Source organism: Mchenga conophoros, linkage group LG7 (genome assembly GCF_057382185.1).
Source record: "Mchenga conophoros isolate Kocher_MC1m ecotype Shallow Benthic linkage group LG7, M_conophoros_male_GT1.1, whole genome shotgun sequence".
Lineage (NCBI taxonomy): Eukaryota > Metazoa > Chordata > Actinopteri > Cichliformes > Cichlidae > Mchenga > Mchenga conophoros.
In genome coordinates, this window is record NC_140532.1 from 63187493 (window position 1) to 63322828 (window position 135336).

At 39.5% G+C, this 135336-nt stretch overlaps 3 protein-coding genes and 1 long non-coding RNA gene across 5 annotated transcripts; 3 read left to right on the top strand and 1 right to left on the bottom strand.

Annotated features, from left to right (window-relative positions):
* The first annotated feature begins 18007 nt into the window (after nucleotides 1-18007).
* On the top strand, nucleotides 18008-18743 carry LOC146571474 (uncharacterized). The gene is made up of 3 exons (XR_014893242.1): nucleotides 18008-18326; nucleotides 18404-18553; nucleotides 18635-18743. It is a non-coding gene; the product is annotated as an uncharacterized LOC146571474 (long non-coding RNA).
* A 12240-nt stretch (nucleotides 18744-30983) lies between these two features.
* On the top strand, nucleotides 30984-39328 carry olfml1 (olfactomedin-like 1). Its single transcript, XM_085280702.1, has 8 exons — nucleotides 30984-31527; nucleotides 33584-33687; nucleotides 33822-34012; nucleotides 34114-34217; nucleotides 35515-35703; nucleotides 36687-36867; nucleotides 38092-38251; nucleotides 38363-39328. The coding sequence occupies exons 1-8, from the start codon at nucleotides 31402-31404 to the stop codon at nucleotides 38517-38519; spliced, it is 1212 nt and encodes a 403-aa protein (XP_085136828.1). The 5' UTR covers nucleotides 30984-31401; the 3' UTR covers nucleotides 38520-39328.
* A 1280-nt stretch (nucleotides 39329-40608) lies between these two features.
* On the top strand, nucleotides 40609-103735 carry LOC146571476 (TBC1 domain family member 2B). Of its 2 annotated transcripts, XM_085280703.1 has the most exons (15): nucleotides 40612-41070; nucleotides 41735-41822; nucleotides 41931-42038; nucleotides 47729-47921; nucleotides 48027-48152; nucleotides 49358-49481; nucleotides 49751-49820; nucleotides 53438-53552; nucleotides 53708-53825; nucleotides 61457-61569; nucleotides 80099-80200; nucleotides 81929-82119; nucleotides 84331-84443; nucleotides 89328-89612; nucleotides 102118-103735. In XM_085280703.1, exons 1-15 carry the CDS (start codon nucleotides 40928-40930, stop codon nucleotides 102182-102184), a joined length of 1956 nt encoding a protein of 651 aa, XP_085136829.1. In that variant the 5' UTR covers nucleotides 40612-40927; the 3' UTR covers nucleotides 102185-103735. The 2 variants fall into 2 exon arrangements, with proteins under 2 accessions (XP_085136830.1, XP_085136829.1); XM_085280704.1 differs by lacking the exon at nucleotides 89328-89612 and having other exon boundaries at nucleotides 40609-41070.
* Nucleotides 103736-127061: 23326 nt separating this feature from the next.
* Nucleotides 127062-131896, bottom strand: rassf10a (Ras association domain family member 10a). Its single transcript, XM_085280705.1, has 2 exons — nucleotides 131773-131896; nucleotides 127062-131584 (listed from the first exon to the last, which is right to left on the bottom strand). Exon 2 carries the CDS (start codon nucleotides 131506-131508, stop codon nucleotides 130066-130068), a length of 1443 nt encoding a protein of 480 aa, XP_085136831.1. The 5' UTR covers nucleotides 131509-131584; nucleotides 131773-131896; the 3' UTR covers nucleotides 127062-130065.
* Nucleotides 131897-135336: the final 3440 nt, after the last annotated feature.

Genomic DNA, 135336 nt, shown 5'->3' on the forward strand with positions numbered 1-135336 from the left:
AAGCCCAAAGCCGACTGTACTTCCTCAGGAGGCTGAGGTCTTTTAACATCTGCAGGAAGCTCCTGAGGATGTTTTACCAGTCGGTGGTTGCTGGAGTACTTTTCTATGCTGTGGTGTGCTGGGGGAGCAGCACAGCAAAGAGGGACTCATCCAGGCTGGAGAAACTGATCAGGAAGGCTAGCTCTGTGGTCGGCATGAAGCTGGACACTCTGGTGACAGTGGCAGAGAAAAGGACATTAAAGAAACTGCTGGACATTATGGACAATGCCAGGCATCCTCTGCACACGGCCATTAACAACCAGAAGAGTCTGTTCAGTGACAGGTTGCTTCTCCCAAAGACAAGAACTAACAGACTTAAAAACTCCTTTGTCCCACACGCCATCAGACTGTTTAACTCCTCTCTGGAGGGGAGAGGGAGGGGAGACAGGAGGACAAAGGAGGGAACAACTAAGCTGTAGTGCCTCTTCACCTCACTGTACAATACCTTGTGCAATACTTTTGTAAATAGTCAACAGTGCAATAGACTCAATACTTGAAATGTGCAATTCACTTGTATTTTTATTTTTATTCCTATTTATTCTATTTATCCCCTTCGTATATTTTATTTATATTGTCTCTGTATTTATATATATGTGTGTGTGTATAACTCTGTAACTTCTGTCGGTGCTGTGCTTTTTTGGAAATCGAATTTCCCAGAGGAACCCACCCGAGGGATTAATAAAGTTCTATCTTATCTTATCTTATCTTATCTTAACTCTGACAAACGGGGTGTGTGGCTAACAAGGATTACTTGCACTTTGTACTGGCACACAATGGAACACACTGTAGTTCAGAGTAATGCTCTGACAGTCTCACCCTGGGGGACCAATTCATGGTACACAACCACCTGAGTGTAAGAAAAAATAATGATCATTCTCCTTGTCCCAGTCTTCACGTGCAGCGTGCAGCTTTGGAAACTGGACTCTTCGATTGAAACTGCTGAAAGCTGCCCAGCCATGGCTAGATCCTCCACATGAAATCTGGCTGACTTTGAAACAGGAGTTGAGGTTTACTCTTTGCAAAGGTTTAAAGTCAGTGGTGAAATAGGTGAAATAAATTTATATTTACATGAATTTCTTTTGTGAGCTTCCTCTTTATCACCTGCTTTGAGCCAGTTCGTGACAGACTTGGTTCTCAGGATCTGGAGGATGTGTTGTGTGGTTTTGCCTTCGCCTCTCTCTCATCAGGGCGGAGCTGGACCTAGCTCCCCGCCTCTGAACCCACCTTCAATGCACACTGTTGCTCATCTGGCTTCTCTTCGTGACTCTTCAGACTACTTAAGACGGCAGGAGGCTAAGCTTCTTCACTAGATCGTTGTGCTAACTAGTGTCAGTGTAGCCCCGGCCTCTTAACTATTTTCCCTTGTGGTTTCTCAGTGTTTCCCCAAACGACCTTCTCTTCTTTGTACAGACTTTCCAGACCAACCAGTCTGCCTGTCTCCCTGCTTTTTGGACCCCTGTGGATATGAGTGAGCGTATTGGATTGGACTGCTTGAGTTTTGAGTCAAAGACGGTGTGAAGAAGATGGTGAGCATGTGCCTGCCCTGGACCACCCGCCCCACCCTTGGATTCCCTGGACCCCCGTGTTCTCCCATTACACTATGTATATATCTTTACCTGGTGCTACACTGTAAATAAACCGTCCACTTTTTCACTAGTTCTGAGTCCTGCAATTGAGTCCTCCACCAAACATACTGTGACACAGAAGCATTCTGGACAGCAAAAATTAGATTAACTAAGGTATCTGATTATTTTGTGTTCATTCCCAGAAATATTTGGATATATTTCACAGATCAACCAATTGGCTGTGAAATGTAACTCTGTAACTGCTATTACCATTTTAATGGGATAGGTCCTCAGGGCACTTTGTGTAAGATAAGGGATAGATCGTGGTTTTAAAATTGATGGGGGAAAGAGGCATTTAGCTAAAACTGCTATTATTTGCTAACTTAACCCAAAGTGCTTTTATTGGCTATTTCTAACCACACATGGACTCAAGTTCCCAGCATAAAGCATAATGTAACCTTTGCAGCAATTATGTTTCCCTCATAATGTGACTGGCTAAACAAATGTAGATAAAAGTACTTTCCAGGAACAGGTTTTCTCTGGGTTCTTTTATTAAATAGCTACAGTAGAAAGGAGACAAGTAATAAGGGAGAGAGAATCAACAGAGGTCCCCATTTGAACTGGATATGTCATTGTTCATAGTCATCACCTTAACCTGTATGTCACAGAGGACAGGAGGGTGCTAGCAGGTTAATCAGTTCCCTGTTGTTTCTGTAATGCAAACAGACACTTTTAAGATGGATCACTTCAACCAGCTATAAAAATAAAATAACAATAATCATCAATTAATGTGAAATTGTATGTTTCTGTCAGGGGAAAAAATAAATCTTTTATTTTAGAAACTAATAATTTAACAGCAGTTTGAAGCTCTTCTTGGAAAACCAGAGATGGAGCACTTTGTTTTGTGTTAACCCTTTCAGGTCCTAGAAACAGGATATATATGTCACAAAAACCTAACCTGCCAATATTTTTGAAGGTCACAGACTTTCAGACTTTGTTATATTCAAAGTCTGTGATATTATTGTACTTTGTTCAGTAGCTGAAAGGTTTTATTATGTCTTCACATTTTCTTCATTCCGATTTAGTTATGAGGAGAAATATGTCGTTTTCCCATTTGTGTCCTGGTGTTGGAGATGAAGGTTGTTAATTCCAGGAATAATTTTTTTTCAGCTTGTCTTAACGGATGTATATTAACAGGAGCTGAGGACAGAGTTTGGAGATGAGTGCCTAAATGAATCATCCAGGTGTGATTTACTTTGTTCTGTGGTATTCACTTTACTGCAAAATGCACAAATATTCAACACTAAAACAGAACATTGGGTCATCCTCTCTGCATGTGTCACACTGTGCGTTTCACTTACCCGTCAGTTACACCGATCAGCATTTAGATACAGCAGACTTGTTTATAATAACCCAGCTGTTCTCTGGAATCATGCACTCCACCTCACCTATCAGATTTATCCAGAGAATGGCTTTCTCCAGTTTCTACGACCCAGCACCAAACCCCTACCTCTCATCAGAACATATCTTCAGCTCTCTCTTCTTGATCTAAAGAGAGAAACATATGCACAAAAACGACTCTGCTCATACAGCATTATTGTAGCTGGTAGATGACTCGCTCCACGTTTTTGACCCATTATTTTGCACTGCCCTCAGTAGATTGTGCAGGTCATTAATGGAATGAAATGGCTGCATCAGTGCTCATAATTGTGTGCATTGTTAATAGATGACTTTCAAAAACTTTCTTCTCCCATCCCAGTCTGCATTAAAACCCCCACTATAAGTTACAACAGTCTACACTTCTCTGAAGAAAAGAAAGACACTAGAATTTCTCACAGCGGCAACTGTGTTGATAAAAATTTGAAAGGCTGCATTAGAAGAACAGGGGTATGTCCAATGGGCGGAGTGTGTTTTTTTTTCCTGCTCAACATAAGCTGACAGGGCTGCCTTGTTACGGCTGTGGCCATAAGAACACTGTGTGGGCTGTTTGTTCTGTGTCTCTTTACTGTGTTTAAGACTCTTTACAGGTCCCTCCCCTAATGAAGAGTAGTGAGCAGCTGATTGGACCATGGAACAGGTGACCACATTCAAAAAGCCGCTCTGACAGCTCCAGGGAGAGAGAGAGAGAGAGAGTGTGGAACGAGCGAGTAGCCTGACAGCCGTCGCAGTCCTGACCCTGGTTTTCCCAGCCTGTGTTTATCTTGTGTATTTGTGGGAGTGTGAATTGTAAAAGCCGCTCCTAGTGCATTAGCTGAGAGCTTAGGCACTCGTGGGCTGAAGCGGAAGGGGTGAGCTGCCTTTTCTTTTGGAATCGTTTTCTCCTGTTTTCTTGGTCAGGGAGCGAGGGATAGCTCTGTCATTTGTTTGTTCTTTTTTCTTTCTTAGGGTTTAGTTAGTCTTTTCTGGTGGGACTTAGTTGGTTTTGTTTATTATTTTGGCCTGGGCTCACCCTGGAGCTATGCTTCTTGTCCTTAAATAAAATCACTTTTTTTACTCACAACTGGTTTGGATGTTTGGCTTGGGAACCAGGGCGGGGATTTGTCTCTCTCTCCTCCAACCTTATGTGCGTCCCTACCCGCCTAGACTAGGGGCGTAACATGCCTCTCAAAGGAATTCAGATGAAACGAGGAAAGACAAAGACAGTGCTCCCTGCTTCTTCTTTTTTTTTTCACTGTTTCTAAGTGGGAGTACCTGCATGTTGACATTAGCAACTGAAAGAGCTAAATAAGTAGCAGCACCATTTCTGTTTTAGTGCACTGTGACATAAGAATAGAAACAGCCATACAGAAATAAAGCAGAATCAAGCTTACTTTCTTTGTGTTTGATAGATAAAAATGTCTTAGCAGTTTGAGTTACACAGCTATGCACAGCAGCCAATGAAAAGCATAGACATGCATTGTTGAATTTCATGTGTTTGCAGTGCCATCCACTTTAGGGACAACATTACAGTAGTTACAATATTCCAGTACAATGCTAATGTATCCAACTGATGGCAGGACTATACACCAAGGAGCATTCACATGGGCTGCTGAGACACAAGCTATTTTGTCATTTAGTTATAAGGACTCCTGACCTGGATCACCATCCTCCAGCAGAAGGACAGATGCATTATTTGTGCACAGTCGACTGTCAAGTGAAAAGCATTTGAGTTCTGCTGATAGGAGACGTGATAAATATTAATCATTCTCCATTTTGCTGTCTTCACCAGCTCCCGAGTCTGAGTATCCCTGCAATTTAGGGGTTAGTGATTACAGGGTTCAAAAACTATAGACCTCTCTGGTAGATTCTATGTGAATAAAGCATTGTATATTTTCTGTCAGTGTCTTCTATATTCTGTAAATGCATTCTTTATTGTTCATTCAGTGTTTAAATCAGTGTTTGCTAGCTAGCTGTCTTTTTCTCTCTCACTTTAAATTGGTCATTTCTGTCAGTCAGAGGTCCAACAACCGCAATTTGTATCACATTACTTTTATGCCTTGGAAAAATTGCCTTAATGTGATACAAGTTGTTGAAAAATCCTCAGCTCACCTTAATACATTTCATTATGGCCAGTATTAAGTTGCTGACTTTGTCTAGGAGCTTTCCATCAAGATGCAATAGCAACACCGCCTACCACTCTAAAAACCTTTTTCTATTTCATATTTCTATTTGCCTTGCACCAAATAGAAATATGAAATATAAAATATCTTCTGAACCATGCAAAGCATGTGAACTGCACTATCCAGTGTGGAAAACTGTGACCCATGCCTTGCCAACAGAAACAAGAAATCCAGTCAGGAGCGAGCAAGAAAAGCAAATCAGAGGGAAAGGTTACAGTGTGCTTGTCTGAATTCTCCAAATTATAACACACAATTTAGCATTTGAGATCCTGGCAGGAAAGTCCTTCTAGATGTGTGTGTTAGATGTGACTGTCTCCCTAGATGGAGATAATATGTAAATATTAATTTTTTCCTACTTTAGTACAAACATTAGCCTAAACAAGTTCCAGGCCATGAAAAGATCAAGTTTATCTGAAAAAAGTGGAGGAGGTGTAGATGTACTTTTGACTTATATATATTATTCATGAGGAAATGTGATTTTGATCCCCAAAACTTCACTAAAAAACTACTAAAAACTTAAAAGCATTTTGTCAATTCGATTTTTGTCCTTTTGCTTTTCTGGAACCTTTTGGCATCTTGTTGCAGCAGTTCCAACCCTAACCTTAACATCTTGACTTCCACCAGGTCACCTCCCTCCAACTTTGGGAGGATCATATTCCTTAGCCTCTCCTGGGAGTTCTGTGTCGGGGTACTGGAGAGGAGAGCTGAACATCAGATTCAAAAGATTAAGTTCATCTATACAAGCAGAAGAAATGAGGATCTTCTGAGGGGAATCAAGAAATGTAATGTGATTACACTAACATGTTATTTTTAACACCTTACATTGTTCATGAAGTACTACAGACCCGCTACTCCTCCACATCAAAAGGATCCAGTTGATGAATCTAACTAGGATGCCTCCTGGACACTTTTTACGGGAGATTTTTCAGAAATGTCCCAATGAGAGAAGATGGATGGACAGATGGATGGATGTTACCCTAATCCAAATCTTCTAGCAGAAAGCTAAGTGCATGTAAACAACCTGATCTGAAAGGTAATACCTTCTAGTTTCTGAAACTATGCCTGTTCAGCAGGTGGCTAAAATGCATCCTAACCTGACCCTACTCTATTGTAATTTCTGGCCAAATTACTAGATGAACATAGTAAAAAAGAAAAGAAAAAATAGTCAAGGGATGATTTCATAAATTTGATGGTGATTGCACTCCAGTATAAATGATTGCAAAACTTCACAAATCAAAGAAGCTTCATGGCTTCAATTTAAAGGCTACTTGCATGGCTTTTTTCAGCTTTGTGAGTCCTTTTTTCTAGACAACAGTCGATGAGACTCAGTTACAGCAGAACATAAAATAATGGGTTGATCATCCAGCTCTCTCTCATAACAGCATCAGCTCCACGTCTTCCAATGCAGTGGCCAAACACACTTCCTAGTGCAGAAATTGTTGAGCATGTGTGGTCTGTCACTGAAGAGAATTCAATACATAGACCATATGCATAGATGCTGTTATGTGCATCCTCCGCAATTGTTCCTGGCTAAGTATTGCAGGAAAGTGCTGTGTGCCACATTATGTTCTTAGAGAGCAATGGAGCATTAAATTATTAAAGGGCAAATCAACAGCAAATGACGTATGAGAAAAAAACTGTTGCACGGTTACAGGATCTTTATCAATCTGTGTGCTTTCTCTTATTTCAGTACCTTCTTTGGACCTTAAGAGATAAAACACATGCTGTCACATGCCTGGTTGGGTTGTCTATGGAGAAATGGTTTCATCATATTTGAAGTAAAATAATGAGCTTGTGTCCAAGCCTTTAACACACATGCTACATCACATTTACGATGACATCACAGTCTGGTCTCCCTTATGGCCTGTTGGTGTGGCAGGTCTCGTTTGTGGGCACTGGGGAGCTGTTGTGGCTTCTTTCCATCAGTGGCACCGGCAGCACCTGGGTCCAGTCTGTCAGCATTCTATAAAAGCCCTCAGAGCTCAGTTGTGTGGTGATTTTGATTTAGGTTCTTGCACCAAACAACATTGCATGCACGAATTCTACACCTGCTGCACTGATTATACTGACTCAAAAATCACATTTTAGATCATCTCAACAGATATTTGAGATTCAGGTATTTGTTTTTGCTTGATCTTTAAATGTACAATTTTCTACTGCTCTGCTCTCAACGTGTGAGGACCTCAGAGTGTTAAAGGTGACAACAAGGTAACTGTAGGTTATAATAATAGAGCAATCTCTACAAAGCAGTTGCTATAGAATTGCAATCTCTTTAGCTGTATTTCTATAGAAAAAATGTTTTCAACTCTGCACCGACTGTCCTGGGGTCTGCACATAGACATCCAGAGCCACACACAATGACACAGGAATGTCATTTACACATAGATCTATGTATGTGGAGTAAAAACTCAAATGTCAAGGTACAAAGACATGTTATTTTAACTGACTGGACTAAACTTGGGCTATTTTCAGCACTCAGACTCCACATGTGCCTAACCTAGAATCTCTCCAGCTAAACATAACCCACAATATGATTGAATGTTTTTTTGTAAATCCCTGGATATGTTTAGATGTTTTGGGAAAACAAATAGAAAATGTAATATCACTTCACGTTACATTAATTAAACTGGTGTGATGTGAAAGTGATCTTTATTTCACCAAAGCGCTTGTTAGATCACACCTTGTATTTGGTCTATGATAGTTTGTTCAAATGTTTTAAGTTGTGAGTGAACAAGGTAAAACAGATTGGCCTAATTCCCTCGTTCAGCTATTTTTTGTGACTTGAATGTCTCAAAAGAAGCCAAAGAAATTGTGTTGCTCTTGTTTTGTCAGACAGAGAACTTGTGGCTTGACTGTTGTTCTTTGGAGAACGCTGTTCAGACAGAAACTGTTACCATTCATAAAAATCTTTCCTTCAAGTGGTGGTTAGCACTCCCGTTCACACAAAATGACCTTCAGTGCAATCAAAACCCTTCAATGCCTCCTTTTATCCCTTCAGCCTCCAGTCTGATTTGGACAATGGCCACGGTGGATTCATTCAATAGCCGCTGAACCATCTCTCTGATTATGTGTAGTGTTTTGTGTGAATGTCAGAGATATAAATTCCTCAGTCTCACCAACCTTTGTATTCTTGAATAAACCTGCAGATACATTTGCAGCTCTTTAATTGGAGAAAATGTCTAATTCAGCTCAATAAAACAATATCACAGCATTCATTGGAATAAACTGGAATACTTTCATAATTTTATCGTTTCCGGGAAAAGCTTCAGCCCATCCATTATCTCCAGTATCTGACACACCCCATGAATTGAAAGGTTCTTTTCTTATGGCCTGGAGTGAATTCATAATGTAATCTAGACAGGATTTGAATTAGATTTTCCTATTAGCCATTCCCTGACTGAACCAAGACCTCTGCTTTGAATCTGACCTAATACAATAGAATTATCACTGACTGTTCACTTGATGTCTTACCCTCCCATATTTCCTTCAAGCACAGCTCTCCTTTGTGATATTCTTTTCCTCCCTTTGAATGCACTACTGTTGATGCTGTACTCATTTTAACATGCACTTGTTTTGGATAATGAGCAGGTAAAAGTAACAGATTTTACTTCACTCGTGTCCTGATAAAATTATGGATTGTCTAAAACTTTCATCTGTGAATATATCCTGTTGATGCTCTACATCATGCCTATTCAACTACGAAGTTAGTTGGGCCAGATTTTCAAACCGAGGAATTTATCTGGGCCAGATTTTTTTTTTTTTTTGAAGCCAGTAAGCAGCAGATCATGATCAATTTCAAACCCACACAACTGTACTGAAAAACAAGTATTTTTTTTTATTCCTTTTCCCCTGTAAATCTGGTGGTGTTGTTTACGGAAGCGGTTGTGGGATTCATCGGGAAACTAGCGGATGATACCGTGGAGACAAAGACTATCACAACGTTTCCCAACCAGAAGCCGTGGGTGGATAAAACCATCCGCGACGCTCTGAGATCCCGCACCGCTGCCTACAACACGGGACTCATGACGGGGGACATGGACCCGTACAAAGCCGCGTCATATAACGTGCGGAGGGCGGTGAAAGAGGCGAAGCAGCGCTACGGGAGGAAACTAGAGTCACAACTCCAACAGAGTGACTCTAGGAGCCTGTGGCGGGGACTAAGGACAATAACGGACTATAAAGCACCAACAACCGGTATGACGAACGCGGCCGTGACTCTGGCAGACGAGCTGAACACTTTCTCCAACAATGCTAGTGTTAGCGGCGCTAACGGCTGCAGACAGGAAGATACTGCCAGCACCGGAAACGTGCTCGTCATCTCCGAGCATGAAGTAAGGAGAGCCTTCAAGAGAGTGAACACCAGGAAAGCAGCAGGACCAGACGGCATCCCAGGTCGTATCCTAAGAGACTGCGCATACCAGCTAGCTCCTGTGTTCACTGAGATATTCAACATCTCTTTATCTCAGTCGGTGATCCCCACATGCTTCAAAGAGTCCATCATTGTTCCTGTCCCGAAGAAACCCCACCCTGCTTCTCTCAATGACTATCGCCCTGTAGCCCTCACCTCAGTAGTGATGAAGTGCTTTGAACGCCTGGTCAGAGACTTCATCATTTCTTCACTACCAGACACACTGGACCCACTACAGTTCGCTTACCATCCAAATCGTTCCACAGACGATGCCATCTCTCATCTCCTCCACACATCACTCACTCACTTGGACACTAGAAGGGGGAATTATGTTAAAATGCTCTTCATAGACTACAGCTCTGCATTTAACACCATAATTCCCTCCACACTCACCACCAAGCTGGAGCATCTGGGACTCAGCTCATCTATGTGTCAGTGGATCTCCAACTTCCTAACTGGCAGACCACAGGCAGTAAGGATGGGCGGACATGTCTCAGCCTCCACCACTCTCAGCACTGGAGCCCCCCAGGGGTGTGTTCTGAGCCCCCTGCTGTACTCTTTGTACACATATGACTGTGTGGCCACTACCAGCTCCACCACCATCATCAAGTTTGCTGACGACACCGTCGTGGTGGGCCTGATCTCTGATAACAACGAGATGGCCTACGTGAAGGAGATTAGGAATCTGGAGAACTGGTGCCAGAGGAACAACCTCCTTCTAAACGTCAGTAAGACAAAGGAGCTGATAGTGGACTTCAGCACTAAGCAGGAGAGGAACTACCAGACCCCTGTCATCAACGAGTGCCCAGTGGAGAGAGTGGACAGCTTCAAATACCTCGGAGTTCACATCACGCAGGACCTGTCATGGTCCTGTCACATCAACACCGTGGTGAAAAAGGCCCGTCAGCGTCTCTACCACCTCAGACGCTTGAGAGACTTCCAACTGCCCTCCAAGGTGCTCAGGAACTTTTACTCGTGCACCATAGAGAGCATCCTGGCGGGAAACATCTTAACCTGGTTCGGGAACAGCACCATGCAGGACAGACGAGCTCTACAGAGGGTTGTGCGGTCAGCTGAGCGCACCATCCGCTCCGAGCTCCCTGACCTGCACTCAATCTACAGCAGGCGGTGCTGGACCAAGGCCAGGAAGATCGTGAAGGACCTCAGCCATCCCAACAACAGACTGTTCTCTCTGTTGAGGTCAGGAAAGCGATTCCGCTCCCTGAAGACCAACACAGAGAGACTGAGGAGGAGCTTCTTCCCGCAGGCGATACGGTCTCTCAATCACACCACCACACAGTACTGACCCACACATATGGTTCTTACACACACACTGGACTTTCTGGACATTGTTTTTGCACAACACTGGTCACTATATTCTTCATTTCCAGTTAATACTTGTACAGCTGCTGTTATTGTGTATATATTTATTTATATTTAGATTTCTTCATACATTCTTATATAGTTCTATATTGTGTATTGTGTATTTTGTTGTACAGTTATTTTATTTTCAACTTTAATTTATATATTTTATCTTATTCTTCCCAGTTAAATTTACCCTTCATTCTAATTTGTGTTGTACAGTTATTTCATTTTTAACCTTAATTTATATTTTATTCCTTCCTAGTTAAATTTACCCTTTTTAATTTTTCATATTTATTTCCTATCTTATTCATAGCCTTTTCCTTTTTTGTTCTCTTTAGGTCACGAGCAGTTGTCCAAGCATTTCACTACATATCGTACTGTGTATGACTGTGTACGTGACAAATAAAATTTGAATTTGAATTTGAATTTGAATTTGAATTTGAATTTGGTGACCTCTCACAAATGCACACCAAAAGGTCCATTTAAAAAAAAAAGGGAGCTATAACTAAACTATTTTTTGCACATTTGAAATAATAATAACAAAAAACATTTTGATAATTCCCTTTCAAATTAAAATAAATATTTCGCTGACCACTCACTTTTCCTGCCATGGATGGAGCCCCATCGGTCACAAGTATACAGACACGCTTCATATCCAGACCATTTTCCTCAAAAAGAGCTTAAATCTTCTCAAACATCATTTCGCCAGCTGTGTGTCCCTCTAACGGTAGTAAACCGAGCAATTTCCCATCCAAAAAACGGACATATACGCACAACTGTGCATTATCAGTTCTGTCTGTGATCTCCTGCTATAGACATTACATCAGTTTTCTTCAGGTCATCTAACAGCATTTCAAACTCGTCTGACGCCAGAACTTCAATTCTACTAATATTTGAACTGTCCTACAGGGGTACGTTTTTAATAGCAGATGTCACCCTCACTTTTCACCGCATCCACCACGGCCAGCATGCAGTATTTCATTGTTTCAGAATCTGTGAAAGGCCTTTTCTTCTTCGCCAAGAAGCAAACACGAAGGGAAGCTGCTGCAGCTCTCTCTTGGGCTGTACAGGACCCTCACCATGGTAGTACAACTCCGGTTGTAAGATTATTAAACTCGGTAAAATGAATAAGTATTTGTCAGTCCAGGCAGGGTTAAACCGACAGTTTTCATTGTCAATTTTGCGCTTTTGGAGTGAGAAAGACATGCTGTTGTCGCATCATATATTACGATGATTGTTTAATATGTTTACATCACGGTGCATTGCGGGTTAAATATTGCTAGGCTACTAGGAGTGTTGCATTCACAGTCTACACTACGCTGTAGGAATTTTTAATTTTTTAAAAATTAATTAATGAATTCATTTTTTGCGTTTTCTCTGTGTTTCTGCCAGGACCACAGGCCGCCATTTGAATAGGCTTGCTCTACATGAAAGGTGTTTGTTCTTTGCCCGTCTCTTACTCTCATTCTGAAGAAATGCAGCATTTGCTTCATGAATACATCAGTCTCTAAATTATCCAAGACTGTTTATTCTTTTCCTTGGCATGTATATAAATAAGATTAAGGATTCTCCATATTTCATACCACTAATGATGCCTCTCTCATGCAAACATGAGACCTAAAGTTAGCAGCTTTTAAACTACTTAAATGTTTAAACATCCTACAGAGATAACATGTACACAAGGGTTTTTAAAGCAGCAGTTAGTAATGACTTTCTGAATTGAAAAAGCATTAATAATTCAGTACGCTGTATTCAGGGATTTTGGAAACGTGCTTTCTGTAACACAGCCATTAATAATTATCATTTTGAATTCATACTATATAATATGATACACTATATAAATAAATTAGTTGAATTGCAGCTTCAACATTGCCAAACTGCACCTCGATGAAGAATAAATCAGCATATTCTGCAGATTCACCTGTTAACGCTTAGCCAGGGAGCATTGTGCCAACTTATGGAGCATTTATGCATTTCACCAAGAACACAGTGTCTACTCTGAGCAACGAATTCCATGATTAAAATATTTTTATGCTAATAGCATTTTTGCATTAAATAGTGCATTAAAAAGACTTTGGCTTTCTGCCTCATTAAAAGCAAATGTGGCTGCTCAGGCAGGTGCAGGAGTGTGCGTAATGTTTTGTTTTTAGTAGACAGATATCCTAAAGTTCGGAGCGAAACACAATTTTAAGTTCACCTTAATAATTTAACCTGACATTGTGTTGATACTGTAAACAACAAAACACTAAAAACTGCATCCTTCTAGTGGCTCCAAGGATATGGTCCCCCATTGTATGCTTCAATCTGGTAATGGGCATCGAGGTCATGGAGGAAGGAAGCAGGAAGGCTGTTTTTCCACATACTTGAATACAATCAAGTCTCTTTAAAAAAAAAAAAAAAGAAAAGACACACACACACACCAACAACTTCTCCGTTGCCTTCACTTTTCAACCTTTGTATTTCTGTGATATACACAGAGAAACCCATTAATTTGAGCTTTTCACTTTGAGAATAAGGCTGACATTCAGTTGCAAAAGAGCTATAGATAGATGTACTCATGATGTGCTCATCATGAGTACATCTAGCATACTTTTATTCCTCTCTGCTTCTTCGGCCAGACGCACAGGACTCTGCAGAAATAATGCTGCTTTAGTTCATAGAGCAGCATATAGACATTTTCTGGCAGAAGCTATTCTTACGATGCTTGTATGTAGTTCATGTCACATGAAAGAGTCTTCGCTGTTATTAAGATGTCAGCTCTGTTTGTTGCACTAAGACTTTGGAGTTCTCGATCCCACACAAGTGGCAGGAAGAGACTGTACAGAACAATAATTGGGTGCTAAATAAAAATACATACTGGGCTTCCTGCTGTGTGCTCATATAGGATGTGTCGTATATGTGGTCAGTACCAAAACTGGACAGAACAGAGACAACAGGTGGTTTTACAAAATATTTATTGGTTAGACAGGAAAGTAGCTTTTTTTACTAAATACTTTTTTATTCTTACTTGAGTAATTTCTTGGACAGATACTTTTTACTTTTACTTGAGTAAAACTATGTTGAAGTAGTGCTACTCTTTCTTGAGTACAATTTTCGGCTACCCTACCTACCTCTGGTTGTGGGAAAGTTGGCAACCTACACACCCCAAGCTGTGTGAAATTTTAAAAAAGCATGTACACAGCCAAGAAAAAGTGTTAAGTTAAGTGAAAAATTGTGTGTATCAGGCCCCCAACGATCAGCACAGAGGTGAGGAGTCAATGGAGGGGGACTAGGCTTACAAAATGCCCAGTTTTTTTGTTTGTTAGCTTTGGGGATTTTTTTACACTGACATAAACTATTCAGTAGTCCAAAAGAGTCTTTGATTGAAGTTCCTCTCTTATTTTATTATGTGTAAAATTATGAAAGGCAATACCTGGAGTTTAAATATTTAACTTCAGTCAAACACTATAGAGGACCTTTTTATCTGCCAAAGCTTTGGCTTCCTGGTCCCTATAGGTATGCTACCATCTGATTTATGCAGGAGGTGTAATTAAATGGAAGATAAAAGCCTGTCATTTCACTATTATAAATATATTGTGAGATCCAATACTAATACTGAAGAGGTTAAAGGGGCCGTGTTGCATAAATGTAAACTAAAAGACATAATGAGACTTAATCAGAATGTAAAGGAAATGAATGACCATGTTTTAGCTTTCTGTTTCAGACTTTACTGAAGAATAAGGAGGAACTAAACCTTTAAAGAATTCATTGTTTGCATGCTTTGTTTCCAAAGAGGATGTGCCACTATAGTCATTTATAATAACTTACTGCAGGTGCATGAGCACATCACTGAAAAATATATAAAAACATATTTAAGTCTTATTTTTTATTTCTTGGTTCCGAATACAATAAACAGAACATCTGTCGTGTGATTACCTCCCACTCAAACTCACAACAGGGATCAGTGGCTACACCTGAATGCACACCACACTTCGGTGAGCTGCATTCCCGGCTGATTGTGAGTTTGTTTGTCCCTGAACGAGTAAGAGCATTTGCTTATTAGCAGGGTGTGGTTTCCTGCGCAGCCACGGTGGAAATGAACTCCTAGCACTTTGCTGGGAGTGCTGTGATGGATTAGATGCAGAACCAAAGCCTTTGTGGAGCTCTGTTGAAAAAAATCTCAGTGTAAGGGGATGACTCCGTTTGCTTGGTGTTTCTGTTTATACGACGTCCAGCCAAGTAAGCTTAAAAAAAATCACCCAAGGATTTCTCCTCAGTATAAGGCACTGGAAAGTACAACCAGTAAAGTAAGTGTATAAGCTGATTATGTGTTCTTAAGCATCATGCACTGGCAGCAAGTACAGGAGCAGGTTCAGTGAATCTCTGCAGAAGCATTTAATGCAATTATGACAATGTAGATTATGAAATTATCTTGTTATCCTTATTGACTTTTGCTTTAATTAGTTTAGCATTTGGCTACAACGAAGATAAAGCACAATATATACACACACTCGGACATTCTGTAACCAGAATTATACTACATAAAGTGGGCTTGTTGTTTGCCAGTAATCAAGGTTCATCATCGTGGGGAGTGATCACTCTGTTTTGTAACCTTTCAGAATGTTTTTAACTAGTACAATCAGCAAAACTAGAAACTTAGTTTGTGCCAGTTGCTAATGGAAGATCTGTTAACTGAGCCCTCTGTGGCTACACTGCAGTTTCTCCAGAAGCAAATCAATCCCCACAGACTCCATTTTTTGAGCATTACAAAAACACTACAAAAATAGTTTTTATCTGAGTGGAGTGATTTTTTTTATATAACTCATCTCCCTGGATACTGGAGTTAGGGGCTGCTTTGTTTGGAAGGTATCCCCATATAGGCCATTAGAGCCAATCCACATCTGCAAGGCCCTACCTCTGCTAACTGGAGTCACTAAACTGAAATTATGTAACAATAATATGGCTTGGTGTTTGGTACAGACTATCCAATATGTTTGTGCTTATGAAATTCTAGTTTTTTATTAATCTGTTACTTGGCACAAAGTCTTCAACCAACTTAAAGAAGTTGAGATGCTTTTCTTTCCAAGCTCTTTAGACTTGGAACAAAGTAGCAGGTATCTGCATTTTCCCCATATCATTTATATATGCAGCTAGTTAATGATAGCTATCTCTATCAAGTCATCCAAATATTGTAACTTCTGGGTCAAAAAAGGGGAAAAAAAAAACACTGATATGGACACTGAAGCATCAAAATGGGTGAGATCACAATTGTTATGTCCGTTTTTTCTGTTGTTCATTTACATGACCACAATCAAGCACTGAAGCAATTGATGTGAATCCTCCCTACTCAGGATTTGTAGACACTAATCATATCTTAATTATCTTAATAAGATCCCAGTTACACAGGCAGCCACTGGTCATAAGGAAAAATATAGCTGGTTTGCACTAATCTTCTTTGGTTGCTACAACAGCTGCCCAAAGTTTACATGGTACACAACTACCAGCTGCTCTAACAGAAGAAGTAAAACAATGGAAACTGAATGTTGCATGATGAATGCAGTGCTAAGGTACAACATTTACTTTAAAGGTGATCATTGTGCAGTTACTGTTACGATATTACTTCAGGGAGCAGACATGACACCGTCTTAGGTTTTAGCCATCACTTTTTTGTTATCTCCCTCAAGGCAACCTATCCCCTCAAACACATCAGCAAATTCTTTGAAGATGTCTTTGAAGAGTAATATCATCTTCTCTTAACAGCCTTTCTCTCATTGCATCCGATGTAATTCCACACACTACGCGATCTCTGATGAGGGATTCTTGCAGTTGTCCAAATTCACGTGACTTGGCCCTTAGTTTTAGCTCTGTGATGTATTGGCTAATTGGCATATCCCCTTGCACACACGTGAAAAACTTGTACCTTTCATAGGTTATGTTCTTCTTTGGGTTACAGTATTCCTCAAATTTCTCCATTATTTTCTATTTTCGTCAGCTTATGCTCATCACCATTTTCCGCAAACGTGAAGGTATTGTACACTTCAACCGCTTCCTCTCCAGCAACGTGAAGAAATAGTGAAGACTGTACCTTGGGTGGCTTGCTAGCCCCTCCTGTAGCCGCGAGATACAGCTCGAACCGTTGCCGAAACCGTCTCCAATTTTCCGAGAGGTTCCCTTGCAGCAAATCAAGTCCAGCTGGCGGCTTAAGCCCTTCCATGTGTGCGACACTCTTCTATAGCCTTATCAGTTCACTTCTGATACCATGTTACGATATTACTTCAGGGAGCAGACATGACAGTTACAGTTTGCACAACACCTTTCTCAAGTTTTTTCAAGTGAGTCTTGGCAGACAACTTGGTGTCATTCATGCAAATGACAGGCAATCGTGATCTACTAGTGACCAAAGAAATCACAAAAAGTTTGTTCTGTTTATCTGGATGTATCGTTTTCAGTAAGAGAAACATTTCCTCACTTATCCCAGTGACTTCTTCAGTCTCAGCTGACTGCTAGTTTCCCCAAATCTTTAAACAGTGCATTTGCATAATGACTGAAACTAGCACCACTGACTAACAGTGGGCTGTGGGGTCAGTTTCTTGATTACTAATATGCAATCACAATATTCTAAGATTCTTTAACTGGATGATTAAGAATGCACAGGACAATGTGATTTTCTGTTTTGTTTTTTTGTGCATTGGTTTTCTTATGATCAGTTTACGAGTGACGGAAACCGCTCACCAAACAGTGGGGGAATGCACAGTTTCCCCTCATGTCCACTGATTGTATCACACTTAATGTGCAGAAACCTCTATACTGTATATCCTTTTACAGACATGTCCATTCAAAATGTGTTGGGACATGTTTTTTGGTGTTATGTCCTAAAATTTTCCATGTAATCTTTCTAAACTTAAAATGTAGTTTTCAGTGCCTAATAAAACTTACTGGTTCTTAATGATATGATATGTGTTTGTTTCCTGGAAGCATTAATCAATCTGGATGAAACTGAATTTAATAAACTGCCTAGGTCATCAGGATTATCAATACCTAAACAGCTTTTGGGAATTACACCCAAATCCTTACAAAGTATATTATATGTAGTACTGCTGTCAAAACGAATGGCATGATTACATATACCCTGCATGTAGGATTCTTGGAATTATGTGTCGGTGTTGGTGTCTGTAATTGATTACTTTGTGTTATACAATAAACCTGTTGTCATGGTCCGCGGCCCGGCGTCTGAGGTGCTGATGGGATGCCCACTCCCGTGGGCGTGGCCGCTGACTCCACACCTGCATCCCATCCCAGGCGATCACCAGGTGGACCATTTAATCCTGCCCAGCCTGCTGCTCCACGCCAGTCCGTAATCGTCCTTCAGCGGTAACGCACACCTACGGGAAAGTCCTTAGGCAATCCTATCCGTGTGAACTAGTACTAACTCTGCCTTGTATACCCAGATCACTGCTCGGCGTGTTTTGAGTCACCAGCCTGTCCACCTGCCTGTCCAGAATTTGGATCACGATCAACCCCAGCCGCCTCGCCCTTTCTGGAGCTTCTCCCCACGGACCCTCACCCCTCCCTCCGGTTCCCTTGGCCCCGCTATCATCGTAAGACGCGTACACTACCTCCCCTCGTATGCTGCCGGTTTACCCGCACCCCAATAATCCTTTTTTCTTTTTCTGTTTCAGCCTCCCACGGTCCCGCTCTCGGCGTTTCCTGCGCGATTCTTCTCCCGGTCCCTCGGTTTCTCTGGTTCCGTGTGTTTTCTCCCTTCTACTCTCCCGGGACACTCTCAGTTATAATAAAGTTTATTTTTTCTCTCGTACCGCTGTGTGTGTGTTCTGCTCCTGGGTCCAGCTTGTGTGTTGAACTTCGGTTCTTGACACCTGTAGCTTGTAATAAAGAACAGCAATGAATATATGCATTTATTATTGATTTGTTTGGTTATGAACAGGAGTTTTTGTTACAGTAATATAAAGAATATATATAAGAATATAAAAAAAAACATGATAAATTAATATACATGTCTGTGTGTTCATACAAGTTTTTTTTCCAACTCTTGTGTGAAAACACAGTTTGTTTTTATAGTTTAGTTTTTAGTTGAATTTTTTAAAGTAGATTTTTTCCTTTTCGTCTTTGTGGGTTCTCTGGTTTCCTTACACTTTGTTATTTGAGTCTCATGTTCATGTATTTGTTAGGTTTTTCTTCATTTGCTAGAATTACTGGCTTTCTCCATTAATCAGCTGATGTTTTCTTTCTGTAAAGTTCACCCACTCTTTTAGTTTTGATTATAATAATATTGTTTATACCTTTGTCTAGGTTCTATCCCATTTCCACTTTCCTCCATACCTTCCCCTTTTGAAGTCCCCCCACCCAGATTGCTGTTGTGCTCAGTTGTCATCTCTCACTTGTTGCAGGCAATTTTATCATTCTGTAGTTTTAAAAAAATATATTTTACACCTTCCTTAACAAGCCATCATTCTAGTTACACAACAAAATAATTCCAATTAATGCAAATCAGTACTATGAAAGAATGTGTGTGTCTTGGGAGGGGGACCCTTTGTGTTCCCAATTAGATGCCACACCATGAAAGCAACATTTTTTCCTTTGCAAAATAAGGTAGTTTGTCTTTCCCAATGTGATTTGTGGTTTGCGAAAATCTTGAAAAGGTCGCTCAATAAATCTTCAGATTATGTGTTGCTGTTCATACCGATGGCTGTTTGTGTGTGTTTGGAGAGGTGTGTTGCAACCTTACCATTACATTCCTTCAGCCATACACCTATACACCTTACTAGTCTCTATGGTAACTAATGTCCTGAATGGAGACAGTGCACTCCATTTTTTTCTGAAGTCTACCTCTCTTTCACATTCCACTTGGTGATTAGGCATCACTTTCTTCAGTACTGCTAGTTCTTTGTGTGCTGCACTGTGTTGAAGGTTTCTAATATTAATAGCCTAATGACATGATCCTGTCCACCCCTAATGCATGTCTGATGTCTCCTGTGCTTTTAGAGCCTGTTATCCACAGAGCCACAAATTGAGGTGAGAGAGAATAAGGCGTTGTAACATCTCTTACAACGGGGCACTGTAAAAAGAAACTACTCACAGATGGAGACATGGTGGGAATCCCCTTGTTTGCAAAACTAATCCAAAGCATAACTTTCCATTTACACAAGCTAGGCTGCAGAAAAAAGGAGTATTAAAAAGGCATGACTAAGCACTGAAATGGGCATGAAAAGTGTCTTAAGCATCACTGTATTTGTAATGCCCCTGAATTTCCTGTGATTTTAGCACCGCAGTGTGAAGATTGTGCCGTAAGCTAAATTCAATTCAATTCAATTTTATTTATATAGCCAAATCACAACAACAGTCGCCTCAGGGTGCTTTATATTGTAAGTTAGACCCTACAATAATACATACAGAGAAAAACCCAACAATCAAATGACCCCCTATGCGCAAGCCCTTTGGTGACAGCGGGAAGGAAAAACTCCCTTTTAACAGGAAGAAACCTCCGGCAGAACCAGGCTCAGGGAGGGGCGGGGCCATCTGCTGTGAGTGGTTGGGGTGAGAGAAGGAAAACAGGATTAAGACATGCTGTGGAAGAGAGACAGAGATTAATAACAAGTATGATTTAATGCAGAGAGGTCTATTAACACATAGTGAGTGAGAAAGGTGACTGAAAAGGAAAAACTCAATGCATCATGGGAATCCCCCGGCAGCCTACGTCTATTGCAGCATAACTAAGGGAGGATTCAGGGTCACCTGATCCAGCCCTAACTATATGCTTTAGCAAAAAGGAAAGTTTTAAGCCTAATCTTAAAAGTAGAGATAGTGTCTGTCTCCCGAATCCAAACTGGGAGCTGGTTCCACAGAAGAGGGGCCTGAAAACTGAAGGCTCTCCCTCCCATTCTACTTTTAAATACTCTAGGAGTTAGTGGCAGTTGTGAGTATGTGCACATGCTTTACTAAAGTGGAAAAAGGCACAGTTCTTGCAAAGTGGGATTCATGTGAAAATATCAGGATGGTACTGTTGAGTTTATTGACTTGTAAACAATGTAAAAATTTTAGTTTCAGCACTACGGACAGCTCTGGGGGTTACAGTATACTTAATGTGACCACATAGTCAGCTAACATACAGGTACAACACTCCAACACACATATATGCTAATAAGTGCAAAGTAGCACCTAAGTGCCAAAAAACTGGAACAAACTTCTGGAGCAGTCCCCCACACAACTGATTATATCATTTGTCAGCAAATGCCATTAAAATGTTCCAAAAGACACAAATGTAAATGAGAGGTTCAGTTCAGTGACGCCAGCAAGCAGACACAGAAGAGCTCTGTGCCTCTAATTCCAGCATCCATGTTATAAAAGAGCAAACTGTCGGTGATGGCCAAAACAGTTTGTATACCAGATGGTAAACATGCTTTTAAATGCAGTAAACTGTGTATTTTAAAATGGGAGTCTATGGAGATGCACTCACTTTTGGAGGAAGCCTTAAGTGGCCATTAAAGGAATGATGAGCATTTGTATGGAATGATTCATTCTTTCCACCTTATGAATGTAAGTCCCGCTGTTCTCTTTATTGGCACAGTTGCCCAACTTCGTCTGTCTTGTGGTATTGGACAAAAGGGGTAACAAGGTGTAACGCATTATAAATTAGAGGCTTATGGTAATCAGATTAATCAGTAGTCAGATTACTTTCTATTCATTGTAATGCTATACTTTTGCTTTAGTCAGTTTTTTATTTACACTTTCCAATAAACACTGATAAAAAACATTTTTATTTGCAATACAAAAGTGGAAAAAAAGTCTGACACATTTTATGCGTTTGCCTCCAACTATTTGGTTCACAGCTGAAATAGCTGTATCCAGGAGCATGCCAGGGTCAGCTAGTGTGAGCGCAGAGAGAGGACAGCGTTCAATTTTTGGAAGCTACTGAAAGCCATCAATCTGGTGGAAATTAACTTGTTGTTGGTTATGTGGTTGAGAAAACGGCACAACTCTCTATGCAGTGAGTGACATACAAAATCATACTGTTATGTGATCATACAACCAACACGTGTGTGCTATTTTTGTTAATAAACTCATATTAAACCAGTAGGTCACATTGTGACATAACAGAGTACTTTGTAATGGCAGAAACACTGTAATTTAAGATTTAAAGAGTAACATAACAGTATGCAAAGATTTCATCAAAGCTTTATTTACAGAAAACAGCTGACTGATGATGCTGGGAACAAGGCAAGAACTTTGAGACAGAGCATACACGGTTGAAAGCAAAACAGTGAATTCATTTCATACTTCAGTCTATCAGTATTATTGAAATATTATTGTATGTGCTTTTATATGTGCCAGTGTAAGCATTTAAAGTTAAATTATCTACACAGCAAATGGAATTTTATACTTTATATAAATCTTGCAAGATGTCAAACTTCAAACTATCTCTCAGTTTACCATCCAGGAAACAAAGAGCTATGAGGCTGATGAGAGCTGACTTAGTGCAGTGGAACAAAAAAGTGAAAGCATCTCCACATTATTCTGGGATTTATTTTGTGTTGGCAGATATACTCACTGCCCTTCCCTGAGCCTGGTTCTGCCTGAGGTTCCCTCCCGTTCAAAATGAGTTTTTCCTTCCCTCTGTCGCCAAAGTGCTTGCTCAAGGGGATTATATGATTGTTGGGGTTTCAACCTTACAATGTTAAGCACCTCGCAGTATCTGTTGTGATTGGGCATTATATGAATTGAACTGAACAAAGCACAAGGGACAACTGAGACATTATATACATACCAGGTAATTAGGGAGATGGGAAACACCAGGGAAGACAGCTGCAACAAATCAGGATAAACAAGACACAGGAAGTCAAACTCAGTGTAAAGCACACAAGACATGAGACTATCAAAATAAAAAAGGAACTAAAACACGCGCACACACACAGACCCAAGGACAAAAATGGAGATATCAAAGGCAAAAGCAGACAATCAGGGAGGCAGAACACAGTGAGACAAGGTAATGAAGTTGCCAGTGAGTGTGAGAAGACAAAATAGAAACATCCATCCGCTTATCCTTTTTTTCAGGGTCACAGGGGGCGCTGGAACCTATCCCAGCTGTGAGGGTGAGAGGCAGGGTACACCCTGGAAAGGTCGCCAGTCTGTCGCAGGGCTAACACAGAGAGACAGAAACCATTTGCGCTCACATTCATTCCTGCATTCACACCTATGGGCAATTTGGATTAATCAGTTAACCTATCCCCGCAAACTGCATGTCTTTGGACGATGGGAGGAAGCTGGAGTACCCAGAGGGAACCCACGCAAACACGGGGAGAACATGCAAACTCCACACAGAAAGACCCCGGCCTGATGGTGGAATTGAACGCGGGACCTTCTTGCTGTGCGGCAACAGTGCTAACCACCGTGCCAACCACCGTGCCACCATGCTGCCAAATAGACACATAAACCTCCTATTTCCATTGTTCTCACAATAACCTGTAATTAATATCTTAGCCTGAGGTTGACACAACATTCACTTTGACTCGTGGCAGCAGGTACCATCCTGGTAATGAAATTTTTAGAAGGGGAGCCATGGGAAGTCAGATGACCCACAGAGTGAGAGAGAAACAGATGAGGGGAAAGAGTGCGATAAAACAAAGGTCAGGGACCAATAGTGAAATAATGTTAGGAACAAAGGGAGCTTTGGCACGTAGCAGATTATTTCTTTTGCATTCTGAATGATGGCGAGTCATACTGTGAGGAAAAAATAAATGCAAAGGACACTAGGATCTACTGTATTGCTAGCTGTTCTGCAGTAAGGCTGCCTTGAACTGAGCATTTCCACAACTGCCTATGCTGATGTTATGCAGATGTATGCATATGGTACTCACCGTTATATTGATAGTAAACAAAACAAAAAGCCAGATTTTTTTTTTTTTAATCTGATACAAACTGTCTAGACACAGTACTAAAAACCAAAAATATCACTGTAATGGCAAAGCGGGTGAAAGGTTAAAGCATTTATTCAGTTACTCTTGAATATTTGTCACACAATCTCTCTCTCTCTCTCTCTCTCTCTCTCTTTCTCTGTATGTATTTAAGTGTTTTGTTACAGGGAGCAGTAATTTCCTGGAGTCTTGTCAACAGATTCACCAATTTGTTGTGACTGCTCTAACCTGTCTAAACAACTGCTAAACTAAAAGGGCATCAACCAGGAATGTGTGCTTTAAATGTACTCTAAAAAGTAGGAAATAGGAAAAACTGCAACTCTGTGTGCAACTGCAAGGAAGCCTAACGCCTTAGAAATACTGACTTGGGTACCTTCTGTGCTAGCTTAGCTGTTTCACCATGTTTCATATTTATTTCAGTCTGTGCACACAGTTCAAAAGCTATTCTTTACCATACAGTCATTAACGTGGCATTTGGCAAGAGTAAATAGTGCTATTCTGTGCATATGAATTACTACTAAATGACAAATTGTGACTATCCATAGATGACCAATTTCAAAACCAAATATTCAAGATAACATAACCATCTCAAAATAACATTTAAAAAACACGGCGTCTGTGATATATTAGAAGGAATATCCTTTCTATGTCGTCCATCTATAGTTCTACTCTTGTAGTTTAAACAGCAGGCTTATTAGTTTTCATCTTCCACTTTACAACCCAGTTATTGTCTGCCACCCCTTTAAATGGAAATGCAATCAATACACACTCTCCTCAATACTGTGTTGCTCTCATTCTGTTGCTCATTCTGTACAACTTTCTCATGCTTGATCTCGTCAGATCTTACAACTGAGTACAAACTGTGTCTGCTACCTTGACATTGTCTGCGTTTTTGACACTGATTCAGTCTGATGAAAGTCAGGTGAGTCTCATAGATCCTGAGAACACCAGATTATATTTTACATCATTAAATATATTTTCACCTACTGATCAGAAGGTTAGTGGTTCGATCCCTGGCTCCTCCAGTCTGCATGTCAAGGGTGAGAATGTGTGTGGCTGTAGTTAAGAAGCACTCAGTTTAGAGAAAGTGTGTGAATGTGGCATGTTGTATAGAGCACATTCAGTGTCTGAACAGAGTTTCGTCATGTTACTTTTGCACTATCATGTTACATGGCTTGATTAACCCTGGAGAAACCATGGGGTCAAATTTGACCCCATGGTTTCCCTAGTAAACCAATGGGGTCGGCTCTGACCCCATGGGTTCTCCAGGGTTATGGTACACATTAGGCTGACATCTGGGGCCAGAGCTGAACACACTGCTGGCACAGGGCCAAATTTATTAATTTGTTGTTTTAGTGAAAAATCCAATTTAAATAGAAATCTCTCATTTAAGAGAAAATTGGGAGGCCAGATTACAGCTCGTTCATCATTGGTGAAATAAATGGACTGGTATTTATTTTGCACTACTATAATTCTCGTTCACACTCATACTCACACTTCACATGATGCATCAAGGGCAACTAAGGGTGCACTACCTCGCCCAAGGATATTTCAGCATGCAGACCGGAGGAGTCAGGGTGCAATCCACTGACCTTTTGATAGGTAGACAACCTGCTCTGCCACCTGAACCACAGCGGCTTCTGATTTCCACTTAGAGCTGATTTCATACATATACTCTGTGTTGTGAAAAACAGGTCAGGTTAAAACCATTTTCTACATAACACACAACACATTAAAATATCAAAATATTATCAAAACACTGTTCTTAAATTAGACAGTGCCTCCATACAGTGTCGCAAGAGGTAGGAGGCAGGACACAGAAAAACCACTTGCAAGCTGTGAATCACATTGCTGCAAATCAGTGCATGCAGACATGAGATGGACTTTTTATAGTGGTAGCAGTATATCAATGAATAATGACAAAAAATATGAAAGAATTGGATAGGTACCTTTATACACAGTTTGTGTACATTTTTTCAAAAACGTTCAAATCACTGTTACTGTTACTTAAAGGTTTAAAGAAGAATTAAAAAGTTCAGCACTCATCTTGATTAGGTACGGCCCACGAGGGTATTTGTAGTGTTGTTTTCCAGGCAAACACACATATCTTGATTAAGAGGGAGTTTTTGTCACCACCCTTCTTAATTCCTATGATTCTGTTTTAAAAGTATGTAATGATGATCGTTGATCTGTTTTCCTCATCGAAGTAGCATTTTGTATTTTAGATACGCAAGCTCAGACTTGAACCATCATCTGTTTGCATTTGTTCAGTCTATTGTTTTATAATTGTCCATTCATTTACATGACTCAATTGAAATCTTGAAAAAAGACTATTGTACATTCACAATGAACTTTGCAGAAATTAAATTAGCTTCTTTTTTAACTAAAAGAAAAATCTACTGGATGTTTACTTTAGAAATGAGAATGTCGAAATGTCAATGAAAACTCAATTTTAAGACTACCAATGACATGATGGACATTTCTTTCCCGCTGTCTGCCTCCCGTACTGCTCAGTGTAAGCTGTATCCTGATGGAACCTGTTTGCACTGGCTGGCATTAAATCTCATCATCTGCTAAACACAAAGACTGGTAGGAAAGGTCAAGAGACAGAGGGTGGTGGGAAGCTGGCATCACTCAATCAATCACTCAGACACACATACACACACATTCAAGAACACACACTAGTGCACACTAGAAGTAACATACATGGCGGAATACACATAGATGTTGCATATGTGCATGCACACAAACCTACCCAGCTTTTGGTATGGTGCTTACATGTATTTAAAGACACTGTTAAAGTCAGACGATGTAAATGAATGCATAGCTCATATGCACACATGCATAGAAAAGTATAAACCCATACAGTATAAATGAGCAAACATACTGCAAACATGCTCCTTTCTTACATAAATACAGACTCATACAGAGAAACATGCACACACACACACACACACACACACACACACACACACACACACAAAGCTCTAGGGATTACTTCTGGCAGCCCTGAATGCAAACTCAGATGTCTTGCTGTGACTCTATGGATATTTTATAGGACTCCTGCGCAAATTGTAATGAATCTTTCATGAGGTTACATCGCATTGTGTGTTTATGTGTGGTTGGGCTGTGTGGGCCCACACGAATGTGTCGTGCACAACCAGAAGATTATAAAGTCGTGGTTAAGAGAAATGAGATCCACTTAAACAGGGCAAGAACCATTACCTTACTTCACCTCACATACCTAATTTTAAAAAAGATTAAATTCCAGCATTGAACTAAATATGCTATGCCTGTTGTTATTGTCTGTGTCATGTTGTCAGTTTTTTTATGCATTGTTATGTGACAATGAGAGCTAAGAAACATCTGGAGCCCAGTATCATATATGTGTACAAAAAAAAGTCAAAAAAGCTGATTATGATTTAAAAATGTAATAAAAGAATCTTCATATCTGCCTATAATGTGGGTTCAGCAGGGGTAATATTAGGTGAAAGAGATCCTGAATAATTATTTCACTTTCACTTTATTTCTAAAGCACTTTAGTGCTGTACAGAAATAAAAAATAGAAAAATGATAGAACAAGAATAAAAGAATATATCAGTAGAGGTACATACAAAGGGCAAGACGAAATCGAAAGCATTACATAATCCTTTCAAATAATTAAGCGCTTCACTGTGTTACACTCCAATAAAGTGAATGACAGTGTTTGTCTTTGCTGAAATAAATTACTAGTGATGAAACAGTGAACGATATATGATAGGTAATTTGTCAAATCGTTCATGCAGCGTTAACAGTAAAAAATAATAATAATAATTAGGAAGGAATAAATAGCAAAAAGCTCTTACAATATGAGATTGAGTTGATTATGTGTAATTTTTTTATATTTTGATCATAACTTCTCTCTTTGAGATAACGAAGAGTATACCTCTTAAGATATTCCAGATGGAACCATCCAAGAAAGAAAAAGCTGTTAAAGTGCTTGTGACCTATAGACATGCAACAATAAACCATGATTTGGAGTCACTAATGGGCAATGTTTTATTTTTTACAGCATGCAAGCCCCCAAAAACCGTGGTAACCACAGCAATGAGTAGGAGCCTCATTATGACCACTGCACCACACAGAGGATTTAGCAGCAGGCTGTTATTATAGACCACAGGTGAAGTGGTGGGGGGAGTGGGTGTTTGACATGGGGGTGTGGTGTTAAGGGCCAGTGCCTACTGTCGGGTTGTACTGTGCTGTAGTATTGTGTGTATTCTTTTTATGATGTGGCGCCATCTCATGGTTAAAACCTGTAATGATGACAGCATGATATAGTGTTGGTGTTTTTTCACAAATAGGTTGGGTAGAAAAAAAAATTTTCTGTCTTAACATGTTAGAAAGCTCTCCTCTATCATCTTTTATTGTTCGCATGTAGTTGATACTCTAACCAGACCTCTGCGTTCCATGCAGCCCAGATCGGGTGTTTGAGAAAGCTGATAGCCAGATGTTGTCTGTCACCACAAAAGCCAAGAAAACAGTTTCACGTGCCTCTGAAAGGCAGCCAATGGAGACTTGTGGAAAAACAGCAGCTAAGCAAGAATTATCTGGCAGCGATAACATTTGGACCTAAATCAGTCAGAATATTACATGGATCAACAGGGATGGGAGCAAGGGCAGAAACCTCGCAGCTGAAATAGTTTAAACTTGGAACCACACAGTAAGATATCTTAAAGGAAGATGTCTTAAAAGCTTATCATTAATATGTCTGCATGATAAGTGGCATTGATTTAAAGTTTTCCAGAGCAGCACTTACATCAGGAAATGTTAATGACATATAATTATAGCGTAATTTTAACAATTGAGGGTAAAGAAAATTGAAGCCAATACAGAAGTGAGGCTGGCTACAAAAGTGAGTTAATCCCCAAAACTCCCAATTTACAGCTAATTAGCTTATAGCTAATTTCCATCCTTCGTATTCATCTGGAGTGATTTTTTATTTTATTTTAAATAACTCACCTGTTTAGGTAGATCTCAACACAGACACCTGTAGCCACTAACTGTGTGCCTCACATTTGCTAATCTCAAACGTGTTTGTGGTGCAAATGAGTTTTACAGCATTTTTCATGGAGTTATCTGGCAACCAGTGAGCCCTCGATTTTGGTGATTTCAGTTACTCAAGTATTTTATTTTTTGTTACTAATTGGCAGCGATCTGTGTGTTCCATCTATAAAAGCATCTTGGTAACAAAGCTCATTGGCTGATAACTTAACACTCCGCCTTCTCGTCCTAATACGGTCATGAGGATAAGATGGCCATGATGCTAAAATGTGATGTAATGGTGGCTACTTCTATTTTCTGTACAGAATCTGATTTTTTTTTTTTAAGTTGTAATGCGTGAAAGAGTTCAAAGTTTTGTTTTTAACCTAACTTTCCTTCATTTCTTCAGAATGTGGGCAAGGAGCTTGTCTTTATATTTATCATCACCAAAAGACTGCTACAGCCTAGAAATGATCCAAAGCATGACCTACATGGTGCCTGATGATAGACTAACAGCCTGTGTGGGGTGCACCTTTCCTTTTTGCTCAGTGGCACCTGTGACACATTCCAGCTTCCCTGTGACTATAAAATGGACAAGCAGTTAAGAGGATAGATGGATGGGTGGATGGCCTATGTGACAGCTGTATCTTTTTCTCCTTCTTCATCTTTCAGCTGCATCTTTAAAGGGTCACAGTATCATCTGCCTACATCTGGTTGGATTTATTTATTTATGATTTGCATATTTGATTTGACAAAGATTGTACACCCGATCCCCTTCCTGCAGCAAACCTCCCCTTTTATTGGAGGCTGGGCAAAGTAGGAGTACACAGGAATGTGGCCCCTCAGTGGCTGCCTTTGCATGACAATGGATAAGCCTTGTAATTCTGGACCCCTGTAGCGACCAGATCTCCAATCGTTGGCAGATTGTAAAAGGTATGTCATGTGCAGTGTGCAACCAAGCATGGCACAGGGTCAGGGGTTCAAGCTATGCTAAAACAAAGCAGTTCTATGAGACTGGAGGTGATGGTGCTAGTTGGCTCGTGTTTTATCACCACAAGATATCCCTGTAACACAAAACACATTTGTTATTTTGACATATTTTCACATATGGTAAATGGTAAATGGCCTGTATTTATATAGCGCTTTACTAGTCCCTAAGGACCCCAAAGCGCTTTACATATCCAGTCATCCACCCATTCACACACACATTCACACACTGGTGATGGCAAGCTACATTGTAGCCACAGCCACCCTGGGGCGCACTGACAGAGGCGAGGCTGCCGGACACTGGCACCACCGGGCCCTCTGACCACCACCAGTAGGCAACGGGTGAAGTGTCTTGCCCAAGGACACAAAAAATATCTTTGTTTGAGAGCTAAAAATGTTACCAATGTTAAAACCCCGATTGTTTCCTAGCAGCAAGAAGATCCTGAGTTTGATTCCAGCAACTGGCCGGGTACTTTCTGTGTGGAGTTGTTGGGGGATGTTCTCCCCATGTTTGTGTTGGTCCTCTCCAGGTACTCCGACTTCCTCCCACAGTTCAAAGACATGCAGTTAATTGGTAAATCAAATTTTTCCATAGGTGTGAATGGTCGTTTGTCTCTATGTGTTAGACTGGCGAGCTGTCCGGGGTGTACCTGCCTCTCCTCTTATGGTAGCTGGCATTATCTCCAGCCCCCCTGACAACAATAAGTAGATGGAAATTAAAAGACAACTTTGTAATTATTGTTTTGTATCAGTATATTCAAATAAAGCCTGTAAATCCTGCCTGTAAAATACAATTTGTGTGTTTATGAATGAGTTTAGTATAAATGGCGGTTGTCCTCATACTTCAGAAATATTTACAGACAGGTTATAGAGCACTGATTTGGTTAATATATCCAACTGGTAACTTTATTGGGTCATGGTTTGCTCTGTGGGAGAACTGAGGACGTGTCAGTGGGCCATCTGGAGAGTATTACAATGGAAAAAATGTTGGATTGACCAATGGGGTATAAACTGTCGGGGTTATTTCTAGCGCTCACTGTCTCTCTTTCTCCCCCTCCTCTGTTGGATGGTTCTCTCATACCTTAAATGCACAAAAAACAGAGTGTAGAAGGGTGGGCGAGAGAGGTAGACGGAGCAACTAGAAGAGAGAGAGACTGGGAGGGACCGTGGGTGAGGTTCACTTGGATCCAAAACCCAGTGTAGCAACAACTTATTAGAGAAACAAGGCAGAACGTTCTGGAGCAACAACTTTTCCTGAATAAAGCAGAAGAAGAAGAATTCAGTCACTTACGGAATCTGGGATTGCTTTTAACACAGAAAAACTGTTGTATGCTCTCACTTTGGAGAACTTTTACTGAGCTCTGTGCTTCAGGAGTGCTCCGGAAATACAGGAAGTGGTCTCATTAATACTGACAAGTTTTTCAGAAACAAAAAGACTAAAGTTTCCCTGCAGCTGCAGAGGCAGTGAAACTTGGGCTGACTACTCTGGCCAGACTTATTGAGTTTTAGTCATGTCGGGCATGCTTCCCCTCTTTCTCGTATCTTTGTGTCTGATCGTGGGCTCAGTCCAGAGCCAAAGCTCGTCTCAGGATGCCTTTATAATCCAGTACCTGGAGAGGAGACTGGCTCAGATGGAGGTAAGCTGATGTTGGTTTTTCTGTTTCACGTCAACTACATGTATGTGCATCTGGCACGAGGTCAGAGACACAAAGAGCATAGACTCAGCCCCCACTTATTAACTGCTGTTTGTAGTGTTACTCACTTTGCTTTGACATTTTGCTGAATGGTGCAGTTCAGTTCAGAAAATTTCCTCTTTACTGCATAATCTGATCATCTAGAGTTGTGGAAATCTAAATGAGGCAACAAAAAATATCAGTCAGTATGTTTTTCCAATCTATAGAAATACAACATGTCTCATTATGGTGGGTTTACTACATTTTGAAGGACTTTCAGGTACTAGCTTAGTCTGTTATCAAAATCCAGAAGTTTTGCAGAACTGGAGCAAATAGAGAAAAGACTGATCAGTGAACTTGTGCAGTTAAAGAGTGTTTGGCTGGAGGCTGTCAAGATACAAATTATGCCAGTTCCATCATTCTTACTGTTTATGCAGCGTGGGATTACAGAACAGCTGGAGCCAGCCCCAGCTGTCATAGAGCGAGAGGGAGAGAATACCCTGTACAAGTAAAAGAAAGAGAAGAAGAAAGAAAGAAAAAAGTAGGGAGGGGAACAGAAACACAACTAAATCAACATATGATGTAAGCCCCAGACATGAACACTAACACTTAACAAAATGTCAGACAAGTGAGCACAGGAGAACCAAGACATAAACACAGAGGCTAGACACAGGCAACATTAAGGGCAACTGAAAACTACTAATAGAAATCAAGACATGAGCCAAAAGGCAGGGCTGCAAAACTGAAACTCATCTCTGGAATAACTATAAAGCAAAAACTGAACTCAAACACAAAATGATGTCACGATAAAGTTTCCAGTTTATTAGCAAAGAAAAACCAAACCAGGAATCCAGAAATCCAACAAACACAAAACTTGCTCTGACAAAAAACGGGGGTGAACTGTGCAATCTGTGGAGGAGAGAGAGTGTAAGCGAGTGGTAGTGAATGAATCCCAAAGCAGGCAGTCAAAGTCTTCAGCCTTACTTTTGCTGTGATATTTCCATAACCAGGAAGGAAGAGTCCATACTACAATCCAGGGCACTGGGGAGTTTGGCAGAGAGTGGGCAGGTGGTAGCGGTTAGGAGGGCGCGGTTTTCTGGTTCCGAAAAGCGTTTGGAAATCACCAGGAAAGAAGGCTGGAGATCAAGGACCGTTTGAGTTGAGTTCAGCTGACAGCTGGTGGGCACCGAAGAGGTGAAGACAATCTGGCGATGATCTGCTGCACACGGCGCTCTGAAATACTGCCCGCTACATGAAGAGCAGCAGATCAGGTGTGAAGGAAACCATCCAACTCCCAGACCCTTCCAAAAAAAAAAACTATTTCCACACAAAACAAAAATAAACAGGAATGCCCTGATCATGACTTAAAACAGTGAAACCAAGAATATGAAACTGGGATCAAGACAATAAAGTGTTTCTATAGATATTCCTCATTTGGTTTTTTGATGGCAGTGGTGGTGAATCCTGTCTAACACTATGTTTTCCAAACAAGGTTGAGATCTGGTGACTGTGTAGGCAATAGCAGAGAATTCACACCATTTTGATTTTCATTAAACCTTCAGTAAGCCTCCATGCCCTGAGGCTGAGGTCACTGTCATGCTTAAACAGACCACTATGATGTGGTCCACTGTGTTTCATCTTAATAGAGGTGAATGCTAAGAAAAACTTTGTGACACCTTCCATTAAGGGAACAAGTGATCATCAAACTAGATCCCATCACAGTGTGAGGCTACAGTTCAGTTTTTACCTCTGAGCCGTAAAAGGGCCGATGGAGTATTGTCACCCTGCCTGGCAGACGGCCGGGTGGGTGGGTGACATGAACAGTGAGAGGTCAACTTTTCTTGTGAATGCAATAACTTAAAAACAAAGCAATGCATCAAGTGCTATTAATGTACAGAATGAGTGGAGCAAGACTTTGTGGTATTGTTCCTGACCAAGTAAAATTTACGTGAACCTTTTTAGGTTCCATCAGTTCTCAAACTAAATATTCTCATTTTAACTCCTTTTCTCATGAAACCAGGAACGCCTGAATCAGTGTGAGCAGAGCACCACAAGCGTCACCCAAAGAACCTTTGACCTTTCCAGTGAAATCAGAGGTTATCTGTCTACACTCAGTGTTCTCAGGTAACATATGTGAAAGATCTCCTTTACAAAGTTTCTCTCAGTACACACTATTTAAATGAAAAATGAATGAAACAATGACAAATTTCCAAGAGACTGAATGAAATTCATGAAATAAGCGCTGTTTTGCTGTACAGATCAGAGGTGAAGAGCCAGATGGACGGCATGTCTGTACGTGTAGACCGGATGGAGAGAGAGCTGGAATATTTGGAAAACAAAATTCCCAGTCAGTCTGAAATTGAGATGGAGGAGGCACTGCTGGAACAGCAGATAAAAGCGGCAGAACTCGACCTGCTGAAAAGGAAAGCCAAGATCAAAGTGCAAAATGGTGCTTAAATAAGACGAGATATTTAAAGGTCCACATAACATAAGTTTGGAAAATAGAAAGAAACAACAAAATGTTCATTCCTGCTTCTGTGCTTTTTCCAGACTGCAGCACTGGTCTGAGTCAAATCAAGTCTCTCAAGATTGTGAAGAAGGCAGGAGACACCTATGGTTCCTGGTTCAAGGACCCCTCGGAAGGATCAGCCAAGGTCTCTTCTTTTTTTATAGATGATGAAATAACTGGTTGTTTGCAGCAGAGGTAAAGCTGTCTTTCCTTCTGAGCTGCACTCTTCTGTTTATCTTTCTCTCACTGTCGCTCTGTTAATGGACACTCACTGATCTGTTCTCTGAATAATCAAAATGAATCATGCTTTTTGGACTATTTTGTCCTATGTGATTGGATCAGCTGTTATCAGATGACCACCTGTGATGGAAATGGCTGGCTTAAGGTGATAAAACCACATACAATTATTACCAACTGAGCAGCTTCCCTCCATTCAGCAAAACATTTTAACATCTTTGAGCTCAGCTTCAGATCATTTGGTTTTATAATGCATAATTTTACTCCCTTGGCTCTCACTTTCCTTTCAAGTTTGACACTAGCTGTTGTAACATTTGTCACTTTGTATCTGAAGAGCCAGATATTTCCTGATAGGAGTTAGTGACAAAAAATATGGTTCAGCAGGGTAAGAAAATTGACCTCTGTTTTTCAGGGAGCCAGAAAAACAGCTCCCAAAGATGCTAATGTTTCGGTATTTCTGTTAAATATGTATGTTTTCTTTGCTTGCAGTGAGTGAGCAAGTGACTAAATAATAGTTCACAACTTTAATAATTACAAAGCTACATTTAGCCAGTGCTTTAGGAATTCCTCCTGGGACTGAACCAGGAATCTTTGGCTTGTTAGGCAAATGTGTAAACTATGGAGCTCCTAATAATTAATAATTCCACCCAGATGTAAATGGGTGGGTGTATTGTAGCTATATAAGATTGGCCAACAGAATAAAACCACCTGCCCAATATTCTGGAGCTGAACTTAAAAGCTGAGGCCAGACTGCAGTTTATTGTTTGGCCAATTGAGGCTTGTTCCAAAAGTGAGACAATTCCCATGGACTGCTGTGTTAAAGTGGCAAAATTTAGTGCTTTAAATGAACATGTTTACAGCTGCATGATCAGGTGTGTTAACAGACTGTCCAAGAAGTCTTTTCAAACTTTATAAGTGAGTAAAATTCTATGATTTTATTTAAATGTTAGTTAGAATAAAACAGTGTCTGCGGCTGTTCACACATGCACCCTGCAGATGTACATTACTAACCACACTTACTAGATTTAGGTAATAAACAAACTTTTCTGTGCAAAAGTAGTTTTTCTGGCTCTAAACACTTAAGATGATGCCAACCAAAATGCTAAAAGCTTTTTAAAACAGCCTTTTTATACAGTTTATTGTAAAGAATAGAATATAAAGCTGAGCTGCAAAATCTCAGCTTCTCCCAATGTGAAATCTTTCAGATTTATCTGCTCAGCGGAATTCGTAACGACACCATGCTTGAGTACGTTTCCCTGCAAAGCTTCACAGAGAGGACTTCATCTCCAGCAAAGGTGGTGCAGCTGCCTTTCCACTGGCAAGGATCGGGTCATGTGGTCTACAATGGATTCCTCTACTACCACAAAGCAGATACAACAAACCAAATAGTGAAGGTTTGTAAGTGATTTAGCAAACATGAATGTGACGTTGTTCATGTGTACTTCACATCAAGGCATTCTTGTGTTGATTTGCACTCTGTGTACAAAAGGGGTTGATTAAAGTTGTTCATGTCGCTTGGCAACAGTTCCTGGATACAATTGCAGTTTACCAGTTTGAGACTTCATAACAGGGAGCTTAGTCACTGAGGAGTCGGTCTTGTTTTCTTTCCTTCACTTCTGTGTCAACTGAGGTCAGTGAGCAGAGAAAACAGTTTTGTTCCAGTAGAGCTAAAGACTTTTGTCAGGATACTTTAGGGGGATTTGAAGAATTTCCAGTATTTTATTCCATTAATCACAAATATAATACATGTCTGTGAGGAATGTCATATTTGCCTCAGTTGTACTTAATATCACTTTCTTAATAGTAAATAGTAAGCAATGTGGTGTCCCTCTCATTGCCATGCAAGTGATTCTGACCTACTCTAGCTGACATGGAAGCATTGCTAACACAGCTAATTTGTGTAAGGTCGCTCATGTGTGCACTGGTTTTCTTTCTTTTTCTTCTTACAGAAGCCTTCTTTAAGTAGTACATAAAGTAACCACATTTTGATAGTACTTGGCTTGTCTGGGATTTTTAAAGCCTTTGGTTTGTACAAGCCAAGTACTAGTCACCAAAATTAAATAGTCTACATTAATATTCAATTCATTTTATTATTATTTATATACCACCAAATCACAACAACAATCGCCTCAAAAATGCTACTCTGAAATGAATCTTTTGTAAGCTTGTTAGCATGCTAACGTTAACTTTTATCTTAGTCCAGTTTCAACATGCAGTACCCTCCAACTCTGTGCTAATAAAGTGACTAAAATAGCACACCACTGTTCACATACTTTCAGTAGTTACTCAATCTAATTATGTGGTTAGATAAAGTGACTTAAACAAAAGGCCCTCTATGCTATAATGATGTCCATTCATATCAATTAAATTCCTAAAGGTAGACCTGCTGAATGGCACAGTGGTGGACAGCATGCTTCTTCCAGGAGCTGGTCATATGCCTGTTTACAGTCTGAACCCTAACACTTACCTGGACATGGCTGTTGATGAACTTGGCCTCTGGGTCATCCATGCAGATGCTGAGTATGGAGGAAACCTGGTCATCACCAAACTGGAAATAGGTAAAGTACTACTCCTGCTACACATACACAGTTCTGTGAAAAAGGTTTTGAGTCTCTCTCTCTCTCTCTCTCTCTCTCTCTCTCTCTCTCTCTCTATATATATATATATATATATATATATATATATATATATATATATATATATATATATATATATATATATATATATATATATATATAATAAAACAAGCATCAGAGTGGTTTCTGATCCGTAGACTGTATTAAAAAAAAAAACTTTTTTTATGGGCAACAGGAGGCGAAATGTACGGGAAAACAGGCATAACCTTATTTGCTCTTTAAAAACTTATGCGTTTATGCTCTCAGGTCATTCAACAAGTCAGAAAGGAGGACTATACAGATCTAAAGGTCTTTCAAAGTTTTTCTGTACATGGGCTGCTTGTTCACTCATTCTAGTTCTTGCTCCTAACAGTTTTCAAAGGAGTGCTTTATTTATTTATTTGGACAAGTGGAGGTCAAAAGAACACGAAAGGCTAAAAAAACAACAGCTATTGCAAGTGATTACTAAAAAAATTGGAAAAAATTCTGGTAAAGACCTGATACAGGACCTGAGAAATGCATTTGGCCCTGCAACTGACCCATTTACTGTGCAGTTTATCATTACCATAAATGGTCTCATCAAAGCATAAAAGTAGCACGATTTTGATTCCCCATGCAATAATATCTGTAAAGCATCTGAAAGGAACTGGCTTCATTTTTCAGCATGACAATGATCCCAAACATACTGCTAATGTAGTAAAAGCATACCTGGATAGAACAACACACAATGCAACACTATCAGTCATGGATTGGCCTTCCCAGAGCCCAGAAACATTATTTAAGCAGTATGGGATAATCTTGAGAGAGAACATAACAAAAGGCAGCCAACATCAAATGTCCTTCAAGATGCCTGGAGAACTATTCCCCTAGACTACTTAAAAAAATAGCAAGAAGGGTTCCCTAACATAGAGTTCAGGCTGTGTTGTGGTCACAGCAAATATTTGCTTTAAAACTATAAGAACTGCATAAACTCTATTTTTTCCTATATACTATGTAAATTTAATAAATGCACCTGTATTGCATATTTTTTGGGAAATGACTGGTGACTCAAAACTTTTGCCCAGAGCAGTAAATCCATCTTTTGTACCCTCTATGGTTTGATCTCGCCACTTACATAAAGCAAGAACATATATCCATTCAGTCCAGCTTTGTTTCTTTATATGTTAGGAACCTTGGCAGTAGAGTCTGTGTGGGACACACAGTGTAGAAGCCATGACGCTGAAGGAGCTTTCCTAATATGTGGCACCCTTTATGTGGTCTACAACACACGCTATGGAGGACGTTCCACCATACAGTGTCTCTATGACATCCATGACACCATTCACAGGTTGGCTTGTACACATGCACATGCATGCACAGTATACACCTGCATACATACATACAGTATCTACATGACAAACCACTTTCTTTTCCCTGTGCCATCCCGTTCCCTGTGCAGCAATGAGAGTCCTGTGATGTTCTTCCCGAAACGTTACACCAGCCATAGCAGCATCCACTATCACCCCGGAGACAAGCAGCTGTATGCCTGGGATGACGGCTACCAGACGATTTACAAAGTGGAGACACGCAAGAATGACCAAGTCATTGCAGACTAATATTACAACAGTGTTAATATACTGATGTTTGTTGAGGACATAGCTGCTTCGCATTGTAATGTACTGGGTACCCCTTAAGTGTAATTATTCAACATTCCCAAGAAAAATTGCTCTACTGGTGTTGTTGCTGTTGAAAGATGTGGTAACCAAAGAAATGTTTTAAAATGTTTAATTTTAATGTGTAGTTCAAGGAAAGATGTATTTTAACCTAAAACAGGGTTGTTTTCTGTCTTGGTTTACCAAAATATAAGATTTACACTTTATGATTTTTGTGATCAAAAAACCTCACCGTAACGATGTTATCACTATATTTAGAGAAATGTTTTATGAGGCAAAAAAGCAGAAATTCAAATAGAAAGTTTGCATTTAAACTCAAAACTGCCATTAACTGTGCCAACATATATAATGCATGCTATTTTTATGCGAATTTCTGACACTATAGTGATATGCTGATATCAACTAGGCACCCCAGTGTTAAAATATGACAAGAAGCAGTTCCAGAACAAGTTTTAGTGTGTGATGAGTGGGGTGTGAGAATGTGTTGGTTAATTCTGCATCCTGTATTAAAATCTCTATTATCACTTGAAAATCATGCAAAAAAAAAAAAAAAAAAAAAAAAAAGCACGTCTAGGAAAGCTAATCATAGGGTATTTTATAATCTGCTGTTGTTTAGTGCTCCTTTGCTGGCAATGGATGCTGCCTTTATCACTGTGAAGGGTTATAGAAATGAATTCCATGTCTAACTGAAGCCTTTTTAAGCATTGTACTTTATACTTTGTAGCAACACAATAAAGAGCATTTACATGTCAGGGTTTTCAGTATGTTTTTCAGAATGATGAATTCCATCTTAAAAACTGTTTGAAATATGTAACGTAGAATATGTCTCTGTCAGCTGAATAGCTGAGTTCTCCCAAAAATGTTGGCATTATTTCATTGCTGAAGTTGGTCAACAGTCTACCCAGTTGTTAAAATCTTCCAATCCCTCATGTATAAGTTGCTAATATAGTAGTATTGTAAAGCTTATTTATTGCACTTGAACACAGTAGAATTACACAAAAAAAAAAACCCTACTTAAATCAGTATTGAAGACAATGAGGAGTGAAGATTCGCGGAGGCAGAGCAAGGAAAGGACAACCAAATGTCAACATTGTATATTCTGCAAACAGTAACAAAATAGTGCTGGAAACTCTCATTTCATTTACACTACACATTCTCATCGACATCAAACATTATGCCAAAAAGCAGATTCAGTTCATGTAAGTGTTGAGATGAGTGATGAAATGTGTCTCCCACTGAAAACGCATCGTCCAGCTGAAGAGAATCAGCTTTCTGGGATTTCCTTGCATTTATGATTGAGCATGCATCAAGACATCAAAGAATAATGTTCTCAGTTTACGCAGAACCAGAGTGCATGCTGCATTCATTCTCTGCACATTTGCATCTTCTTGTAGAATGCTCTTAAAATCAGAATCTTAAGAGGATTTACTTTTACATTATCCAGTTCTCCTCAAAGTACAGCAGGCATTCAGTAAGACTAGACTAAAACTTCAATACGACACATAAATTGTGGAATCTGCTTTTTACAGATTGTGTTGCCATAATCTGCAACAAACGTTATTTATTAGTTTGATATAGATGAAGGTTCTATTTTGAACTGTTTGTGACTTTTAGTGTGAGTGCGCTGAGATGGTTGGAAATGCATGTGAATCAGATGTAAATAGTGCGACAGCGCCCTCTCTTGGTTATGACCGGTTATACGTTTACCTTCGTTGTGTCCCCTTTGCATTAAAGTCTCAGAGTGGATTACTTCATTTCCCTTGTTTTAAACGTGATAGAAAATGGTGATGTAAAAGATAGTAATAATTAACTGTGACAGAATAAATATATTTCATTTATTTGCAAAAAGTCAAAGTCAAAATACTGATAATAAACCACCATTTTCAAGAAGTTTCAAGAACTTTGCTCTTTCTTTTTTTGCTTTCCCCATTAATTATCACATGGCCTAACAGGTGTACTCGGGGACCCTTAAGGGCCTGACCCCAGGGTGGAGAACTGTGAAAATCAGCTCCATGCTGACCAGATACATTCGAATACTGCGTTTGCTTCAGTGCATTAATATTGTTAAGTCACATTTCACTATATATATCAGGTCTTAAGCTTCTTTATCTTAGAAGAATTATATTGTTGTTTGATGTTTAGTCATATAGATTTAGAGCATTTTCGCATCACTCATTTCAAAGGTTCTGATTTACCCGCCCATTTTCGGTTGGAGATGACGTAGGGAAAGGGGGCGGTTCCAGAGCGGCCGGTTACTTTGACTGCAGCGGCAAGAAATCATTTGGACGGTGAATTTCACTTTTCCTTTTTGGGAACGGATGAAGTAGTGTTCGAAGGATTTTCTCATCACCATGAAGCGGAGAAGCAATACCAACGTCACCAGGAGGAGTTCAACAATTAAAAGGCGCAGTGAGAATTTGCGTTTTGATGAATTCGGCTTTGCTCTCACTAAAAAAAAGGACCAGAAACTTCATCACCGGTGTCACGATTACAGGTGCGGAACAGGTTCACGATACATTAGCTCCCGTTTAAGCAACTAGCCTGGCTTATTATGCTCCTCACCCGAGTCATTTACTCCTAAACGCCAGTTATTTCAGTATTCACTGTCTCAACTGTGTTCTTTAACTGTATGATTTTAATCTTGTTGTTAAAGTAAACTAATCACTTCAGTAAGTTATAGTCGTGGTAACATTAGCTGTCGGCTTTAAGAGTTTCTAACTATCTTGTTCTTAAAAGTGTAAACCTCGTTGTATTAATAAGGTTAAAGTCTTTTAAATTATTTATCGCCAACTGTATTGATCCATTTATTAAATAGAATCTAAGTTCAACAAGTTGCTGAAACAAACAAGAAAAGCTGAGTTAAGCGGAATATTTATAATGTTAGACAAAGCTACTCTGCTAAAAACTATTTCAGGTGTACCTTGCAGGCTTACATGTCCACACGTCATACACGTGAAATGATAATGAAAACGCAAAAATCTCTACTTGAATACTTCCTTCAGTGAGTATTGTATTACACTCTGACTAGCTGCAGTCATGGTTTGTCAGACACTGAGCACTTAAAGCCCAGAGTTTAGAATTACTGAAAATGACAGTATCTGTCTGATTGAAAAAGCTGATGAATCAGCCCAAGCTCACCATGTTGTGTTGTCTATCAGCTACCCCCAGCTGAGCTCAGTGAGGGTGAAAGAGCTGTGTGAGCTGCTCAGCTACTGGAATGGAGCCAGCTTTATCTGCAAGAGCCAAGTAAGACTTGTATAAACTACAAAAAGCACTGATGAAAATCTTGTGTTTTGCACATTTGGCAACCATTCGAACATGCTTGTTTTCTTCGCACTCTTGCTGTGTTTTCAGATTGAGCGATTTATCAAAATGGGTATCCCTCCAAGCCTGCGCGGCAGAGTATGGAAGTGCCTGCTTACCACTGATATTTTGAGAGATGCCAGTGACTTCAACTACCAGGTAATATACCATGTGACATCCAAAAGAATGACATTGCAAAGCTGCACACTTTAACACTGAATTGTCATCATAAAGTTGCCCACAACGGTGTACAACCCAGAGGAGGAGCCAGACATTTGAAACACCCGGGGCTTAGCCCTAAAGGGTAGTATGCATGTGGGATTTTTTTTTTTTTTTGAGGGGGGGGGGGGGGGGGTGTAGAAATGACTGAAAGATTAATAGGCTCTGTTTTGAGTTTTGTTCAAAAAAGAATGACTTCATATAGGGAAATATATATATCACACATGCAGGACACCTTAAACTAGTTTTTTAATTGAGCAGCAAGACAGAACGAAGTCGGGGCTGTATCAAGACACAGGGACTAAACCCCAATTCAACCAGACCCAGAACTGATCCAGAATTAAAACAGGACTACAACAGTTCAAAAGCAGGATTACTGAGGACTTAACCAAGACATAACCACAATCAGAACTAGATGATAGTAGCACTAAAAATCATCATAGACCTGCACTACACTTATTTATTTAATTCTACCAAAGTACAATATTTAGATTGAGAAAAGTTTATATAATTATTTAGCCTTGTTGTGCAAACAAGCCTGCAGAACTTAATAAATATAGAATTTGAAAAATAGCAAACCTAAAAAGAAACACTAGGTACGAGATACATGAGTACCTATGATACAGTGATACTTTTAGTAAGCAACCATTTGACTAACATGTGTGTCTCACCTGCTCTTGTTCATCTCTGTTCTGTCCTCATTCTCCATCTCAATCTCTGCTCCTCTCTCTCCCTCTTTGTGCTGACAATCATCAAATATACAGTTGAAACCAGATATTTACAAACTCTTCAGATCAAAACACAAACACTTTTTTAATTGTAACATCAAATCAGACTAAATGTTTATTTTTTTAGATTGATAAATATAAAAACATATTTGTTAACTTTAAGAGTAAAGAGAGAAACTGTCTGTGTTTTTTAATTGCAAATGGCACCAAATTGTATTCAAATTGAGCCACACTTATGGAGCTCCACAGTTCTCTTCCTGGTGTTTTGGTTGACATCTCTGGATTTTCCCATGTCAAAGAAACAGGCTCTGTGTTTTGCCTTATATGCATCCACAGCTGTGCCACCAATTTACTCACATGGACTCTACTAACCTATCAGAAGCTTCTTCAGCTCAGAATGGAATCGTCTGGAGTTTTCTTATTAATTAACAATAAACTTAGTGTATATGTACTCCTAAATTTAATGAAAGTGATAAAAAATAGACAGCTCTGTCTCTCTTTATTCTGACATTTAACTAATTCAAAATATATTTCAATATTTATCTAAAACAAAAGTTTACTCTAAATTGATGTTGTACAGTAAAAATGTTTTATGTTTTCTCCCTAAAGTGTAAATATCTGGTTACAAATGTGAATATCCTGCTGTGTACTGAAATCCCTCTTGTTTTGCATAGAAATATACTGAACAACATACAAAGCATAATATATAAAATAACATTTACCTGAGTTTTTTCTTTGAAAGAACCCTCTAATGTCCATTCTTATATTTCAGTACATAACTGAAACCGAATTAGTCGGGGAGGGTAAGAACTGAAAATATGAAATAAACACACGTAAGCTAAGACTCTCTAAAAAATAGCATTTGTTCGGCTTTTCATTTCGCCATTTGTTGATTCACTTGAAGAGCAAGTAAAATAATATTGGTCAAGTGATCAGTTTCATATCAATCTTTCGTGATGCACCGTCATATTTACATTATTTGTACGGTACGAATGATTTGCTTTGGTACCTGCTCAAACTTAAGCTCTCCTTAGTATGGCTGGCTCCGTCTCTCCAGCAGCGCACTCACGGGCAGCAGCTCCCCCCGCCCCCTCGCTCAGTCGCTTAGTGCCTGAGCTTGGATCATACCAATATCAGGGGGGGATTCACGCACAGTCGTAAATTCCCACAGTGTGCACTATGTGCTTCGAATATTGTGTGTACTTTTTGTTTTATACAGTTGTCAGCCAGGCATCTAACTATGAAAAAATTACACTCCAAAATACCCCGGGCTTCTGACAAAACAACCCGGGCTTAAGCCCCGTAAGCCACCCCCACGCTCCGCCCCTGGTACAACCGCTGTAAAAAAGTATTTCCATGTTTGCTTTGTTTGCTTTTTATTTACTGGTGGAACATTCTGGCTTCATGGAACATGTCTTAAACAAATATAATTTATATGGCATATTTTTATAGATTGAGCAAAAAGATGGAATTGCGCAATATTGAGGGGGGAAATATTTGTCAGACTGATATCAGGACTGCTGGCCATGTCACTGAGTTAACACTTTGTGGAAAGGTGCATTGTCACCCTAAAAAAGTAACTTCATCTTCACCAAATATATTTTACAATAAGGAAAGGGAAAAGGTGTCCAAATTATGAGCTTTGAGTTTAGTGTTGATGTCATGCTTGCCATCTCCTCTGGCTCTTTATCTGGCATCAACCCCTTGTCACATGAGTGGAGGAAAGTCCCTTTTTTCCTTCTCACAATCGGTGCAAAAGTACCAGACAAAAGTATGAGCATCATCTCTTGGCCAATATAGATTGATGATTCATCAGTGAGCATCGCTTTCAACTGCAGCCCAGGATTGTTTCTCTTTAGCTCACTGTAAGCTTATTTTCTTCTGTGTGCATGTGAGTGCTGGTTTTCGTTTCAGTTTCAGTTTTATAGCTCTTTGCTTTTTCAGCTGAGAGCTCTCTTGATGAACTTCCTTTAAATCACATGCAAACTACAGACTAGTTTACATATTTAGGTTTCTGCAAGTATTATTTGCAATGTGATTCCATAATTTTCTTTTTCATCTACTTGATGTAGAGAAGGACAAAACATGCTATTAATTAAAATAAGTGAATTTAATATGGTTTAGGTTTGTTTCGTGAAGCCAGAATGTTCAGCTCTTAAACAGAAATAGATTTGAGACATATTTTTGATTTCTTTATTTGCTGCAAAGTAAAAAAGTTGAATAAACATCCTCCAAGAGTGGCGATTCCATATATTTTTTCAATCTATCCGTTTTGACCAGGAATTTTAAAAGAATTTGGCTACCATTTAACTTTAGTTGTGTCATTGAGCCATTGATTAGTCTTCCTTGGGAAAAAAATGCTGGCAATTTGCCAAAGAAAACAACAAAAACAACAACAAAAATCCCCTCATTTCAGATTTTAGATGTGTTGACTAAATATTAGGATGGTTTATACTTTTTATTTGAAAATAAATTACAAATACTCCCATGAGATCTGGGCACTTATTTCGTTTTTAGTCATTTTTGACATTTCTGCAACCTTGGAAAATGGATGAGAAATGTTTCTGCCCAACTGGACATGAATGAGAAATTCTTGTGTACCTTCACATTACGTGCAGTGTCACAGGTTTGAAACCCATGTGCTTTTCCAATGATATGTCAGATTCAGATTGTACTGATACTGCAGTGTGTCACTGCGGGAGCAGCTCCAAGTTTTCCACACAGTAGTTACTGTTTGAAAAACATTTTATGTGAAACAGTGGCAGCCTGGAAGCGCACAAAAAAGAATAATTTTGCAACTTCACTGTATGAATTCAAGTGAAACAAAAATGTGTGAACAGCTCGTGAGATGAAGTTGCAAAGAAGGGGATAAGTTCTACATCTGCTGAATCAAACCCAATTTGGCAATTAAGTAATGTTAACTAGCCAACATTAGTAGCTGTGTTATTTCCTGTAACACTAAGCAGTAGGACTGCATCATACAATAACTTGGCTAACGATAATGTTAGCTAAGCACAGGCCTAGAGACCTGCAGCCTGTAGTTGCTGAATCTCACTTAATTAACCAAAAATAACTGAGAAGGGGGGGGGGAGAGAGAAAATATCTCTCCCCTTCTCCCTTTTTTACTTGCAACATAATACCAAATAAGAAAAATGTATTTGTTAATTACCTCTCTGGTCGATTCACTAATGGTGTTTGAAAAAAGTCTGTAAAACATAGTTTTGCAATATTTTGCATGGTGATATTGTATCGATACAGATACACCAAATATCAGTGTTTTATTAAATAATTTAAAGTACTCTGAGAATAATACAAACAAGAGGGCTTATCTCTTGCACCACCATCCTGAAATAGTATTAGTTACACAAACTTGCATTAAATTGATTCAACGAGGGGGGGGGGGGGGAAAGCATCCAACACTGAACATACTTAGTTTGACATACCTACCTTCTATGTCAGAGAGTGCTAAAAGCTCAGTCAAACAAGTAAAATAGGTCAGCAAGGTCCTTGCATCTACACAAAAATAAATAAATCTGTGGCTGCCAAGTAGAGTTGGATGTCTCGAGACCATTTTACATGGTCTTGGTGTTGTCTTGGTCTCGGATCCCTCGGTCTTGTCTTGGTCTTGCTGTCTCAGTTCAACATAGTGGTCGGGAGATTTGCAGTCAACAGTATCCATGACACACAACGTAATGTTTTATAATGTGTCATGCGCAAAAGCACCAGCTCTAAGAGCCGTGCTTAGAGTGCTTTGTAGTGAATCAGAAGAGTCGACTCCCCTTGAGCGAGAGCCGGCTCCTCACTTAATTTCCTTTCGCTGCTCAGCTCTCACACAGTGGCTCCGCTATGCTCCAAGCCCTCCATAATGTGGCCAATCACATGCGAGGATATAGGATAATATCATCATGTGAAAAACAGAGAGGGTGAGAGACGCGACAGTCAAGTGGAGCATGTGTCTGTCCCCTCAGTGAGTGAGTGAGACATTAGACAGCAGTGAGGAGGGCTGTGCGAGTGTATCGCAAAAACACATAAATATGCCTGACACCCGTAAACGAAGCAGCATCTGGCTGCAGTTTAAAGACTTTTTTTGTCTCGGTCTCAGTCTTGGTCTCATCTCGACTTTGTCTTGGTCTTGGTCTTGATACTCTCTGGTCTTGGTGTTGTCTTGGTTTAGGCGGTCTTGACTACAAGTCTACTGCCTAGTCATTTTTGGGGGGAATTTTTTTGTAACTTTCATTGATCCATTTTCTTCGGCTTATCCAGTTCAGGGTTGCTGGAGCCTACCCCAGCTGTCGTATGCTGAGAGTCGGGGTGCACACTTGACAGGTAGCCAGTCTGTTGCATGGTTACCACACAGCAACAGACAACATTTGGCCAATTTAGAATTGCAAATTAGAATTAGAGAGATTGTCAAAGGTTTGCAAATAATTGCTCTTTAATTTATATATTCAGACAGATTGCCAGCATGTTGCCATCAGTCTGAATGACTCGAGTCAACTGGCTGCCAGCTGGTTTTATTCTGATTATATTCCTATATAACCGGAAGGTTGCTTAGTGCAAATTCAGTAGTTAGATGTGAATTTCATTTATTAAAGTCAATAAAGAAGAACATAAAGACCCTGCTGTATCCACTGAAATGCAATTTCATGGATTAACAATATACATAAGATAACAACTGAACTTTTTTAAAATGTTTGAGCCAATACGCTCTTTACCTAACACCCTGTTTTTTAATACCCTAACCCAGCTGCTCTGTAGAGCCTCAATGCGTTCAAATGCCACAGTTTCATTGAAGTTTTATTCATCCATGTTACTCTGCATGCATTTAGTGTCTTTCTCCTTCAACCATTAATGTTATTGATGGATTTCTAGCCAGAGTATATGTTGTATTCTTTTCAACAGACATGTTTGTCTGAGGTGCGAGGACCTTTGGTCGACCTGGGAGTCAGTGAATACGGCATCTTGTCTGCAATCACTACACTGAGCGACACTCAGAACAACCTGGGCTTAAACCGTCAACAGTCCACCAGCCCTTCAAAGCCCCGCTACTCAGTCGATGACATCACACTCTTCAGACAAATCGCCCTGGACCTTCGTGAGTTCAGACACTCACTTTACATAGTGTTTCTGTATGTTGCACCATGTGTAGCTGAAACAAATAAAAGTAATGCACTTCATTTGAAATGGTCCATGCCAACAGAGCGTTCCTTCCCTACTCATCGGTCCTTGATGGGAGAAAGTCCCGAGGCCATCGAGGGTCAAGCGAAACTCTTCAGGGTCCTAATCGCCTGCGCCAAATACAACCCAAAGGTTGGATACACCCAAGGTAATGGGACGAATGACTGAACTGTTTGTGCATGTTTTCACTTCCCTGCATTTTAACTGGATATACTATAGTGGTACCCTTTCCTTTTGTCTGCCTGTGCTACACAGCAAATAATATCAATAAATTAGAAACATTTTATTGGTCTTATGCTACATATTGTGGGAGATTTAAACCTAACACTGTGCTCCCTCATCAGTCAGCACACTTTTTTTGAAAGCTGCTTCAGTTATTCTATAGATACCTGCAGTACATCATGTGACCACTTGATGGAGGTAGATGACCTTTTAATACAGAGCAGAGTTGACGCTGGTCAAGTTGTTTTTAAAAATAGCTCGGTAATAATATCTTTTCCTGTATTAATTGCACATTTCTGTCATGATGCACTTTAGAATAATTTAGTCTTAAAACCTAAAGATCTGCAGAAATAACTACATAAGCTTTTATACCTGCTTTTTTGTTTTGGATTTCTGAAACATCACCATCACCTTTTCTCTGTCTTCCCAATTTTCTTCTTAAATATATAACATCATGGTTAGAATGGCATTTTAATTTTGTCTCTGTAAGAATACTGCTTAGTGTAAAACTGTAGAGAACATTTGTTATTTTGTAAATCTTATATAACCGAAAGCTGATCCCAGTTATCTGCACCAAATAGACAATACTCATAATTACATTTTGTATCTTGTTTGGGAAATGTTTATTAGAAAACAATGTTGTTTGATGGCCCTTTATGAACAATGGTTTCTAGTGATCTTCTGCATGACATTATATATTCTAGAAGTCCTATTTTGAATGTCTTTTAAAATTTATGGGTGGGAGAAAAATTTATTTATGGCCAGTTTCATTGTCGGTGTTGGTGCGCTTGACAATGTCATTGTGCAGCAAGAAAACAATTAACTGATGTCAGACTAATCATCCAGTCAAAGCAAGTCAAACCTGAGGATAGACACAGCATGTGTCTGAAATTTTTCAGTTATATGCTATGTATAACATTATTTACATGATGTCTGATGATTTAGCACAGTGTAGAGATCATAAGCAGCAACATTCTTTCTTTGCCTGTGCAGAATGTGGTGACACACACCCGTGATTAGCTGGATCTTGAGCACCCCTATAAACACGTGTATATTTTTCTTGACAAACCATATTAATGCTACCTTTTACCCTGTGCTTCATCCAGGAAAAAATGTGTGTGCATTTTACAGGGATGTCCTACATAGCAGCAGTGCTGCTGATGGAGTTGGGGGAGGAGGAGGCCTTTTGGGCTCTGGTGGCTTTGTTGGATAAACCCAAATATCTGGGTGAAATGTTTGACCTTAGTCTCACCAAGTAAGAAAACTTCAGTTCTTATTGTTGGCCTTTATACAAATACAAAGAAAATACAACCAGAGGGTGGTTTATGTGTAGATATAACTGATGTAAATTAAGGATAAGAAAAGAAAAATTCAGTTTTATCTGATAGTTGGGTTATCATGAAACGATCATTACAAACCTTTTGTTGTTGGGGTTTGTTTTTTTTGGTGCCCCTGTGTGTCCCTGTGTGTCTCTGTGTCTGTGATCTGCTAAACTGTCTGGCTTTTTCTCTTCTTGTTGATTAGGGTGCAGCACCAGGTAAAGGTGTTTGACCAGTTCTTAAAACACAGGAAGCCTGAGCTCTCCAAGCACATGGTGAGTCGTTTTACTTTCCGCGTTTCACTATTTGGGTTTCTGCAAACAATGAAAGTTGGATGATAAACTTTAATTTTTGTTAAATTGCTATCTGAGTTACAAAAATCCTGGAAGTAATTTGTTTCAGTTTAGGGATGCCCAAAAGTCACATTATTTTAAAGGGGGGGACAATTTAGTGTCCTGTTGTGCCCACAAGAGGGCACACCAATACAAAGAGACATGCAACTGTTATATAGGTAGATTTGTCTCTGCATGAACATCCTTACACATCTCAAGGTAAAGAAACAACATGAATAAAATTACAGAATGTAACATGAAACATTAAACACCCTGCTTAGAGCAGAGTTTTGTTGTGAACTTTTTGCTAACATTACTACAGGATTGTTTATGAATTATTCGAGCCCTAAATTGGCCCCATGCTGTGCCTGAAAATTAGAGAATTTTGTATTTTTAAAATGTGTATTAGACACAAGCTTTAACTGTCTGTATACAGTTATTGTTAATGGGTTTTTACACATGCAAAAACATGCTGAAAGAGTTGTTAGAACCAAATTCGGATTTTTACAAACAAAGCAGAACTAGTAAAATGTTAGAAGTCAGGACATTTGAATTTAGTTGCCCATGTAATGTCCATTCAATTATGCTCCCTAATTACAGTGGACCAAAACATTGTCATCTATAAGAATCAGGAAGAGATACACAGCTGTTCTGACTTTGTCACTAAGTAGAGTGATCATGTAAGTGAATTATATTAATGCAACACTTTGTATTCTGTGCAGCAGACACATGGTGCTTTTTGCCATCAGATGAATATTCCATTTCACAGTAAAATGTTTGTTTTTACAACTAGCAGCTAGAGTTGAGAATATAACAGGGTGCTTGAAATCCTTGAAAATGCTTAAATTTTAATATTGTCTTTTCAAGGTTTGAAAAGTGCTTGAATTTCAGATGTGGTGCTTAAACGTGCTTGAAACCATATTTCATTCACCACAAATAACTATCTGACCAAGCAGTTTTCTTATCAGATAGAGAAATTAAATGAGTCGCAAAGTGTAAAGCAAAATTCCTCCGCCTGGGCCGCCTTGCACCTCTGCATCGTCAGTCTGTTTCAATGCGCCACCTGGCCCCTCCCCCCGGACAGTCTGGGATGAGTGCACAAACTTGCTGTTTTAATGAGCGTTTGATAGAAAACGACACTGGTGGAATTTGTACTCTTGAGTCACATGACAGATGAGATGATTTTCAAGTATACATACATAACACATGCTAATTTTTAAAACTATTATTATTATTATTTTGCTAGCTATCAAACTTGCTGGAGAAATGATTGAAATGCACTGAGTGTGATGCAGTATGGCAGCGCTATTATAGTAGTTAGTTAAGGCATGGTGATATATGGAATATGCTGTAAGCTAACATTACTTAGCAGTAGCAGTAATGTGAGCTACTTCACTCAAGTGAAAGCTTTAAACGTTAGTCCGATATTTAACTAGCCAACTTATGGCATAAGCAAATAATGGTAATAAGAGGGACTGATCAATATGGGCAATGGGAATAGCCACTTTTCTTTGCTATTGAAGTTCCCTGGCTTTCACTCAAAATCTGTTTATTGTGAGCACCTACACATTAAACAACTTAAAAATTATAAATGGCTTCTAGTTCACATTGAGGCCTGTGGGGCACTATCAGCCACTGAGACAACAGACAAATTTAAGTGTTTGCATAACAGGACCTGACAGGAAAAATGCGTATGAACCCTGATATAAGCAAACACTGAAAACTTGGTGCTTATTTGGGTGCCTTTGTTTCTGCTGGCATTATTTGGGGAATCTAAATGGCATTGCTAAAACCACAATAACCGAAAGATTTTAATGTGTGTATGTGTATATACACACATTTGTGTTTGAGACCAGATACAGCTATGTGATGAATGATTCATCTGCAAGCTGAGGCCCTGTAATGTCTCCATCATCAGTTGGGCCTCCTTTCCCATTCAGTCTGTTGGTTCGTTGCTTGTCAAAGTTGTAAAATGAGTGACTTTAGGCGGGGCAAAGACCTACAGCTGTGCAGATTTCTGCCACCAAGCCTACTGTTACTGAACAAGTAACACTTGTTTCATTTAGTGAACCACAGATTGTACTTTTTTTTTTTCATTTGAGCTTTTCTTTACAGATGTCAGTTTATTCTGTGTACCACATACTACACTAGACATTTTTAAAATGTCTGTATCTAGGCTCAGATTTGCAATAATGATATTCATGAGAATATAGCAAACCAACTACAGAATACTGCTTTATCTGTGATTGCAGCTTGAAGGCAGCAGCATTTTTATTAGTGCAAACAAAGTGAAGGGTGTTTTAGATCTTTCTTTTCCAACCATATAAACTCTGTATGTGCAAGTCAAATGTAAGCGCAAAAGTAGTAGCGCTTACCCCAGAAATGTTAAGTAAAAGTATATCACAACTGTTTAATACTTTATTCATTGTTAAATTAAAGTCACTTAACCTCATAAGTCTTCAGTAGCCTGCACTCAATTGTCTTGTATAATGAACCTTACAGATATTGCCTGCCAAGGATGCTTTATCTTAGGTTGTGCTTGTTAACTAGTTGCTTAATGCTCTGCTTTTCTACCGTGTAGCTGCGTCAATTTCCGTTAGTCACTTGCTCTTTCTGTGCAGCATGCCTTCGTGGCCTGGTTGTATTTTGCAGACTGCAGTGCTTTGTTGGAGGTTGTTGAAGTAGCTCGGGTTTTAAGTCGTCATCTGAGGCTTATGCACAGCTCTTGTTCTCTTGTTGTTGCTGTAAACCATGGCCTATGCCGGCCGCTGTGGGCTTTGGGGGGGGCTTTTTTTTTTTTTTTTTTTTTTTTTTTAAATCAATATACATGAGTTTACCAATTTAAAAAAAAAAAAAAAAAAGAATTCATTATTTAGATGACTAATGAACAACAAATAACATCAACAAGGTCTTGTTTTCCCTACAAAAGTATACTTATTCAAATTAGTCTCGCTCTGTATTTTCCTGTGTCATCCACACTCCACCTGCAGTGACTCTGTTCCATTAGTGTGGCCAGTCTCAGTTTGAGAACCACCATAAATTTATTCACTGATACCATTTGTGCTGATTAATTGTCTCTGAAGGCAAAACACACACACACACCAGGGGTTTATTGTAGGCAGTTTTTTCCTCTCCAAACAGAAGAAGCCTATTAGAGATCAGGGGTCAGCATTTCCTTTGTAGTAGAGCTGTTCATCAGAGTCGAGGCAAACCAGCTGTAAACAGATTTTTGTACTTGTGCTGCACACACCAGACCTGAGCACACACAGCCAGGAGGCATCTTGAATGCCACACTGTCATAAAATAACCAGAGTGTGTGTTCTTTCTTAAAGTATATGGTTACAGGAAAACACCAAAAAAGCCTTTGCAAGGTTGCGTAGTTTGATTTGATATACCTTTATTAGTCCCACAAGGGGAAATTTCCTTGTATGACTGTTATCATTTTATGTAGTGGAAGGATTTTTCAGTAAGGAAATTGGCAATCAGTACTAAAGGGTCATGCCAAATCAGTCCTTCCTGATTTTTTTTTTTTTTTTTTTTTTTTTCCATCCTCCCTTCAGGAGTCAGTGGGAATCTTGTCAGTCCACTTTGTGATGCCGTGGTTCCTGACCCTTTTCACTTCCCTGCCCTGCTGGGACTCTGTTCTGGCTGTCTGGGATCTCATCATTCTACACGGTGGGTGCACAGTCACAGAACTTCACTTGGGTAACTGGCTGCTGGCCTGCAGATTTCAGTAAAGATGACAGTAAAAGTGATCTTCTAATCTAATTCTGGGCACAAAAGCAAAAACTGCTAAAATGTTAAACTACTGCTCTAACTTCTTCCCACAGGCTTGTCAGCTGTCTTCCGTACCGCTCTGACCATTGTTGAGCTCTTGGAGCCCCGACTAATGGACCTGAAGGATGAAGGAGCAATATTACCCCTGCTGTTAAGAGTACCTGTTGATGTGTAAGTAAAATGAGACTTGAGCTTGAGCTTTCTGAATGCTCTGCTGTTGTAGCATTAGTGCACAGTTATCCTTCTATTTCTGACATCTATCATTGTCACATGTCTTTAACTTTCATGCATTAATATTTTCCCAGACCACCCTCATGCTTGAGCTGCATGGGTACAATGTGCTGCACATTTCTCAGAGCCAAGGGCTCAGTTTTTAGGCACTAAATAAAACTCCAGGCAGCTCATGAATATCAATCAGCTCATCAGACTGGACATGTTTGACATCAAGCATTCCAGGAAAAATAGAGTGTTAGTGTTTTGGCGAGGTTGTTTTCGTCCATGTCTGGATTAAACATCCTTTCTGCTAAATTAGTTTCTTCAATGGCAGCCCATGGTGCTTTTGGTTGAAGCCCTCTGTCTCTCTCTCACTATGCTGAATATAAACGTCACATGCCGACGGACATGTTTTGTTGACATGGAGCTGTAGTTATGGAAACTCAGCAGGGTCACTGGGTTTGTGTATACAGTCTGTCTGTGAGAGACGTGCAGCTGCACAGTGAATATTAAAATTCAGTTTATCATATTTGTTTTAATAGATAAGCTCCCTTCAGCTACTTGAATTCTACCCTCCTGTGTGCTTCTCATTGTAGACAGGTGACACTGTGTGGACCCAAGGTTGTTTACCTTGGACAAAGATCTGTAAAGTAGACCCTGGACAAATGGAGGCAACGCAGCCAAGTAGTTTCTATAAGTGTAACTGTGTCACAGGTAGTGATAAAGCACTTTATCATGAGCCAGAGATGGAGCATATGTACTAGATACGCACGAGTGACTTGCAAAGTAGATTAGAAAGGACCAAATATGCAGGACTATTGAGTGTAACAGCTTAATAACTGTTTAATCATGCTGTACTTGTAACATTTATAGCTAACTTACATTCCGCTTAAAAAAGCAATCAGTTGTGTTTTCTTTTATGTTACAAGGAAAGAAACAGAACATTTCGATCCATCTGTGAACCTCTTCTGCAGTTTGTAAAAGCATGCATCAAGGGCAGCACTGACAGGCCCGTTTTGTTCTAGCCCTGGCGTTCAGTGGGCAGCCTGCCATCACGTCACATTGAGAAGTCCTTGTTGCCTGCTTGGCATCATTGCAGAAGCTTGGTCAGAAGTCAACACTAAGTGGTCCGGCTGTCTCCCAGGGCAGGATCTCCTTACAGTGGGAAGATACTGCTGAAGAAAGAGTGAAAGGGGGCAAGTGGGGAAAGGAAAAGGGATGAATGGGGGGGTCAGAGAGGGAAATGGCTTGGGAGAGATGGTACAATTTTTTTTATTTTTTCTATTTATTTATTAATTTTTTTTTGGGGGGGGGGGGGGGAAGAGAGGGACAAAAATGAAGGAGGAGAGGGGCTGAGACCTTCAACCTCTCCTTAATTTTCTTTAAGCTTCTCAGCTCTTCTGCTCTGTGAATGGTATAAATGGGTGTTGTCATGCAGCCACATAGGCCATTCTGATTAATGAGTGGTTGAGAGGCTCATCCATCTCATGTGACTGTCTGTCTACACTTGGCTGTCAGTCAGCTGTCATCTCAGACATAGGCTATAATAATGACTCCAAACACAGCCTATATCACCAGTCAAGGAGCAGCTTCTGTATTTCATACCGGTACATTATTTTTCTTTCTTTCATTTAAACTTTTGCTATTTGTTTTTCAAGGGACTCTTAGAACCACTTCTCATTATTCTTTCTTTTCATTCACATTTTTAAAAATCTCAGGTGATTACAGATTAAAATGAGATATCACATTCTTATGCATCAATATGTATAAGCTGTTAAAACTCTTGAATTACTCACAGCTGTTCTGCATGTACAGGGAGTGCAGAATTATTAGGCAAATGAATATTTTGTCCTCATCATCCTCTTCATGCATGTTGTCTTACTCCAAGCTGTATAGGCTCGAAAGCCTACTACCAATTAAGCATATTAGGTGATGTGCATCGCTGTAATGAGAAGGGGTGTGGTCTAATGACATCTACACCCTATATCAAGTGTGCATAATTATTAGGCAACGTCCTTTCCTTTGGCAAAATGGGTAAAAAGAAGGACTTGACAGGCTCAGAAAAGTCAAAAATAGTGAGATATCTTGCAGAGGGATGCAGCAGTCTCAAAATTGCAAAACTTCTGAAGCGTGATCATCGAACAATCAAGCGTTTCATTCAAAATAGTCAACAGGGTCGCAAGAAGCGTGTGGAAAAACCAAGGCGCCAAATAACTGCCCATGAACTGAGAAAAGTCAAGCGTGCAGCTGCCAAGATGCCACTTGCCACCAGTTTGGCCATATTTCAGAGCTGCAACATCACTGGAGTGCCCAAAAGCACAAGGTGTGCAATACTCAGAGACATGGCCAAGGTAAGAAAGGCTGAAAGACGACCACCACTGAACAAGACACACAAGCTGAAACGTCAAGACTGGGCCAAGAAATATCTCAAGACTGATTCTTCTAAGGTTTTATGGACTGATGAAATGAGAGTGAGTCTTGATGGGCCAGATGGATGGGCCCGTGGCTGGATTGGTAAAGGGCAGAGAGCTCCAGTCCGACTCAGACGCCAGCAAGGTGGAGGTGGAGTACTGGTTTGGGCTGGTATCATCAAAGATGAGCTTGTGGGGCCTTTTTGGGTTGAGGATGGAGTCAAGCTCAACTCCCAGTCCTACTGCCAGTTTCTGGAAGACACCTTCTTCAAGCAGTGGTACAGGAAGAAGTCTGCATCCCTCAAGAAAAACATGATTTTCATGCAGGACAATGCTCCATCACACGCGTCCAAGTACTCCACAGCGTGGCTGGCAAGAAAGGGTATAAAAGAAGACAAACTAATGACATGGCCTCCTTGTTCACCTGATCTGAACCCCATTGAGAACCTGTGGTCCATCATCAAATGTGAGATTTACAAGGAGGGAAAACAGTACACCTCTCTGAACAGTGTCTGGGAGGCTGTGGTTGCTGCTGCACGCAATGTTGATGGTGAACAGATCAAAACACTGACAGAATCCATGGATGGCAGGCTTTTGAGTGTCCTTGCAAAGAAAGGTGGCTATATTGGTCGCTGATTTGTTTTTGTTTTGTTTTTGAATGTCAGAAATGTATATTTGTGAATGTGGAGATGTTATATTGGTTTCACTGGTAAAAATAAATAATTGAAATGGGTATATATTTGTTTTTTGTTAAGTTGCCTAATAATTATGCACAGTAATAGTCACCTGCACACACAGATATCCCCCTAAAATAGCTAAAACTAAAAACTACTTCCAAAAACATTCAGCTTTGATATTAATGAGTTTTTTGGGTTCATTGAGAACATGGTTGTTGTTCAATAATAAAACTATTCCTCAAAAATACAACTTGCCTAATAATTCTGCACTCCCTATAAGTCCTAATTTAGCTCTTAACTCTTTAATTTGATTTGCATCTGTGATCCAGGTATGTGAGTTTAATAGATGTTTTTCTCACTTTTCTTAATTTTTCTGTTCTTTAAAAAGATTTGCATAGTAAGTTAGTCAGCAGCTTATGGAAAATTGTTTTTCAATTATCTACCCTAAAATTGTATTACTGAGCTCCAGTTGAATTCATTAGCGTACTTTTTCTTTGATATTATAAAAATCTATTTTCTTTATCAACCTAAAATGGATTAGAATTTTTTTTTAAACTCTAGTATGTACTTTTGGCTGCCCCTTTAGTTCCAATTGGTTGGCACAGCAGCTGGATACACATGTTTTGATTTGGCACAGATTTTCCACCAGATGCTTTTCCTGACACAACCCTCCCTATTTTTAGGCTTGCGACCAGCACTAGGAATACATTAGCTTGTGACCCCCTGAGGCTGGGTTTAATGACATTCTCCCTTATTGTTAGCTGTTAGCTGCCACGTGTCTTGAACACAGTATTTGTTATGATTATGCTCATCGCTAGGATTTTATCGATAATGATCAATATTCTCATTAATATTGTTGGTATAAACAAAACAACATAATGGTGATGATGGCTCTTTAAAAAAAAAAAAGATATATGTACCTTTTGTTTACAAGACCTGTTAAATGTATACAGGCTATAGCAGTCTGTCAGCATAAAGCTGGCACCTTAAAAACAGCATAAAGAACTTGCAGATTGGCAACTTCAGCAAATAAATTAAAAAAGCAATAACTAGATTTTAAGCTAAGTGAAATTGGTCAGAATGCACTACACCAAAAACCTCCTTTTGATTGGTCACCTTTGTTTGCCTGGAAGACGCTAACTTGTTTGCAAACACTCACCACCTACTCGTTTTAAGTTTCACTGCTGCTTAAAGTACAACCCAAACTGGAAATGAAGAATGTTCACCTTCAAGTTAAAAGCTGTGCGGACTTATTTCAACGGCCGGTTTTCGATTTGCATTTGCTTTTGTTTTTGTTTTTTTTTCTCAGTTTCAGTACTACTTGGTAAGACGTTTGCAAGTGTTTGCAAACAAGTAATCCTCCATGTGAACTATTTGCAGTACTAAAATGAGCTCCATTGCGCTTCATGTCATGAAAACTCTGGAATCGTGTCCTGTAGCGTTCAAGTTTGTGCAACCCCCACACACCCAGCTCACGCAATTCCTACCGCTTGGAGTCACTGCCACCCTCTACTGCACAGAACACCAAGGCAGATTGCACAGAGACTTCCTTGTGTGGTGTAATATGTGTTGATGAGGGGAAATAAAATAGTGCTGCCTAAAATTCACACTTTTCCATCTGAGTTGTAAAAGGCCTGCATGACACACAAATTCACATATTAGTTTTTCAAACGCGCGTTTCAAAAAAACGTTTTGCATGAATTTAGAAAAAAAAATAGCCAGGAGGTTGCTGTTTAACTACCTGCTGTGGCTGAGTAAAACACGTGTTCTGGGTGGAGCAACTGAAAAGATTCTTTGTCTACTCGTGTGTGTTTGATAAACATTTCAGGCTTTTTAACCTCAAAGGTTTTAATTGAACTTTCAAAACAAGAGTTCTTATCTTTAAAAAGACATTATCTGTCACTCCACCTTGGTTGTTTCCATTATGTCATTTCTTTGTTGTGTGGGTGTGTGTCAGCCAGAGAGAAGCCTGCTGTGCACTGTCCAGCTCTGAAATGTTTTCACTCTAATCTTTTTTTTTTTTTTTTTGGTTTGTTTTTTTCTTTATTTTGCGGGGCGGGGATTGATTTTTATGTCTGCCCACTAACAAGCTGTTACCTAAGCTGTTACTGCCACAAACTACAGACATATTTTGTTAATTATTTTTATGAGTGTTGTTATCTTGACTTGAGGTCGAGTCAGCCTCATATTTAGCTGGAGTCAGGAGGCTGCACTATAGAACCTCTGATAAAGCAGCCAGATGCACTGCATTGCTTTTAAATAGTTTTTTCCAGAGGCTGCTGGCAAACCTATTCAGTGCTTATTCAGTATGTTGCTTTTAGGTGCATTTGGAGAGCACAGCATGTAGAGACACAGTAAAACATATAAAACTCTTCAAGTTAAAAGTTACTTATTTGTAGGTTTATAGTCTTCATTTTCAAATAAAATTGGCTTGAATTTACTTTGTTTTTGTTTTAAATTTTGTTTCAAATCACCTTGAAACTTTCACTACCCCTCCGACTCATTTACCGCTTTCTTTCAGTAGCTACTTTTCATTGTGCCGTCTTCAATATCTCCTGTGCAGAGTCCTGTCTCTGTGCTTCCCCCTCTGCACCCCCTCCCACTCACTTCCCATACACAGCATTCTTAGCCACCAGTACGATCTCTTTCTTTTTTGTTTACCCCCTCCTTCGTCAATTCCCATAAAACAGTGTGGGTTATCCCTCCTCCCCTGTGTTCTCATTTTCTTTTCTGCAACCCCCTTTCCTCTCCTATGCGTTCTTTCATTCATTCATTTATCCACACTGCCACTCTAGTTCAGCTGGAGGGGTTGACACATCATTTGTTTATTTCACAGTGACAAGGGTGGCTTACAAAAAAGTCTCTGCTGCATTCACACTGAGGGTTGCTCAGTTGCTCTTAGTGAATCAAACTTTTTAAAATACTTTCTTAGAAACCTGATACAAAAAATGTCTGGGATTGATCAGCCTTGTGCTGTGTCGTATCGAGCATGTTTGCTCTTTGAGAAATTCAGTCTATGAGAGAAAGTTGACAGAAACGTCTCGGTGGTTTCTTTAAAAGATCTAACACCATCTGGTATATACTTTGAACTACTTTAAAAGTACGTTAATTCCTTTTTTTTTTTAAAAACAACAAAAAAACAACCTTATTGTATATTTCTACCATATTGATAATGCGTTGCGATGCGTTGTATTGTAAAGAGTTATTAGGTACTGTAATGAATTTTCTTTCCTTTCCCGAATCTCTCCCTGTGGTAATAGAGCTGAAAACGTCTGTTGGTGAAAGTGCTCTGGTCAGTGACCTCCTCTTAACCACACCTTCACAATAGACCATTGAAGTTAGTTTGATGTAGATCACATGTTATTTCCAAAGCCATGTCTTATGTCTTTCACTTTCACTGTGTTCCTCTTAAACACTGAAGTTCAGCGATGATCTTTAGCTTTGAGAGTTTGTAAGTAAAGTGGATGTGGATACAACTTCAGATCATTTCAAATTATACCACTATAGTAATTCTTTGTCCAACTAAAGAACTCTTATCTAACTTACGAACTTGAGCGGGCAAAGTTTCAGTAAAAGCAATACTGGTCTGCTCTGTTTGTTTCTTTAGTGGTGCAAGCTTCCGGAGGATTATGGTTTATTTAGTTTTGTAAGTAAAGTTTTGTGACAATTGAAAGAACCGTTCTGCATCTCTTGCCTGGTCTTCATAAACTGGAACGTTTTTGTGTGCCGTGTATGTTTATGGCATCAGTTTGGTTTGGTGAGGAAGGATTTCTGCTCATCATACATCAGCAGCACATCACCGGCTCTGAAACGTTTGCTTGATCTTTTAATGAGCTGACAAAAACCCAGATCCATCAGAATTCTGCCTCATTCATCTATCTTCTTCCCACTCATTTCACTCAATTTTCATTTTCCGGAAAGTGCTCTGGCTGTTATGTGCAGCCATCTGTCATTCTATGCTGGGACATGGCTGAACCTTGTGATCTATCCCAATTCCAGTTAAAAATGGTTTTTAACTAAAATTTCTCGTCTGCTTTTCGAGTGAACTGAAGATCAATATGTGTATTAGGACTCTGTGTTAAGTACATATTGAAGTCGGGTTTATTTATGCTAGATGTTCTTAAAGCTGATTCCCCGAAGCATAAATCATTCATACAGATAAGTTATTCTTTATCCAAGATCCAGTTTTTACTTTACAAATCTGTATGTTACAGATGATCTGCCTCTAACACAGATGCCATTTGCAGTGAACTCTGGGGCTAGCCTGACACTTTCTTTCTCACCTATCAATCATCTTCTCAGTTACTGTTAATTTCAGGGGTTTTTTTAAAAGCTGGAAGCAATAAACCCAAATTAAATTATAGAAACCATACCATATCGAATCCATTTGAATAACTTTGGATGCAATTGTAAGCAGATTGAATACTACATCAGAAGTTGCATTATCATATGTCCACTTTATTTTCATAGTAATGTGTCCTGTACTGTCTCTTAATCAAAGGGCCCAGTATACTGTGTTGGTTCCTGCCCTGTGGAATACAGAGGTCCAAGACTGGGAGCTTAAATGCATGAACAGCCTGGAGCTGGATGAAAGCCACAATGAACCAAAAGCAGGTACTCATGCACTCACAACCAGAACATGTTTTGTTAGGCAGAAACTTACAAAGCAGAGGGACACTTTGGGGCACTCCGCAAATAGCCTTTCAAATTCTTGTAACTCATTCATCACTTAACCTTTAGTGGCACACATGCTGATCCTGTTACTTACACACACACACACGCACACACACACTTTATTCACAAACCTGTTTGTGAGAACTCTGCTACAACAGGGTGAAAACAGTTGCCCCTTGTTCACCTCAGTCCCTTTTTTCCTACAGTTTACCGCTTTATAAATGTTAAACTGCTTGTTAGGTTTTTGTCTCCTACTGAAGGGCTTTTGAATGTCTGTTGTTTTGCTGCTTGCCACAAACAAATCAAAATATTTAGCTTTTATGGAAATGTTCAAATTAAAGTAAATATATATGCTGGTAAGGCACACTCTGACTCTGGGTGTCAGTTGACATCTTATAGAAACTGATTTAAAAAAAAAAAAAAAGGCTTCTCATGTGTGCATGCGTGTGTCAGTTCAGCTGTCCCTGGTATAACTGAACATAACAAAGGAGCTTATCTCTTTTGAAGGTTGTTCAGGTATCACCTCCACAAGACATGGAAACCCCTCACCACTGGAGTCTCATCTTCGCAAAAGACTGTTAAGAGTGTGTGTGTGTGTGTGTGTGTGTATTTGGGGTGCATCCTGACAGACTCAGAAAGGCTAAGAGATGAGTCACATGTTGGTGGCTGCAGGGCTGTTTGTCAGTGTAGTGGGGAAAGCAGAAAGAAGGGCGCGTGCGTGCGTGCGTGCGTGCGTGCGTGCGTGCGTGCGTGCGTGCGTGCGTGCGTGCGTGAGAGAGAGTCAGGATGAGTCATCCTTATTTGCCAGCCTGTCTGACTGTCTAGCCCTGAAGACAACAGGGGGGGGGAAATGAGCTGATTCATTTACTGCCTCTGACAGAATCCAACAGTCTGTTTCTTTTACATTTTCACTCACTCTGTCTGCCAGTGACGCTTAAGAATAATCAGAATGTCATTAAACATTTCTTGATGTGTGGTCCACACTCTCATTAGCATTTCAGCCTCTTGAATCTTGAAACAAAGTGCCTCAGCTTTAGAACATTATTCATTTTGGAAAATAGATCTGTTCATGAAGCAAGACTTAGACATAACTTACAGTCAACCTGAACTTCCCATAACAGTCTGCCACAGTCACAAAAAACGTTCTTCGGCCCAAGAAGATCAAATTATCCTCCATCAACAAGTACATCCCCACAGAGCACTAATCGCAGCATCAAGAAGTCATACTGGTATTACATGAAAAAGCCAAAGACAATAAGACACATTAAACCCACAAAAGAATTGTGGCAAGTTTTCCATAATCTGCCTGCCACATACCCGAAACTATGCTCGGAGAACATTGATTAAAAAAATTGAAAATGAACTTTGGCTAAAATGGAGAAGTTACAAAATACTAAATTAGAAAGATTTAGCAAGTAACTGTCTGATTTTAAAACTTTGCAGCTGGCTACAACAAAAGATAAAACACTTTTTAATAAATTATTATAAAAAGAAAATTGAAAGTGTCTATTGAGTAAATGTCAAATTTTAATGGCTAATGTTAACATGTGTACCAGATAAGTTAACATTTGTTCAGTGGTGGGTTTAAAAAATCAGTTTCTCAATTCAAATGGACTTTAATCCAATATCTATTCAATAAATCCTGAAAACATTTTTTTAATATAAATGCATTTTGCAAGAAACGTCCCGATCTCAGCTAAAACCTCACAAGACCATTTCAACAACCTAAACAGATAAAACACCAAATGATTAAAGCACAGGTAAGCACATACACGGACACGCCATCTGGTGCTGAAAGCCGACATCTCGCAGAATCTGAAACTGTAGGTTTCATCTCTCTTCGATCAAAGTTCGCTGAACCAGCAACAAAAGACCAAAACTATGCTTCACCTTTGGAAAACATTGGTGTGAATTCTGTCCTGCTACCACCACGATAAAATCTTCCTTCATGCTCTCTCAGTGTACGTCAAGGCCAAAATCCACATGTTAAGTTGTGGTTGATTCGTGGTTTTCTTCATTTTTTGATCTACTGCAGCATATTTTCAGTGGGGTTATATGCCATAAAAGACCAGGCCAGGAAAATCTCCTAAATATTTTTCTGTGTTTTATCCTGAGTTACATTGACACAATGGCATCTGCTGTTATGCTCTGAAGTGTCAGCTTTATTTTTATACCAAGATGGTTTACACAGTAATTGTAATTTTTGTAAAATAATTTGTCAGTTTCCACATGAAATTGTCCTTTTGTATGTGCATGCGTGTGTCGTACCATGAATTAGGACTGGGCGATATATCGAGTTTTTAAATATATCGATATATTTTCATACGAGATAAGAGATGTGACAATATCGTTTATATCGATATGTTACATTATAATTATACTTGTGGGACCGCAAGTTTGCCTCTCTTTCATCCACTTTTGTCTCTACGCTGCGTTACTCTGCCTCGCCTCTCTCCTTCACTGAACACAACTCTCCCTCCCGCATCGCTTCACCTGCAGGTAACGACAAGATGGACCCGGCAGTTATCAAAGAGGAGCTGGTCGGTAAAAAGAAAACATTTGGAGATTACTATTTTAGTGCTGCAGCGTTACTCTCGTATTGTGGAAATGACAGTCTTCACTAGTGTGGATAGTTACAAAGCTTTCTTCGTTATGAATGAGCATACATGTTTTTATTGAATATTTGAAGAACCAGCAAAAAAACCAAACTCTTGTAGAGGACATAAAGTCAGAGATAGAAACGACAAGGACCAGGTGCATCTAGTACAGGTAGAGCTGCTGCAAAAGCATTAGCAGCACGTGCTGCCTCCGATGTGAAAGGACCTTTATGCTGCGCACTGTGACTCACAGCCATGGTCCCAGGTCAGCCCTGACTTTGTGTTAAACTAATCCTAAAGTAATAATGGTATTTCTAACCACTGATATACCACAACTTTATCCTTTCAACAGCTGCTGAAAGTTAGGGCACCTAGCTTCTATCGGATGTTACATAGAGATCCTCCAGCTTCAAACTGTATTACCCTTCAAGGACCTGCAGTCAAAAAAGCGCCCCTCCAACAGCCAAACCCATCTGTTCTCTGATTGGATAGTTAAATTTGACCAATGTCATGTCAATCACAATCAGATGAAAGGAAGAAAAACAGGGTCAAAATTCATACTTGTAACTTGAAACTTGAGTGCAGAGTTCCACACGTATTTTTTGGCTAAGTCCACACACAAATTCTTTTTACACACACAAATTCTTTTTACACACACAAATTCTTTTTACACATGCAAATCCTGATTTACAAGTACAAAATATTTATGACCACAATTTTATGGCGTTATTTTTGTGCCACTATTCTGAGCGCACGTAAAAAAAATTGCAAGTGTTGCATTTTGAGGAGAAATTTATTTTGAGCGAAGAAAAGCTAAATTTTAGTGAACAAAATTCATTGCTGCCTGCAAATTTCAGTGTTTGCTCGCAATGTGTTGCTCGCGCTCTCAACATTTCTGCCCATGCGCGCTCAACTCTTTCTCTATTTGTGAACAGGCATCTCCGAAAACGTTAGAGCACTTATGCAAATATGTGATGTCTTGATGAATCGAGCAGATATTAGAAGTTTACACAGTTTATTTTGTGACCCAGAAAGAGTAATATTTCAAACTCCGCCACTCTGCGTTCCTCCGCCACTGCCTCATTTGAGTTTGAGACGAAATGCATTCTTGAATGTTGCATTTCGTCATTGAAATAAATTTTTTGCACGCAGCAATGACTTTTGTTCACTCAAATTCAGCTTTTCTTCGCTCAAAATAAATTTCTCCTCAAAATGCAACACTTGCACCTGCAAATTTTTTTTTTACGTGCACTCAGAATAGTGGCACAAAAATAACGCCATACAATTTGAGCCCATACAATGGTGGCAAACAGAGGAAGTCACGTAAGATTTGCGCATGCATGGTATCGATCGGGTTTCCGGTACGGATCGGGTAGCGACAAGGACCACAAATGGCACCTGTAAGAGACGTGGTTACAAAGAGGATGTCAAATTCCAGGCTGTCAGTCACGCAGTAGAACTTGGGAACAGAGCAGCTGTGAAATCTGTCTGTCTTTGTTATTATGCTCGGCGTCTTTTAATTTACATTTTGACTGCGCAATTGTGAGCGTTTTGTTATGCACAAAAACAACATTGTTTTAATTTATTTATCCAGAATTATTATTATTTATTAAATGCTCATAATTTATTTCTGAGTAATTTTTTCATGTACATTTGCGCTGTATGTTAATAAAAGTGCCTATGTGAGATCTGGGGCGACCGTGGCTCAGGGGGTTGGGAAGCATATCTGTAACCGGAAGGTCGCCGGTTTCGATCCCCAGGCTCTCTGTCCTGGTCGTTGTCTCCTTGGGCAAGACACTTTACCCTACCGCCTACTGGTGTTGGCCAGAGGGGCCGATGGCGCGATATGGCAGCCTCGCTTCTGTCAGTCTGCCCCAGGGCAGCTGTAGCTGCCTCCACCAGTATGTGAATGTGAGAGTGAATGAATAATGTCATTGTAAAGCGCTTTGGGTGCCTTGAAAAGCGCTATATAAATCCAATCTATTATTATTATTATTATTATTATTATTATCATTATTATTATTATTATTATTATTATTATCTGGGACACAGCTTTGACTAAGAACTCTCTTTTTGTTCTTACTTTATGGCTTTAAAAAAATATCGAGATATATATCGGATATCGCCATCCAGCTAAAGAATATCGGGATATGAATTTTAGGCCATATCGCCCAGCCCTACCATGAATATCCAGATTGGTTCAAGAAGGAATTTCTTTTCTTAGTTTTTTTTGTTTTGTTTTTTAATAAAGGTAGGTTTTACTGTAATCAAAGCCCCAAATGCTGATGCTCAAGATTATTGACTAGCAAAATACTGTGGCATTAGAGCGCAGGATTGACAGAGAGATGGACCTTTGTACAGCTTTTTTGACATTTCATTAAAAACCATGTGATTCATGATTAACAAAAATAATTCCATTAATCATCAACTATGATCTGTGCCATTTCTCACCAAGTTCATGTCATATTGGAAATGCAGTTTTCTTTGAAGCCACTTCAAGCTCATTGTTTTTAAAAGTGGTAATGTATATATAAAATCTTTAATTACAACCTCTGTTATTTACAATTATAACTGCATAGCATATTAATGAGCATTTTTCATGGGAAAAAATGTATATCCTGTGACCATAGGGGCCTTGGGGTCACGTCCAAAAGCAGGCTGAGTCAGCATAATCTGAAGTCACTCAATTCTCCCTTTATTGCTGAGTCAAGCTGAGAAGCACTGAGAACGCATAGATGTTGTTCTGTCCCTATCCTGGCCCCTCTTAGACCTTTCTGCTTTCTGTCCTCTTCCTGTCCTTCTCTGCTCTTCTATTATTCTCCTTTTTTATTAGGTTCTCTGTTGCCCTCTTTTCACCCTTCAGTCCTCTGCTGCACTTCATCATTTCTCCTTTCCTCTTTGTGCTGTACTTCCATTTCCTCTCTTGCCCTCATATGTCTCTTTCCTTTTTCTTTTCTTTTTTTTCTTTTTCCCACACCTCCCCTGGTGTAGTAGCAGATGCCAGTGTCCTGTTCTCCTCAGCAGGCTCCCATGATACCTACGCTGTTTTCTTCCTGTCCGCCTGCTTCTTGAGCCTCAGTGCAGTGACTCAGCATTCATTTTATTCAGTGCCCCCAAACTGTTTCCTCCAACCAGTGCTGTGTATCCTGCATACATTTGAATTTAAATACTGTCATATAATGTAATACCCATTTTGGAACTCTGAATGATTCAGTTATTAACTACCATTAAAATTACCACATCAATGACTAGGAGAGGGTAAGGAATGTTATTAGTTGAGAATAGCAGAGGTTTGCTGCAAACCTGTATAACATAACATAGTCTACTGGCTCATCCAGCAGTGTCTAGGAAAGTTTTGTTAATATCAAACCTTCGAGTTCAAATTCTATAATTGCACTAATTTTACCTTTTTTTTTTTTCTTTTTCTTTTTTTTTTTTTTTTCTTAATGTCAAAGGTGTATTAGCCACTGTTTTATAGATCTCTTTGGTATTAGTTAATTTCTTTTCTATTCATATTAATCATTTATAACATCCAGCACTACAAACAGTTTTACATTTTTGACCCAGATGAAAGTGGGGTTTTGGGGGGTTATTTTTAAGGCAATCATACTGTTATCATTTTATTTGGTGAATTTTGTGTCCATCTGTTCTCTAAATCTGTTTTATCCCCTTTTCACACCATTTTTGACCTTGACTCTTTGTCCATCTGTTATTTGGCTCCTGCGGACACACTGCAGTAGTTTATGTATATTAGCGTGTGTGTGTGGGGGGGGGGGGGGTGTTTGTGTGTGTATGTGTGGCTAGACTGCGTCAGAATCTATTCAGGATCATTTAGTGAAAACTGTAACGGCACCATTTCCTCCCTCTCTGTGCTTCCTTGGTTTATGATAAATGATTCAGGCACACAATACTACCTTTGCAACTTGGTGTATTACATTTTTTATGCTTTTGCTGTCATTTCTGCTAAAGAGAGCGTAACAAGGGAGTAAGACAATATAAAACAAGTATGATTCTTTCACAGCTCATAGACCTTAACAGAACATTCTCTTAGGGTAGAGGGGTTTAAAATTAGTCTGTTTAAATAGTTGAAAATAGTCTGTGTTGGAACAAGCTAGCAAAAAATAAATGGCCTCAGAACTGGAATGACCACACACAAACAATGACAAGAGAGGTGCTTTTTTTTTGTTTGTTTGTTTGTTTGTTTTTTTTGTGTCAGAGTCCAAAGTTTGTGACCTATTTATATATATTAAAAAAAAGAAAAATTAGTCTTGCACAACTACTGCAAGTGTCCAGATGAGAAGCTGTTTGAAAAGTTGCTTTGTGTTGTGCATTATGAATGATGTACATTGTTCTACAGTTCGTGACAACCACTTGAAAAATAGTTAAGGATCAGCCAATAGCTATAATCTCTCCACTGTATCCTGGGTCTAGTACGGTGCGTCCACTTGGCAGGACACGCTCAGCCAGAGTTTCAAAACATGTTTTCCGGTGTTTGTGTGTTTGCGTATATTGGTAAATAGTCTAAAGTCAACAGGATTTCCAAAGGGGTTATACGTAAAAGTAAAGAAATGACCTGTTTTGCAGATGTCTTTATGACTCTGCATTATTGTACATACTGTTTTCCACATCATTATCAACTTATTTTACACTGGTTGCAATTTCTTCTACTCTCTTGGCTTGATCTCTCTTGTAAAACACATTTTTAATGTCAGAATTCTACTTTTGTAATTAAAGAATATATATAGTCTTGTTGTCAACAACTGATTGCAGCTTCTGCCTCATGACAGAAATGTTCTTTCTGGCTTAAAATGGCTAGATAGCATTCACAAGAGATATGTGTGACAAATATTTCATAGATTTTAGGCCAACAAGACATTCACTTTTTGCTCAGTGATCACTTTTTGGCACACCGGAACATGAACCCAGGAGGTGACCACCTCAACAGGCTCCTTTCAATGTGGAGGAGTAGCAGCTATACTCTGAACCCCTCCTGAATGACTGAACTCCTCACTCTGTTGCAAAGGGAATAGCCCATCCGTCCTTTGGAGAAAGTTAATTTCCACCGCTTGTGTCTGTGATCTCATTCTTTCACCTTTGAATCTTGCTAGCAAAAAGGTCAGGCTGAGATTAATATATTTATTGCCTTTTTCAACAGCAATCGGAGTTGCTAAAGTAAAATATTGTATAGAGATGTTTGAAGCCCTGTGATAGACTGACGACCTGTTCTGAGAGCACCCCGCCTCACCCTGTGATAGTTGGGATAGGCTCCAGTCCTCCCTCGAAACTGATAAGTAGAAGCGGAAGAGGATGTCACCTTTCTAACCTCCATTATCCCACCTACGACCTTTCAGTTGAGAATGCTTTCTAGTAAGCTTTTCTCCTAAGGCTTTGTTGTAATTGTCCTTCATCTTAATTTGTCTTTGGTAGTTCACTTGGAATGACACCTACTCAATCAGTCCATGATGTAATTCTCTATTAGCTGAATTTGTGTTGTAAGGCAGAAGAAGTTGGTCAGGGTAGTTGTTTTGGGTAGTCCTTTCAAAGTACACCTGTCTTTACCAGGAAATCTTTATTTCACTTAGTCTACTTACATTCCTCTCCTCTTCCTTTGCTTGATTGTCATTGGCATCATTGGAATTCCCTACCCAACAGCGAATCTCACCCAGTATTCTTTGCTAATTTTAAAAATGTTTTGAATTCATATAAATTCTTTTGCCTCCATTTTCACCACCACTTGTCTTTACATAGGGAAAAAAACACACCTCAAGAAAGCAGTGTAGCATTTGCAGTTTAACATAGTGCTCAAAACTAACACAATAAAATACAAAGTCACACAATAGCGCAAATTAACCAATCAAGGAAGTAGTAGCTTCCATATTTTCTAAGGTACAAAATGGTTTATGTCACTGGAGTGGTCTACAGTTCCTTGGCCTCTCTGATGTCTTGCACTACAACATCTTTACTATTACATATGACCTCATTTATAATGGGGGCTATGTACTGTTATTTCAGTGTGCTCTGTCCCAAAAAAAACCCTTGAAGAATCATTTAATTCTACCAATGGTATATGACATGAGACTGAAATTAAAAGCACAGCAAATCAACATATGACAGAATTAAAGAAATGGAAAATGTCATTTCTGTTCAAAATATCACTGACATAGTTGTTGGATTACTGATCTGTTCTGTTAATCAGTTTATAGGCTATCCAACTAATCTGTTTTATCATGTGCATAGTTTGTTTTAAGTTAAAGAATAGTTATATTGATATTGCATCTAAATATGTTTTCATAAGTTAGGAGTTGTCACAGAAAAAACACAAAGCAAGAGACTTTAACACAGCTTCCGTGTCCTCGTGTCTCCTCATTAAATGAGACACAGGCAGCTGGTTTGAAATTCTGCGCTTGTTTGCACACGGTCCTTAATTAGATGAAATTATGAGCCTTATTAATTATTTGTGATTTGTGTATAAATGTGTTGGATAATGGGATTAGAGGCTGCAGGTGGGAGAGGAGATAAGACTGTGCGAAGACAAAAGCTTATCTTTTTATAGGAAAGAAAGGAAAGCACTGCTGGCTCAGATCATACTGAGCCCCGGATACTTTCCTCCAGGGTTAGACCCTGAAGGTTTTCCTGCCTGGTTGCTTTCCTTTTCTCGAAGTATGTGTGTGTGTTCACATACTCCAACACAACATTGACCTATTCTGCTGTTACACCCTGTGGAGTCCCTCTGGCTATCCTGGCGTATGTGTGTATTGCTATATAATTGAGGTAAAAGGAGAAACGTGCTTGTGTGGGATCAAATAAGAGCAGGAAAGAAGCACTGTTTTGTGCTCATGCATGTGAATAAAGCACCTTTGTTTACATTGTGCTGGAACTTGGCTTTCAGGCTCGAGCAGAGAATGTGCCATCTTAATAATTAATGGATTGTCTTAATTATGTTTACTTCCGTTAAAATCTAGGGCATAATTTGTTAAAGGGGTTATTCATGTTTTGCATACACATACATTTGGGTCATCTCTTTTCTTGCCAAACAGTGTAAAATAGTTTTCTCTGCTGCACTATTTTAAAAATAGAAAATGCTAAAAAAAATAAACACACAACAAAAAACGGTAAAACAAACAGGATGTAAAATCGGCATTCATACTGACCCACAGAGAAATTGCAGGGTAGACCTGACTGTTGCCTCCATTATCACCAATCAAACTTACCTTTATCTGTGTTGGATAAAGGTGTTGTGTTAGACCAAGCTATTATAATGTCACAATGGCATGGCATTAATGTTGTGGGTTTAAATGAGCAGCATCACATTCTGTTTAGATTCTTTCATCTGTGTAGTTTGACAGTTGTAATTACATGTTAGAAAATAGATAAATGACTGCTTTGATTCTTTTCATGCACTTCCTCTTGTTTATTTTTTCAATGAGCACATCCTCCCCTTTTTCTCTCAGTCACTGTACTAAGAACATTAACAGTGTCAAAGCTAACATTTATCATATCCTGCCTTTTACTTGTTACTTATTACTCATGCATCTCAGCCTCTGGAGTTCTTGTTAGAACTTTAGCCCTTTGGGGATGAACTTTGACCTTGCAGTAAGGCTTAAGCCATATTAAGAGGCACACTTTGAATGACAGGGTGTGGTAGAGGTCAATACCCATGGGTCAAAGGGGATCAGGGCCAAACAGGCCCACTCCCATCCATTATGTCCTGTTTTCTCTCCCAATCCTCTTTGTCCAAGTTTCATCAGATTAAGTTGTTATAAAAGTTAGTTTCTTGTTTGCACAAGATAATTAACTTATTCCCTGAAGTTATTATCACGAGTTAATAACTTCTTCCTACAAGTTATCATCCCCAGACTTGTGGGGTCCACTGTCTCTTGTCCTATTTTGTTTTTTCCTCCAGTATTCTGGTTCTTACATAAGCTTTACCTTAAATGTAGTTTATGATTAGCTCAAGCTTAGTTCATGGTTAAACAGAAAAGTTACAATTTTATTTCTAACTTATCCTCTCCTGTGAAACTCTTTCCTACTCTATTCAGCTTGTCCTCTCTCTTTCTCATTTTGCCTCCATCCTCCTCAGCCTTAGCCTTTTCTTTGCTGTTATTTTCCCTCCTCCCTTCTTCCTACCCTGCAACATCTATTGTCTTACTCCTGCCCTGTCATGGCCTCTATACTCTTAAGCCATTGATATACCAATACACTAAAGGGACTTTTCATTTCTTTGTCCACATTAGTGACTGAATCAGCGCATGCGAAGACCTTTTTGTTTTTGTTTTTTACCCAACTCCCCTGTCATCAGTTACTGACTGCTGTTTGCAGTTCTAACCACCGATTAATGCCAATAATAATGGAGCTTCTCCAGTCTGTCGGTTTCATGCACGCAAAGCGACAAACATTCAAAAACAAACCACAAGAATGATTTAGTTGCTGTCTCCTTTTTGAAAAATGACAACATACTGTCTGAGAAGAGATGATCTCCTCGGCTATTTAAGTGTTTTTGTAAGCCCAGACTGTTGTGACAAATAGAAGTGTAGGTGTATGTGTTTGTTTGCTCTCATGGAGCCTGATGCTTGATGATTGAGTCCTTTTGAGGCGTAATAGTTAAGAGGTTAAGATTAGATATTGTAAACACATTCAGGATTTAGGACATAACTCATAATGGGAGTTAAACAAGTTGAACCATGTTTTGACTTAATCACTTCCCTGTTTAAGGTAAATTGCAGAAGGATATCAGGTGCCTATGATGCTGGATGTTTATTTACTATACATCATTTGATCATGCCAAGACTAACACTTGGCACTATCAAACACAATTTGTCAGCTAAAAGGAGCGTACAAGAGCAAAGGGAAGAAAACACAAAAAATAAATTCAAATGTAGGAACTGAAGCTTATAAGAACCTAAGAATTAGAAGTTAAACCCAAAACTCTGTAGAAACAGGGGCGTAGCTCAAATTGAATAAGAATAAATAAGAACTAATTCTCTAAATTACTATAATGAAAATGAAATGGGGTTCTAAGTCCTCAAGTAAGAAAAAAGGTCAAAACTCTGAGATCACAACATGTTTGAAAGGGTGACTGCCATCGGATGAAAGGAATGGTGCAGACAGCCAATCTGCCAATCACAGGCCTAAAATAATTTACTGATCTATGTTTCAAAATCTAACATCTTAACACAGAAAGTCTTCAGCAGGAAACAAAAGGTCTCATCTTAACTGAGTTAAATTATGATTAATTAAATGTTTAGAAACTAAATGTTTTAGTTTCTACACAAACTGTTCGTAAGGGTGAAGTTGAAGTGTGTTTTGTTGCATTTTCCTGAATATACTGGGTTTATTTTTAACCCCTTTATCTAATTTCCTCCTTCTGTCGTCCTCTTGCCTTTCTGTAGCCAAATGATAATTCTTTCCTACTGTACCCTAAGATACATGCAGACACACAAACCCAGTGAGTAACATGGCACAGCAGTTCATAGGAAACAGCCAGTTATTTCAGTACTTTCAAGACCTTAACGGTCATGTAAGTAAACTTTAAAATCAGTATTGTATTTAAACTAGATTTAAAATTGCTAATAATTAAGAACAATTTCTGATTTATAGTGGTGGCTTTTAAGAGTATGTCCAGAAAGGTCTTTTGTGAGTAGTAAAGGGGAGGGTCTGTGTTTCTTTCTTTAAGTGGACCGTGGCCTCTTTGTGGAAATCCCCTTTCTTTTTCTCATAGCCACAGACTTCAGAGATTATCTCAGTGTTCATTTGTCTTCGTCTTTCCTACTGTTTTTGTTCTCGTGTTTACCTTTTTGTCTGCCTTTTTTTTTTCTTTATTAGTATTAGCTGTATAGTTTTTTGTTTTGTTTTTTTTCTGCTTGCCATTGCTCTAGTCAGCCTATTTAAATAGAGCCTATGGAATACATTTCTAACTAAAATGTAAAATATTGAAGCTTTATTTACTTTTCTATAAGACTGACCAGAGGCAGACCTCTAAAATCAATCAGTTGTTCTTGGAGCCTTTTATTTAACCATCTTAAGAATTTAAGATGGTTAAATTCTGTTTTTATTTATTTATTTATTTCTTTTTGTTACTTCAGCTAGCCTCTTCTTTTTTTCTTCTTCTTCTTCTGGAGACTTCCCTCAAAGTTTAGGGCATTTAGAAGAATGCTTCTAAATAAAGGCTTTAAAATATTGATTTCTTCCTGTTAGAAGGGAGTTTTTCCTTCCCACTGTCGCCAAAGTGCTTGCTCATAGGGGAATCATATGATTGTTGGGTTTTTCTCTATATATTTTTGTAGGGTCTACCTTACAATATAATGCATTTAGGCAACCATTGTTGTGATTTGGCGCTGTATAAATAAAACTGAATTGAATTAATTTCAGGAATCAGCCAGAGACATAAAAGGACTACTTGTCCACTTGTTGCCAACCAATAGCATACTAGAATTTTAGTGTCTTTACCAAAGCAAATATTTAGAGTAAAAAAAATTCTCATCTGTGTCCTTGTTGTCTGATTTATTAGTCTGCAGACTTAAGATTGATTAGTCATGTCTAGTAGGCTAAAATAACAAGAACTTTGTTAGGCCATCTATCTCATAAGAGATTATGCCCCTGGTTTAATGAGTATAACGTATGACGTGCTGAAGAATATCCACAGACATGTTTCCACTCGAGCAGGTTAATTCACAGTTGGGTGTTTTTTGTTTTACACTTAGTTAACTGTAATGTCCGCTCTGAATGCTAGAGTTGTTTTTCACTTCAAGCACACAGTGTCAGTGCTGTTAATGTATACTCAAAATGTAATTATATAATTTGAAATCAGTCATTTGACTGTGAAAATCAACAATCAGTTATTTGGTTCCACCCTGATTCTACGAGCCATTCGATCTCTACAACCACAGTGAGAGCTTGGGCCATAATTCTGGCCCTTGTCCACCTTAAAACATAGTTATCATCCTTCATATCTTGGTGCACACATGGATAATGTGTCTTCATGACGCATGAACCACCGCATTCTTTCTTTCTCTAATAAATAAACGGAAACGACTGAGGGTACCTTTAGCTTACAAATAAACTATTGTGAATGATGTGACTGATCAGTTGATTATAGGCCTGTTCGATATAACGATATATATCGGATGACGATATAAAAACATCTATCGTTTCATTTTACGCTATCGTTTGTTTCGTGGTGTCGCAAAATAAACTGTTTACGGCAATATTTTTTTCATCGTTTTGATGGTCACTGTAGTGACTATATTAATTTCTTAGTTCTCTCTTTCTTTTATATTTAATATAACCACACTACGGACGGACAAGCGCCTGTTTTTTATGCGTTGTGGTTAGCAACAACGACGGTAACAGCATCGCGTGTCTGCTTGTTTATGTTCCACATAAACCTTTCACAATAAAGCTCAAGATCCTGTTGAGACTTTCCAAAATAAACTGAATTACGTGAAAGAGCAGATTATTTACGGATGAGAAGTAAAAAAAGAGCCGTCAGGTGCTAAAAAATAGATCTTAGACTCAAACAGGCTTTTTCCCCGCAGCACGCCGTGTAATAAATACTCACAAAGAAAACGGCGGCCGTTACAACTTGTGTCTAAAAATGTATAGTTTCATACATCGGTTAAAACACTCAACTCCAGCTACATGACGTGCAGCTGGAAACACTTCCCGCAAGACTAGCTGCCCGAGATTCACAGAATTTACAGAAAATGTTACATTTTTGTGATTTATATCATTATCGGGACGATAGAATTCTTATATGGGGATATGAGATTTTGGTCATATCGCACAGCCCTAGTTGATTACTCACAATGCTGATTTAAATAAGAAATGATATTTTTCATCATGTCTTGTTTGTCCTGCAGGATTTTTTTTTTTTTTTTTTCTTTTTTTTTCTTTTGCAAAATAAATTGGGTTGCACACTGCAGAATCTAAGGTCAGCAGTCTGTGTGTTTATTACATCACCAAACATATGAAAAGATTGCTTAGTAGACAGAAGTCCTGTCATTTACCCTCGGGTCATTATGTCACACTAGAATTTCCAATTTTCAAAAATGCTGGCTGACAGCTTTTCTGCTTACTACTCGTAGTAAAACCTTGTGTTTTCTGCGCTGACTCCCAGGTGTCACATGTCATTTCCAAACTTATTGCACAGATTAAAGAGAAAATGGAACATGGTAAACGTCAAACATGAACATGGCTCTGACTATTTGTCTCCATGTTTCTCGTCCTCTTCTGTGTTTCTTCCCTTAAGACATTTTGTGTGTCCATTACCACCCCTCCTTTTTGTAAATGATCAGCACTTCAAAGCCTCCATTGAGCAGTGTCAGTAAGCTCCCAGGCTGCAGGATCTGCTGAGCCCAGGCTTACATTAAAGCTTATCCAATCCCAGCTACAGGTGTGCTGCGCTGCCTGTTCCCAGGGGACAAGAGACGCTTCAAACACACCAAAACACAACCTTCAAAAGGCTGCGTGTCATCAGCAGTAATTCCTGAACACTGAGGAATCAGCAGAGTGCTCTGTCATCTGAAACTGACATTGAGAGAGTGAGAGAGAAGCAGAGAGAGTGTGGGCAGAAAAACACACTGTCATTCATACCTTCTCATTATATCCCTGAGTCACAGAGAAAGCCCGGAGCTGAGCTTTCCTACACTCACATTACCAACCGGTTGTGTGGGAGTTGGGATTTTGACCATATGTAGTAATAGCTGCAAGTAACCACATCACTATGTTTGTGTTGGTTTTGTATATTTGTCTTTCTGTTTGTGTATATACATGGATATGCATGTAGGTGTGTCTAAAAACAGACCTTGAGGCATGCTGTGGGCATGTGGGGATTGGAGGTGGAGGTTCTGGTGGGGGATCATTGTTCCTCCAAGGTGATGAAGGGAACACTCGTCTATACACTTAGCTATACATTGTAAAGAGATGTTCTAAACCTGGTTACATTGTATATCGATGATCTATAGTGAATTCAGGTCGTGCTTTGAAACTCTTCACAATTGTACATCTATTGTCCTGTAAATGTGAAGGTGATCTGAAAGTATATTATTTAATTTTTTTACTTGTTCAAAGTTTTCAATGTTTTCTTCTAACAAGGTTACAAAAAGCTGTTATGTCCTTCCCACTTTACTTTGAAAATGTTTTAGCTGTCTTTGCTGAGTCAAACGTGGGAAACTGTGAATGCCTTCTGTTCATCTGGACGTAGCGTTTTTGTCACTCATCCAAATGACTTTTTCAGTCGAATGCCTTATTAAGTTTGTCACCTTCCAGTTGGAATTTCTTGATAATCTCAGAATATTTTCATAGTGATCCCTGAAATGGAATCTGCCTCATCTTGAGCTGTTGTATCTCTGCGCGTAGCTTGAAGTTAAGTCTTAGCTAGTTTTAATTAAATAGATTTCCATTTGGCTTGATACTCAGGGATACCCCGATATACCATACATAACATAATATTCTTTTAGGTCGACCAACTCTGTTCTTTCCAAACTCTTCAGTTTTCAGGATCATAGCATCATGTTAACTAATGATATGGACTCAGCTTGTGAGTTTCAAAACAAGATCAGATTTTGGATGGTGGTTGTCTCCCAAATTTTGATCAGTCAGACCAAAAAACAAACGACACGAAGTTTTCACTGAAAGCTGCAGAGGTATCAGGCATTAATGCTCTCTTTGTAAGCTCGGACATATATTAGGAATAACTAAGATATTGCAGATCACAACGTAAGCGCAACATTACAAGTTTTCTCACATATCAGGTTTTTTTCTCCTTATAGCTAATTAATTTGTCCCTTTTTGTAGAGCCACTCAACACCACTCATTTACCTTACACCAGATCTTATTAGATTAGATTAGACCAAGTGCTGGGACATGAACTTTTCCCTAACCCTCTGGAGAGGCAGCTCCATTAATCTCTTGCAATTTGAGCCTGTGTCAGCCCTGTGATAGACTCTGGGCTTTTCCAGCCTGTAACCCACCTTTTCCTAAACATGTGCCAAGATACACTGCACACTCTTCTGACTCTTCTCAGTTTAAGGGAATAATTGATAGTGTTGATACATTGAACTGTATATTGTAAGGTTTGGTCTGATACTGGACAGTGTAGCTTTTGTCCTGTAATGCCTGCGTGTATTGTTTAAATCACTGAGGTTCTGTGAAAATGCCGACTGTTAGGTGGCAGCTCCAGTGAGGGTAGACGTGCTTCTAGGGTGAGTTTCAGCAATAAGTCAAACACACACAACCATTTGGAACTTCTAATTATAACACTGAGTCATACAGAAACTTTGAGTTGAGGTCACAGGTGTTCCTGAATCCATGGTTAGTTTTTATATACGTATGTTTAACTGTTTCAGCTCTATGATGTCACAGATAAAGTATATGTCAGAGACAACTATTTGTATTTGCTATTAAGTCATTCCTAATTTGTACCCATGCATACACACGACACAACAGCAGTGAACATACTTTCACGTTGTAATTTATTTTAAAGAGGCGATGAGCTAATGCCACATGTTCTCATCCTGTTAGTCTTTGGGTGGCTAACGGGAGACATGCTCTAACATGTCAGTGTTTTGAAGTTGGCATTTGGCTATGGAAGGTAACCTCTCCTTAACTGATGTCTGACAGTGATTGAGATGGATCGCAGGGAGGGAAGGAAGCAAAGAGAGACATGAGGCTACTGGAGAGAGCCATTGGCAATAAAAGGGGGGAGGAGGGTGTGTCTGGGAAATGGACTTGTTTTAACATCAAAGATAACTGTACTCAGGACCCAGAAAAGACCTTGCATTTGATTGGGACACACTGCGCTTTACCGTTGGCTCTTCCTGTTTGCCAGAAGCCTTATCCTTATAAATTAGAAGTCTAAACCACCATTCCCACCCACATGGCACAAACCTGAAATAAATTCAGCATCTCAGACCAAGTTGATATTTTAGAAGTGTTCATTCTGCAGATTCTTGCCACATGCTACAGGTTAAACCCAGTTACTGCAACCATACCACAGCTTTATCTGGCTAGTTCCCAAAATGAACACGAGAACAAGGCTTATTACCATATCATTATACAGCATCTCATTTGGAATTAATGGTTAAAATGTAACATTTCGTGATGCAATTTTGAATTTATTGTTCTCTTGGTGTCCAGGTTTTGTGGTAGCAAAGTGAGGCACAAATCATAATGCTTCCTCCACCATGCTTGACTGTTTGGGTTCAGTTCCTTTTTCCTCCAAGCCTAAACATATGCTTTACACCAAAAAGTATAATATAAAAAACATTTTAATCTGTCCAGACAACATTGTTTCAAGCATCTTCAAGTGTTTCTACGTTTGTTTGTTTTTTTTTCCATAAACTTAAGACATGGCAGTTTTTGGGTGTTTTTGGAGTGCTTAACATCATTCTTATTTTGTGTTTTACTGCTTAGACTTTAAGTAACCAGACTGTATGCTTTTACACACAGAGAGAGGTACCTTTTTATAACCCACACTTTCAGCCTCATCTCCTTAATTTGGAACACTTTACTCCAAGTACCTTCTGGAAGAGTCACCACAGAGATTCACTTACTTTCCCAGCTTGGAAGTGTGATTGATTAAACAATGTATTCAGTAAAGACACAATAATCCAACTACTGGAATAAACTAAAAAACACATACATTGGGTTGTATATAACTGTGACTTGGTTGCAAATCAGACAATTTTATGGTGAGTAATGAGTGCTGAAAATTCTGGTAGTTTTGGTAGATTTTGTGTGTATGTTTCATGTGTCGACAAAAAACCAACTGTAAAAAAAAAAAAAACAAAAAAAAAACTTAAAGATTTCCTACTGTTTGCCTCTAATGTTGTAAACTAAACTATTGTGTCTAAAATTTGATGTGCTGTTTTTAGAACAAAGTGAAACTCAGGGCACACTGTCTGGTGAAGTCACAGAAGGAAAAGAGAAAGAAAATGTATCACCATCATCTGTGGGAGAAAAGACCACTGAGAAGGGTGAGTTTCTGTTGTTTGCCCTTATGTGCACAAATGTTCATGTGTTCATACATCATTGGTCTACATAATGTTTTGAAACCCTCACATCCATGTATTGAGCGGAAGTGCTGAAAGGGCCATACTAAAACAAGAAAAAAGAAGTCTAATTTAGTTGAGCTGGTTCAAAGTAGGGTAGAGCCATGCAAAACGTATGACAAGTAGAAACTTGTCTAATAGTTCCATTTAAGCCACAGTACTGTTGCAAGACAATCCTCTCTAATATTTTAGCTAAACTGCTTGTCATCAGTTTGCTTAAGGAATTAAGGCCTCAATTGTAGAGGAGAGACTCCACAGTGAACTACAGTAAACATCTTCACTGCAGCTGGGTTAGCCGCTTTTTTGTCGAAACACTGAGGCTGCTTTGGCTAAATTTTGTAATACTTTATATCACACACATGCTCCTACATATTTTACAGTCAGCATACATCTATTTTAGTTAGAAATGCAAGTGAAGTGTTGTCGAGCACAGCCAGCATTCCTGCTGAGTTTTCACTAATAACAGCCTCCTTAACACAGTAACCTCACAGGCTTCCTATAATGTGAAAATTGGCTACTGAAGGCGAGAAAAAGAATTACTGGTTGGCAAAGGTCACTTCAGCCTGTTTGTTTCACACAAGTCACAACAGTGGTTGGTGGTGACATAATCACTGGCCCCAACGACCCAGCAGCTGGCCAATCAGCTTGCCAGACAGTAAGCTGATTTTTTTTTTTTTATTGATTTTTTTTACTCTGGGCTGCTGATCATGTCAAACTTTGAAATACCTTATTGGAACGGTCACTGGTCTGTAACAACGAAAAGTTCCTGTCCCAGGCATTTGAGCCCCAGGTCTTCTGAGTAATTCAAGTTAACACATTTTACAAGATGAACGGAAATCACACAGCTGTCTTCAAAGTTGAACCTTACTAGTAGGCTAAGGCTCATAAACATAGCTGGTACATTGTTAAAATGTGATGGATGCTTTTTTTCAAAATCGTGCTTCTGGATTTTAAAGTCAAAAATGTTACAAGAATATTAGGATGTTAAGGTTTTCACAGGTTTTCTTCTAGCACAGCTTGATGACAGAAAGATTTCAAACTGCTAAATTAATGCTCACTTTCTGATGTCCTGTTGAAATGGTATACTATATCAGGGTCTCCTTTCAGTACATTGTGAAAAATTATCACAGTCCTTTAATCACTTGCATAAACATGAGATGCATCTACAGAGTCTTTGACTGTGATTGTATGCATCAGTGTGCCTGCACACAAACATGGACAGTACACTTTATAAGTGAGTCTTTGTGTTCACAGCTTGCCTAAGCAGGCAGATTCTGCCCCCTGAGTAAATATGGGAAGCTACTGATAACATTCATTTGTGTATAGCAAGGACGCATACACACACCAAAACACACACAGTACACACACGGGCATTTTAGTAGGGGCAGCTCTGTCATGGAATGATAACTTATTTTGTTACTCCAGCATGCTTTGCCTACAGCACTATCTGTACTGTGTACCTGAGATTTTGTTAGTGTTGTGTTCAATATCCGAGTTGAATAAAATGTATTACAGCAGATTTACACCATCTTAAATGACATTCCCTGTTTTACAGAGCCAGGAAGCAAAAGGCAATAGTTCTTCTGAATGAAAGATCTAGGAATTTCTTCCAAGCAGAATGAGAGATTCTTGTGTTGTATTTTTTGCCTACAGTCACACTTCCAGGTGCTGTAAATATACTGACACGGGTGATGCGCCTGGCTCAACGGCACCTTTTGGACCCAATGGGGCGACAGCGGGTCGAAAAAAAGAGTTCACAAACACAGGCAGCACCCAGACAGCAGAGTCCTGCAACTGGACGCTTTTGCGGGAGTCGGACTTCGGCTTCATTAACACAAGCGCAGGTAAAACTTGGAGACATCTTGCTTTGAAATACAGCTAAACCATGACAGTAACAGTAGGTTTTAAAGCGTGTAACTCACAGCACAAGCCTTTTTGTATGGAGAATTGTTGTGTCTTCTACTCAGAGATTTAGATAAGATGTTTATTATTACTCATACCTGCATGTTCTGCAAAAAGCTATAGATTGTAAATTACAAGTTCTTTAAGTTTCCGTAAGACAGGTCCTGGACCTTTTTCTTTTTGTGGGGTTTCTCTGATTCACCATTTGATTCCATTCCAGCATAAAACCTTTGATAAAACTGCCCATGTATCATAGTCACACCTGAGTTTTACAGACCTTGTGTATGAACATGTCTAGAGATAAGATTTAGAGTTGCTGGTAGGGAGGTTTTATTACCATTGGACAGGCTTGCCTGGCTGCTTTCCTGTCTTAGTTTGTTGCCCTGAGCTCAATGGCTGCTTGCCGTTGACCTGTTTTTTACTGGACAGATATCAGAGAGGACCTGATCTTGACATCTGTCATATTTTTCTAAATGCCAAAGCCTTACTTTACTACACATGCAAAAGTATACATTTATTATGAAAACTCACTTGTTCAGTATCTTTTTCTTTCTTTTCCATTGTGACTGACACAAGTGTTTGATGACTGAGAAGATAATGATTAATAACCACATCCTTTTAATTATTTTCCATTTAACCCACCACAGAACAAAAATAGAAGGTGTGCTTGGAAACCCGATCACTGCCGTTGTACGTTACTCTGGTTTTTGTTTTGTTTGGCTCGCTAATAATAAAGTAATATAACGTTCGTATTCACAGTTCATTCAGATTCAAACTTTCTTCCAAGCTGTTCTTTGAGTGCTCATTCCCCTTCACTTCAATTCTTTGCAAGATTTCCTGCCGTTTGGAGACTGATTTTTCTCACCTAAATTGAGTTTTCTTTTGTTTTTAATTTAACCAGCATTCACTGAGTGCCAGCATCTATGAAAGCCTTGAACAAAAGACCAAGTGTCTGACGACAAGAGTTTCAACAGCTCCATTCACAATCCAAAATCCTTTAGCTAAAGCCAATCTGGGCAGCAAGAATCACCAATTTGGCATCTCATGTAAATCACTTGTGACACAGCAGGGCTTATCTCTATAGTCCCCATAATGACTTTACATAATGTTTAGTAACGAGGATTTTCTGAACTTCTAACCACAAGTGTTTGTATCCTTACATGCCAGCACAGAAGCAGCTACAGTAAATTTGGAAAAAGAGGATTATTTGTCGGGGCACATTCCTATATCTTAAAACAAATGCTTATTATTTCAAGCTTGGTCTACTTAGTGTAGTTCTTCATTATTAGCCTGATGACTGAATAAATAAACTGGTCACGTTCAGCAGCACAGCTCAGTTAGACAGTGCTGTGAGCATAAAATTGATGGAGCTTTGGGTTATGAAACCACACAGGTCACTAAATCTCTGGAGGTGGTTGCATTTGGACATCCAGCTCTGTTCATTCGTTTGGAACTGCACTTTGACACCACAGCTTGGTACATAAAGGATTTTCTGTGAAAACAACTTTTTTTGTTTAAGTGACCTTTTTGTCACAAACAAACTGTTGCTCTGATTGTCCATGAAGTAAGTGACAGAATAACTGGATTTCTTAGGGTTTTGTGAGAGACTTTGGGCATGCAACCTGGAAACAAATCGGAAGAAATTAAAAAAAAAAAAACCATAAAGATGATCGATTCAAAACTGGAAGTGAAAAATAATAGAAATAAGAGCAGCGAAAAAGAATTGGAGGTGTCCAATTGATCTAGTGTGCCACAAGCAGACAAAGTTTGAAAACATAAAAGTGCAAAGAAGCTTCAGTTAATTCTGTTGAATAACTCTTAGAGGATTTTATTAGCTTGTTTTCTGTCTGCCAATCACGATCCCCGTTCATTGTCTATAAAAGTGTTGAAGTTCAGTTTTGGCACAATCAACATCAACAACAGCACTTTGTGGTAAAGAATCAAATTGTGTAGCATTTAATTTGTGTGTTTGTTTTTAATTTATAGAAAATGCGCACAGTTGGTATGACACAGTACCGTCTTAATACACATTCATAATTAATGATATTGTGTCACTAGCTGATGAGACAGAATGGGATACATCTCATCGCTGTGATTCAGCCCCAAATCATCTGGTTTCAGCTCCTTTACCAGCTCCTTGTTTCTTCTTTCAGATTCGATCCAGGAGGCGAACGCAGCAGAGAGGCGTCACGAATCAGCCAGTAGTGGAGGAGAGCAGTGACGATGTTACTGTGGGAGATGCAGAAGATTGCGAAAAAACTGAAGGGTAAGGAAGTTTAATTTTGAGATCTCTGTACTCAGCTATATTATTTAAAACTTTATGCTTGACTGTGGTTTAGAACAGTGTCCACTGTTCCACAGTGGATGAGTCTTTTGTTTGTTTGTTTGTTTGTTTGAAAGGAACAGCACAAACAGATACGTTTGTCTAGGATTTTCCAACGAAATATGTACAATCCACAATAAATCCTTTAGAAGCTTATACACATTAACACCTTCTGATATCATCATTACTCTTCTCTCCATTTCAGACTCCCTTTGTTTATGTACATTAAACAAAGTCATGAAACCCTCTCCTTTCATCAACACCTTTTCTTTTATGCTCATTTAAGTGGTGGGCTCTTTGATTCCCACAATCCGGTAAAATTTCCCCTGCAGCTGTTTGGGCTGTAAGAAACCTTTTGTGCATGAGTCATTAACAAATTGGAATGTGAGATTATAATTTTGTCCTGAGGGCTGCTCATCATCAGTCCCTTTGTCAGACTATGAAACATTTTCATAGTTAGGTGTGTACAAACGTAATTTGGTCTTCACTTTGTAGGGCTTATTCAAGAAACTCTTTATCTCATAGGGACTTTACTGTATGAGAGGTTTTCCCATGCATACTTAAAAGTGAGTAGTAGATACTTTCGGTTGCTCCGAAACTTTAATGGGGTTCCCTCTGCGGATTCATATGCATATTTACTCCAGACAGCCTTAATGCCAGACATGTTTATCCAGGCTTGGGACAGGCACTGGAAGTAAATTGATTTGTGACCTCCACCGCCCATGCATATTTAAAAGTGGTTATGCACACACGCAAATTAGCCCACACATACATAATACAGTTAACAATTAAAAGCATGAGGAACAACACAAACAGACGCAAAAACTCGTATTTAAACATGCATGTCCTAAACTACAGGATTGGGCTAATGTATTTTTTCTTTTCATTCCTTTATTTACAGTAAATATAAAGGGAAACTACAGAAAGGGGTAATTTAATGTCAATGTTATATTTTCCCATTTTATTGGTTTCATTTGTTTCACTGGCCCATTAAACATTTAACTGGTTTTAATTACTTTTAAATATGTTTGGGTAGCTTAACCTTAAATATTTAGTGTAGAGCACTAAGATTTTTAACAATCAAAACCTTCAGTTGTGTTAAAATCTTAACAATATATGTTTTGGAGTAAACACTGTGCCCCGTGCTCTTGCACTCACACCTGCATGCTGCAGGTACTGACATAGAGGCGGATGGTTGATGTCTTCCTGCATGAAATCTGCCAGATTTGCAGTTTATTTGCATGGGCAGACAAACACAGGCAGCTTTTGTCTTACCTCATTTTAAAACAGCTTTTTCACAGTGTAAAACCAACCAGCACTGGATGGAAGTAAGTGAAAAGTGTGTATGTGTGTGTCAAAGAGGAGAGTTGGCAGCACCACAATGAACTACCACCATAATAACATGATTACTGTCACTGCTTTTTTGGTTATTTTGTATTTGTTGTATGTAAAAGTGAGAGTAAGAGGCTGCCTGGGCTGATACTCATTTGCTTTTGTTCGTGCACGTACTCCTAAATACATTTAACAGTCTGGATGCTTCTATTTTTAGTCACAAATGCAGGTGAATCGCTTACACTGTCCAGTTTTGCACACCCTTCTTGCTGTTTTTGTTACCTGGGATACTTTTTTTTTTGTTAACCTGCCAATCAGGCCGCTGGTTTTGCCAAACACCATGTAATGAAACCTTAATCCTTACATAAGAACACAGACAGTTACAATTTGTGCTTGCTGCATGGTAGCATACAGTCATTTAATTTTTTTTTTACTTTTACAATTTCACAGTCACTTAAAGTATTGTTCTCTATTGTGAAACCAACTCTGTTTTCAGCAGCTTTTAGAATTTCACAAAAGTCTTCTAATCCTCCCATTGTAATGGTTTTTTTTCCCCTCTCATAGGCTGTCACACTCATGTTAGTGGTGTGTGTGTGTGTGTGTGTGTGTGTGTGTGTGTGTGTGTGTGTGTACATGTGTGTGTGTACTCATGCATGTGTTTGTGCTCATGTTTCAAGCATACTTGTCATTCCTCGCAGCTTTTGTCTTCGTGTCAAGTGGTTTAGGTTGTTGTAACCAGGCTGTGGGTCACCAGGGGTCACCACTGGGATTATTGTAATAGGGTGGCAAATTAGGGGATGAGGGTTAGGACCAGGCGGTGAAAATGCCTACTGTCTTAACAAGCTGACTTGTCTCACGCTGACTTACCTTTGTTTGAATGATGATGTATTCACAATGTGGAGGTTTAAAAATAGCCAAATCTTGCACCCAATCCTTGGTGAATTGGATGTGCGCCTCCAGAGATTTATGATTGCAAAACTGGTTCGCCGTGTATGACTCCACAGACAAGGTACGAGAATATATCATGGTAAGTCAATAGCGGTTGGTCTTGAGGGTTTGTACTCCACTGCTGTAATTCATATGGGTCCACATTTCCAATGCACACTATTTTTTGCAAGTACCGTCTCTCTGCATCCGGACGCAATCTGTCTCTATACCGTCCTTTTTCTTTTGAGCTGCTTTTAAGTATGGTTCGTAGCAATCTTCCTTCCAACACAGTGTTTGTTTTAATTCGTGGCCTGCCAGTATGGCTCCCACAATGCATTGTTGCGTTATGTCAACTCCAAAGCCCTATAAAACCAAACTGAATCCCCTTCAAGATGAGTTGCGTTCCAGATGCGTTTTTTACAGAAGGAGAAATATTTTGGTATTTAACAATAACGATAATAATACAAGTGTGACTGGATGATATACCTTTTTCAGAGTCAAACACTAATGCAGGTTTAGGATGATAGCATTGGTAATTGTTTTCCATTATCTGAGATGGTAATAGAGCTGTTATAAGTTATTATACAGATTAATTAAACCTCATATTAGCCTGTAAGATTGTTGTCACATTAAGAACACACGTTTTAAACATTAGACCGATTTCTCGTCACAGCAGGTCAGTGAAAATGAAGCAGTTCACACCACCCAAGTGTGAAATTAAAATGTTCAGTAACAAAGACAATGAGAAAAATCCTTTGCACATCTCACTTGTGCGGAGTTTTGCATAATTTAAGTCTGATCCAGTTTGTTAGCTTTGTTCTTTTCTTTTTGTTTCTCAGCAGGGCTTCAAGGATTCAGTAAAAATACATTTTTAACATTGCTTACTGCAAAGGATTTCTAAAATGTTCTTAATTTAATCAGCAAGTCACTGAGAGGGTGGGCTCTGTTCTCTTCTCTTGAGGGCAAACAAAAATACTCAGTTTGCATCAGGATTATTTTTTCTGTATAATGTGTTCACAAACGATTCATATGTTGAACCAGGACTTGAGAGTTACTGTGTGCTCACAGCAAACATCAAAAAAAAACATCTTGCTTAGGATCCTATCAGGCTTGGCTAAGTAGGGCCAGCTTCAGCGGGGTCAAAGTTCAGGGATTGGTGGTAGTGTGTGACCCCTGTTACACTAGGAGGTCACACTACTTGAATACCACAGTCACTTGGCATTATACCAAGACTGCGTGACATACCTATCCCTGTGCAGTGTTTGAGTATTTTTGCTTAGCCTTTGTCTCAGAGGTATACTGTCAGACATGTTGAATTTGTTAAGAAACCAGTAGACAAAACATGAAGCGACGTACAGGAGGCAGTCCATCAGACAACAGTAGGAATGCTCTGCGTTCCTTTGTGGCATTTGTCCCTCAGAATTCCCCCTGGCCTCCCTACCTGCCTAAGCAGGCTTACATACATTCAACAGATGTGATACTTTTAATCTTCAAATCTGGATCCAAAATCTATTTGGGAAAGTTCTTTATGGTATGGAATAACTTTTGAAGTCTTGACATTAGCATCATTTTTATGTAATCCCACCCCAGATATTGAGTTTCATTGTATTTTCCATTACAGTATATGCATGTTTGTCATGAGATGGAACAAGAAGCTATACTTGCCCCTAGCTGAGTTTGCTCAATAACTGCAAAAACTGCAAGATGAGAAGAAAAGGTTTTTGTTTTTTGAAGTTCAAATAATCAGGTGAAAAAAGAGAGAGAGGTGAACATGGTGGGCGTGGTGGTGCATCTGTGAACGATCCACAGATTTACTTGTCAAAGCCTTTTACTTTGGACCTTTTAACTTTTGTTCATTTGATGTAGATCTTATTTTTTGTTTTTGTTTGTGTTTTTTTTTCCTTTTTGTCATGTTGTCTCTGAGATGTGAGTTTTAAGGAAAGGTGACATACACATGATTGGGACAAACCTGATTTATAACATAAGACCAAGCTTCATTCACTGAATCACTGAAATCCAAAATCATAATTTAAATTAAAGTCTGATTAACCACCCAGCCCCAAAAACCTGAAGTTAGTGTGACAAATTGTCATGATTGTATATTTAACACATATACATAGAAGAATGTTTGGTGTATAGTAGTGTAAGTAGCCTAAAGGTTTGAAGTACTTGCCCACATCAGGTTTTGTTTTTTTTTAAGTATTTTTCATTCATACTTGTTATGAAGTGTGTTGGTGGCCTACATAATGATCATGTTATGAGGTTACATGCATGAGTAAATGTAAGAGGAATCCTAATGTGGTTGAGGTGAATCTAATAAGGCCCTCCACAAGGTCTAGCTTCTTCCCTTATGCTCCCAAAACATTACATTGCATCTTCCTGCTTCATATTCATATAGATTCTCTCACCCCTTGCTGCTGTTGTTTTTATGTATTCATTCCCATGTACAAGTAACTGCTGATCACTTTAGCTGCATTGTATAAATGTTTACATTTCAGATTTAATTGTAGAAATATCCCTCAGTGAAGTGATTCAAATTAACTACAGCCATGTACGATTGTATTTCAGGTCAGAGCAAACTTTAAAGAGGTCAGGTACAGGACCTGTTTGCAAGGTGGTTCACGGTCGGAGCAATCACAGCAGAGTCAAGTCTTTCCGTCTTCTTCGAAGCGTCAAGAGCCCAGTTAAGCAGGCCCCTCCCCCCTCTTCCTCCTCTGTTCCCGCTTCATCCTCCACTGTTCCCGCTTCATCCTCCACTCTTCCATCTACCCATAGTCCACCTTCTACTCTTCAGCCTTCCAGTGTTCCTAAAAGTGGGGAGCAGAACGACTCGCCCAGGACAGCTCTCATCAAGTAAGATCCACAAATTCATTTTTCACCTTCAAATGCCATCAGACTTGCCATACCTCCTGCAGTGAAAAATTAAGAACTTTATTCCCCAGAGTTATACAAGCTCATTTGATATCACAGAATATTAGATTCTTGAAAGTGTTAAGTGTTGTGGGTGTTTAGTTGTACACAGCCTGAGAGCATAAAATTAATTTCATTAAAAGACTAATTTGACATTGTCATTAAATCTCCTTCCACCCAGATTGAATTATTTATCCTCCAGTGACCTCAAATAAATGTGCTGCATGCTAATGTGTTCTCTGAATGAGTCCCACGTTACAAAGATATGAAAAGCTGAAAGCACTGTGAGGTTTATAGCATATCATTGTGACTTTTGTATAAACACCTATGTTTTTCTTAGTTAAAAGTGGCTTAACCCAGTTTGAAACAACTTGTACAGTTATTATTTTGATTAATCCACACTGAATAATTTCAACACTAACAACTTAATTTGGGGGAAAAAATGTTAGTACGGGATCTAGACAGACGTGGATTTTTAAAGGTAAACTAAAATGGCCAGGCTTGATTGTTTTCAGTCGTATGAATGTATTCAAAAAGATACAAAAGAGCTAAAAACTTACTACATTTAAAATTTGACAATGTTCCATAAATGGTTTCACTTACTGTGGATTTGCTGGATCGTAACGAGTACGTTGGGACAACCTTACTGCTAATTAACAGGCTGTAACCTGCCCAATAAACTCTTTTATGGGCTGATAACGGATATGGAATAAGGCTGGAGACGAGCTTAAAATTAGTTTAGTAAGCAGAGCGTACCACATCACATAACATATCAGGTTTCACAGTATCAAATGAGCCGCTTGTAATTCTGTAATAATGTGGTTGGAGGAAGTGTACTTATTTTACAGGCAGTGACAGCTGCCACAGAAACCAATTTCTTTTTCAGCTTTTGTTAAACAGAAAATTCCAAAGTTGACTGGAAGCCAGATTAATGTTAATTTCCATGCACTGCCATCCTCTACACCCTCCAAGATTCCAAAAACAAGGCCAAGACACATTGAATGAATCTAAACAGTAACAAAATATTAGATCCCAGCTTAGTGCATACAGAGCTACACTTCTTAATTTACTATATAGTATAATTTTACTATCTTTCATAAAAAATTAGTCTAAAGGTACACACTTGTGGTTTGGCTGGCTCTTACACTGAATGTTTATGAAGTAATGTCTCCCAAACCCAGCTGTATAATCAATATCAAGAGAGTCAAAAGTTTGAAGAAGTACAAAGCCATTTTTCTTCCTATTTCTATACCTGCCATTCAATAAAATTTCAACTAGTGATGCAAATTATGATAATCAATGTAGAGCAGCCACTTAAATATTCATGAATTGTAATAATATACCATTTTGAGGTACTTCAAGGAGAAATTCAGACACAAGTGCCACAAGTAAAGGTAGTACTGCTACGAGTTACAAGAAAGTGAAAGAGAATATTGGCTCACTCCTGCTGCCCACCATTACACTGACATTTAGATGTGTTTCACTGGACTAACATGTAAAGATTGTATTAACAACTATATCTGAGAGCACAGTGGCGTTGAATATCATGATATTAGCATGAAAAGCTGTGCAGCACTAATAAGACCCTGTATCCACCTCTGCCTTATGATTGTTAGCTTGTTTATACTTTATGATATTATGTTGTTGCAGTGAATGTTATATTTATACTTTACAGACTTTTTCAATGATATATGAAATCCATTAACCTTTCACTGTGTGCACTTTTCTAGAAACAGGTGGTATGTGGAAATGGCACCAGACTTACTCACCATACAAAAACATTCATTATTCATTTGCTTGGTTGAAGTGCAACTTTTTAATCTTTCATCCTATTAATATTTATGGGACAGGAGTGGTTAATAATACACCACTGATGTTTCTTTGCTGTCATGAATGTTTAATACTATAAATTGTCATATTTTAGCCTCAGAAACACACAAACGTCCGGCTGCCATGTTCCACAAACCTAAAGCTAGATTTCCCAGTGATTATAATCCTTATTAGTATGTACTGTTTCATGCTGTAAACACCAGTGTGTTTATGGTGGGTCTAATGGTTTTATAAGATATGTTGTATGCGAGTGACAGACTACGAGAAAGTGTTGACCCCCTCCTTCCCTCGTTGTGATGCATTGTTTTCCAGTGTTTTACAGTAGGTCAGGGTGGGGACACATAGCACTAAAATAGAACAGTACTTTCCTGTTGAGTTGGTTACGCACAATGCAGGTTTTGTACATCGTGTCCCTCCCAATAATCAAAGGAATCCACATGGTTAAATTACTTTCTTTAATAAGTTAATTGCCATTAGGAATTTTATATTAATTGACAGCTTAGTGACAAATTGAGGAATGAGCAGTTGAAAGTGTGGGAAACAAGGCAATAGGATTGGTATGTGCAGGAAGATGAGCTAAGCTGTCCTGTATTCAGTGCATCAGTGATGGACACTATCTGCCTGCCAGAGGCCCTGACCCTCCCAACCTGAAATTACTTTTCCCCTTTTCATAACTTCCATCATGCAGCTCACATCAGGGAATGATTTCTTTTTTTCTTTTTTTTAGATATAACCAAACCAGAATTTCTAAACAGCTTCTTTATGTTGGTAAAAGCAGGCAGGCACACAAAAACACAGAAGCCTCGCCCACATGCTGATTAAATCTAATTGGCTGCCCCTCATAAAAGAAGAAGAAAAAAGGGTTAAAGGGTATGTGAACAGGGATGACTTAAAAGCCCCTTTAATTTAAATAACAATAATTTTGGACTTTGAAAGCCATTGGATAAAAGAAGGGACTTGTGCCTATATTTTCTATTTTGATGCCATATTGTGAAATACAACATTAAATACCGCACACTATAACCTATAAAAAGTATAAATAATTTTTTAATCGGGGGTTTGTGCTTTGCTAGCTGTATTGCCTTAGGAATAACATTTTTGCAGTTATTTTCTTTAAAAAAGAAGGAAAGGGCTTTCTAACATTTTGTTCCATTCATAGTCACCAGATGGTGATTGACTGGGGCGACTATTGCTTGAACCATAATAAGAGCAATGATGGTAATGGATTGTCATGACATTTGATGAATGTTTCATTTAAAACGACTTTGTAATTTCTTTGTGGTGATCTCTTGACTCTTCACACCATCATCAGTACAAAATTGAAAATTACAGTTATGACAATAATTGATAAATTGACCATAGTTAGCAAATAATAGCATGCTAGTCCTTTAAATCAGAGGTCCTCGAAAATTTGATGACTGCATACAAACTTACCCTGATGTCATGGCTGCAAAATGAGTGCACACATAAAACACATGTTTGCTCACAGGATGATTGTTTCCAGTATTGGTTATTAGTTGTGTACTGATTGTTCCTTCTTTTAAACAGTAAGTGAGGTGGCATTTTTTTCTTTGACCCAGCAGTATTGGTTAATGTTAGGAATGCTTTAATCAAAGCGACACAATTGCTAGAGCTCAAAACTTGAAGCTGAAGAAAAAGGGCTGGAATTCCTTTTGGGGGTTTTAATGGGGGGTTAAGTTAAATTTGTTTATACGATGCCTTGCCAGGACAGATGTTTTCTGTTTTAGAAATTGCTTTGAATTCAGCTTTGGTCTGTACTTAACACTCTTCTAAAAACCACTAGATCTTGGCCTGCTCACAGAACTTCCCATACTCCTGTGCATCCTCCTGTCTCTCCGTCCATCTGCTCTTTTCTGTCATGTGATCATGTGAGAAACACAAGATAGACACACTAGGAGACAAGAAAACATGTTTTTCTCTCAAGTGTCATAAAACCAATTATTACTGACACGGTGCCAAGTAACTAGTTCAACCAGTATTTTGTCTGCAGTAGAGACAGACACACAAACACTCTTCTTTGTGCTTGAAGTACACATTTGCATTAGGTACAGTGTGTTCTACAGTGTATATTGTTTATTATGAATATTGTTTTTATTGTAAATTTTCAAGGTAGGTTTTTTGTTTTGTTTTTTTCCTTAGAGCAAACATATGTGAGCTGACATTTACTAAGAAACACACATTGTGTCTCTCGGCCATCTCTTCACAGAAACTGGGCGTGTTAGTTTCTTTAATTAAATCCAACTGCAGCCAGGTTCACTTTCAAAGTCTGCTAAAGGATTTCTTTTTAATCGTTTGTATTACTTTATAATAACACAGATATCGTTGTATTCACGACAAATAATGGCATGTATTTTGATTTCACCTTCACTGACTAGTTTACTAAGAAGTGCTGGCTTTATATCAAGGCTACAGATGTCTTATAAATCTACTGAAGTGTGTCTCTGTAGGCAACAATACAGAGTCACACAGTAAAGCGGTCCTCATGTGTTGAAGGCTGTAATAAAAGTTCACACACATTATTGCAGCAGAACATATGTGACTCTGCAGCGTGGCAGAAGTGTACAAGCCAGCTCTGTGTGTGTGTGTGTGTGTGTGTGTGTGTGTGTTATCTGATCCTCATCTAGGACATATATGCAGCAGCGTAGGAGCCACTACACATGGTACTCACCTCATCTTCTCCCCTCAGGGAAATGTGTTATATACACGTTTTACATATGTGTGCCTTTGAGTCGTACATGCTCCATATAATGAAATGTGGTTTAAAAGGAAAACAAAAACCTTTTATGTGCATGAAAAAGTCAAGCGCTTGCATGGATGTACTAGATTCACACGCACACCACCTTTACCATTGTTAAGATGCAGGTGTAGCAGTGTTATGTAACAGGGTAGTGAGGATACAGGATGAATGAGTGGTCAATCACAAGGAAGAAAGGGACAGTGGGAACATTACTGCAGTGTGAGGTGCTTTGGCCAATCACGTGAGACCTTCATCCCCTGAACACTACCAGTAAAGTATGGATTCTGTCACTGGATAGTTTGTTACTTTATAGGATAACGTATTGAGCACATTTAGTCTTTTTTATAATATCTTAAAGCCTTTTTTACTCTGTGTAGTCACAATCTTAAAACATGAAACAACAAAAATCCCAGAAATGATAAACTGATGACCGTACATTCACTAAACTTCACATAAGATCTAGTGTGAAGTGTACTTGTGATTAGCTTTTTATGTTTAGTGCCGATTGTTCTCGGTGCTTATGACGCACTGTTTGACTGAGTCTTATACGAAAGCTCCTTCTGTTAGTAAGAATATTAAAGTTTATACCAAATGAATATGTCCACACTATAAAGACAATGCACAGCCATAGCAAACACAGCACTGAAAATGTACACTAATGTAAGCAGTGAAAGTCTGCTAAAGCTTTTCAGCTAAGCAGCGGTTTTACTTTTCATTTTACTTACCTGTGTGCTACTTTGCCATCTAGTTTACTACTAAAAAAAAAAAAACTGCCAGTGAAGCAAGCTTCTACTTGGCTAACCTTTTTTTGCAGTAATAACCATCATCACTCACTAGTTTGGTTTTGTGTTTTTGTTTTTAATAAGAAAGAAAGAGAGAAATTGAAATTCACACCAAACAAGACCTGAATTTGATAAAAATTTAAAATTTTATAGTAAAAACCACTATTACAGTATAATATCAGCATCTGTCCTTTTTGTGTCTTATTACCTTCTCCTTTCCTCGTAGCAAATTTATGTATTTTCATTTGTATATAATTATATCTCTCTCACTGCCTCTGGCAGTTTAAAAATATTAAAAGACTGTAGTATTTAGTACACGCTGTTCCTAAACCCAGTTATGTAATGCGACAGCCAAAAGCAATGTGCCTCTAAAAAGTTTCAAGTCTGGTCTCAACTTGCCTGTCGCTCCTGTGACAAGTCGCTAATCCTCTCATGCTCAGCTGTTGTTAAACATGACAGGTTCAATTGATCATGACAGGCTATACTGTGTCATCATTACTGCTGTTTTCCATGTTTTTATTTATTTATTCATTCATTCAGTTTTCAGCTAAGTGCTGTTCCCTTGATACAGTACACCACTCTACTCTTAATCATTCATGACATCATTCCAGATTTCCCAGCGATGCCCGGCTGTCGTTTGTGTGTTTAAACTGGCCTCAACTACTGCAGAGATATGAGCTTATGCACCTGGCTGTACCTGTGTGAATTTTAAGGTCACACATGCATAAAAACATAGCAAAAAGAAAAAAACAGCAGGAGTTGCACTGATATCCCACGCAGTGATTATGGCTTGATCATACATACCTTATATAACACCCACTCTACTTGGCATGTCATCCCTGAAGCCTGGGAGGCTTTAATGACAAAGTAAAAGGTGATTTTTGGCTGTTTTGGAACTGACGAATGTTGGCGTACTGTTACTTCTGCTATTACTACTTCTATTTACCATATCACCAGAGTCGATTTTCCATGTTGACAGTATTATAAGGGCTAACCTTTGCACTGTCAGGGGTCAGCCTCAAGGCAGCAGGATGGCATACTGTAAATAAATGGCACCACTGGCCCACACCTTGCTATGTATCTAGAAAAGCAAACAAAAGCTAACAGGTACAAATGTAAAAGTGAGTGAGCCATGAATGGACTACACCTCACTGTTTTTGTAAGGGTTGAATGAAAAGGATACCCCCTCCCACCCCCAAATGGAAGTAATAAATTGGATTAAGCATAAATTTCTCTGTTAGGTACACACTCGTCGTCCGGTTTAACAAAGAAAAATGTCATTTTGTTACTGAAAAATGGAAAAGGCAGCAATGTTGAGATTTCAACCAGAAATATGTCATAGGTTGTTGTTTATCTGCAAGCATAATGAAAGGCTTTGGTTTGAATGATAGTTACAGCAATGAATGGAACAGGTTAAAGTCGCTGACTGTCACACTAAGACCTTTGTGATTGCCAGTAAAAGAACAGCCTGGATAAAAGAGCTGTGCAATCTGTAATTCCTCTGGTCAACAGCCAACGGGGGTATTTTGTGCAAAGATATTAATTCAAGATTTTAGGAGGCTTTATGTCTGAGACTCATTGTGATTTAATCACCAGATTCAAGAACCAGTTGACCCAGCAAAGACCTTCATTTATCTGATCATTTCCTGGGAAAAGAAAAATGGGCAGCATGATATAATCAGCAGGCATATATATATCTGATACTTGTTTAAGTTTTATGTGTTTAAAGATATTTGTGGTACACAGTTTGAAGCTGGAATAATGAGCATGTGTAACTGCAGTAATATTCCTGAAAATTCCTCCCACTATGCATAAAATTAGTCCCAGCATAAGAATTAAAGGATATCTGGATTAGTTTATCACTTGATGATATTTCTCAATACTTTTTTCCAATTTCATTTTATTGTATTTATTTATTTTAAAGTGAAATAAAACTAATATTTTTTTTTTTTTTTAATGTGTTTGGGGAAAATGAGGTGGTCTGTGCTTACTCTGATCGGCATCTTACTTGTCTTAAATAAACTGTCATGCTCAAGTTCTTTAACTTCCCAGAGCTTCCTATTACCCGTAGCCTAGATTGTATCTGATGTCTGCTGTCTTGAGTATAAACACCTGCTGAGGACAGGATGAGGGAGCTGTAAAGGTTGATGTATGACTGAGGTCTTTGTTTCTGCTTGTCAAATGCAGAACTTGCCACTGACGTGTTAAAATGGAGTATTGTATGTTGGTTAATAAAGAAGAGAGGCCACACAGGAAATCTCTGACAAAACATCACAAAGATACAGCCATAGTGAGTTTTCTCGACACTTGAGTAAGAGTCAGATATTCTGTTTGTAAACCCCCCAGTACAACTGGCCTACTCTTCTTTATCCTCTCGCTTGCATTTATCACAGGTGTGTGATTTCAGTCCCGTCCTTGCACTATTTTTTTTTTTTCCTTCAGATGGTGAAGATGTGATGAATTTCTCTTTATAAATGTTTTTTAAACCACCAGCTTCCTCTGTGCTGTGCGAAAATGTTGTCATGCTAACATGCCACTTCAAACCGTGAATACCTACTCGTTAAACATCAGAATTTTGCAGTTGACATTTAGTGAGTGTAGATGCACAGAGCATGTGCGCCACCTGTAAAGAGAAAAAAAAAATTTGTAGATCTGTTTAAACGTTTTTGCTCTTGCTAGTCTGTGCCAAAAATACTATTTGAATAAAGCTAAACAACTTGATTCTACTAATATAGAACAGCAGTTACCTGTTAGTTCAGATATGTTATAATGCCACCTGTTAGATTTTTTTCTATGTAATAGGAAGTGGGGTTTTTTTTTGGGGGGGGGGGTTTAAGAAGGTGAAAATTAAGATAAATGGCATCTGTGCAAAACCAACACGGTTCTGCAACACTTTAATGTAGAAAATGAGCTGTTGTATGTGAACTGTGTCAGTGTAAAGTAGCATATAATCATTTGATGGATGAAATGCATAACCACATTCTGCACAGGCTTCTGAAGGCTGCTGTTCTCGCACTCCTGCTGTTAGCCACAGTCAACAAACTAGTACGATGTTGTGTGTGTGTGTGTGTGTGTGTGTGTGTAGGTTAAAGAAAAATAGTAATATTAACTCAACTTAAATTTAATGCGCTTGTACCTGGGGACCCGTAAGTGCAACAGTGCCCATTTCCACAGTGGTTCTCCAAGTGTATCACTGGTGTCAGGTGTCACAGACGCATCATGTACTAAGAAGCCAGTTAAAGCAGGAAGCACAGAGTACCTGAGCCCAGCTTGTGGGTCTTGCTGAGTCACGGCAAAGGAAATGGTTTTACTGGTGCAGCACTGTACCACAGTTTCTCTCGCTCTCCCTCTCTCTCTCTCTCTCTCTCTTCCCCCCCCCTCTCTTTCTCCCTCTCTCTTTCCCTCTCTCTCTCTCTCTCTCCTGTTTCCTTTATGTCTCCTTACAGTTTAATTGAATTTAAATTATGCATGGTGTGTCTGCTAGAGGAGAGTGAGAATAGTAACAGAGTAAGAATGACTTTTCTTTTCATGCCTGTATGTGCCGTCCATATCTGTGTTTGTATACATTACTGTATATTCATCAGTTTATTTTGTAACTTTCCCCAATTACTTTTGTGCACACAGCCTCTAGAGCCTAAAAGCAACCTGAGCTCAGTTTAGCTGACTGATGTTACCCAGCTCATCATTCCCCATTACTGCGCCACACACACAATAGGCTTTACATGATTTATTGTATGAGTGTCTGTGTGAGACGGAGCTTGACACAAGTATGTCACAACCATCTTAGTGTATTTTTAAAAAATAAATAAATTTTAAAAAAAAATCCATCTCTCTGTAGTGTGGTCCCAACCTGATACCCACACTAAATGTTCTAGTAGTGCCATGAAGCTCCTCGTGAGTGCAAACAGCATTAACGCAGCAGTTTTTGTTTGACACGACGGTGAAATATGTTAAAATATGTCAGTGACAAACAGTCTGACAGTTACAGACTGTCAGACTGTAACATGTCAAGAGAGCTCATTGTGCTCACTTTTTGTTAGATATGTTTGGATAAATGTATTGCATATAGAGCTGATGCTTTCACCTCTCGTTCCCTTAACAGAACAAATCAATGTGTCCCTTGTGTATTGATTTAGGGGTCAGAACAATACAGCTCAAATGAAAACCCTGTGACGGGCCCGTATAAAAGCTGTGCACAAATGATTGCCCACAAATCTCAGTGAGCTAAAGCAGTGTGCATTTAGGCAAGAAAACGTTCTCTTAATTAAATATTCTCTATGCACCTTGTGAATTGAACCATGCGTGCAACAATGTCAGATTACAGGCAACTTTATACTTTTTGTTGTTGGGTTTTTTGTTTGTTTGGTTTTTTTTTTTTTTGGGGGGGGTGTTCGTTATTATTTGGTTGTGGTGTTTTTTTACATTTATGTGGTCTGGGGGAGGGGTAACTTGAGTGTGGTCAATGTAATGGCAGGCAGGAACGAGCAAACTGAATGGTGACTCAATGTAACTTATAGTTATAGCATGTTCATAACATATTTCATACCGTGTACATATTACATACTGTAATAGACCCATTCTGTAGTATACTTACATATCTATATTATTGCTAATATATATTGTAATATATCTATCATGGCTAAAGCACTTCTGGATGGATGCAAACTGCATTTCGTTGCCCTGTACCTGTGACATGTGCAATGACAATAAAGTTTAATTCTATTCTATTCTATTCTATGTGGGTTGTTGCATGGAGAAAGGGTTTTCACAAGTTTAGGTTTCCACCTTGAATGAAGGGAGCACACCCATATGCGCAGGCATGACTGTCCAGCTGCACACACAACAAAAAAATCATTAGCCATGCAAGTCCAGATCTAGCAATTGTTCAACAGTGTTTTTCTTGTTTAATAGTGCTTGTGCGTGTGCATTATTCTCCAAATGGTCATTTCTTGTTTTTGTTTGAGCCATGTGTTTTCATTTCTTGTGCCATTCAGCTGTCTCTGGAGGGGGGGGGGGGGGGTTTCTTATAGGATTTCTTTGCCTATATAAAGTAATTATTTGAGTTCATTTAAAGGCTGAGCACTGAATACTGTGGGGTTGCTCCATGGGGTTGTGCTGCTTAGTGAAACATTTAAATGGTTATAAAGACCACCTTGGCCATATGCTTGTATAGTATGGGACCAGGTCAAGGAGCACCATTACCATAGTGTCAATTCTTCCACTGAATTACCTCCACTGGCTTGTATAGTAAGACAGCCAGACTGAGGGCTGGTCACAGTGAATGGCTGTTTTGCATCAGGTTGGGTCTGTCTCCAACCACATGCAGCTAAAGCCACCATAGCTAACCTGCTCAGTCTAATCACTTCTCACACACTGACAGAAACACACAATCAAGCCAAACAGCACTGAGTCAATCAAACACAGAGTTGAGAAAAGGCATATTCCCACAGACAAACTTTCATATCTCTTCCAGCCACAAGTCCTCCTTCACATCATCACAGCACAGTCAGACATTTTAATCCAAGAAACTCAATTGCTGTTTATTTCATGTGGAGTTGATGCAGGCTGGGTTATTATTGGCTGGCAAAGGAGAGTGAAACGGCCTTGACGGTAAAGACGGGGTCTCACTGTGCAGTGAAGCATAGCTAGAATTTTCGATAATACTTTGTGTCACAGGCAATGCATCTTTTTTAATTTTGTTCAAAGGCTGTGTATCTATGAAGTGTTTTTGTGTCAAATATTTAAAGTCCTTAGAAACAGAAACAATGAAAAATAAAGGAAGGACAGATGGCATCCGAAATATTCAGAGCGCTGCTCTGTTTGGATCCAAACACGCTTTGTATGCATAACCTCTTTCAGGATGTTTGTACAATATTTGATTCCACGTTGCTGGTTTTCGCCTGACGGATTCTCTTAGATAAGCTGCTGGGTGGGGACAATTGTTTGTGGTTTATTTGGACCCAAGAACATTTTCTACGTCTGTTGGCTTTGGCAGATGAGCTAAATGTCATTTGAGCTCCTGAGAGTGATCATCTGTGGTGCAATTTAAGAGGAGCTGTGGTATGGATGGGATGGGATCATTTCAAATAAATGCCAGAAACCATAATTAATAACTGAATAAACCCACAGAATTGGTTCTGATATCCAGGAAATAAAATGAAATCGTTTTATATTAGTTCACTAAATGAACCAAACTAAATATGTGAAGTCGATCGGGTTAAACTGCTGCATCTGGGTGTAGCAGTCAGATCCCAGAACATAATTATAACTCACCAGTGTTGTTTGTGTCTGCTGCCATGTCACTTATTAGTCTGGAAGCTTGGGTATTAAAAAACTGTTCCCATGAAATGAAACCTGTCCTACAGTAAATGTTCAAGATGGAAAACGGCATTAATTGAAAATCACGTTATTGGATTCTGCTTAGATGATAAAGCTTAAGATCTCTTGCAGTGTGTAGGTTTTGTAGACACGCATGTGATGAAGCAACATGTAGGCATTCTGCCAAAACAAGCTTATGAAGTGTTCCAGCTGTGTGTTTGTATTCTCATGATGCTAACTAATGCTAAAGCTAGAGAACCAACCCAAGTTATGATATAAGAATAATGTAACAAAGCAAACATTTCTTCTTGTATATTAAAAAGTAGATGTCATTATTGGTTGCTCACCTCTGGAAAAGGCTGTGTCACACCTTTATTATGTTCTCTTTGAACATTTAGCACAGGATTGATTGGACACATTAGACGATTGTCGAGTAAACGTTATCTTATTCTAGGATTCTATGATGCCAGTGTTTGGCTGATCCCTAGTATTTATGGCAGAGTGACAAATTCACTATCTTTACACACTGAACGTACTTGACATTTAAATGTGTACGATAATGAGAAATGTTAGTAGAGAGATGTTTGGCTCAAAAACTGCAGCACTTCTGTATCACAGTGCCATCAAGCCCTTGGATCTGTGTTTTGTTTTGTTTTCTTTCTTTTTGTTTAGATAACTTGCTAGGATTTGTCATTTAATGTAATCTCCACTTTTTTCCCCTAAAGTTGAATATTTCTTCACATTTATTTCTGTCTTTCAGGGAGTTGTCATCCAGACAGCAGAACAGCTTCCCGTTCAGGAAGGCCAAAGAGTCTAAGCTGATCTGACACTGAAGGAAGAAGAAAAGATGTGATGGAACAAGGGAGGAATACAGTGCTTAAACCTTACTATGTAGTTTGGTTTGGGATCTGGAATAGTTGGTAAAGGATGTGTGATTAAGTTGCACCTCAAACACACCCAGATCATCTGAGGTCAATCTGATTTTATAGTTTGTGCTGAGCTGTATAGCCAATCTCAGATCAGCCGCAGTGTGAAACCTGCTAACTGTTTTATGTAGTTTGATTGTGTAACTGAAATTTTATTGTGTGCTTATTTTCTGTCTACTGGTGCAATGTATTTCTTCTAGTTGAATCATAAATGCTTAACACTGACATTTTATTCCCTTTAGCAGCTGACACTAATAAATTATGATATTGTTTTTGAAAGTGACACGTTATTTATTTAGGAGCATGCCCAAACTGCACTCTGCGTTGGTTGTGCCAGTTTTTCATCAGACTATCAAAACCACCGTCTTACTATGTAATTATTTTGAACCAGTATTGGAACTCTTATCAGTCACACCCAGAAAGTGTCACCAGTGCTCAGTCTTTGATGTTTGTGTTCACTGCATTTAAATTGAGTGCAAAAAGCTTTGGAAATTGGGTCAGTTTGACTGGTTATTGGTGCAGTTGTGCTCCAGGATAAAAGCGGTGGCTTCTGGTTAAAATGCTGAAAATGACCACATTCTACAGACGAGGACTGTCTTGTTAACATTAACTGTCATTCCTCCCTCGGACTCAAAAATAGCAGGAACAGAAAGAGCAGAATGTTTTTGTAGCACTGCAATAAATATCAATAAGTTCAGGGTGTTCAGTGTGTGCCTTCGATACTGGAGACTGTGGTTTACATTTAATATGACAAAGCTCAATATTAGCATCATTTAATCAGACTTTAACGTAAAGAACTGTGGAAAACAAGAAAACACAAGAACTTTGGTTTGGATTTCAATGATTGTGGCTCCCTCGTGATTTAAATTTTAACCAGGAAGCTTGTGCGCAAGTCTGACTCGTCCTGGTGCTACTTTACGTTAGTATGTAACTCTCTGCGTTCCAGCCACTGAAGACGGCAGTCAAAGCTGAGCACTGGAAATATTTTGAAGCTTATGGTTTAACATCATTAATGGTTTACGTAGCCTTCTAGTAGAAGAACATTTGACTGACATGGAATGACTGAAATAGATTTTTGGGGATGACCCTCAGTTAGCAGCTGGTTGTACTGAAGCTAAGCTGGCAGCTTCTAGCTGCATTGTTAGTTAGCATGATCTTAACATTTGAAACTTGGCAACATTTCAGGCCAGTATGTGTATATAATCTGATCTCTCACCTCCCACAGTTCAAAGTAGAATAATGCAAGTTTATGTGAGTTACAAAAGCAGAAGGGAGTCAACTTGTTGAATGTCACAGATGTGTTTGGAAATGTCTTTAAAAAGGGTTTCCTAATAAGTAACTTTTCACAATATCATGTCTATTTCAGAGCATGCAACTGTTTTAATTTAAGATACTGTAGTTAACTCACATTTGAAGTAATTAAATGACGTGACTGGTTTTGGAAGTTAACATGACTGCAAAGATTAAATTTTTAAACTGATCTACTTTGTTTAATTTTAAATTCTGCCTTTTCATTCAAATTCATATTTTATTTGTCACACACAACCATACACAGTACAACATGTGGTGAAATGCTTATTGCTGTGCAATGCCCGACCATTAAATGACAGTGAGATTTAGAGATTTACAGACTACAAAATTTACAGATTTTAACTTAGAAATTTACAGTAAAAATGTGCAAATAAATAACGATTTACAGAGGAAATTATGAAAGGGAAAAATAAAATTATAAGAAGTGTGCCAATAAACAGAGTGTGTGCGGTGATGCGATGTGTGTGAGAGAGTCCAGTCCTACACCTGGTTCAGGGCAAGAATAGCCTGGGGGAAGAAGCTCCGCCTCATTCTCTCTGTTTTGGCCTTAAGGAAGCGGAAGCGCTTCCCAGACCTCAACAGTGAGAAGAGCCCATTGTTGGGATGGGATAGGTCCATCATAATCTTGTCTGTCCTGCTTGGTGCTGTTCCCAAACCAGGTGCGAATGTTTTCCGTCAGGATGCTCTCGATGGTGCAGAAGTAGAAGTTCTTATTCTCTCTAGTCTGACTTGTTTCTTTCTGCTTTGAAAAATTCAATGTCCCTTTTCCAGTTTATCCACTCTCCCTCTTCTGCACAGGTCCAAACCATCTGTCTTTCCACTCTTTCTCCAGCTGTCACTCTCATATACTTATTTGTAATCCCGGCCACACACAACAAGAATCTAAACACCTCCAACTTAACAACCTTCACCACCTCTGCTCCTTGTATACTCATCATTTAGTCTGTCTCCCTCTCAGTCACACTAATGTATTTTGTATTGCTTTTACTGACTTTCATTCCTCTAGTCTCCAGTGCATACCTCCACCCCTCCAGTCTCTCTTCCACCTGCCTGTTACTCTTACTACAGATCAGTACCATCTGCAAACATCATGGTCCATGGAGACTCCTGCCTGACCTCATTTGTCAGCCTGTCCATCATCACTGCAAACAAGAATGGGCTCACAGCTGATCCCTGATGTACTCCCACCCCATCCCATCTGTCACTCCTGCCGCATGCTTCACCACTGTCATGTTACGTGTCCTGCACCATCACATACTGTACTTCTCTGCCACTCCCGACTCCTCATGCAGTACTATAGCTCCTCTCTTGGCGCACAGATGTGCAACTTCTGATCATCTGTATATTTCTCTACCAACACTCTCAAGGCAAGCATTGCATCTGTAATGCATCTGTGTCAAACATATGAAACCACAATCAGCAGCTGATTTGCTCAGCTGACTGGAGCGATGGTAACGAAGCTTAATTTACATGTAATACAATAATAATAATTTATTTTTGGTCTTACAGCACTTTATATACCAGATAAACACTAGATTCTGTTCTAACATACTCTAACTGCTCCTTTGTTTCCTTGTTTACCTGGAAAGCCCAGGGTCTCCCTGTTTATTAACACCAGGTTGCAGTGTCACAACAGAAGAGCTTGATTTAGTGCTGGCATTAATCTATCATGTCGCAGCAAACTGCATTTTCAGAGGATGGGTGAAGGGCATAGTCTGAGACAAGCAGACATTGTTCCTGATACTTGGCTCACAGATGGCGGAGGCTTTTAAATGGGGGAGCAGGTGAAAGAAGATAGACTGTGGGAACATTTTTGTATCCTTCACCTCCTCTACATGTTTGCTCCTCGTCCAATTAATAATTTTGTACATGCTCTGTCATTCTTTCCAGTGCAAAGTGTTGTAGCAGTGACCTATTAAAAGCTGTGGAATGTACACTGTGGACCCTCTGACCTTGAAATTAGTTAACCCGGTAGTTCAGGATCAAAGACAAACTGCACAACCTGCCCAAAAAGGCGGGGGTGCACAGAGCAGGTCGCATACCTGTGTTCACTTGGCCTGCACAGTTTCAGTATGTCATTATGAAATCAGCTCTCTCTATGAGAAACATTAAGCCTGTGCTTAGTTTTAAACTGGTTACAGCAGGTATTTTGTCCCTGGATTCACAGGATACTAAGTCTGTTTCTAAGCTGAGGTAAAACGAAACAGATCACATTTTGGTCAAACATTAACACTCTGATGTTTTTACACATTTCCCCGAAGCCCCTAAAATATTGTCATGCTGCAGATTAAGGATTTGTATTTATTGTAGGAAGTCTTAAAACAACAAAAGAACACCAAACCCATTAAGCAGACCTTCCTTTTACGTATCATAAGGGCTATATTTTCAGTGTAAAACATTAAATTTCTGGATTTAAGTTTAATACAGAAAATTGCTGTTTGGGATAATTATATGTAAGGCACCTAACATATTATTACCTCCACCATGGAGGTTTTGTTCCCCATCCTGCCTGTGTAAGTGTATGCTCGATGTTTAAGGAAGTGCTAAAATTATAGGTCATATCAGTTAAATGGTAATCAGATGCCCATTATGAAGCACTTTCATTTCTTTTAAATACCAGAACTGGGATTCACAAATATCATGAAGGAGACAATATTTTTTTACAACTCCTATCTGCAACTATGGTTAATCCATCGTTGACTGTAGTTCAACCAGTGCAGAGGCTCTGGAGCTGCACTTGAATGCAGTCCAGCCAACAGCGCTGGTTACCTATCCCGTGGGTCAAATACAGATTTGTTGAAAAATCTTAAACAGAAAAGGAACGCCCCCCCGCTAAAAAGTGAAGCCAACACAAAGTGCAGTTCCTCTAATGGCCACTTGAGGCATCCTTTAAAATGCCCAATTTAACAGCATTAAAACGTTTGTTTAAAGCAGGGGTCCCCAATCCCAGTCCACAGGGGCCGGTGTCCCTGCAGGTTTTAGATGTGTCCTTGATCCAACACAGCTGATTTAAATGGATAAATTACCTTCTCAACATGTCTTGAAGTTCCCCAGAGGCCTGGTAATGAACTAATCATGTGATTCAGATGTGTTGACCCAGGGTGAGATCTAAAACCTGCAGGGACACCGGCCCTCGTGGACTGAGATTAGGGACCCCTGGTTTAAAGCCTGGTATAAAAAACACCTTTGGCCTCTGTGGATTATAATTATTATAATTTTACCCTCCATAGCCGCTCATTAGTTATCCATCTGGATACTGTTGGGGATTAAATTTTATTGTTTAGACTGATAGTTTTGCTGCCTAAAGGCCCTTTTACAGCATGCATGACTACTCACCGGCTCGTCCACAGGCAACCGTTATTGCCTCATACAAGCAATGGAAAAGACTGGGTTTCAGAGTGTTTGCCGAGTCCTACATGAAAGGGGCTTAACCTGTAGCTGCCTGATAGACTCCACTTTTACCAGTCATTGAACTGAATCTCTCCAACAGGGTTGTTCTTTTGCTGTCGTTCTGAGCAAGTATGCTCTTTTTACACATACAGTTTATGAATGCAGCTTGCTAACAAAACATGCTAGCCTTATATAATGACTTAGCACTGAGCCCTATGGTCCTGATCAATGACAGTGATTGGTCCTGATGTAGTAACTTCTTGCTAAAGTAAAGACAAACATTGTGGTGGCCAAAGTGCTGACATTGAGGCTTCAAAATGCAAAGTTCAACACCAATTTTGAACATAGACATTTCTATGTCCATGTTTGTTTTTTTTAATCATCTCTATCTATTTACTTTACTAAATACATTTTGTTTTATGTTTTAAGTTTTGGGTTCTCAGCAGCGAGCTAAAGGACCAGCAACAATAATGAAGCTTTCCTGTAGAACGTATTCCATATGTTTTTGACACTGAAGTGACAGTTTGCAGTAACAGTATGTAGACACTTGCCTGCAAAGCTCTTTGTAACATACAACCGTGATGGGACATAGACTAAAGCAAACACACCCCACAGATGTACAGTTATCATTAAAGGTAACACGCTGCTGCCTTAATACCCTTTTTTTTTTTTTTAATCAATGCCTTCAGCAAACATTTTTCCCATGGTTTCCTTCAATATTTACAATAGTATATTGTAGCACGATCTGTTGTGGCTGAGAATGTGAACAAAGCTATTTTAGTTTCAGCTTTCAACTAACTGCAGGTTTAAAATTACTTTTGGCAAGAGTGATGCCGCTCAATATATTTTTTTCACCAAATTCTTAAAGGTTGGACTAATTGTTTTGTTACAGTTTCTCTGATGGTTACAAATGCATTGCACAAACAAATTAGTATGAATATACCATAAATACTGTCACTCTTGCATATGGAGCAGGGAAATTTATGTGAGAATTCATAGTTTGTTGGATAGGAACCGGAGGTTAATGATTGCCACCTGTTTCTTAACTTCCCCTCTCAGATAATCTACAATGGCATTCTTTCATTCCAGGGTAAAGTGGAGGACAGTCCCTCTGAACCAAATATCCCTGCACCATGCTGAATGTGCGAACTAACCGTGGGAGTGTCGGTTTCAACCCAGGCAAGAACTGCAGCTTCTTAACTAATCATAAAACCATAAATAATAATGCCAAGTCTGTATACATAATTAGTTCAAGTGCTGGCATGACAAGACCCAGAAATACGGTTATACAAGAGGTTAGCACAGTGTACAGCGTGGAAATGTACGCAATACGTGTAAACAGCTACAAAATTCAAGTTATATGACTGCACTGGATGATTTTGAAAACCTTTCACATCATTTGGATCTGAGTCAGTGCGCGCAAGTCTGAACTTGATATGAATAACCTTGTAATTCAAACAGTAGATGGTTATGTGCAATCTGACTTAACCATTAACCAAAAGAAGTTTTAATTTGCAGAAAAAACAAACAGTGTAGTTAAAGGAGCTTGCAAAGAAAAGCGTCTGGACTTCTTTAAGTTGCTTGAAGACGTTTCACCTCTCATCCGAGAAGCTTCTTCAGTTCTAAGGTCAAATGGTGGAGAGTTCCAGATATAAACCTAGTGGGAGTTTCCCCCCACAGAGGGACAAAAGGACCCCCTGATGATCCTCTAATCGCCTGAGCCAAGGTGTGAAACTGGGTGTGGGTCCCAATCAGAACTGAAGAAACTGAAGAAGAACTGAAGAAGCTTCTCGGATGAGAGGTGAAACGACTTCAAGCAACTTAAAGAAGTCCAGACGCTTTTCTTTGCAAGCTCCTTTGACTACGATGACCTGGATGACTGAGAACCTTCACAGACAAACAGTGTAGTTCTGTACAAACTGTGATATTTGGAAATACTGAGAGTTTAAAGTCTGGGTTAAGAATTTTAAAGTAGTGAAAATGTAAATAAAGATGTGAAGATGTAGATACGGTTGCTCTAAGAAGAGTACTGATCTGCTAGTATGCCTGATTTACCTCATAGAAACAGTAAACTGTCAGTTGCTCTGAGAAAGGGATTTAAAAACCATCAAAGAACATAAATTTCCCGAATTTGTATTTATTCTTCAAGTTTATTAGCACTAGTCTTATCTCATTATCAAGTTAAACACATTAGAGAAGAAGTAAAATAATATTAATCAAGTTCACAGCTTCTCAACGTGTAATAAACCAGACTACCATCTTTTAAATTACATGAAGGAGTGAAGCAAGGAGTGAAGCCAAAGCTTTTCATGTGCGCTCCTTTAACCTCAGTTTCCACATGGAAAAGCTGTTGTTTTGCTGATAGGTTCCTCCTGACAGCATCGAGTGCTGCCGCTGTTACTTTGCAAAGTAAACAGAGAACAACATAGAACTAGACTGAATAGATCTCCACCAATCTGTCACCGACACATGATTCTGGTTTTTGATATCTGAGCATCAGCTCAGATTGTTCCACTTTACCGACATGTTTAATTTGATGCGTCACAATACGTAATCTTTCTTTTAATCTGATGTGATGTTTACTTTTCACTAAATTAAGCTGAGCCTGGCTCATGTCAGGTACGATTACAACATGAACATTTTGATTAATGAATCAAAAGCATGTTGAAAAACCAGGTTATCGGTCAGTGATGTCGCTGTATGTGGTAATAATCTGCTTTAGAAGCAGAGTCTTGCTCTAACATGACATACAGTAAAAGTTCATTTATTTACCTGACTTTTATATAAATACAAAATATGTAGAGTGACATGATGCTATTTGGATAGATTAGTATGTTGGCTGGCTTCTCCCTTAGAGATAGGGTGAGAAGTTCGGCCATCCGGGAGGGGCTCAGAGTAGAGCAGCTGCTGCTCCACATCGAAAGGAGCCAGCTGAGGTGGTTCGGGCATCTGACAAGGATGCCCCCTGGGCGCCTCCTGGGTGAGGTGTTCCAGGCATGTCCCACCGGGAGGAGGCCCCGGGGCAGACCCAGGACACGCTGGAGAGATTATATCTCTCGGCTGGCCTGGGAACGCCTTGGTATTCCCCCGGATAAGCTGGAGGAGGTGGCTGGGGAGAGGGAGGTCTGGGCCTCTTTGCTTAGGCTGCTGCCCCCGCGACCCGGCCCCGGATAAAGCGGATGAAGATGGATGGATGGATAGTATGTTAAAGTAAAACTTGAACTTGGAAATTATTTAAATGATGCCATAATCCCAAAATATTTCCCATTTTACAATCTGTTTTTGCAGAAGAGCATCACATAAAAGCAACCAATATTTATCCAGTGCTTTTAACAGACAGGAACCATAAAGTGCTTTAGGGAAAATATATCTAAAATAATATAAAATAAAAGTAGAAAAGGCAGTGTCAAGGGTAGGTGATAAGCCAAATTTATTCAGTGCAAAAACCTTAACTAGACAATCATTAAAAATGTTTTGTCAGTGGAAGAATTAAAAATATATATATATATATATAAAAACAACAACAATCTTTCTTGAATAAAACGTTCATTTCAGTTCATAAACACATGATGTTTGCCGACTAGAGAAATCTCAGAGGTGCAGACTTGTTATAATTTTTATATTTAAACATCTTTAAATATTATATGACAGAACTATTCTGATTAATATCATTATAAGGTGTAAACGATATTTATGCATTTACCTGGTATTTGGTGCCCTGCGTATAGAGAAAAAGGAAGTAGGAGTTCAGGGTTTAGGGCCTGTCGTGCCCTTTTACACACCGACCCCCATTTGTAGCTGTGCTGATGATAGTACACACACACCCCTCTTATGTAAGTGCGCACACACTGCAGAGGTAATGGGAAGCGACAGACAGGAAAGAAAAAGGCAGCATCTGTTTCCCTCTATTCATCTTTTGGTTAGGACGATGGCGAGGCTGGAGACCTAGGGAACATCCTGCCTGCCTCTTCCATACTCACCATGCCCATCCAGATTTGCAGCTTTTCCATTTTTCCAGTTTGCATCATTCGTAAAGTCCCTCATGGGGGTGTTACTACACACTTGGTTGTGCCAGATCTGGAGTTGCTAGCACTAACTTGGCTCTGCGCAAACTCAGTCTTTGTACCATCAATCATTCTACTGTCCTGCACAACGTCTGGGTTAGTTATCAAGGATCTTTTATTTTCTTACATCTCAAACAGAACATTTTCTCTGGCCATTACTAATGCAAGCTCCTGAGTTGCCGATACTTAATCGCGGCATCCCTCAAGGCTCTGTTCTCAGCACACTGTTATTTTCAATACTCAACATGCATCCCATCTCAGCAAGATCAATCCTAACTATAGAGTGGCTTGTAAGTGTTACGTAGATACTGCAACAACCTCAGCACAAAGCTTTCGAAAATTTAGTGACAGTAAATCAGAATATAAGAAAGATTCAGCCACCTTGACTTATACGGATTTTGGTTCATTTACCAGAAATACTGACTAACACTGAGCTGTTTTTGATCCTGATCTCTGTTTCATGAGGGCATGATTTGTCTTTTCGGTCTCTGATTATTGCAGACTCTGTTGATCATCTCAACTGAAGAGCAACGTTGGTGTCCTAACTATGTTCTTCTTTACCAGGAGAGTCATTGTTGGTTTTGATTGAAAAACGTGAAAATAACATTTTCCATAAAATTTTGCAAAACATTCTTTGGGGATCATCCAGTATCAAAATCGCGAAACACCTCTTCAGCTTTACCATAAAACGTAGTGTTTCTAGTTATTGTATGTATGATGATACATACAATAACTACATACAATAAGTATTTCCATATATATATATTACACCTACTGTCATTATACAGATTTTCTTGTACATGTGAGACGGAGCTTCTGTCAATAGTGTGGGAGTTAAGCCCCCATAACAGCCTTCGTATTGGTTTTCTAGATATAATAAATGGTGTCATTATGTAATAAGCATCCAAATCACATCCATCCTTTATACTAATACATAATAGGTACCTATCATGCCAGCAATGGTAATGAATGGGTAGGTTTCTTTGTAATCCAGGGGAGCCTGTTAATAACACCCGGCCTCAATAGTCTCCAGCTAAAGGTAGATCATCTCTAAATGTACATACCTTTCAACAGTCTCCTAAGGCTTTGATTGATACCCCTCAGTCAGCTTTGCCTTCTAAGCCCCTTCCTCATTTATCTCAGATTACACTGACATGATGACAACAGTGTAAACAACAAGTGGTGACTCACAGACTGAAAAGTGTGCCTGTGGTTTTCACTGGTCATGTTTTTTTTCCTCCTTAAAATTGACTAGATTTAAATATTATTCGATTAAAAAAATGGTGATTTTGGTGAGCAACAAAAAAAATCTTTTCCACCACTAAACAGTGAAAAATAAACCCTTTTGTTGTGGGGGAGGGGTGCACGTGCATGTGTGTTGTCTCTTGATAAGTTGTTGGTGCTCAGCTCTGATACCACCCACCTGTGGGAACGAGCTCGCACACATTCACACACCACCGCAGCCCATCGACCATTTTCCTTCGGAGAAAATGTGAAAGTCTGGAGAAAAAAAAAAGATTCTTCCTTTTTCCTAAGAGATCCTGTCTTTCACCAACCCACAGAAGGAGAGTTGCTAAATATAGTATTTAGTGTTTTAAAATAATGATTTTTTAAACCCTAACATCGGCTGGTGTTTGTGCTGTTGACACTTTTTGAGGAATGTGAGGTTAAGGCAGCTTCAGGCAGTGTGTGTTGACTCCTGGCTGATGTTTAACTGGGTAGAGTGCTGTTCACATACATGCATAACGATAGAGAGATAAATAATCAGCTATTTCTATTTACATGGGATGTCCTGCCGCAATCACATTCAAATGTTCTCAGCTTCAACATTTGAAATTTTCTGTGTTCTACTGCAGATAAAATATTGGTTTATCACATTTGCAAGTCATTGTATTCTACTTTTATTTACATTTTACAGTTTTCCAACTTGGAATTGGGCTTGTAGTCCTGAGTAGCACAGTCAGAAGTAATAATGCCTCAGAGTGATAGTCAGGTTATGACGTACGGAGCCGGTGAGTCATGGAAGAACATTTTGACATTTATTCGTTGGTGTGTCCTTAAGGCGGTGCCTCTTTGAGACTTTCCTTGGTACTTACGTTGCCCAGTAGCAGTCGCTGCCTGGCGCTAGGTTCAGCCTGCACAATATTTGTGTCTGATAAGATAGTCACTGCGTAAAATGATTAGTCCTAAATGTTTGAGGCATTACAGACTGACAGGCCAGTCATATCTTCCATACTTTCACAACCATTCAGGCATCATCAGCTACAAGAAACACATGAAAGGAAAAACAGGACCTGAAATTAAATGGGTCTCACGATTCAAAGCAGCGTGTAGCGACATTCATTTGCTACACTGAGCGTGAACGAGCTCATTGGGCTATTGGTGATTAATGCTATAAAAGTGTGCTACAAAAAACAGATAATGTCATGTCACTGAGCACTGAGGGCCTAAACTCAACTCATTCACAAATCCTCTAAATCAGATGCCACCTTCATCACAAATCGTACTTCAAATGAAAGAATAATTTTCTAAATGAAAGTCATCCTGTGTTGCAGAAAGCCTAAAAGTAGCAACTGAGACTGGAAACTGTTTAGTGAGATAACAATCCAAGTGAGAAGTTTTCTTATTTCCTCATAGACTTCTACACTGTGAGACTTCATTTTGAAACCAGATCAGTCGCCCCCTGCTGACAATTAAAAAGAATGCAGGTTTAAAGCACCTCCTTTACTTCTCAGATCAGAAAGCTGAATCTTTTATGGTCAGATTACTTTCATACAGATATCATGTAGGGTGAATCTGGGACTAACCTCAGATAACTCCCTAAATCCACCTGCTTACCATCACTAAACTTCAGAGCCATATTTTATGTCCTGCCAAGCAAATAGTTTTGGGTTTAATATCATCGCAGTAAGCAGAGGGTGTCTTGACCACCCATCGATGCAGCTCTGGGTTTTTTGAAACTTACAGCATTTTCTGTTAAAGATGTAAAGCGGATGTTGCAAAACTTCTGCATACAAAACTGAAGCTCTCTGTATACGTGAGCCTTCAGAACTGAGAGGTTCATTTGATTGGCTCCTTAGTATTTTTCACCTTTCATCACAAATCGATTTCTTTCTATCAGTGTGATGGAGAATCGTGCTGTTCCGCTCCGTCTGACCCGGCCCTGCCCATCTGGAACAACGATGACTAAAATAGACGAGTGCTTTTCCTTCCTGCGATCCACGAATGATGTCAGGACTGCTCTCGTGTGCGATGCCATTTTTTAGCTGCTCTGTCTTTTATCTCCAATTTCTCTAACAGATGAGGCTCTCTACATTTCATTGCGTTCTCTCTGACTTGCTTTGTGCGTCCTCAGCTGACATTGTCATCCAGACTACAAATCTTTTTCTGTCTTTGCTATTTTGGTGTGGAGCTCAGACGGAGCCAGAGGATTTTCACCATCTTGCCATGCTGGAAGAAGATGGGGTGCAAAGCATTTTCCTCCTGCTATATTCTCCATTTTTATTACACTCAACAAATTCCATTAAAAGACCAAAATCAATAATGAATTGATCCAACTAATGTACTGTGTGTGTATCCAGAGCCACAATACTGAGACAAGGTTGCAGCCACTTTAGAAGGTACACTTCACATGAAGTCAGCTTATGAATAAAAACTATGGGCGGCACTATTTTTGAAAGCCTCTTCACTTTATTTTAAATGCCTAAAATCTTTGCACAATACTGCATCTCTTCCATGTGGAACCTTTCCCAGCTGTATGTCTTAAAGAGCAAATTCACTGACTTTTAACAGGGTTTTTATTTCGGTGTGCAAAATATTCATTAACATGCAAAATTCCCACATCAGCCTAATCAGTAATAGTCCCCTATTTTCTTTCATTTTCAGAATGATTGCACTTTTCCACAATGCAATAGGATTTCCACATGGTGTACTAAGATTCATTCATAGGCCTTAGGAGACAGAAGTGCAGGTGACACAATTCAGTGAAATGCTAAAAGCCTCTGAACTGTTTTCATTTAAGTTTACTTCTTGTTTTAATTTGTTTTCTGTGTTTTTACTTCGGCTTATGGCAGTGTTAGCGTCACGCTCTGGGGCTGTTTTGCAAGTTGTAATAGTACAAATCCAATAATGAAGAATGAGAATGACTACATCCAAATGTTTTCAACTTCACCTGTATTAACAGACAATTGAAACTTGGACATATTTGGATGTTTCAACAGGACGATGATCCCAAACGCGTGGAGTGGATAAAGCATGCTACCATTAAGCTTCTGGGCTTCCCAAAGCTGAACATTTGTGAAATGTCTGGACTGCGATTAGAAGCCACGTCTGTGCTGGAAAATGAGTTGAAGCGCACCTTGCTATTTAACCAAATGTTGGCGTATACTTGGATTAGAGAAAATCCTAAAAAGATCAAATTCTAACTTGTTCACCCAATTCTTGGTTTTTAAAGTCATTAAAGACATAAGCTGTACAGTGGTCCAATTAAACAAACCCATTCATGTTCATGAGTGTATTTAAAACTTTGACCACAACTATATCTGGTATATATATATATCTAATCTAAAGGTGCACTTTAGTCAGTATGAGTATGTAGGAAAGCTTGAAAGGGGCCGCTAACCATCCCGCTCCAAAAGTACTGATTATACAAGTTTATCAAAAGAGGAAATCACTCAAAAGTTCAAACTTCTCTTCTCATCAGAATTTGCATGATTTTGATTAAACATTTGATTAGAAAGTAAGTGCACAGACTTGAAAAATGATCTCATCAGCACAAAAAGAGCCCACGCTCTTTGGATTTTCTATCATATGAATTTGTGCGCCGTGGCTTGAAAATAGAAAGGCACCTGATGTTTGAGCGATACGTTCTTCAATTATCTCATCGCGCTTTGCCGCACACTACTAAGTTATTATCAAACTGAGTCATTTTCCTCTGTGGCTACACCGACTGAGTGAAGGTCACAAAACACTGGCGCAGGAAGAGCTAATGAAAAAGTTAAGGAGTGCAGCATCAGCTTTCCTCTGGCACTGAAGCAGAGTAACAGCAGTCAAGTCATAACTACTGCCTCAACAACTTTCATGCAACTTTTGAGATTACAGAGGACATCAGCAGCTGAAGTCTAATAAATCTTGTGCCTCCGCTGATCAAACCCACGCCTCTCTGTTCTGTTCACGCCAACTGATGGAATTCGTATATGGGACTGACTTTAGTTTTTGGACTCTGGAGCTTTTTGTTTGTTTGTTCGTGTCTTTATGTCTCTGGCGTCACCACCGGCACTCGCTCTGTCTCGCTGAGCTGCTTTCGTGAAATATTGATCATCTCTCCGCCCTCCTTGCTGGCGTCTGCCTTAATTGACTGGCAGCAACAGAGCCGCAGAAATGATTGAAGAGTCTGAATGAAGCGAAAGAAGAGGAGAAAAAAAGAACCGGCTCATCGAGTTCATAAACGTCAAAGCCCAGCTCCCTCCTCCTCGCCGTATAAATCACAGTGTCTCATTCCTCTTGTTTATCATCTGCTCCTGCACTCCCCTCTCTCCGTCTTCCTCTTTTTCTATCCAGCTTTTTTTTCTTCTGGAATAAGTGACTAAATCTGACAGGACACTTTCAGGAAGGAGTGCCAGAACAATCCAATGCAAACACAATTCTGTTGGATTATGTTGTACATGGATGGGATTCCAAATTTAAAGCTGCCCTCAGCACAGGGGTCATGTGAAAGACTTTACAAATCTGAGTTACAGTTAACAGAGCAGAGTTTTCTCCACTTCACAGGTTATATGAGTTCTTTTTACAGAGAGGAGTCTTTCTCCTGGCAACCCGTCCAAACGAGTCATACTTGTTCAGTCTTACTGTCATGAACTTTAAGATTTAACGCAATAACCGAGGCCTACAGAATCTCAGGTGTAGCTCTTGAGATTGTTTGCAGTTTCTCTGAGCAGATCTTTCTGGGACGATCACTTCTGAGAAGGTTGGCAGCGATCCTGAATGTTTTTTATTTGTGAATAATCTCTCTGTAGAATGATGGACTAATAACTCTTCCTAGACTAAGACCATTGCTGATGCATTTGCTAATCCTTGCTCCAGAGCATCAAACTCCAAAATTTTCTGCTTTTATAGAGGTGCTCACACCAGCTGATGATCAGGAGTACATGGCTGCTGCCTAACCTCCATGTCCTGATGCATAAAACATAATCATTTCTTTTTTAGCATAAATGTTTCATATTTTTGTTTTAATGAGTAAATAAACAGTATTGGTCACAGAGAACCAAAACAGCGGTTCTCTGTGAAAATGAATTTATTATACCAATACTTGTATTAAATAAGCAAATGGATCATTAGATATATTAGATCCAATAATCAGCCAGGCTGATAATCAGTCTACTGTTCCAGTGAGTTTATCATGACTTCTCTCACAGTCGTGGCTAAAACTGTATCAGGTGTGGCTATTTATAAATGTGCTTTTGTTTCTGTATCTCTTACTTATGGACAGGATGGATGTGTTAAAAACAGCATGTTATTATTCAGTTATGAGTGGCCTTGGGTAACATTTCACCAGTAGCACTGATTCTTGTCATTGACCAAATCTAACAAGCCTCACTAGCTGGAGACGCTGGAGATGAACTTTGTACACTGAGATAGTAACAGCATGTAACTCCTTCTTAATACCACTAAGCTAGAAAACTGCGAGGGATAAATCTGTCTTCTCAAAAACATTAAGGTGTGCTCAATAAATGTTTCTCCTTAACTGCAGCTGGTAAAAAAGTAATCATCTTTTTTCCTCCTAAAGACCTGGGGATGTGTTTTCAATACAAAAGCATGAAAACATTTCTCTGCCTGTTTTCTTGCTCTTCCAGAAATGCTGCGACAGAGCTTAAGAACAGAACGTGTCAAAGAGACACAGAGCCGAGAAGGAATTTGTTTGTATATTTGCAGTTGCTTCAATAAACCGGCATGATGAGTAGCCAAAGGGTGAACGTGGTGTTAAATATCAGCCGTGCAAAACAATCAACTGTTCTGATGCATTTTGGCCTCCAGACACTGTCTGTGACACGACTGTGGATAAGAAGGATTGAAGGATTCGACACTGTCAGACAGCACTGCTGCAGCAGGCAGACAAAAGCAGTCAAAATAAAACAGAAGTAGTTTGTGTTGAGTCAGATTTCATGCCAGAAAACAGAAGCAAGCTTATTTCATCCCTTTCCATGACTGGAGTATCTTGTTCCTGTCATTGCTCTCTGCACCTGTATTAACCAATGCGCTGCTGCCAGCTGCTTTTATTATTAAGGAAAAACCGTCACAAAGTGCTAACATATCTGTAAATCCCCGATGCTGCAGAGGATTAAGTTTCCCTCTCGGCATCAGGGACGCTTGCTCTTTACTGAGTTTTAACCAGTATCTTCACGTTGAAAGTTGTAAACCACACAGCTCAAATTCATGCCATTAAAAACTCTTCCCTGGTATCTTTTTGCCTGCTGGTCTCTTAAAGTACAAGCCTGCTAATGCATGTTGACATGCTCATTAGTGTTGCCACCAGATTGTGATTCTCTAAGTAAAACGTATGATTACGTTCCACCCTTGCTGTCCTCATCAGTCCCTGTCTTAATACAGGCTGACATGACAGAACAGCAGCTCTGGCCCTACAAGCTGTTTCTGCTTCATTATTTATGGCCTGACTCTTACTCGGTTGTCAGCCTTAATGGATTTCATAGAGGATGTGTATTTAGACACATTCTACCCTGGGGTAAAAATGTGTTTAAATAAATAATATCACTGACAAGCATTATAAATCACGAGCTAAGTGACTTGTTGCACGGGGTCAGGGCTCTGTGTAGGCTATGATAAAAGGTTAATGATGGAGGGAACTCTAATGTGCCAGAGTGACTGCACAATCCTACTGCAGTGTCTGATGGGAGATGTTCTTGTAGTTACCCACTTGATGGACTTTTTTCTAATCCAGCATGCACATTCATATTCTCAACACGATCACTTTTATTGGGGCTAGTCTTATGACTCTGTTAGCTAACCAACTTAGCTGGGGGTTAGTTAGATTTAATATCTCATTTAAAAGCTCTAAAATGAATTAATTTAAGACTTAAATTGCCACTTTTGACTTGCTTAGCAGTCTATACTTTTAAACATAATCTCTCATCCTCCTCTGCTGTCTTCTCTGTCTCCGTCTCTGTGTTGCACATTAATGAAAACTGTATATTTAGCTTGTAGATTCATTGTGTGGCAAACTGCAGAGAAACTCTTTTCCACAGGATGTGTCTGCTAGCTGAAAGTACAATTTCGAACACATTCATCACATTTGCTGAGCTTCTTGAAATCACGAATCTTTTTATGTTCGCTAGCTACTGTGCTCACTTGCTAGATGCTAGCTAGGTAGTACCACAACCACAACTTCATTTGCATCTGCACCATGAACGCATCACTGGGATGAGAAGAAAAAAGGGATGTGGTGAGCTTGTAAGTGGGCTCTGGGATGTCGTATTGCTTTGCAACTTCAGCCCCGACTGTATATATTTAACTTAAGTTGATGCTATATACCAGCTTTTTGCTAGTGCTACACTGTCTGATTTGAGACACAGCATATTTGACAGTGGATTCTATCCTACATCTATTAAAATAAACATTTAAACTGCTGTCTACACTTAATTTTGACTATGAATGACCACCAATTTAAATGCAAAAAAATTAAATTAATTAATAAATAGATAAATTAACTAAAATAGATGAATAAAATAAAATTGATAAAATAATTTAAAAAAATGAATAAATACATTCTTGTGTGACATAAGTATAAATATAGTATGTGAGGCAAAATAATTATTGTATGACAGGCAGTAAAAATATTAATCAAGTTATGCAAAAAGAAAAAAGTAAAATCTGCTTAGTTTTAATATTGGCAGCCCTGGGATTCCATAAACTGGATCAATGAAACTGTTTTTATTTGCATTTTTGTTGTTGTTGTTGTTAGTGGTGGTGGTGGTGGTAGTAATGGGGGGGTTCTGTGCAAAACACCGTGTAGCCCCATAAAGAAGAGTCCTGCACGTATAGCATTCATTTTTTCTTTTATTCAGTAAACATAAGTTGATGTCTCATCCCTTTGCAGGTAGTTTCCGACAAACTGGCTTCTGAAAAGCGAGAGGCCAGTTAAGGACACAGCAGAAAGACGAGCTGTGGCTTTCAGTCTTATCGCAGTGGCTGATCGCTGCCAGATAAAATCAGCTGAAATGCACAATATCAATCAGGCACCGAGCATAAACACATCCTAAGAATACCTCCGCCCCTTTCTCACACTCCAAATTAAATTCTGTTAAAGCCTTTCAATGAGGATTAGATTTTGACATGGTGAGCTGCTAACGAGGTGTTTTTAAAATGCTGCACTAGAAATTAAGCTGCATCTGTCACCAGCTGTGTGACCGACGGGTGCCCAACACACACACGCTAACACACACTCGCAGCTTTAAAGGGCAAATGAATGGATTGCTTTAACAGATCAGATGCTCTCTCCATCTATTTTACCTTTCAGTCTCACATTTCCTGACGAGGATCTGGTGCCCAGATAGTGTTTGAATGTGTCTCCACTGAAATGTGCATCAGATCTGTTGTGACATGATTTGGAAGACACGGGGTGACCATCTTACTCCACAAATACTAGACACACACACACACAGCTCTGTCTGTATGTCTGTCTGCAAGCTGTCATCAGGGATTAACTTAACACACAACTGCACGTGCACACATACACACACTCTTTCAAACACTATCCTCTTTTGTCCAGGCTGGACAGCTGTTTGTGTATCCGCGTCCTCGGCCTGAAGGACTCGGAGAAACTCATTTATTCAGTTTGCTGTGTGGTTGTAAGCTTTTGCCTGTTTTTCTTTTGTTTTTCATTATGAGGTTTTCAGTTCATTCTACGTAACAATGTTACATCATTGTTGTGCACGTGCTGTCCATAAATCCCTGCCCGCCTGTATGTATGTATATAAACTCAGGTTTTTTAAGACCGCAGAGGCAGATGGCCAATAGGGTGAATCCAAAAATCACACGTAGATTTTCTATAGTTTAAAAGAAGGAAGAAATCATTTATCTGTGGGATAAGCAGCGAAAGAGCTCGACAGCTGGTGAAGACATTCACCGGCTGCAAAATTAAGTTAAATTCAAAGCATTTCCATCATTGAGAGGTTCAAAAAGTACATCAGTGCTTGCATGTTGCATCTCTTTGAGATAATTTACCTGAATATCAGCAACAGAACCACAACTCATACACTCATTCACTACATATGTCTTTTTTTCTCATTCTCATGCCCCACGCTCTCGCCCCGTTTCTCATTTCTTGTGTCCCTCAGTATTGCATCTGGTCCCTGCAGGTGAGTTTATATATAATTATAGTAACTCCATGTCGATAAACTGCTAGTTAAGTCCTATTTACACTCATCCATTGTGCATAGATAATGCATGTTGTCCTTGCACGTTTTTCCAGGTCTGGTTACATAAACCGTGGTGTTTTTGGTATAAAGATGTGAGCAGCTGCTGCTAACTGGGCCTTATACCACCCCACACTGTCTGTGCCAAACACAGCACCAGGGGGTCAAGCACACACACAGTTGCCCACACACAAAACACTCTAACAAAATTGCATAATCTAACTGTATCGCCCTCTCCTCTTGTCTTCTCATCACTGCTTGTCTCTATTTATCTCAGTGACACACACACACACACACACACACACTGAATGTATCCCCAGAAGCCTAAATGCCAAGTTACATAATTTCCAGTCTTTTGAGTAAATTGAATGGTTTTGCAGTGAGTATGCCAAGCATGGCACCAGGAGGTCAGAAACACACAGACACACACATAACCCATGTAGTTAGTGGCTGTTTAAGAGTAATTGCAGCCTTCCTATTACTGCATGTTTTGTTTGTCTGATTGCACAACAGTGTGCAGTTTATTCTGTGGTTCACTTGGATACATGTTGAGCGCTACGAATTCTTACAGTGACCAGTGTTTACAGTGGAAAAAGGCACGTTCGTGCAAACCGAACCGCAAGCTGTGTGTTTAGACACACTTCAGTGAGAAAAAAGAGTGGCTCAGACCTCGTTACAAGTCAGCACACTATCAATTCCTCCAGGATTAAGATTTGGTTTCTGGATGATGTTCACATTGTGAGTTTTGTTTGTTTGGTGTCGTTTTGGAAATAAAGCCTTACTTTTATGAACTGGATCAGACTAAGAGGAAGATGCTGGGGTTGGTGGACATGCAAATACACAACATTTATACCAAAAACTGTACTTTTTTAATGGTGTTTGTTAAAATGTTTGATAACTGCCTCTCACTATGGGTAAAAATTAAAGCCCTAACTTATTTCCTGTTTGCAAACCTGGCCGATCTCTGAGTGGGAAGTCAGATTGTGGAGTCAGTGTGGAGTCACAGTCCAAATGGGATTACCCTAGTTTTTCACATAAAGACTAGAAGTGCAGGTGAACAGCTGGCCTTGTTACATCTAAAGTTAACTAACACAACTGTCAGGGCTCTGTGTGCAGGCGGATGGAGAGGAGGATCCAAATGCAAGACTCTGAGACTGAATTGAAACTGAGAACCTTAGCTTTATTGCTGGTGATAAACAAAAACATGAACTGAACACACAGGCATAATTCTGAGGGTACGACGCGACACTGAGAACAGGAAAACACAGGGCTAATATACACAGGGTGGTAATCAGGGAATGGGCAACAGGAGGGAGACACAGCTGGGAGAAATTGGACTAACGAGACAGGGGGAGCAAAGCTGCACACACTAACATAAGACATAGACTTTCACAATAAAACAGGAAATAAGACACAAGGACGCAGACTGAGAAACACAAACTTAACACGGGCAGAACTAAAAATAAACCAGAATAAGCTGGAACATAGAACATCATCATAATCATCATCACAAGCACTAAGAGAATAAGAAAACAATCAAACACACCAAAGTACCTTGAAATGCAGATTCATCATTCAAAAATAAGCCAAAACACAACTCAAAATACTGGGTCAAACTGACCCAGAACTGTGACAGTAACTCCCAATCTCTCGAAAACTGAACTCTCACTCAGTGTATTTAATTTCTTTAAACCAATTCTGAACCCAACAGTTAGACGACCGATCTGGTTTTACATGGAGTTACAAGATTTTCTGATTTTTCAGCTTTTGTTTTTTGATGCAATCAGTAAGTCTGTGTTTTGACGTAGCAGAGTTATAACAATTCACAGTATCAGTTTTCAGTATATTCCAGTACTTTCTGTTTTACAGAAAATGTACATGTTTTCTTAAAATTGGCATGTTCTGTGCAGCTGTCATTGCTGGAAAGAGAAAACAGACAAACCTTCTGCAGTGCCAAAAAAAGTCTCACTCTAGAATAAAACATGAGACAGGTGGTGTTTTAGCTTCACTGATTATGAAGTGTGGATAAAAGTATGAAGGAGGCTCAGGAGGCCTCCCACCTTTTACTGGACCTCATCGTGCTCTGTTGTCCACTGATCAGCTTTTTTTTTTTAATCATTTAAATAAAATTCATGTTTCTGAAAGATCCTTAAAAAAACCCAAAAAGTTGATTTCTCGTTGTCTCACTTTTGAGCTGAGCCATAAACTTTGAATAGAGTTAGACTTTAGCAAAGCCCTTTTAAAAGCAACTTTTACTACTTTTTGGCAGTTTTGCTAACACTACCAGGGAATTAGTTTTAAGAAACTAAATAAGTGAATGCAAAGAGATCCATTAATTTGATTTCTAGTCATCACTAAGACATAAACTGCATGTATAAAATCACCAGTGAACTTCAAATCGAATTAAGAACACAAAACAAAACATAGAAAGACTTTAAATGCTGAAAATGGTCCAGAGGTGAATGCGAAGAATACTCTGAATGTGAGATCAGCCGCTTTTAAATTGGGTAAGGGGTTTGAGTCTTGTGGACCAGTTCTTAGAACTTTTTATTTAGACCTCATGCATCTCTATTACGACAGCCAGTCGATATGCCTGCAATGTTTCCTAGATGAGCTATTTCAAGGCTATTTTGTGGGGTGTTGTAGGACAACTGTCATATTTGCCATTAAGGAATTATTTTATAAATTACGTCATATATAGTATAGTTATACTGTCTCTGAGTTTATGCAAAGGTAAGCAAATAATATTCTCTCCTTTAAAAAAAAGCAGCAAAATGCTCTTTTTATGCAGACATTCATGTGTAAAAAATATTTATCTGTTATCATATTAAGGGGCAAAAAATAACCTTAAACATGTGGAGAACAATAATGGGGAAAGAGTGTCAAAGAAAGCAGAAAGAAAAGAAAGTAAAGAGGAAAAAGAAGAGCTGCTGGTGTAACTGAAACTCTGTTCCTGAAGACACAGGAGAAAGTGGGTGTCGTTTGCCAGCTTGGATCACTCCGACGTCTTACGTCAGTCCAGCATGGATGGACTCAGCAGAACCACTGGTGGATTTAAGCAGTGAATGAGAACCCAGATGAATTTAACCCGTCAGAGCAGGAATAAAACAGATGGTATCAGATGACTGCAGGCATCCTGAGTGACACGTTTAGATGAGACCCAGATCAGCAGGCTCACAGTTGGCTGAGATGTGAGACGACCCCTCTGGGAAAATGTCTTATCTACACATGACAGTACTGAAGTTTGAAATATGCTTCGCTGCACGTAGACTCTGTGGCGTTCGCAGCGATGCTGATGCAGCCATTCAAAGAGCATCACGCTGTCACAGAATTAATACACGTGCAAACACTGTCAAATCTGTTTCACCCTTAAGGGTTACCAATTCTAAAGTTTAGGCCTAGCGTGCCCAGCCTCATGCATGCACCATGAGGCAAACATCCCCCCAGTTTAGACCCCGGTTGTAAAGTTTAGTTACCATTAACTTCTTCCAAGGAAACCTGATTTATCACTTGTAACCTTGGGGATGAAGAATGAAATACCAAAAACATGACTTCCTCTAATGGCTGTTTGAAGGTGGCTCCAAAAATGAGTTTTATCCTGTGATAAAATGTTCAACTTTGCAGCCTTAAAAAGCATGTTTACTGTCACAGAGAGCAGAAAAGCCACCACAGGAAGTGAGTCTGGATTCTGGGGGAGTGGCTGTTTTGATTGACAGGTGTCCTAGTGAAGGTTGCTGTAGCCAATCGGTGTCTGTGAGGTCTCAGTTGGAGTCACTAAACTAGACCTATCCTGCACTTCAGAGTGCGGTTCATTGTGTTGCACGCTTACAGCTGATGGGAAACAAGATAACTGTTTGGCAGCCAGATCTCACATTAAAGCCTCAAATTGCAGTGTCCATCACTTATATACAGTCTATTATTTCACCTGGTATTTCATTGAAAAACTGTATTATTTTAACGTCAGTTCACTCCACATTTAAACTTGCTTCAATGGCTACCAGTTCAGCTGCTTTCATTGGTTAACATCTTCAGCACCACTCCCACTCCTCTCTTCATTCACTGTGTGTTTTTACTGATTTCTGATCTAATCTTTTAATTTGTATACTTTCAATGACATTCTTTCTTTCAGGACTTCAACTTTAATGATGCTTCTGTTAATCAAAATCACTCTTTTATGCCCATTGACTTCAGCTGAATGGTTCTACTGAAAGCTTCACTCAAGGCTAAATTCCTATAAAATTGAAACTTAGTGTTATCACCCAGCTTTAGCCTCAGCTTCTTTCAGTGCCTTCAGATCAAATGATCAGTAGAAGTAAGCACAAATTTGTAGTTCCTGGTTCTTTCCACATCTCCCTGGGGAACAATTGTCCACATTTTCCATCTCACACACTTTTCTGGAATTCCCACAAAGATGCTAATACTCTGTGCCTGTTTGGTAAACACGTTTTCTCTCTACACTTAAGACCATTTCCCCCGTTGCAGGTTAGGTTGTAGAAACAAGGCTTATTCTGTAGACACAGGCTCTGCAGATAATACTAATCAGGGAGGGGAAAACTGATCAGAGTGACACATCACCAAACAAGGAAAACTTGTACCAAATTACAACCTATGTTCGAGGAAATATCTCGAATTCTTTTGGTTAAGCTGACAGGAGCACTGACTTGTCCGCGAGGCCTGAAGAAAGGAGCGCGAGCTAGTGCATTAAGGAAAAGTACACACTATATGATATTGAGACTACAGCTAGTCTACCCTTAGATATGAATCATTTTCTCTACTCGGTTCTGAAAACTCATTCTTGACTTTGGAAACAGGAGTTGGAAAAATAGTTTTTGGAGCTTTTGACTTAATTAAGTTTGCCTTGTTCTTGGATTTGTAGAACCAGCACAGCAGACGTGAATGGAGCACTCCTGTTTCATCTAAGAAAACTCTTCTATCCAAAACTATCCACACTAAGGTCTGTGGATGATCCAGACACACAGGACAGAGTTTCTAAAATAGCATTGTACTTATGAATATTTTAAAAAAGCAATTTATCATCAGTGTGAGCGCCACAAAAAGTGAGATGATACGGAGTAAGATGATAGGACTAAGTGAGAATGTACACTTTTAATAAAGTGGTTAATTGACCCTTTAAGACACCCCCTGAGGACCATGTGAAGGGAAGTGTTACTAACCAGTAACCTGAGCTGTACAGCTGTGCTCTGTATGTTCAGATCTCCGTTTCATCCTGTCATAATTAATGTAGGAGTTCATGCAAGAGTGATCAAGAGGCAGCGATTAAACACAACTATGCATGACGAGTACGAAAGGATAACAGGAGAGGTAGTCCACAATCTACCAACACACACACACATGCACACACACATGCACACACACACACATCTTCCACTGTCAAGCTCTGTGGCCTAGAGGTATGCAAAGTATCTTCCTATCCCTAACCCCTGCATGCAGGCTAAACCCAAACTTGTGCGTGGAAAAGATGTTTAGCAGCGGGAGGAAGTCATCTTTTAATCGAGGTGTGAAAACACTGACGTGCTTGAGATCAAAATACATTCAGCCCTGTCAGTCATACCGAATAAAGCCACACACTGATCCAGGTTTTTTTCCCCCCATTTATTTCAACACTAACAGTCATGTGTAATATTGTGCTGACTGGCGTCATGTGACTTCTGTTGCTGTAGCCTCACAGTTGCTAATCTAGAGCCGTCTATCTAGAAAAAGCAGGCTGAATGTCCCAAACTAAGAAACCCAAACTGTTCCTGATCAAGCGACATAAATGAGCTACACGCTGGTCATTTTGGTGTGAGGAGACACATCACAGCTAACTCCACAGACACAGTATTATCAGCTATCTGTCATAAACATGTTACTTTTCACCATTTACAGGTAGACAGAGTCAAGATCTGAAATCACACAGTGCTGACATAACACAGGGTAAATGATTTATTTGAAGGACGATCTTAAAATAATAATGATATATATATATATATTAGCTTCTGTTTCTGACCCCTCCCCTTGCAGCAGGGGCGCCACCAAGGGGGCCTCCGCAGTGGCACCCCTGGCAAGACTGTCCTATTTTGGTAATAATTCTAATAAATGTGAGCACAAGTGAGAGGAAGACAACCCCAAAACAACTTAAAACATTAAATTGTTATTTATTCCAGCTTTAAACAGATTATTATGGATGTCAAAATCTGATGTGGTTTTCATGTATCTATTTTCAGTGATGTCAACTTTAATAGCAGGAAATTATCTAGGCATATCATTGTTTTCTGTCTCTCTTTTTTGGAAATATTTTTGAAGTAACATGTATTTAACAACAGCATAATGAAACTGGAAATTCAGTTTTTGGTGTGCCACCCCAATATTTTTAGTGGCCCCCATTTGGCCACCCCTATGCAAAAATTCTGGAGGCACCCCTGCCTTGCAGATGTTAGAGTAGCATACCAGGCAGCACAGCTAACACTGCTTTGGAGCAAATATTTCCAGAAAAAAGATGAAGAGAGTCTTAAAATAGTCCAGTGGTCGGCTACGGAGGGACTGCTAAATTTTGGGGTGCTGAATCTCCCAAAAAGCATCTTAAAGCCTCACAGGTGTTATTCAAAGAGGTCCGCCAGCATGTAAAGGTTTAGATTAGACAGTTTTCTAATCTGTTTCTGTAAATAAGTGGGATGTTGTCATGCCTATTTAAACTGGAAATAAAAACAAGTTCAAGATTAAATCTCATTTATGGAAATGTGTGGAATGTGGCCTACGTTTCTCTTGTGGGGGTTTTTTTGTTTTGTTTTTTTTGGGGGGGGGGGGGGGTATTTTGCTGATTGGGCAAAAAACATATCCACCATAATGTAAATAACTAACGTGCAGGTTCACACATGTAAACCTGCTGTTTCAGTTTGTTACACAAATGCATGTGGCGTCTGATAGGGGAAGTAATTCCTCGACTTAAACTTTGATATAAACATCTGGCTTTTCTTGTCTGTTCACATTGATTATGCTTGAGTAAGAAGCTTTTCATGTTAACAACACTGCTCAGAGCAGCAAACCGATGTTCCATTACAATAATCCAGACCCAGATTTAAAGGAGCACTCTGTCAGTTTCGCTAACCAAATTCAAAGTACTCATCAGGAGGCGCAATCCCCAGCTGATGTAAATAAATTGCTGATGTTTTCTGTTTCTGTCACTCCTCATGACAACACCTAGCTTATCTCATGTTTATCTAACATATGGTCTGGTCTAAGATTTAAAAGCTGTGGGCATCGAGGGGGCAGGAGGGTCTAATTAGAGATCATATCCAGTTGTATTTTAGGAAATCCTGAAGATTCAGAGGTTTGGGATCTGTTTGAGAAACAGGAGCCTCTGCTGTTTCTGTTTGTTTTTCAGTCCGTTTCCTGTGATTCCCCTAATCTGTTACTACATTGCTGGAGTTCCCCCTTTTTCCATAGCTGTTTCGTTAGAAAGATGGCACTTTTTTTCTTGCTGTTAACTCAACCTAATAATCAAATAGATAAATCAACTTAAAAAAAAAAAATGTTTGGAAACCCGGTGCTTGTTCAGGGCTATTCATGACATAACACTTGGCCTTCTCTGGCTTTGCTTACTTGAAACGCTAAGAGCTCATGGAAATATATAATGCATGATGTTGACTTTGCATCGGTTTAAAGGGTCACAAGCTCACAGCAATCAAAAACCACAAGAATCAAATAGTTCATTTTTTTCTTTTTAAGTCTAGAATGTGAGAGTTCAGCAGTATGGTTAAATACGTATGACTTCTTGTGCTTAAGAGACACGCTATACTGTATGACAGGACAATATCGAGCAATCTATCAGCTCTGCTTAGCCGACTAGATCAGGGATCAGTATACGTTCATAAACTTTACGGTATAATTGCTCCAAACCCTGATATCATTCAGAATATTAGGCAGTTCTGGGTAATAATAGTCAGCGCTTATAGTTTCCAGTCTTATTTTGAAAAGGAAGCAATGAACTGATTCCACATTTACTTTTTTGGAGACTGAAAGAGCTGTAACATGTTCTTAGCTGACTCATCTATCTGTATAGTAGTGGATAGCTGACTAGTCTTTACTGTGCATTAAGATACATTTCATGTTGGCCTTTTAAAGGAAACTTTGCATGGCCATTAGACCTACTTTCAGCATAACAACACTTAGCCGTGTCTTTCAGTCGCTTCAGCGAGTTGTTGGACTCCCTGACAAAAGCGAGCTGTTACCTCTGAGCCATCCTTCCATCAATGACGCCTTAAAGTTAATTTGAGGACTACAGATTTTAAGAGGCTTGTTATAATACTCTTCTAGGTTATTTCGCCTAACAAGTGGTGCTTTGTTGACCTTCCTCTTACAGGTCAAAGGTCAGCTATAGAGCAGCATGGCATCTCTCTCTATAAGCATGCTGTCCTTTCTAGCTTATTGTGCATGACTACATGTCAGAATTATTGCTATAGAACTACATCATCCATACAGAGGTGCATTTTGGGTAGGGGAGAACATCTCCCAGTATTGCCAACACTGATTTCTCTGCCCCTGAGTTTATGGCATTGCATAAAAGTCCAACATGCTTCCAAGCAAAGTGAGTCTATACGAGTGACTCGCACACAGGTGTGTTGTCAGAGTCCTGGCTGTGCATGGAGCTCAGCCCCGTGTCCGAGTCCTCATCGTTTGTGTTGCAGGCTTTGGAAAGACCTCGGGCCTGTTCCACCCAACCGCCGCTCTTCTCCCCTGATGCTGGTTCTGCATCAGCGCTCACTGCACCCAGCTCCCCCTTTCCATCATCGGTCAGTGTGTTGTTTGCTTGCTCTATCTCCATGGTTTCCACTTTGGCCAGCAGGTCCAGCAGTTCACTCTCCTTGGTTTCCCAGAGTGCCAGACTCAGGTCCAAGTCCCCCCTGATGGCGTCCAGATCTGTCTTCAGTCTCAGGCCGATGTAAAGGCTGGTGTCCAGCTGCGTTTTGATCCTTTCCTCTTCCAGTACGAGCTCATTTTCAGACAAACTCTCAACATCTGGTTCCACAGCTGGAGGGGCGGACACAGTGAGACACATCTCCTCCGAAACACTGTCCGTGTCCTGTGCTGCTTCTGCGCCTCTCTCCTCCCGCCGACGCTTCATCCACCGCCGATTCAGCTCCTCCTGGATCTCCCCGGTGATGCTCTCCACGAGCGCCTCGCGTTCCGTCAGCTCCTCCTGCAGCCTCACCACCTCCTCGCACCGGCGCGCGTATTCCTCAAACTGCGCAAGCGTCTCCGACGTGCACCGCGCGTCCTGACGCTCCGCTTTGCGCTTACAATCCGAAAGGGCAGGAGCCCCTGAAGTGGAATCTACGAGGTAAGTGTCCTGCACGTAGTTCACCCCGTGTCTCTTAATGCGGTCGAAGTGCACTTTGGCCTCGTAGCGCTCGATCTCCCGGTCCAGGTCCTTGATCCTCTGGATCTGCTGGCGGATGGTGTGGTCCTGAGAAATCACCAAGTGGACCAACGTCTCCATCTTTTCCACCGAGCTTTTATCTTTAGAAACAGTCTGCTCCTTCTTTTTGTTCATTTTGTCCAACTTTCTGAAGGCCTTCCTGACGATGCGCCGCTGTTTCTCCTGGGACAGGTTGGCCGCGGCGGCCGCTGCGGTCCAGCAGGTCCGGGCGGTACCCTTGAGCAAGCCGCCCGGACCACCACTCTCCCGGCTCTGGACGACTCGGGCCTCGGCGCTGCGGGGCCCGTTGTTGGGCAGCGAAGCCTCGTTTTTCACCAGGACAAAGCGAACATTCTCTTGCTCGTCTCCCCAGGCGCTCCACAGCCGAAGGATTTTGGTCTTGTTGGGTAAAATCCTCTCGAAGCCTCTCCATTTCTCCACCACGCAGTAGGACTGAGGAGAGCCAGACAGCATCGCTGCCGAGGCGCCCTGCTGCAGGTTCTGATCTTCAAGCAGGACTTTGACCACGTCGGCGCAGGTGGTTCGCTTAGTCAGCCCCGAGACCAGCTTCTCCTCCCGGCAGACCCATACCGAGATCTTTCCCTCCTCCGGCTCCATCTCCGGCTGAACTCCAAGAAAGAAAGAAAGAAAAGTTCCCTCACTGAATCCTCTCTGCTGCCTTCGTCTGCTGCAACTAAAAAAAATAAAGGAGACAAAAATATTTTTATTAATGATGCAAAACATTCATCAGGAATTCTCTGCGCAGTCGTCTGTGTCAGCTCTCACTTTAAATGCGCTCAGAAGTCCGGACATGTAACCTAATTACGCTTAAAAATATCTGCCTTATTTCTAAAAAGAAAAAAATCACATATATTTATTTACCTCCGTGGTCTGTTTTGGGGCAGTCTGCTGGGACCTCATGGCTCTCTCCCCGGCATATCGATCTGAGCCCTGCGCGCTGCTCCGGAGAGGAGATGAGGAGTGCGTCCTTGCGTCAGGGCAAGCTGCTCTGGTGTGTAGGACAAAACAGGAGGGTGCTGTAACGCTGGGACACGCCTCCTGCCTCCTCTCTCGCTCTCTCGCCCCCTCTCTCTCACTTACACACACACACACACACACACACACACACACACACACACACACACACACACACACACACACTTTCTCACTCTTGATAACAAAGGTAATCTGGACTGATATGCCAGCCTTTGTTAAGTAGAAAGTCGGTACTGAGGGTTAAGACAAGGTTGCCTTCAGATAACTGTCTGAAACACACTTATCAAACTAATTCCGTGCGTGACTTAATAATCTATGGGCCGGTGTGTTTACACGGTTAAAAGTCAGCGCTGTTATCCACGTTTGCTTAGAGCTCTGTAGTATTTTTATTAATGTCACAGGTTTTATTCTTGAGATCAGTCTGGTCTACATGAGAACTGCAGTGAAGTCAAACTTGATATCTGGGATGTCAAATAATCAACAGTTATTAAGTTCGGTTGGAAATAGAACCGTCATCTCTCAGGTCAGCAAAAAGGGGTGAAAAAAGTGCGGTTGCCAAAATGCGCTATAATATTTCAAAGTCTTAACTACAGCTGACGAGAAACACGTCAGATTAGTTCCTGATCATCTCCATCTTTAACGCGACTTTCTGGCCTTTCATGATTTCTGCAGTCTTCTTCACTTTTCACTGTGAGTCTGTTCACAGACTCTGAAGTGTTTGGAAGGGGATGTCAGGTCAGGCACATGCAAAATATTTTAACATAATTCCATATTGTCCAGTTTCTTCACAATGTAAATAGACGGATGTGTTCACAGATGTCTCACAGGAGTGGGAGGGCGGCACAGAGTGGGCCTCTTGTCTTCTCTTTCTTCGTGGTGGGTGGGTGGAGCTGACCTGCTCAGCCATGCAGCACACCTGTGCAGGTTGAGCTCAGGAGATTATCCAGCAGCCCCACCAGCTCCTCTCACTTTCTCTTCCTCTGGCTGACTGAGCGAGATACCAGTTTGCAGTTTGTGCATTTGCTCAGAAATGCAAACTGGCTCGTGACCGTCCACACGTTTAATGTTTGGTTTATTTATTTTAACTCAAATACTTCTCATCTAAAGACTATGAGGGTAACTGCAAGACTTGTCATTATAATTTCTGACGAGGTGGAATTTCATGTTTTTACTTTTTTTCTTTTTTGTTTGCAACTATGAGATTTTTTTGTGTGTGTTTTTGTCTGCCTCATTAGGTTAGTACAATCTCAAGGTAAGCACAGAGCAGAACCTTCAGTCTTTTGGCTTTGCTTACTGTGTCCCGCACAAGACAGAGAGAGCTAGAGTTGGAGCAGAGAGGCACTCGGACTGAGCTAAACCGCTGATGAAGCTCTTACTCAGCAGTGTTAAGACTGCAGTATGTATTGTTACTCAGTTTCATCTTCATAATCTCCACAGAGCCGAATGTTTTAGAGCTCAGCTGGATTGGGTAAAAAGCGGAAGGAAATCCATCTATTACACCCCGCAGGGTCCTCATATAGCGTCTGATCCCATAATCGGCTCTTTCAACTATTTCAGGACAGAATATGGTCGACCAAACTCGTAAAAGGATTTATGTGCATTAAGAGTGTTTTGGTGTGTGTGGTAGTGAACATATTGCATTGATGGCAAGCGTTGATCCCCAGCAGGCACCATTAGTCTGTTTGAGTACTGTCAGGAGTGATACATCAGGCCGGGTTTGTTGGTAAAATAACTGCTTAGGAAACCATCTGGGAATATGAACACACGCACACGCGTTAAGGCATGTGAGTGTGCGCACTTACTGGATACAGAACCATGTTCACATACGTTCTGGGCATGCGTTGCAAACAGTAGATTAGGATTAAGAGGACTGTGGGCTCTGCGTCTGGGATGCACGATAACGCGGAATGTTTTTCTTATCTTGGATCTTGTTTCCTGTGAGGTCACTGTGTCTGTCTGTGTGTGACCTGCAGACTTGTTATTGGCTGTCAGACGTTTGGAGTTTCCAGTCTCACCACAACAAATATGCCCACAAAGCCAGCTGTAGCATGAAAAACATTTTACTTCACAAAACGTCACGTTCACTGTTGATGAAAAATAAAATGTTGTAGTTGAGCTCAGTTATGGATAAAGCCTCAGTTAAATACAAACTTTTTAGTTTTAAAACAAATGAATCATTGTCTTAATAACGTGAACAATCAAAGATTTTTATGCATTTTTTTCTAACAAATTCTTAAAAGTGAAGTGACAGAGCAAATGCAGTTTCAATGGCGCTTTGGATGCATTTCTTTGAGTAGAGCTCCCTCTGGTGTTTTTAAGGGAAACTGCTTGGCTGACGTTCACTCTGTCTCAGCTACATCTGGAATTGTGGGTCCAGATGTTGTTTTATGTTTTGTTATGCGATTCTGATTGGCTGCGTCATTGACTGTTAATCATATACAGCTAGAGAAAATGTACTGACCATTAGCAAGGGGCACAGAAATTAAGAGGTCATCCTGATAGATCTCTGAGATGTAGCATCTTATAACCTCAACACTATGTGAATAAAAATTGTCAGTGCCAAAGACTTCCATTGTTTCCTGTAAGATCCTAAAGTCTTAAACATTGTTGGAGGTAATGCGTTGCTACAATCATATCACACTTGCTACCATGTGCGGTCACTTAATCCATATGTTCTCCATTGATCTGTACAACAGGAACAAAAACCCAATAAAATCTTTTCAGCAACAATCATTTGAAGCACATTACTTGAAATTCATTGTGTGTATCTGTTCTTTTAATGAGCGCAGGGATTAGTGCTGATATTTGAATATAAGGAAGTTCTAACTTTAATGTGAAGTAAAATTCATGTAAAGAACAACAAAAAGGTTTCAGCATATATTAGTTGTTCTTCAGTTTTGTTTTGAGCTGACTTGGCAGCTAAAAAATAATGGCAATAATTAAACAGGGTACTTGAAAACACTGCTCCAGTATAATAAGCATACTATATGGTTACTTTCTTAGCCTATTTAAACTCCAGATGGTTCAGGTTTGATTTGCATGTTTTGTGCATTTGCGTGTGAGCTATGCATCGATACAGTTTGAGCTTCATAAGACATATGTGTGAACAATTCTTGAGTTCATAGTTCATTCAGTCGGTGTGGCAAACACAAAACTGGAATAAAAATCTTCCTGAATGGATTCTTGATGCAATTAACCAAAAAGGCTCTACATGGTCAAGATGTCTAGTTCATTGGCTCGAACTGCTAAAGTTTGTTATTGAGAACAGTTTTCTGCACCGGGCTGTAAACATACAGCATATTTTACAGTAGAGTTTCACATTTTTATATGGAAGTCTTGTATGGGAGGGTGTAGTTGGTTTCTTTTAATATATCAAAGCTTCTTTGAAAGCAAATTCCTAAAAAAACAGTGTGTGTCTCTTAATGCTGTGGGAGGTCTCATGACAGAGTC

Excerpts from the sequence above, each read along its gene's own strand:
- olfml1 (XM_085280702.1), top strand. The coding sequence starts at position 31,402 with ATGTCGGGCATGCTTCCCCTCTTTCTCGTATCTTTGTGTCTGATCGTG. Across the intron at positions 33,688-33,821 it reads TCTACACTCAGTGTTCTCAG|ATCAGAGGTGAAGAGCCAGA; the intron begins GTAACATATGTG and ends TTTGCTGTACAG. Across the intron at positions 36,868-38,091 it reads CATCACCAAACTGGAAATAG|GAACCTTGGCAGTAGAGTCT; the intron begins GTAAAGTACTAC and ends TTTATATGTTAG.
- LOC146571476 (XM_085280703.1), top strand. The coding sequence starts at position 40,928 with ATGAAGCGGAGAAGCAATACCAACGTCACCAGGAGGAGTTCAACAATT. Across the intron at positions 82,120-84,330 it reads CTTCATTAACACAAGCGCAG|ATTCGATCCAGGAGGCGAAC; the intron begins GTAAAACTTGGA and ends TTCTTCTTTCAG. Across the intron at positions 89,613-102,117 it reads CCCAGGACAGCTCTCATCAA|GGAGTTGTCATCCAGACAGC; the intron begins GTAAGATCCACA and ends TCTGTCTTTCAG.
- rassf10a (XM_085280705.1), bottom strand. The coding sequence starts at position 131,508 with ATGGAGCCGGAGGAGGGAAAGATCTCGGTATGGGTCTGCCGGGAGGAG.